This window comes from Centropristis striata, chromosome 4, assembly GCF_030273125.1.
Source record: "Centropristis striata isolate RG_2023a ecotype Rhode Island chromosome 4, C.striata_1.0, whole genome shotgun sequence".
NCBI classification, from domain to species: Eukaryota; Metazoa; Chordata; class Actinopteri; order Perciformes; family Serranidae; genus Centropristis; species Centropristis striata.
In genome coordinates, this window is record NC_081520.1 from 27,661,242 (window position 1) to 27,805,420 (window position 144,179).

General features: G+C 41.1%; 14 protein-coding genes, 1 long non-coding RNA gene and 12 pseudogenes across 15 annotated transcripts; 18 read left to right on the forward strand and 9 right to left on the reverse strand.

The window, feature by feature from the left end:
- Nucleotides 1–5,247: 5,247 nt before the first annotated feature.
- LOC131969624 (olfactory receptor 10A6-like) lies at nt 5,248–6,107 on the reverse strand (annotated as a pseudogene).
- Nucleotides 6,108–10,017: 3,910 nt separating this feature from the next.
- LOC131970690 (olfactory receptor 52D1-like) lies at nt 10,018–10,805 on the forward strand. Its single transcript, XM_059332118.1, is given in 2 exon segments — nt 10,018–10,762; nt 10,765–10,805. Coding segments are annotated over 2 exon segments (786 nt in total).
- Nucleotides 10,806–14,932: 4,127 nt separating this feature from the next.
- On the reverse strand, nt 14,933–19,501 carry LOC131970691 (uncharacterized). Its single transcript, XM_059332119.1, has 9 exons — nt 19,311–19,501; nt 18,391–18,537; nt 17,765–17,964; nt 17,539–17,675; nt 17,106–17,199; nt 16,468–16,521; nt 16,147–16,333; nt 15,846–15,967; nt 14,933–15,262 (listed from the first exon to the last, which is right to left on the reverse strand). Exons 1-9 carry the CDS (start codon nt 19,417–19,419, stop codon nt 14,933–14,935), a joined length of 1,380 nt encoding a protein of 459 aa, XP_059188102.1. The 5' UTR covers nt 19,420–19,501.
- Nucleotides 19,502–23,746: 4,245 nt separating this feature from the next.
- On the reverse strand, nt 23,747–24,561 carry LOC131969557 (olfactory receptor 10A6-like; annotated as a pseudogene).
- A 1,934-nt stretch (nt 24,562–26,495) lies between these two features.
- Nucleotides 26,496–27,413, reverse strand: LOC131970692 (olfactory receptor 2A14-like). Its single transcript, XM_059332120.1, has one exon. The coding sequence runs from the start codon at nt 27,348–27,350 to the stop codon at nt 26,496–26,498; it is 855 nt and encodes a 284-aa protein (XP_059188103.1). The 5' UTR covers nt 27,351–27,413.
- A 1,544-nt stretch (nt 27,414–28,957) lies between these two features.
- On the forward strand, nt 28,958–29,867 carry LOC131969505 (olfactory receptor 11A1-like; annotated as a pseudogene).
- Nucleotides 29,868–34,283: 4,416 nt separating this feature from the next.
- Nucleotides 34,284–35,098, reverse strand: LOC131969492 (olfactory receptor 10A6-like; annotated as a pseudogene).
- Nucleotides 35,099–37,032: 1,934 nt separating this feature from the next.
- Nucleotides 37,033–37,950, reverse strand: LOC131970694 (olfactory receptor 2A14-like). Its single transcript, XM_059332121.1, has one exon. It carries the CDS (start codon nt 37,885–37,887, stop codon nt 37,033–37,035), a length of 855 nt encoding a protein of 284 aa, XP_059188104.1. The 5' UTR covers nt 37,888–37,950.
- A 1,631-nt stretch (nt 37,951–39,581) lies between these two features.
- On the forward strand, nt 39,582–40,369 carry LOC131970695 (olfactory receptor 52N2-like; annotated as a pseudogene).
- Nucleotides 40,370–44,837: 4,468 nt separating this feature from the next.
- On the reverse strand, nt 44,838–45,652 carry LOC131969491 (olfactory receptor 10A6-like; annotated as a pseudogene).
- A 1,934-nt stretch (nt 45,653–47,586) lies between these two features.
- On the reverse strand, nt 47,587–48,504 carry LOC131970696 (olfactory receptor 2A14-like). Its single transcript, XM_059332122.1, has one exon. The coding sequence runs from the start codon at nt 48,439–48,441 to the stop codon at nt 47,587–47,589; it is 855 nt and encodes a 284-aa protein (XP_059188105.1). The 5' UTR covers nt 48,442–48,504.
- A 1,631-nt stretch (nt 48,505–50,135) lies between these two features.
- On the forward strand, nt 50,136–50,923 carry LOC131970697 (olfactory receptor 6E1-like). The gene is given in 2 exon segments (XM_059332125.1): nt 50,136–50,861; nt 50,864–50,923. Coding segments are annotated over 2 exon segments (786 nt in total).
- A 3,267-nt stretch (nt 50,924–54,190) lies between these two features.
- LOC131970698 (olfactory receptor 6E1-like) lies at nt 54,191–54,978 on the forward strand (annotated as a pseudogene).
- A 3,690-nt stretch (nt 54,979–58,668) lies between these two features.
- LOC131970699 (olfactory receptor 6E1-like) lies at nt 58,669–59,456 on the forward strand (annotated as a pseudogene).
- A 4,281-nt stretch (nt 59,457–63,737) lies between these two features.
- On the forward strand, nt 63,738–65,112 carry LOC131970700 (uncharacterized; annotated as a pseudogene).
- Nucleotides 65,113–66,976: 1,864 nt separating this feature from the next.
- Nucleotides 66,977–67,840, forward strand: LOC131970701 (olfactory receptor 52E4-like). Its single transcript, XM_059332126.1, is given in 2 exon segments — nt 66,977–67,796; nt 67,799–67,840. Coding segments are annotated over 2 exon segments (795 nt in total). The 5' UTR covers nt 66,977–67,043.
- A 3,283-nt stretch (nt 67,841–71,123) lies between these two features.
- LOC131970702 (olfactory receptor 10A6-like) lies at nt 71,124–71,911 on the forward strand. Its single transcript, XM_059332127.1, is given in 2 exon segments — nt 71,124–71,868; nt 71,871–71,911. Coding segments are annotated over 2 exon segments (786 nt in total).
- Nucleotides 71,912–75,575: 3,664 nt separating this feature from the next.
- Nucleotides 75,576–76,363, forward strand: LOC131970703 (olfactory receptor 6E1-like; annotated as a pseudogene).
- Nucleotides 76,364–80,644: 4,281 nt separating this feature from the next.
- Nucleotides 80,645–82,019, forward strand: LOC131970705 (uncharacterized; annotated as a pseudogene).
- A 1,864-nt stretch (nt 82,020–83,883) lies between these two features.
- On the forward strand, nt 83,884–84,747 carry LOC131970706 (olfactory receptor 52E4-like). Its single transcript, XM_059332128.1, is given in 2 exon segments — nt 83,884–84,703; nt 84,706–84,747. Coding segments are annotated over 2 exon segments (795 nt in total). The 5' UTR covers nt 83,884–83,950.
- Nucleotides 84,748–90,817: 6,070 nt separating this feature from the next.
- On the forward strand, nt 90,818–91,795 carry LOC131970707 (olfactory receptor 11A1-like). The gene has a single exon (XM_059332129.1). The coding sequence runs from the start codon at nt 90,836–90,838 to the stop codon at nt 91,793–91,795; it is 960 nt and encodes a 319-aa protein (XP_059188112.1). The 5' UTR covers nt 90,818–90,835.
- Nucleotides 91,796–93,875: 2,080 nt separating this feature from the next.
- On the forward strand, nt 93,876–96,186 carry LOC131970708 (olfactory receptor 4B13-like). The gene is made up of 2 exons (XM_059332131.1): nt 93,876–94,905; nt 96,173–96,186. Exons 1-2 carry the CDS (start codon nt 93,876–93,878, stop codon nt 96,184–96,186), a joined length of 1,044 nt encoding a protein of 347 aa, XP_059188114.1.
- A 13,221-nt stretch (nt 96,187–109,407) lies between these two features.
- Nucleotides 109,408–110,605, reverse strand: LOC131970460 (uncharacterized). The gene is made up of 3 exons (XR_009394182.1): nt 110,058–110,605; nt 109,735–109,869; nt 109,408–109,598 (listed from the first exon to the last, which is right to left on the reverse strand). It is a non-coding gene; the product is annotated as an uncharacterized LOC131970460 (long non-coding RNA).
- Nucleotides 110,606–119,066: 8,461 nt separating this feature from the next.
- LOC131970508 (olfactory receptor 2A14-like) lies at nt 119,067–120,226 on the forward strand. The gene has a single exon (XM_059331921.1). It carries the CDS (start codon nt 119,079–119,081, stop codon nt 120,060–120,062), a length of 984 nt encoding a protein of 327 aa, XP_059187904.1. The 5' UTR covers nt 119,067–119,078; the 3' UTR covers nt 120,063–120,226.
- A 2,321-nt stretch (nt 120,227–122,547) lies between these two features.
- LOC131970709 (olfactory receptor 2G6-like) lies at nt 122,548–123,593 on the forward strand (annotated as a pseudogene).
- A 294-nt stretch (nt 123,594–123,887) lies between these two features.
- Nucleotides 123,888–126,988, forward strand: LOC131970710 (olfactory receptor 52D1-like). Its single transcript, XM_059332132.1, has 2 exons — nt 123,888–124,020; nt 126,081–126,988. Exons 1-2 carry the CDS (start codon nt 123,888–123,890, stop codon nt 126,986–126,988), a joined length of 1,041 nt encoding a protein of 346 aa, XP_059188115.1.
- A 6,744-nt stretch (nt 126,989–133,732) lies between these two features.
- LOC131970711 (olfactory receptor 10A6-like) lies at nt 133,733–134,844 on the forward strand. The gene has a single exon (XM_059332133.1). The coding sequence runs from the start codon at nt 133,894–133,896 to the stop codon at nt 134,842–134,844; it is 951 nt and encodes a 316-aa protein (XP_059188116.1). The 5' UTR covers nt 133,733–133,893.
- The last annotated feature ends 9,335 nt before the right edge of the window (nt 134,845–144,179 follow it).

Consider the following 144,179-nt stretch of genomic DNA (forward strand, 5'->3'; position numbering starts at 1 on the left):
GTCCAGGCGCTTGGTTATAAAGAAGGGCAGAGTTACCAGCAAATTCAGTCTCCAAGTCCAGGGTGAGGTCATCCCATCCATCGAGGACAACCCAATAAAATGCCTGGGAAAGTGGTTCAATGCGTCGCTGACTGATGGTGCCAATGTTGCTGAGGCTGTGAAGCAGACTGAGCAGTGGCTGAAGAAGATTGACAAATCTTTAATTCCGGGTAAGTTCAAGACCTGGCTGTATCAACACAATCTCTTGCCCAGGCTCCTTTGGCTCTTCACAGTCTATGAGTTTCCCATGATGACCATAGAGTCCATTGAGAGGAAGACCAACAAACATCTAAGAAGATGGCTGGGCATTCCCCCAAGTTTCTCTTCAGTGGGTCTTTACATCCAGTCAGGGCAGCTGCAACTCCCCCTGTCATCAGTCGTGGAGGAGTACAAGGTGGCGAAGTGCAGAGTCGTGCTCAGCCTGAGAGACTCCAACGATGACCTGGTAAATCAAGCAGGTGTTACAACCAGGTCCGCGCGCACGTGGGCTGCTGACAAAGCCGTGGAGCAGGCAGTGAGCTCACTAAAGCTGAGAGATATTAACGGCAACCAATGCGTCCGTCGGCAGGGCTTCAACTCCGTTCACTTCCAGTCTTGGGGAGAGGCAAATGCCAGGACCAGACGAGGCATGGTGCAGGCGGAGGTCCGGAGCAGAGAAGAAGTGAAGCGGTTAGCTAGGGCAGTGGAACAAGGCTCCCAGAGAGCTTGGACAAAATGAGATCTGCCCAAGCGCAAGGTCACATGGCAGGAGTTGTGGCGCCTGGAGCCATCTCCTTCTTCTTGAGGTCCGTGTATGATACCCTTCCTTCGCCATCACACCTGCATACATGAGGACTGAGAGAGGATCCACTTTGCAAGCTCTGCAGCCAGAAGGGTACGCTGGCACACATACTGTCTGGGTGTAAAACAGCTTTAACCCAAGGGCGGTATAGGTGGCGCCACGATAAAGTCCTCCTCTCGCTTGCTGACACCATAGAGCGGGAGAGAGTTAAGAAGAGGTCAGCGGGCACAACCACAGAGAAAGCAATCACCTTCTTTAAGGAGGGAGCTCGGCCTATTTCAACTACAAGAAGAAAGCCCAACATTCTTCAAGCCGCCAGCTCCTGGAGATGAGGGTCGATGTGGGAAGGAGGTTGCAGTTTCCGGAGGTGGTCCAAACAACCCTCCGGCCGGACATAGTGCTGTGGTCAACCAAGGACCAGAAGATAATCCTGGTTGAACTAACTGTGCCTTGGGAGGAGGGCTGCGAAGAGGCCTATGAGAGGAAGGCCTCAAAATATCAGCCCCTTATTCAGGACTACAGAGACAAAGGCTGGCAGGCATGGCTGTTCCCTGTGGAAATCGGGTGCAGGGGCTTCCCAGCTAAGTCAGCTTGGCGGTTGATGACAGCTATGGGCATGAATGAACGGAGCAAGAAGCAAGCTGCTCGTAGGATGGGGGAGGAGGCAGAACGCGCCTTGTGTTGGATTTGGAGCAAGCGAGAAGAGGAAAGCTGGAGGCCAGGAGCAGGTGGGCAGTGAGCTGGCCACTCACTGCCGGCCCACCAACTGGAGAGTGTCGTGGTTGAGGGCAGAAACACTCGGTGAAGGTTGTGCACCACCTGATGTAGCTGTGGAAGGCACCCACAAGTGTATGCAAATAGGGGACGAACCGGTTAAAAAAACCCAAGTATCTGGGTACAGTGTTTGACAACAAGCTTCAAACCAAACGTAATTGTAATTTCCAAGAATGTCCAACAACGTCTGTAATTCTTGAGTAAAATTAATACTTTTAATGTAAAAACAATGATGACCTTTTTGTTTTACAGAAGTTTTATTGAGTCAATTTTGTCATTCTGCATGGTGGCCTGGTTTGGTAACTTGCATATGACTCAGGAGCAAATATGCTGCTGTACTCTGAGCTTCTAAGGAAGGCCCAGGCTGTAGTTGACTGTCTTGATCGTCCACTGCAGAGGGAGATTGAACTCCTACTTACAGGCCACAGATACAATGTTCAAAGATGGGAGTATCTTTTGTCTGCATGGCAATTAGAAGCTCACACATGTGATCTATGCACTTTATTCATATAATGACGAGCACAAATTTGCACATGTATTCTAGGCACTTTATGTATTTTGCACTCAGCAGTTTTCTCTCCATGTGAAGTGGTCTTACATACTTTTTACCATTTGTACTGTTTGTATAATTGTTTTTCGTGTTCTTCCCTTTCAGCTGCCTGCAGCTCCATTTCTCCTGTGGGAGATAATAAAGTTTGCCCTGAGTTTGACTTGAATAGATGTTAATAGTTGTTGTTTGTGGGGGACAAAGTGGGCAGAGGGAAATCATGTTTACTGTATCGTTTGGCGGTAATAAGCCCCGGCGGAGCTCCTATCTGTTTTTCCAGACCAGACCCCGGAGACGTCTGTGGACACTTGGACGCTCTTGAGGCTCTACAGCTTCATTAACAGGCCAATTAGCACACTACATGGGAGTCGCCATGGTTACTGCTGAAAACAAATGCGTCAGGCTTTGCTCCTGTGTAGTGACCACAGGAAAATAATGTTTTGTCTTGTTGTTTCCCTGGCAGGGGTTATGTGGCAGCCACCACACAAATGTATTACCTAAACATCAGAAAGTGAAGTGGAATTCACTCACAAGAAACTCAAAAAAAAAAGGGCAATAACAGATCTTATATTTCATGTTTAATCCAAATAAGTGAACAATCTGTTCAACTTGTTTCCCCTGCAGATCAATTTCCAAATCATCATATTTAAGATTAATTTCCTTCCTCCAAAAGAGCCGCTGTTTTTAAGAAAGATAATTTTGCCAAAACTCATGCAGAAATGTCAAATATGACTATGAGTAGTGTTGGCATGAATGTTATTCCTAATTCAGCAAGACAAATTATTATCACAAATATACCGTCCTGATAAATAAACCCGTATTATAATATATACGAAATATCCAAAGTAAAATAGATATGTCTGCGTACATTAAAACATCTATATGATTAATTTTTATACAGTATTATTGTGGGGAGTAGGCCTACTCACACCTGCCACTCACTGAGTGATCAGTGAACAGCTCAGTCAGTGTCAGGTGTGTGTGTGTGTGTGTGTGTGTGTGAGAGAGAGAGAGATGTCTTTATCTGCAGCAGGTTCAGAGCTCTGTGTGACTCTTTCTCACCTTCAGAGGCAGTGAAAGTCTCCTCTTCAATGGCATGCATTTAGTTATCAAGCTTCCTTAACAGCCATTTTTGTGTTTTTGTTTCGTTGCAACCCGTTCTCATTCCCAAAGCGTAATATACCAACGATTTGTCACACCCCTAGACGTAGCATACTGACGCAAAGGGTACCCTTCCACGTCTGTGTGAAACGCTCTGGGTTCTCAATTGACTCCAATATAAACCCGCTCGCGGCGCTGAGAAACGCTTAGAGCAGAAGCTACAGCCGTCTATTCACTCCAATAATATCCCGACCATGGCCCTCCATGACGCTGCCAGCGACAATCTGATTGGAGAACCGAGGACCCTGTGCAAGGAAGTATTTTTCTCCCTATTTTAAGGATTTCTTTTAATGACATCGTCAACATTTCTCAACACAAACACATCAAAGTCTCACTGATAATTCAACAATAAAATAGCTTCATGTTGTGGCTCTCAGTATCATTTTTTTCTCCTTCGATTCTGAGAAATAAACTTCCATTCGTTTGTTTTACAGCACTCCGCTGGCGGACATTTCTCTCATTTTTTGTGAAAAAAAATAAATATTTTGACTTTGTTTCTGCATAAAAATGGATTTTGATTACATTTCGAGCGAGAAATATATGTTTTATTTTCTTAATATTCACTCAGTGAATGTACATAATCACTTTGTGGCGAAGATCTCGCCAGAAAAAGACGATCCGCTGTGTTTTATTTTGAAATCTGTTTTATTTTGTAATCTACCGCGATCATACCGGATGTGGTCCTATCCTCCCGGATGTGCTGTTCGGTCTCATTGAATCGCGCTTCACTTTATTGGCCCGGACTCTGCTCTCCTGTTTTAGTTAAAATATCTTCATTAAACAAACATTGTTGTCTTTTTTTAGCATAGATAATATACATACAGTATAATTATTTATTAGAGAGTGTGTGATATTCGATATATTGGGTAGAAATAGGTTTTCACAACCCTAATACGGAAGAACTACAAAACGAGAGGTCTAGGGAGTTGTAGTTTTTTTAATAAAACAGGTTTTCCCCTAAAATTGGAAGTTGGAAATACTTAATTAGTGGCTTTCCAGGGGTTTGAGGGGATGTCAATCACATTTTTGGCATCAGAATTTAAATATTGTCTTGTTCAATGGGGGATTTGTTATTTTTTCAGCATATCCTAAAGCCCCCCCACTCCCACCCCTTAGTGACTATGCTCACATTATAGTCCATGTCAACACCTTTCTATAACAGTAGGTCTGATGTCTGTAACCCTTTTTGTCTCTTAGTTATAATCATTTAAATATGCCCCAGGGTTAAGGTTCAAAGGTCAATATCTCAAAGCAAGAATATTATAGAACCTTGAAATTGATATATGTTACTCTCCAGGCCAAGACCTTTCCGGTGATGTATTTGGTTTAGCTCTATGACAAAGTTTTATTTTTTCACATCTCGCACTCAGAGCACTCAAAGGGCTGTGGGAATCTAAGTCTGTTAGTGCAGATTTCCAAGGTTTGAAAAAAATCGCAGCATCATGGAGGGCCGTGGTCAGGATATTATTGGAGTGAATAGACGCCTGTAGCTTCTGCTTTAAGCGTTTCTCAGCGCCGCGAGCGGGTTTATATTGGAGTCAATTGAGAACCCAGAGCGTTTCACACAGACGTGGAAGGGTACCCTTTGCGTCAGTATGATACTTCTAGGGGTGTGACAAATCGTCGGTATATTACGCTTTGGGAATGAGAACGGGTTGCAATGTGGGTGCACTGATCATGTAAGGTAGGGTGTTGTTAAGTGCAAATGAATGAAATGCCAAAGGCACCAAAAAAAAGTGTGAATGCTGGCGAGGGAAGCGAGAGAGAGCGAGCTGACACCCAGCTGCCCTTTCTATCCAGCTGGAACACCGGGACCAGGTGCTCCAGATCAGGTTGATGGCACCAGCTGACCACGTTGGAAGAAAAAACTGTTACGTCACCAGAGTGAAAGAATAGGCAGGGCCGTCACAACTTTATTTTTTAAATCAATAACACAATGCACAGTTCTACATGAAAACACTACAGGTCAGGTTAGACGAAGGAAAGCAGGCTGATCTGTGAGATAACTTCCTATTAAATTAACTGGGTCAATATGTATTTGAACGGTAATATTAACGAAGCACATTTGAAATCAGACTTTTACATGTGACGCAGATTTTGGACAGATTCAGACCGTGCATTAAAGGATTGAAGAGTGGTGGGCATGTCAGCCAGTAAAGGGATAAAAATATTTGCAACTGATTGGGCACACTGTTCATGTTGAACCTGTTCTGTATCATTTCAAAGCTTGCTCCAAAAGTGAAGTTCAAGATGGAGGCGAGGTGAGGTGTGCAGGTACTGACAGCTTTCTGTCTCGTCTGTTTGGTTCCAGAAAAACACACTTTAAGAATCCTGATGTAAGAGTAAAAGATTAAAACTATAGCAGCACTGATTGTTCCAAAAGATGTAATGAGCCCATATATATTGACAAAATGAGGAAGTAAAACATAACATTACAAGACAGACAAGGATAGGGTACAGCCATGATACACCAATGAGTATGGCAATCTTGTTACGTGTCATACGCTGGTTATATTGTAGAGGATAACAGATAGCAAGATATCTGTCATAAGACATGATGGCTAAGTTTAAATATTCCACACCTCCACAAGAGCACAAAATAAAAGTCTGCAGGAAACAAAAAGCAGCAGAAACAGTGTGAATGTCAGAGAGGATCTGAACCAGAAGGAATGGAAACAACCCTGTACTACCATACAGTTCATTTACAAACATGCTGCACAGAAAAATGTACATAGGTTCATGTAAGCTTCTGTTCCCACAGATCAGCAAAAGGTTGGCACAAACAATTAAAAGTTCTAAGGACATAATAACCATGAAATATAGGTATCTAGAAAATCCGGTGTGAAAATAGGCCTGAAGTGTGAAATATAAAACATGTGTAGAGTTCACCATGTCTCTTTTGGATTACCACAGCAATTAATAGATTCTCTCATTGATCTGTTCAAAACTGGTTTAAACTTGAATTTTTGGCACAGCTGAAAAAAACAAAACCACAAGTCAGGGTGGTAACAGTCAACATGTTCATTATCAAAGACATAACTGTAAAATACAGCCCCAAATGGAGAATGTCCTTCTCAAAATGAAAATAATAATTCGGTCAGAGAGAACAACACTTTTCACAAGTGAATCTGAGCATGCACCGGTTATTCTACTGGAGTCATGTTGAAGCCCTCCCAACTGAGCTGAAACTCTGTGTCCAACACTTTAAATCTTTTCCAGAGAGAGGACACCCACAGAAGCTCATAGGAATACTCATGTTTAATTCATTAATTCATTAATTCATGAAAGTAAACTATGGGATTAGAACGCTGACATAAATCACGCAAGGCCATTTGGCTTTCACATTTTTTTAAGGGCACAAAGGCCACATGACAGGGCACAAAAGCCGTTTGGTTAAATTACGCTGGTTTCACCTTTCCGACTAATACCTTAACATTCTCATTCACCAAGAAACATTGATTATGTATTAAAACATTTGTTTTAATTCAAAAACATTGAAAAACATATCATATTGTAAAACATTGATTGCATTAAGAGAGACTGTGAGTATGGGAGAGAGAGAGAGAGAGAGAGAGAGAGAGAGAAATAGAATGTGTGTGTGAGAGAGAGAATGTGAGAGATAATGTGAGTGAGAGAGAGATGCTGAAACAGTGTGCAAAGCCTGGCCATAGAAGTGAGAAGGTAGAGAACACAGAAGTATCAGAGATACACTTTCTCCTGACACAGTGCAGTGCACAATATACTAAATATATTAGAAAGAACCTTTTTGGAAAATGAAAAATGAACCTGTTTTGAAAAGATGGCAAAATTAATCTCCTGCCTGAGTTCATCTAAGAGTAAAGAAAGACATGCCTCCTCCCTGCTATAAAAAAGGAACCTGCTGAGGTGAAATTTACATCAGCTAAATGTCGACCCTATCCCTGAGGTAGGGAAGATGTTAGTGCTATCCCAACTAGCTAGCTATGGCTAGTTTTCATGACGCAAAAATGTAACATTAACGAGTTGACTTTAAATAGGCTAATACAATGGTAATTACCTATCAATAGTACTTTCTATAAAACGTAAATGTTAAGTCCTGTCAAATACTAGGCCTACCACATACTTCAGTTACAGGGTTTCCTGCAGGAAAAAACTTTGGCCAGGGGGGGAGGTGAGTGCGGGGGGTTCAACTCGAGAACGGTTGCCGAGAACTGTTCTCGGGGGGGGGGGGGAGTTGCTTAACAATAAACCCACAAACATGAAGATGGAAAACACGAACTGTTTATTTTTGGGGTCATGGCCTAATAAGTTTGGGAACCCTTGGCACATAAAGCAAACAGAAAATTCAGAAAACAGAAACAGACTAGGCAGTGGCGGACTCAGACTGTTAGAAGGGAGGGGGCGAAAAAATAAAAAGGTTTCTGCACAACATGGGCCCACCAGCACGCAAAAAGCTATGATGCATCATGTATGATGAAATATTAGCATTAAGTTAAAATGAGATCCAGATCAAAGTAATTAATGATATGGTACTGACAATTAAAACCATCGAACCGATCCATCTAGGGGGGTCCGGGGGCATGCTCCCCCGGGAGAAAATTTGTACATTTTTAAGTAAAATGCATCTGTTTTGTGCACTTTGAGAGCTAAATGAGATCTTTCCGATCTTACTTAAATCAGTATCGGCCGATCCAATATTTCCGATCACCGATCACAGCGTCGTAAACAGTAATTGAAGCATTTTAATTATTGTGTAACAAATATTAAATTAGGAGATGAGAAAGTATTATGAATTGACAACAATCTGTTTTATTGCAGGGAACTTGCAACTCTCAACTCTAGCTATTACTCTCTTAGAGAGACAACTTCAAGCTTACATAGACTGTATAATCATAAATCAAATCAAATACTTTTCATAAGTGCAACATTGAATTCTTTAAAGCAGGGGTCTCAAACTCAAATTACTTGGTATTCCACAAAAAAAACTTTGCTAAAAAAATCCAAACTTCTCAAATGCCATTATTAACAGTTATTTAACTTCAATGGCTTCTTCTGAACATGAACTGTCCTGAACATGAATGGAATATTAAAGAACATGAACGGTTCTTCTGAAAAAGGCTTCTCCTGCCTACTTCTTGCTGCCAGATGTATATGTATATATATGTTCTCACAGAACGGATATACAGAAAGGCAACAAGAGACAGATTTTTATAATGATAATAAATACATATATGTTATTGTTATGTGTTATTATTGTTATCATTATAATATAAATATTACTAATGTAACATACATGGAATGATTAAATGTTTTATATATAAATTATTTAATGTGCAGACTTGCCGAGTAGGGTACTATTGAACTTCCCTGCTCTGCCCTGTTCGGGACGTCGCCGAACATCACCGGAAAGACCCGAGTAGTCCCGATTAGACCCGAATGAACGACGAACAGTTCCGGAGGAAAAGTTACCAGTTAAGTGCGCCGCTGCTGCCGCACATCCTCGTTGGTTACGGCAGAGTCAAACTGAGCCTCATCATAACTGTTATCACTTAGTGGTCGTTGTGTGTGAGTACAAGTTATTTGCATAGGTTGATTATTATTATTTGCTGTATAATGTGTGTTTTTATGGATCCGGACCGGTCGCCATGTTGTGATGCGTGATCCCGCACACAGAGTTTTATTTTCGTGAAACCTCACCACAGCAAGTCCTGTACCTGTTCATGTGTGAAGCAATTAAAGAGGATAAAAAACTATCAGGAGTAGCTGTAGTTTTTCTAACAGAAAATTAAGGCCAGACTGTCTACTCCAGCATACAAAATATAGTTTACAAACAACACTGCAGATAATAAACTGTCCAGTAGCATTTGCCTTTCATTTTGCGCTCAATATTTATGTCTTTCATGATGACATGAGCATCATGACATTTGTAGATGGCAGAAAGTACCGAGATAGTGAGCGCCTAAAGGACCGCACTAACATTAAACTTTCATATCAAGGTGGGGGCCACAAAATATCGTCACGAGGGCCGCAATTGGCATGTGTGAGTGTGTGTAAGAGAGAGATATGGCGCAGAATGCACTGCAGGCAGACAGCGCAGCACTAAAGAATCAACATTAATTCTTTAGAACACACATCTATCTATGTGTGCTGGTAGATTAGTTCTCAAGCGCTGCCGTGTCGCTTGCATGCGTTGCATCTTTTTTTTTTTTTTTTCCGGACATTCTAGCCCGGGCGCTACAGATTTCAGGCCGGGCGGGGCGCCTGGACAAATAAGGTCTGCAGGAAACCCTGAGTTACAACATATCAAAACAGCTTGTCCCGCTAGCTTACCTGTGCAGTGCATCAACACATGGCTCATTTGAATATTCAAATGAGCCATGTGTTGATGCGCATGTCTCGAAGGATAGAGAGTGGGTCGGGTCTGACCACTAGGATGGCTGTATAATTCCATAAGCCCACTAACATAGTTCATCCTGTGCAGAGTTTAAGTGATGTGCAGTGCAGTGATTACAGATGGCTCTTAAAGTTATGTACTTACTTGGTTCCTGTGGTCTAAGGCTAGTACCATCAGGTTGAATACACTTATTGTAAGTTGCTTTGGACAAAAGCGTCAGCCAAATGACATGTGATGTAATGTTATGTAATTATCATGATAAACTCTACACAGGTTTCATATTTCACGCTTTCTGCCTATTTTGACACCGGGCATTTAAGGTATTTATTTTTCATGATTGTCATGTTTTTATATATTTTTATTGTTTGTGCCAACCTTTTGCTGATTGTGGTTATCTGTGTGAACAGAAGCTTACATGAACCTATGTATATTTTTCTGTGCAGCATGTTTGTAAATGAACTGTATGGTAGTACAGGGTTGTTTCCATTCCTTCTGGTTCAGATCCTCTCTGACACTCACACTGTTTCTGCTTCTTTTTGTTTTTTGCAGATCTTCTGTGTTTACTGTTATGCAAATATCGAGTTTTGTAACTTAGCCGTCATGTCTTATGACAGATATCTTGCTATCTGTTTTCCTCTGCAATATAACACACGTATGACATTGAAAAAAGTTGCCATACTTATTGCTCTAACATGGTTATTTCCATCCATTGAAGTAGTTGTTATGATATCATTGAGTGCTCCTTTACAGCTGTGTGGGAACATCATTAACAAAGTTGCCTGTGACAATTATTATATTGTCAAACTGGCATGTTTTGACACAACAGTGAACAACATCTATGGAATTATTTACACAATTACCATAGTAGGTGGTGTTGTAGCTGTAATCCTGTACACATATATAAAGATTCTCAAAGTGTGTTTTTCTGGCTCCAAACAGACGAGACAGAAAGCTGTCAGTACCTGCACACCTCACCTCGCTTCTCTGCTCAACTTTTCTTTTGGGGTTTTCTTTGAAGTAATTCAGAGCAGGTTTAATATGAACAGTGCACCCAATATGTTGCGAATTTTCTTGTCATTATACTGGTTTACATGCCAACCACTCTTCAACCCTTTGATGCATGGACTTAAAATGTCTAAAATACGTAGCTTATGTAAAAGTATTATCTTTGGTAAAATGTAAACTAATGTTTAAAGAGCAACTTGCAGGTTTGTGACCTCTGTGAATCAACTGGTAGAAAAATGTTGTAGAAACTACATTTTATTTAATATTAACAAGAATTATTAGCTAGAAAATAAAGGTAGTCTCAGTTTAGTAAAAGAGAGAAACTTTTTTATTTCTTGACATTTAACCCTTGTGTACTCCTCAAAAAGTATAACACCCATGCTCCTCAGGGGTCAAAAAGGACCCCATGACATTAGACTTTTGTTCGGACATGTAGAAAAAAATTATTACCAACGTCAGTTTTAGTGAAATATTCAAATGCAGGCTTCATATCAAGAGCAAAAAAGGTAATAAAACCTGAATATTTTTTTCAATAGTAATAGTGGAAAAAATCTTGACAGGAATGCACAGAGTACGTTATGTCAACTTTTAGTGAAACTTGTGTTTTGAAAACATTGTTCATTTTTAGATGACAGCAAAAAAGTAGATATGAGCAGTGTACCCACTGTGCTGTGTATTATTCTGTCTCTATATTTTCTCATCATACAGCCACTTTTGAATCCTGTTATGTTTGGATTGAAAATGTCAAAAATTCGGAACACATAAACATGTCCTCTGCCATAAAAGGTTGGCTGGTTGAGATCAAATGTAGATGAAAGTGTCAGTAAATTATTTGCCATCTTGAATCTTGCTTTGAAACTTGCAGAATAAAACAAAACTGAATGTGAAGATGTGACAGTGTTTATGTTGCTGATAATATGTAATGTATTATATATTCACATTCATCCCACACAGCAAAAATCCCAGTGTACATTGTACTCTATAAGAGTACATTTAACTCCAGTTTCAGTGCTTATATAGGTCCAAGAGTTTGGTGTTCACTGAACTCCATCAAAAGTGTAAAACATATACTCCAAATAAAGAGTTACATTTGAACCCTCTGAGAGTACAATTGTACTCCGTCACTGGTACTTTTAGACACTACTTCAGTGCTTTGTGACACTTGCAGTGTAATCCTAAAGCTCCCAGAGAGTAAAATATATACTCTAGTTTAGTAATTTGTAGCACTTTGCAGAGCTGATTATTTAACACTCAGAGTGAGAATGTACTCTATGACTGGTGTACACCAAACACTTTTGAGGTGAATTGTTAACACTTAAAGAATTAGTAGTCCTCACAAAAGTTTCCTGAAATATAATATCTTTATTATTACAATACATCCCAACAAGTATCTTGTCTTGTTATGGAAGCTAACTCTTGTTACAAGGACATAAAACATCTTATGTTAGAAGCCATGGTGCAAAAAAAACCCCTGTAAAATCAATTTTTGCAAAAATAATTGTCAAGATGAAAAACAAAAAGGGGGCAATCACTTACGTAATACATTTCTTGTACAAAAACGTGCACCAGCACCACATACTGATCATCTCTGTCAAAACCAAAACATAACAAATTTATTGTTATAATAGTTATTACCATATATTCTAACAAGTATCTTGTCTTGTTATGGAAGTGAACAGTCAACTGTTGTTACAAGGACGTAAAACTTGTCTTAAGTTATGGAGCCGTGGTGCAAAAAATAATAATAATAATTTTTTGCAAATATAATTGCCAAGATGAAAAACAGCGTGCAACCACTTAACACATTTCTTACACAAAAACATGCACAGGCACCACATATTGATCTTCTCTGTCAAAACCATACGTTGTCTGCAGATCAAATGGCTTAAACATGAGCAACTCATCAACTTTCAGCAGGGAAACATTTTCAGAAAATCCCTGTCTGACATGAAAAGAATGAAAATGCTCTGCAAAACTAAGTGTCTCAAAATCTTCTGCTAGAAGAAAATAGTCTCCATTAAATGCAACAATGTCTTTTATCTGACTGAATACTGGGAAATCCTCTTCTATGTTTGAACAAACCAGAAGACCTGGGCGATACTCTGTCCCAAAACAAGTGATCCAAGGTGTCACATCAACTTCACAGTCCAAGTCAACCTGCTGTTCTTCAGCAATTATTTCACCATTTGCCAAGGCATTGAGCTGAACAGTTTTTACTGGACCACAGTCAATACTTTTAAATGGCACTGATTCCCAGTGGTATGCCACAGCCATCTGATGTTTTTTAGCTAATGACTTTGTTATATTTTTGAAATTTTTTATTGTGTTCTTGAAAAACCTATGTTTGGCTTCAAACCTCATCGCCCAAACATGAAGAATTGGACCTATTTTTCGAATGGATCTGGGGTAATGAATCATGAAGTGATGTTTGGGAATCATTTTGCGATGTGAATAAAGCCCTTTGAAAAGTTTATGATGTTCAAGAATGAGATGTTTCAGACATACTGTCATGCCATCAGTAATGACAGGAGAAAATATGATGTTGATGATTTGCAGCAGAAGCAGCAAGAGTCTCCAATGTGCATTTCCTTCTTGGACAACATCTCCAAATATCAAGGGCACATTCCGGATCAAGCAAAATGTCTGAATGGCATTGAGACCAATTCCATTTCCATTCTGCTCTAAGTTGATTCTGGTTGGTCGATTCTTTCTCTCTACAAAGCCATAATTGTATGCATATATCCTGTTACAAATATCTGTCTTGGATATGATGTTGTTGTCTGAGAGATAACCAAAAAGCAACTTCAGCTCAAATTGCCCAACTCCTTCCAATATGTCATGCATAATGTCTACAGCATAGTTATCAGAAACATCAAAGTACTGTAGATCATTGAGTAAACATGTTCGCTTCACTCCAAATGTTGATGGCAGTGTAGGATCTGCCTTCAAATCATTGCAATGCTGAGCATGCAATACTTTGTTGCGCAGTGTTATTCTTGGATCATCATCACTGAAAACTGTCTGTGAGGTTTGTTTGTCTACCAGACAAAAGCGGCAAAAATAGTTCGAACTGAATGATTCAACATACCCAAGTAAGGAGTGCAATCCCAAATTGTCCCCTGTCACTTGTGCAATTGTTCCATTAACTGGTTCATCAGAGAAAGGAACTTCAACTCCTGTACACTCAAGGACTTTCAGATCATGTACGATGGGTTCTAAAATGAAATTAAATCCATACTTTTTTACATCCTCTGTATGAAAAAGTGCCAAAAGATGAATATTCATAAGCGCTGAGTTTATCTTTGGAGACAGATTTCGTAAAATAAAGTATATACTTCCAATCTTATGGATACCATGTTTGGATCCTAGTGGATTTGCCACTTCAAAATCATCATAGAATATCTGTATTTGGAGAGAGTTTGGTTTTTTAGAGAAGAGGGGGTGATCTTTAAAATAACTCCCATCACAGAAATCTTTATAAAACCCAGTCTTCTCACAAGGCCGCAAAATATGATTTAAAATCTCTCTGTTGTTGAATATAAACTTCAGCGTTTCCAAAAGAGGAATGTACACAAATTTGTCTGTCACAGGAACCTGATCGTATGTGCCAGTGGTTCGATTCCTTCTGGTGTCATACCTCACCCCTAGAGCGACCTCAACAGGTTCTACAAGACCCCATTTCTCACTGAAATGTTTTTTCCATTTTGTCTCAGTGTTCAGTTTGCTAAATGGATTTTCAAGGTTTTCAAAATAATCATCAAATTTTGTTCTCATGTCCTCAACATTAGGGAGCAATTTTACAACATCATCTTTCACATTTGAATGTAGTTCCTCTACAAGCTCCTCCATATTTTCAACAACAGTCTTTATGACATTAGTAGCCACACCACAGCTTTGGAGTTTTGCAATAAGGGATGCACACATTTCTTGGGTATGTTGCCTAGTCTCATTACAGCTTTGAGAATTCACTGGTTGCTCTGAAATTGAAGCTGACATTGTTTGCTGATCGGATACACCAACTGAGGGAGTGACAGTCGGAGTGACAGATTCATTATCAATTTGAACTAGACTTTCAGGACTATGCTTGGAATGGAGATGTTTCCTGAATCCAGAAAAAGTGCAAAACCTCTGACGGCATCCATTATGGTCACACAACAAATGAAACTTCTTGCCGGGAAAAAAGGCATGTGTAAGTTTGAGATGACGGAGCAACTGCTGGATGGTGACAAAAGTCGACTGGCAAACAAAGCATTTATACATCACAACGTGAGTTGAGGAGCTTTGCTCTGAGGTCCTTGACTCTGGGAGTTTCGCGAGAAAGCCCCACATCAATATTGTAGACAGTGGTTTGCACAAATGTGTACAGGCTGTTTAAGGCCTGGTCATAGGAGATCCCAAACACATAATGCGTCTTGAACAGTTCATCAAAGGCTGAAAGGGAAGACCCGGCCTTGCAGGGAAGGAGCTCACCATCCATCGCAATGTAGTAATCATGGATGTTTTTTCTTGTGATGCCAACTGCCAGGATGTAGGGCTGCCTCCGCTGGGCTGGACCAGAGTGTTCTTGTAGGCTTCGGCCCGACTGCAAGATAACACAAAAGTGTTACTACACTATACATCTTTTTTTATAGCAAAGTCAGAAATCTGACAGCACAGTTGGAGGATTTCAAGAAAAAAAAAGAAAACGTATTTATGTGACTTGCTATTTATAATATTTTAAAAAATGTTTTTATGTATTGCTATTTATTTTTTTATAAATTTAGTATAGAAATGTGTTTGTATTTATTGCTATTTATGAAGTTATTATATAAAGATGTTTATATCTATTGCTATTGATACCATTATTATAAAAATGTGCTTATATTATATTTATTGCCATTTACATTTATAAATTATTTGTGGAAAAGTTTGTCTAAATAGAGGAATTATGGAAGAACAGATTAAGTCAACCCTCTTAACAATATTCTTAGATCCAGATATTTCCTGGCTGAGATTTACTTATGTTGAGTATGTGTCGTGCTACCCCATCATGTGAAAATGCACTTGGGTAAGTTCCTCTGTATCAACAGAAATGATAATTGGTCAAAACATTTGTTTGTTTTTGGAATGTGGATTCCACTCGTTGATATTGGATGCTTTCAAAATGGAAATCAGGATACACTGACCTTATGAAACTTCACTACGCGATCCACAGCTTCCCGGATACTGATCTTCACGGCTCCCTTCTTTCCACTTGGTGGCAGGAGGTAGACAAGCAGGAGAACTGAGGCCATGTCACTATCCCAACCTGAGAAGAGGGGATGAGAAACTCAACTTCAGTATGAGATGTACCTGACAAATCAATATCAACACTCATCAGGCTCTTGAAAAAAATACTATCAGCACAACCACATCACTGTCAACACAATAAGACAACATTTGAAATGGTGGGTGGAGATACACAGGGAATTCATTTATGTCACTTACCTGGGACCTCTTCATCTCCATCCTCATCAGGGTTCTCGTCTGCAGACTGAATGAGATAGTCAAGGTGCGGGGTTTTGCTGAGGTTTTTGGCTTGTTCAATTACTTTCGCCTTCAGGAGTGTTCCCCATTTCTCCAAGAATTTTGATGAAGTCTCTGCTCCAAACAACAGCTCAAAGTCTTGTAGAACCTAAAGGGGAGGAAGTGCAAGCAAGTGCATGTGTACTTGATGATGGTGGCAATGGAAGGAAGGTACCACTTTCATCTTTACAAAGCTGTTATTAATGGAAAAAAACATTATCAACCTAATTAATGTGAACTTACAAGGCCTTTTGTGTCAAGGAACCTTGGGAAAACTGTAAGCACTGTGCTGCATCGCTCTGGATCATGGATCAACTTTTGTCTGTGCTGGAAGGTTGCTCTCATTTTCATGAAGATCTGTTCTTCATCTGTGCTGTGTTTCAGTAGAGATATGGCCTCGCAGCACTGGTCTCCCTCCAGCTGTTGCTCTTTAGTCACTTTCCTCTCCAACTCTGGTCCGCTGCTGTCTGAGGTTTGAGAGCTCCTTCTCCGAACTCCACTGCTACGGCCACTGCTGAGTTCTCGCTGTGTGTTTTTAAGCTTCCAGGCAATGTAGCCCTCGTTGCTATCCGCATCAAGGAAATGCTCCTAAAAACAAGTTTGAAAATAAATTAAGAAATTTGAGCATGGTAAGACACCTGGTGAAAGAAACTATAAGATGAAAATACATCAAAACATTATTCATTCATCAACAAAATTTAAAAACAAAATATTAAGCTTAACACAGTCTTGAATTTGCTGTCATTTTCAAGAATGTTAATTGCCCTCCTTACTGCCTGATCAAGAAAAACCTCTATGTCTATTGCTCCTATGAAAAAACAATATTTTTTATTATTATAATTTGAAAAGTTGGTAAACTTCTCGTTAAAATATATACTCACATAGCCCTTTTTCGAATAGGGATCTTTCAGAGCAGGGAACAGTGTTACAATCCCCAATGCATATTGTGTTCTTTTGTCCTTTGGCGGAGCACTTCTGTGGGGGTAAATGATAGGTTGCATTGACAGGGAAAAAAGCTGTATGACAATTTACAATGGGGACTCTGAGGTCAACTCAAATAAACTAGTAAACAATATATAAGTATATAAGTAGCATGGACTGACTAAATCTATAAGGCTGCGTGTGTCTTGCAGATGGGTAATGATTAATTTAGATTAGAATATCTGTATATATGAAATAACTTGTTTACTGGCCATGGTTGTACTGATAATCTCATTTGATTACAATCACCTGTTTTTTATAAACAACATGTCTGCAATCAAACACTATGAATATGCTCTTGACTGCATCGTGTACAAGGAGTATTTGACTTACCCATACTTTTCCAACATATCAGCAACAACAATGTTGACAAGTTCACGGCGTGTTCGATCCTTCATCTCTCCCTTAGTTGCATATTCTTTAAGTATTTTCTCCCCTCCAGGCTTTTGTTCCAGAACTCTCTTGACAAGCTTGAAAACAAGCAAAAATAAGACAAAACAAAAAACTGATGTCAAAAACACATTTAGAACTTGGCAAAAGAATGTACAAAAAAACTCACCTCTTTGGCCTGTGAAGACCTGTCATCAATATGTTGACTCTTTTGGGACTTTGGGATGTCATCATCAATGCATGGTCTTTTTGGAGACATCAGAAAGGTGTCATCAATGTGCTGTCTTTTTGGAGACATCAGAAAAGTATCACTCTCGGATGAGCGTGATGATAGTGACAAGGTGTCCGTGCATGAAGATGCAGGAGAGTCTGAAAAGATGGAGCACATCATTTTCAAAAATATTAGTTAGGTATGGTTTCTTGAATTGACTGACAGTTTAAACTGAAAGAAGGTGATAAGGATTAGCTGCAGCCAAGCCATACCCCCCATCTGCAATTTTTCTGTGAATTTAGCATTCTGATCTATTAAAGAAGTGCTAACAATAGTGGTTGATACGGCCACATTTTGAGCAATTCAGGCCATGGCAGACAGTCTAATAGTTGATAACTGAGTGCTCAGGTCAGTATTCTTATCAGTCGACATGTTTCATAGGTAAATGGATCAGTTCTGAAAACAATAAAAGGCAAATTCTGTCTAACTTAATCTAATCATTTTTGTATAGTTACGTCAATTTCAATGATCACATGATAATACTGTAACTTTGAAAAGTACAATTTCATCAAATGACCACTTACCAGTGACTGAAAGAGTGTCGACAATTGTCCATAGGATGTCTGTTTTTTCCTCCAGAATGTCACTGAATACCTCTTCATCGACCTCTGTTCCAGTGTCATCCAGCACATATATGTCTTTTTCATTGGGTATACTGAACTTCATTTTAGCTTTGAATACAGAGAAAAAAAATAAATGAAGTTTGGGGTGCATTATTGTTCATCTTTACAGTGTTTCCCACAGACCAGGTAGCAATGTGTGGTGCTCCACATTCTTGTGGTGCTCCAAATTCTTTAAATATATCACTTTATTATCATTTTAAACCTTTTTAGGTGAGAAAGTAGCCGTTTAGATCCCCAGTGCGTCGTTAATTTGTCTAAATACCAGCTGTTTACAATTTTGTTCGGACGAATTCGGCGCTACTCAAGCTAGCCGTCGTGAGCAACGCACTTCCGGTTATTCACAAAAATAAAACGCCCGTTGCCCTTTATAACGTTAGAAATTGTGCTTTTACTTTGAAAACAGGAAGCGAACCTACCCTCGATGTAGCTAGCTTGAAGCAGCCGTTTCGACTGCTCTCGTCCCGTTAACGGCATTTAAGGAAACCATTCAATATGCCTTAACGTTACCGGAGAGTGTTGGCAGCTCAGAGACCGGCCCGGTTCATTGTAAAACATTTATTTATTGATGTGAATGTGGTGTTTTCTGTGTGTTGGCTAACGTTACAGACGTTACAGTTTTTTTAATCCCCTAGAGAGGAAAAAAAAAAACAGAATCATTTTGTGGCGGTCGGTCTCTATTCTGTGGCGGTGCGCCACAGAATGGTCTATGTGTGGGAAACACTGTCTTACTACCATCACAGACACAAGACAAAACAAGTTCATTTCCCAAGAACACAATATACCTATCGTTTAGGCTACAAGAAGCAGACACATTAACTTACCCTCCTTGAGAAATTCTGAATGTGAGGCTCCATTTAGTTTGACGTATTTCTTCTTTCCTTTGTACTGTACTTTGAACAGCATTGCTGTAGACCTCCCACAACTGCACATAACACAAACATACAATTAGTGCGCAGTTACCCACTAGCAACGTAGCTTCAGGCGGGAGTCGGGAGCTTTTAAGTAGCTTCGGTAAAGCTAGCCACCGGGAGAGACTAGCTTATTTTAAGATAGCTAACAAAAGAATTCTGTGTTTTTCTTTGTCAAATAACCTGCTTAACCGTGATTAACATTACAAACACAATATCAATTCTGATAAATTAAACATTTGCAGTGCCGTTACAACCGATATAGCAAGTTTGCTAAACCACATTGAAACCGTGTTTGCCCCCTTAATGTATTACCGTTAAGGTTTTTAGATATTTACGGATTGAAACGTGAAAAAAATATTCCATGCATTGAAACATGAAAAAAATATTCCATGCATTATTTATTCACTTCAGTTTCTTAGCCTACCTGCAGTCCCGCGGGGCTGTTGAAGACGTCGGTTAGTGTCGTGGCTGCACTCCTCAATGATGCGACTGGATTCAACCAATGAGAGGGCGTGAAGCGCTGATGACGAAATCGAAACCTAACTCTTGGTGCGGCCGGGAAAGACTCAATCAAGAAATAGACTCTCAGGGAGTCTATCATTGTAAAATAAACACTACAAAAACTCTACACCAACACTATGCATAGAAAGAACACCAGAGAGAGATTATGGTGCAACCTGCAAAGTGTACTTTGTGCCAGTTGACACCAAAGTGTTAAATATTCTACTCCCGTCATCAAAACTCTGGGATTTTAACACTTTGGCATTTGCTGTGCAGTAGTCATGAATCCAGTTAGAAATGATTTCACCTAAGTTATTAAAACGAGCACTACACCTACTTGTAATCAAAGTTTTTAAAGAAACTAAAGAAATAATAAACAATAAATAGTATGCAGACTACACAGTGGTGTAGTAGTTAACATTCTTGCATCACAGCAAGAGGATCGCTGATTTGACTCTGGCCTTCGGCCGTGTGAAATTTGCATTTTCATCCGTGTTAGCGTGGGTTCTCAACGGGTTCTCTGGCTTCCTCCCACTGTCCAATAACATGCACTTAGGTTTAACTAGTGACTCTAAATTGCCTGTAGGTGTGAACGAGAGTGTGACTGTCTGTCTCTATGTGTCTGCCTTGTGATAGTCTGTCTGTCCAGGGTGTACCCTGCCTCTCGCACAATGTCGATTGGCTCTAGCCCCCAGCAACCCGAGTGCGGATAAGCGGTTCAGAATAATGAATGAATGGAAATAGTATGCAGTAATATTCTGTCTCTGTATTTTCTCATCGTACATTCACTTTTGAGTCCCCTCATGTTTAGATTTCAAATGCCAAAATACAGAACAATTGTATACATGTAAAGTACAGAAAGCCCAGAGACGAGGCTCAAAATTTTTGGGACAAAGTTTTATGGCACTTACTCTTGCTATGTTTCTTGACTTCATCCTTGCTTGTCTTGTATTACTCTCATTTGTATGTTGCTTTGGTTAAAAGCGTGTCAAAGTATGCTTTAAGTGTGAAATACAAAACCTGTGTAGGATTCATCATGTCTATTCACAGCAGGATCATCACAGCAATAATTGCACTATTTTACAAATCTGTAAAAATTCAACTAGTTTTAAACTTGCATTTTGGCAAAATGTACAGCGGATCAAGCACACAAAAACTCAAGATTAGTAACATTCAAAATGTTCATTATCACAGGCACAACTTTAAAACACAGCCCTAAATAGAGAATTTTGGCGACCGCTGGTCTCTCCAGAGAAGGTTGAGGCTGGGGCTTTGATGTCCAGACAGTCCTGGGAAAAGGAGCAGAAGTGCGCAGTAGCTCCCTGCGGCTCTCTTGAAGACGGTTGTCTATGCGAGTGGCCATGGAGATTATCATGTCCAGATCGGTGGGAAGTTCTAGGGGTGCCAACTGGTCTTTGATAGAGTCTGTGAGTGCATTCATTAAGGCATCAATTAACGCAGGAGTGTTCCACCAACTTTCTGCTGCTAAAGTCCTGAATTCAATGGCATAACCTGTGACTTGCCGGTTGTGCTGTTTAATTTGCATGACGCCTCCCTACCTGGGGAGGAGTGATCAAAAACCCGGCTCATGGTGTCGGTGAACCTGGAGAGTGTTTGGCAAACAATTTAGTCTCTGGACCATTCTGCAATGGCCCATGCTGCTGCTCCCCGTCAAATGGGACATAATAAAAGCTATTTAAGCCTGATCGGACACAAATGCAGCCGGGTTGTGTTTAAAATGCAAGTCACAAAGCACCAAAAATGGCCTACAGTCTCCCGAGTCTCCGGAAAACTTATCTGGGGCAGCCAGCCGAAGTCCAGTAGACGGGGGTCGGGCATGGCCCTAAGGAGCAGTGTTTTCAGCAGCAGGTGTATGTGTCCTGGCAGGGGGTGATGCCGAGGGATCAGCCTTAAGGTGGTTAATGAGAAGATTAAGTTGACTTGTCAGGAGATTTACTTGGTCAGTGACAGAGATCCTGGAAATTCCCCTGTTGCTCAGTGAGGACCCGCAGTCCTTGTTTGATGGTGGACAGGTGTTCCTTGTGCTCATGCAGACGAGCGCCCTGGACTCACAGGGCTGCCTTCACCGCTTTTGAGAAGGTCCAGAAGGCTGCCTGACTATGCTGGCCCCCCCTCCCCTGTGGCATGTCATAAGTCTGTTCATGTTTGTGGAGTGTATTATGCTTATGTTGCTGAGGGTTTTTTTGCTGTTTTTTCCTCCTCATCATCCCTGTCTTCCTGTCCTGTTCACCTCTGTCATATTGTTTGTGTGTGTTTTATATGTTTTGGATGGGATGATAGCTTATTCCGTTGTACTACACTGTACAATGACAATAAAGAGGTTCTGAAATATTATCACAATCACCACAGACCACTTCTATCACCATCACCACAGACCATTACCATAACAATCATGACAGCACACCACTAACATCATCACATAGACCACTACTACTATCGACAACACTGTAAACCACGATTATCACCATCGCCACAGACGTTACTATCATCATCACCACAGGCCATTATTACTATCACTATCACTGCAAACTGCTACTATCACCATCACCACAGACCACTAGTACTCTTGTCATCATCACCACAGACTGCTACTACTATCGTCATCACTACCACAGACCACTACTAGTATCACCATCACCACAGACCGTTACTGCTATCACCACAGACCACTATAACTATTACCATCTTCACAGACCGTTACTACTATCACCATCACCACAGACCACTACTATTATCACTATCATGATCAACCACTGCTAACATCATCACCACAGGTCACCTCTACTGTCACCATTCCCAAGAACCACTACTTCTATCTCCATTACCATAGGACACTACTACAATCACCATCAACATAGACCACTATCACAATCATCGTAGACCACTACTACTATCACCATCAGTGTAGACTATATGTTGGGCCCAGACTGTTTGCTAGTCACCCACTACTACTATCATCATCAACAAGGGTCACAGTTGGGCTAGGATTGTTGCTGTGTCTGCTACTGTGCTTATGCTGTACTTTTTTATCACTACTATTACTGTCATCTTCAACATGGATTGTGGTCACAGCATCTTTTCCCCTCTGCTTGTATCCCTCTACAAAAACTGTTGGACCATGATCTGTCAGGCTTTTAAGGTTTGTGTATGACACTTCCTCTATCGGGATCATCTCTCTTGAGATGAGTCTAATTTCAGGTGTGAGACTGACCACATCTGGTGACCTGGAGCTGAAAGAACAACTTGGTGGTCAACATTCAAAAAGATCGTGAAGATGGTTTAAGAAAGACCCAAGCCTCACATGCCCCAACACCCTCTGTGATTCCCTAGTCTACACTGTGGACCCAGGACCTCCAGTGGGAGCTGAACATTTGCTAAAGAAATTCATCAAGTCAATAGTTCACTTCCACACCATAAGTCACTGACTATTATCCTGCCCTATAGACACACGTGTGACATTAAGGCACATTTCTGTATTATTATCACTGCACATTCTACATATTCTTTATACTGTGAACTTTTATGTTTGTTACAACATTAAAAATATTTCTTCATTTCCGTTTTTTTTTAAATACATTCAGCTCATCTCTTATGTCACAACAATGTGCACACCACTGTTTTCGACAGGCTCATCCTGATGTGGGCTGCATTTCACTGAGTTTTGAAAAACAGATTGAAAACATGTAGTACATGTACTTTATTTTTTAAATTGATATCACACTGCACAGTTTTACATTAAAACGCTACAAATCTGGTTCAATTAAAGGAAATAGGCCAATCTGGTAAATTGTTAATATTAACGAAGCACGTTTGAAATCAGACTTTTACATGTGACGCGGATTTTGGACAGGTTCAGACCGTACATTACAGGATTGAAGAGTGGAGGACATGTCAGCCAGTAAAGGGATAAAAATATTTGCAACATATTGGGTACACTGTTCATGTTGAACCTGTTCTGTATCATTTCAAAGCTTGCTCCAAAAGTGAAATTCAAGATGGAGGCGAGGTGAGGTGTGCAGGTACTGACAGCTTTCTGTCTCGTCTGTTTGGTTCCAGAAAAACACACTTTAAGAATCCTGATGTAAGAGTAAAAGATTAAAACTATAGCAGTGCCGATTGTCCCAAAAGATGCAATGAGCCCATATATATTGACCACATGTGCCTCCGAGCAGGCCAGCTTGACGACAGAATAGTTGATACAGTAAACTTTGTCAATGATGTTCCCACACAGCTGCAAAGAGGAAGTAAAACATAACATCACAAGACAGATAAGGATAGGGTACAGCCATGATACACTAATGAGTATGGCAATCTTGTTACGTGTCATACGCTGGTTATATTGTAGAGGATAACAGATAGCAAGATATCTGTCATAAGACATGATGGCTAAGTTTAAATATTCCACACCTCCACAAGAGCACAAAATAAAAGTCTGCAGGAAACAAAACGCAGCAGAAACAGTGTGAATGTCAGAGAGGATCTGAACCAGAAGGAATGGAAACAACCCTGTACTACCATACAGTTCATTTACAAACATGCTGCACAGAAAAATGTACATAGGTTCATGTAAGCTTCTGTTCCCACAGATAACCACAATCAGCAAAAGGTTGGCACAAATAATTAAAAGTTCTAAGGACATAATAACCATGAAATATAGGTATCTAAAAAATCCGGTGTGAAAATAGGCCTGAAGTGTGAAATATAAAACATGTGTAGAGTCCACCATGATGTCTCTTTTGGATTACCACAGCAATTAATAGATTCTCTCATTGATCTGTTCAAAACTGGTTTAAACTTGAAATTTTGGCACAGCTGAAATAAACAAAACCACAAGTCAGGGTGGTAACAGTCAACATGTTCATTATCAATGACACAACTGTAAAATACAGCCCCAAATGGTGAATTTCCTTCTCAAAATGAAAATAATAATTTGGTCAGAGAGAACAACATTTTTCACAAGTGAATCTGAACATGCACCGATCATCCTACTGGAGTCATATTGAAGCCCTCCCAACTGAGCTGAAACTCTGCGTCCAACACTTTAAATCTTTTTCAGAGAATGGACATCCACAGAAGCTCATAGGAATACACATGTTTAATTCATGTCAACAAGAAAGAAAGTAAACTATGGGATTGGACTGTGACATAAATCACGCACTTGTAATGAGACCCGCGCCCAATCAAACATCCGCATATTGTTTTTTCGAGCGTTTGCGAGCTATTTTGTATCCCGCATCTCTGCTCCCTAGAGCTATATTGTAGCCTGCGAGGAGAAAAACGCACTTTGCGTGCGCAGACTTTTTTCCGTTCGCGCGCGAGGGTGGTTTTTTAACTGGTGTTTTTTTTCTCAGTAAGTCAAACCACACAGCCCTGAATGCCTGAATAACTTGTATTGTTATTTGGTGCTATGTGAATTACATTGTCTTGACTTGAATGTTTGCAAAATGTCACACAGAGCAATGTACTTCAGTATGCTCATTCATAAGAATAAAAAGGTGTGCACCAGATTTATCAGAGATTACTGAATGAGTGCAGTTTTGCATTTTAACAAGGAATTTAAACATTAATCAGGCTTTTATATTACTCACATGCTGACAAAAATATCATACAATTTGAATGCTGAAAAAAGATGAAAAGCCTATGCTTGTTGAAATAAATAATTTCTGTCAATATTTCAATGTATTCAATATGAACATTTTCCAAATTAAACACTATGAATACAGGATCCAAGTTACAAAAACATATCAGTTAATGTAGGTAATATCTTATATTTCTCCTACATGAATGCTCAAGCCTGTTACAAAAAGTTACAAAAAATGATCAGCGCATTTTATCAGATTAATTTCAATGATGGAGGAAATGCATTTGAATGCATCCCATACAATGTATGGATTTGCTGAGCCATTGTTAAAAGAAAAAATCTGAAATGAATTGTTTTGTTTTAATAATGAAATGTCCATCTTCTAACAATGATTGATTACATTTCTAATAGTTTTTACCCCTGTCAGTGTCAGCAAAATATTAAGATTTTAATACAATAAGCCTGCCTGTTTCATGACAATTTGAGTTTAAGTGCAGTTTTCAATAAATTGACAATTTATTTTGGTCTTGTGCTCCTGTTTATTCTTTTTGCATTTCAAAGCTCTAATTACAACCTGGTTATGTTCTACCAACACAAAATGAGAATACTTAGAATTTTTCCCCCGGTCTTAACATTTTGTTCAGGAGTGTATACAGCTATAATTTTTCATTTCAGTTATTATTCACCTGGTATTATTTTCTGAAATCACTCACTCAGTGTGTTTTCATTTCTCCTCTTTTACACACATTCGGCTTCTTAATCTGTCACAATATGGTGCACTCTACTTTCTGAAAAGTCAAAATGTCTCTGTGTTATCAAAGCAAAAGAGATTGAAACCAAACTGTTAGCAAGTACTTTTTTTTTTTTAATGAATAACACAATGCACAGTTCTCCATTAAAACACTACAGGTTGGGTTAGATAAAGGAAAGCAGGCAGATCTGTTAGATAGATGTTACTATTATCATGAACTGCGTAAATGTAAATTCTAATGTTAATGTTGACGACGCACTGAAATCAGACTTTTACATGTGATACGGATTTTGGACAGTTTCAGACCGTACATTACAGGATTGAAGAACGGCGTGAATGTGAGAAAGTACAAGGATAACAAAATGCGCAGAATGATGTGCACACTGTTCATATTAAACCTGCTCTGTATAATTTCAAATAAAGCCCCAAAGGAAAAGTTGAGCAGAGAAGCGAGGTGAGGTGTGCAGGTACTGACAGCTTTCTGTCTCGTCTGTTTTGAGCCAGAAAAACACACTTGAAGAATCTTTAAATAAGTGTAAACGATTAAAGATACAGGACCAAAGACTACAAGGGAAGTAGCAATGAGTCCATAAATGCTATTGACTGTTGTGTCAGAACATGCAAGTTTAACAATAAAGAAGTTGTCACAGTACACTTTGTTAATGATGTTCCCACACAGCTGCAAAGGAACACTCAGGGTTATTGGAATAAAACATAAAACAGAACAATATAACCATATGACAATGATAAGCACTGCGACTTTGTGAAATGTCATACGCTTGTTATATTGTAGAGGATAACAGATAGCGAGATATCTGTCATAAGACATGACGGCTAAGTTATTAAATTCTATACATGCATAAGAGTACAACCAGAAAATCTGCAGGTAACAAAAAGGAGCAGAAACAGTGTGAGTGTCAGAGAGGATCTGAACCAGAAGGAATGGAAACAAGCCTGTACTACCATACAGTTCATTTACAAACAGGCTGCACAGAAAAATGTACATAGGTTCATGTAAGCTTCTGTTCACACAGATAACCACAATCAGCAAAAGGTTGGCACCAACAATCATAACATAAAGACACATAGTGATCATGAAAAACACATATCTAAAAGCCCCTATGTTAAAGTATGCACTGAGTGTGAAATATGATATATTCATGATATTCCTCACCGAAATAGTACAGCACATTTCGTGTAATTTCACAAAACTTTCATTAAAGTCCATATAAGATTCAGATTTGTGTGAGTGCAGAGTGCAGTCAGCTCACACTTACTGAACTCAGATTTCAGCTGCTTTTAACCTCTTCAGGTTAGAGGACGCCCACAGCAGCAGCTGAGCTCAATGTCAAAGGACCCAATTACTCAATTCTAACGTAGAGGGGAATAAACTTAGAATCATAGCTCAGGAAAACAACTGTAAAGTGAATTTCTTCTGAACTTTAATGTTGCTTTTTAATTCTTGAATTGTCTTACATAGAGAGTCCATAGACAATGTGATAAAAGCCTTTTTCAATGCACTCCAGGACACTATCATTGTTTTTGTTTATTTTTTGGGCCCGGGATTGAGAGGCTTAACTAAAAGTGTGGGGAACCTGTTGTTTCTGTGGAGAAAATTATTATTATTATTCTGTTGAAAGATCTCATTCATTGAGGGGCTTAGGATGCTCGAATACATATGAAAATTAGCATACAACATGATCTGAACATCAAAGGGATACAAATTTACAAAATTTGTTGGGATTATTCCTCTCATATTCGTGAACATTTGAAATAGTTTTGAATTATTTTTCCCGATAGGAAGTCAGCCAGCTTGGATTTCATGCGTTTATTTCCATTTCATGAACATGTTTTAGGTCTTATTTCAGTTAGTGGGTTAGGGTCCACAGGAAGGTAGATCCATGTTGTTGTTTCAGGATATGCCCCAAAAAGACAAAGACTTGTCCTCCCTAAATACATCCTAGTTGGCATCACTTTATTTAAAAAAGATGTAACAGGCTCCAATTCAAATGGAGAAATGAAACAATGACTTAATGAATGTGTTCGTACCAACCATGCATACTAGCTTCTTGGGTTTATGTATGGTGTTCCTCAAGGTCGTGGTGTCTGCATGTTGTATTCTGGAAGGATTTTTTTTAACCAATTTTATATAAATTCTCCAGTGGTCATTCAGTTGTCATCAGTTGTTCATCAACACAAACATTGCTGCAACAACATATGAGGCATAATTGAGCATCTGAATGGCCTTCATATAATTCCATGATAATGTTCTCAGCACTTATATACACTTTTCACTCTTCAACTGAAAAAAATATTCAAAGTTGTTCCCTGTAGGTAGTTGTGAAAAGTTTTAAAGAAGCAGAAGCAGAGTTTCAGGAGGGACTCAAGAGTTCGACTCCATCTGGACAACAGATGAATGTAAGCATTGTCATGAACTGTGAATCTTAAATTCTCATCTCAGCATTACACAAACTTTCAATAGTAGAAAAGAAGTTTAGTTTAATTGTAAAATTTGTTTTTTATTAGATGTATTGTCCTAACTGTGCAGATTAAAACGTTAAAAAGTTTGTTAATGGTGCTGTTGGTCCAAAATAAGTTTAAACTCAACACTTTGTGACACTAAAAACTTACATTAAAATGTACAGTCAACATAGTTCATTCTGTGCAACATAATTCATCCAGTTTTAGTGATGTGAAGTGATCATGACAAACTCTACACAGGTTTCATATTTCACGCTTTCTGCCTATTTTGACACCGGGCATTTAAGGTATTTATTTTTCATGATTGTCATGTTTTTATATATTTTGATTGTCTGTGCCAACCTTTTGCTGATTGTGGTTATCTGTGTGAACAGAAGCTTACATGAACCTATGTACATTTTTCTGTGCAACATGTTTGTAAATGAACTGTATGGTAGTACAGGCTTGTTTCCATTCCTTCTGGTTCAGATCCTCTCTGACATTCACACTGTTTCTGCTTCTTTTTGTTTTTTGCAGATCTTCTGTGTTTACTGTTATGCAAATATGGAGTTTTGTAACTTAGCCGTCATGTCTTATGACAGATATCTTGCTATCTGTTTTCCTCTGCAATATAACACACGTATGACATTGAAAAAAGTTGCCATACTTATTGCTCTAACATGGTTATTTCCATTCATTGAAGTTGCTGTTTTGATATCATTGAGTGGTTCTTTACAGCTGTGTGGGAACATCACTAACAAAGTTGCCTGTGACAATTATTTTATTGTCAAACTGGCATGTTTTGATCTATGGAATTATTTACACAATTACCATAGTAGGTGGTGTTGTAGCTGTAATCCTGTACACATATATAAAGATTCTCAAAGTGTGTTTTTCTGGCTCCAAACAGACGAGACAGAAAGCTGTCAGTACCTGCACACCTCACCTCGCTTCTCTGCTCAACTCTTCTTTCGGGGCTTTCTTTGAAGTAATTCAGAGCAGGTTTAATATGAACAGTGCACCCAATATGTTGCGAATTTTCTTGTCATTATACTGGTTTACATGCCAACCACTCTTCAACCCTTTGATGCATGGACTTAAAATGTCTAAAATACGTAGCTTATGTAAAAGTATTATCTTTGGTAAAATGTAAACTAATGTTTAAAGAGCAACTTGCAGGTTTGTGACCTCTGTGAATCAACTGGTAGAAAAATGTTGTAGAAACTACATTTTATTTAATATTAACAAGAATTATTAGCTAGAAAATAAAGGTAGTCTCAGTTTAGTAAAAGAGAGAAACTTTTTTATTTCTTGACATTTAACCCTTGTGTACTCCTCAAAAAGTATAACACCCATGCTCCTCAGGGGTCAAAAAGGACCCCATGACATTAGACTTTTGTTCGGACATGTAGAAAAAAATTATTACCAACGTTTTGTTTTTTTCACCTTTTAAGGCAACTCATGACCAACACATTAATATATAATTTTCATATTTTTTCATTATTATTGGTCAGTTTTAGTGAAATATTCAAATGCAGGCCTCATATCAAGAGCAAAAAAGGTAATAAAACCTGAATATTTTTTTCAATAGTAATAGTGGAAAAAATCTTGACAGGAATGCACAGAGTACGTTATGTCAACTTTTAGTGAAACTTGTGTTTTGAAAACATTGTTCATTTTTAGATGACAGCAAAAAAGTAGATATGAGCAGTGTACCCACTGTGCTGTGTATTATTCTGTCTCTATATTTTCTCATCATACAGCCACTTTTGAATCCTGTTATGTTTGGATTGCAAATGTCAAAAATTCGGAACACATAAACATGTCCTCTGCCATAAAAGGTTGGCTGGTTGAGATCAAATGTAGATGAAAGTGTCAGTAAATTATTTGCCATCTTGAATCTTGCTTTGAAACTTGCAGAATAAAACAAAACTGAATGTGAAGATGTGACAGTGTTTATGTTGCTGATAATATGTAATGTATTATATATTCACATTCATCCCAGTAGTCATGAATCCAGTTAGAAATTATTTCACCTAAGTTATTAAAACGAGCACTACACCTACTTGTAATCAAAGTTTTTAAAGAAACTAAAGAAATAATAAACAATAAATAGTATGCAGACTACACAGTGGTGTAGTAGTTAACATTCTTGCATCACAGCAAGAGGATCGCTGATTTGACTCTGGCCTTCGGCCGTGTGAAATTTGCATTTTCATCCGTGTTAGCGTGGGTTCTCAACGGGTTCTCTGGCTTCCTCCCACTGTCCAATAACATGCACTTAGGTTTAACTAGTGACTCTAAATTGCCTGTAGGTGTGAACGAGAGTGTGACTGTCTGTCTCTATGTGTCTGCCTTGTGATAGTCTGTCTGTCCAGGGTGTACCCTGCCTCTCGCACAATGTCAATTGGCTCTAGCCCCCAGCAACCCGAGTGCGGATAAGCGGTTCAGAATAATGAATGAATGGAAATAGTATGCAGTAATATTCTGTCTCTGTATTTTCTCATCGTACATTCACTTTTGAGTCCCCTCATGTTTAGATTTCAAATGCCAAAATACAGAACAATTGTATACATGTAAAGTACAGAAAGCACAGAGACAAGGCTCAAAATTTTTGGGACAAAGTTTTATGGCACTTACTCTTGCTATGTTTCTTGACTTCATCCTTGCTTGTCTTGTATTACTCTCATTTGTATGTTGCTTTGGATAAAAGCGTGTCAAAGTATGCTTTAAGTGTGAAATACAAAACCTGTGAAGGATTCATCATGTCTATTCACAGCAGGATCATCACAGCAATAATTGCACTATTTTACAAATCTGTAAAAATTCAACTAGTTTTAAACTTGCATTTTGGCAAAATGTACAGCGGATCAAGCACACAAAAACTCAAGATTAGTAACATTCAAAATGTTCATTATCACAGGCACAACTTTAAAACACAGCCCTAAATGGAGAATTTTGGCGACCGCTGGTCTCTCCAGAGAAGGTTGAGGCTGGGGCTTTGATGTCCAGACAGTCCTGGGAAAAGGAGCAGAAGTGCGCAGTAGCTCTCTGCGGCTCTCTTGAAGACGGTTGTCTATGCGAGTGGCCATGGAGATTATCATGTCCAGATCGGTGGGAAGTTCTAGGGGTGCCAACTGGTCTTTGATAGAGTCTGTGAGTGCATTCATTAAGGCATCAATTAACGCAGGAGTGTTCCACCAACTTTCTGCTGCTAAAGTCCTGAATTCAATGGCATAACCTGTGACTTGCCGGTTGTGCTGTTTAATTTGCATGACGCCTCCCTACCTGGGGAGGAGTGATCAAAAACCCGGCTCATGGTGTCGGTGAACCTGGAGAGTGTTTGGCAAACAATTTAGTCTCTGGACCATTCTGCAATGGCCCATGCTGCTGCTCCCCGTCAAATGGGACATAATAAAAGCTATTTAAGCCTGATCGGACACAAATGCAGCCGGGTTGTGTTTAAAATGCAAGTCACAAAGCACCAAAAATGGCCTACAGTCTCCCGAGTCTCCGGAAAACTTATCTGGGGCAGCCAGCCGAAGTCCAGTAGACGGGGGTCGGGCATGGCCCTAAGCAGCAGTGTTTTCAGCAGCAGGTGTATGTGTCCTGGCAGGGGGTGATGCCGAGGGATCAGCCTTAAGGTGGTTAATGAGAAGATTAAGTTGACTTGTCAGGAGATTTACTTGGTCAGTGACAGAGATCCTGGAAATTCCCCTGTTGCTCAGTGAGGACCCGCAGTCCTTGTTTGATGGTGGACAGGTGTTCCTTGTGCTCATGCAGACGAGCGCCCTGGACTCACAGGGCTGCCTTCACCGCTTTTGAGAAGGTCCAGAAGGCTGCCTGGCTATGCTGGCCCCCCCTCCCCTGTGGCATGTCATAAGTCTGTTCATGTTTGTGGAGTGTATTATGCTTATGTTGCTGAGGGGTTTTTTTGCTGTTTTTTCCTCCTCATCATCCCTGTCTTCCTGTCCTGTTCACCTCTGTCATATTGTTTGTGTGTGTTTTATATGTTTTGGATGGGATGATAGCTTATTCCGTTGTACTACACTGTACAATGACAATAAAGAGGTTCTGAAATATTATCACAATCACCACAGACCACTTCTATCACCATCACCACAGACCATAACAATCATGACAGCACACCACTAACATCATCACATAGACCACTACTACTATCGACAACACTGTAAACCACGATTATCACCATCGCCACAGACGTTACTATCATCATCACCACAGGCCATTATTACTATCACTATCACTGCAAACTGCTACTATCACCATCACCACAGACCACTAGTACTCTTGTCATCATCACCACAGACTGCTACTACTATCGTCATCACTACCACAGACCACTACTAGTATCACCATCACCACAGACCGTTACTGCTATCACCACAGACCACTATAACTATTACCATCTTCACAGACCGTTACTACTATCACCATCACCACAGACCACTACTATTATCACTATCATGATCAACCACTGCTAACATCATCACCACAGGTCACCTCTACTGTCACCATTCCCAAGAACCACTACTTCTATCTCCATTACCATAGGACACTACTACAATCACCATCAACATAGACCACTATCACAATCATCGTAGACCACTACTACTATCACCATCAGTGTAGACTATATGTTGGGCCCAGACTGTTTGCTAGTCACCCACTACTACTATCATCATCAACAAGGGTCACAGTTGGGCTAGGATTGTTGCTGTGTCTGCTACTGTGCTTATGCTGTACTTTTTTATCACTACTATTACTGTCATCTTCAACATGGATTGTGGTCACAGCATCTTTTCCCCTCTGCTTGTATCCCTCTACAAAAACTGTTGGACCATGATCTGTCAGGCTTTTAAGGTTTGTGTATGACACTTCCTCTATCGGGATCATCTCTCTTGAGATGAGTCTAATTTCAGGTGTGAGACTGACCACATCTGGTGACCTGGAGCTGAAAGAACAACTTGGTGGTCAACATTCAAAAAGATCGTGAAGATGGTTTAAGAAAGACCCAAGCCTCACATGCCCCAACACCCTCTGTGATTCCCTAGTCTACACTGTGGACCCAGGACCTCCAGTGGGAGCTGAACATTTGCTAAAGAAATTCATCAAGTCAATAGTTCACTTCCACACCATAAGTCACTGACTATTATCCTGCCCTATAGACACACGTGTGACATTAAGGCACATTTCTGTATTATTATCACTGCACATTCTACATATTCTTTATACTGTGAACTTTTATGTTTGTTACAACATTAAAAATATTTCTTCATTTCCGTTTTTTTTTAAATACATTCAGCTCATCTCTTATGTCACAACAATGTGCACACCACTGTTTTCGACAGGCTCATCCTGATGTGGGCTGCATTTCACTGAGTTTTGAAAAACAGATTGAAAACATGTAGTACATGTACTTTATTTTTTAAATTGATATCACACTGCACAGTTTTACATTAAAACGCTACAAATCTGGTTCAATTAAAGGAAATAGGCCAATCTGGTAAATTGTTAATATTAACGAAGCACGTTTGAAATCAGACTTTTACATGTGACGCGGATTTTGGACAGGTTCAGACCGTACATTACAGGATTGAAGAGTGGAGGACATGTCAGCCAGTAAAGGGATAAAAATATTTGCAACATATTGGGTACACTGTTCATGTTGAACCTGTTCTGTATCATTTCAAAGCTTGCTCCAAAAGTGAAATTCAAGATGGAGGCGAGGTGAGGTGTGCAGGTACTGACAGCTTTCTGTCTCGTCTGTTTGGTTCCAGAAAAACACACTTTAAGAATCCTGATGTAAGAGTAAAAGATTAAAACTATAGCAGTGCCGATTGTCCCAAAAGATGCAATGAGCCCATATATATTGACCACATGTGCCTCCGAGCAGGCCAGCTTGACGACAGAATAGTTGATACAGTAAACTTTGTCAATGATGTTCCCACACAGCTGCAAAGAGGAAGTAAAACATAAAATCACAAGACAGATAAGGATAGGGTACAGCCATGATACACTAATGAGTATGGCAATCTTGTTACGTGTCATACGCTGGTTATATTGTAGAGGATAACAGATAGCAAGATATCTGTCATAAGACATGATGGCTAAGTTTAAATATTCCACACCTCCACAAGAGCACAAAATAAAAGTCTGCAGGAAACAAAACGCAGCAGAAACAGTGTGAATGTCAGAGAGGATCTGAACCAGAAGGAATGGAAACAACCCTGTACTACCATACAGTTCATTTACAAACATGCTGCACAGAAAAATGTACATAGGTTCATGTAAGCTTCTGTTCCCACAGATAACCACAATCAGCAAAAGGTTGGCACAAATAATTAAAAGTTCTAAGGACATAATAACCATGAAATATAGGTATCTAAAAAATCCGGTGTGAAAATAGGCCTGAAGTGTGAAATATAAAACATGTGTAGAGTTCACCATGATGTCTCTTTTGGATTACCACAGCAATTAATAGATTCTCTCATTGATCTGTTCAAAACTGGTTTAAACTTGAAATTTTGGCACAGCTGAAATAAACAAAACCACAAGTCAGGGTGGTAACAGTCAACATGTTCATTATCAATGACACAACTGTAAAATACAGCCCCAAATGGTGAATTTCCTTCTCAAAATGAAAATAATAATTTGGTCAGAGAGAACAACATTTTTCACAAGTGAATCTGAACATGCACCGATCATCCTACTGGAGTCATATTGAAGCCCTCCCAACTGAGCTGAAACTCTGCGTCCAACACTTTAAATCTTTTTCAGAGAATGGACATCCACAGAAGCTCATAGGAATACACATGTTTAATTCATGTCAACAAGAAAGAAAGTAAACTATGGGATTGGACTGTGACATAAATCACGCACTTGTAATGAGACCCGCGCCCAATCAAACATCCGCATATTGTTTTTTCGAGCGTTTGCGAGCTATTTTGTATCCCGCATCTCTGCTCCCTAGAGCTATATTGTAGCCTGCGAGGAGAAAAACGCACTTTGCGTGCGCAGACTTTTTTCCGTTCGCGCGCGAGGGTGGTTTTTTAACTGGTGTTTTTTTTCTCAGTAAGTCAAACCACACAGCCCTGAATGCCTGAATAACTTGTATTGTTATTTGGTGCTATGTGAATTACATTGTCTTGACTTGAATGTTTGCAAAATGTCACACAGAGCAATGTACTTCAGTATGCTCATTCATAAGAATAAAAAGGTGTGCACCAGATTTATCAGAGATTACTGAATGAGTGCAGTTTTGCATTTTAACAAGGAATTTAAACATTAATCAGGCTTTTATATTACTCACATGCTGACAAAAATATCATACAATTTGAATGCTGAAAAAAGATGAAAAGCCTATGCTTGTTGAAATAAATAATTTCTGTCAATATTTCAATGTATTCAATATGAACATTTTCCAAATTAAACACTATGAATACAGGATCCAAGTTACAAAAACATATCAGTTAATGTAGGTAATATCTTATATTTCTCCTACATGAATGCTCAAGCCTGTTACAAAAAGTTACAAAAAATGATCAGCGCGTTTTATCAGATTAATTTCAATGATGGAGGAAATGCATTTGAATGCATCCCATACAATGTGTGGATTTGCTGAGCCATTGTTAAAAGAAAAAATCTGAAATGAATTGTTTTGTTTTAATAATGAAATGTCCATCTTCTAACAATGATTGATTACATTTCTAATAGTTTTTACCCCTGTCAGTGTCAGCAAAATATTAAGATTTTAATATAATAAGCCTGCCTGTTTCATGACAATTTGAGTTTAAGTGCAGTTTTCAATAAATTGACAATTTATTTTGGTCTTGTGCTCCTGTTTATTCTTTTTGCATTTCAAAGCTCTAATTACAACCTGGTTATGTTCTACCAACACAAAATGAGAATACTTAGAATTTTTCCCCCGGTCTTAACATTTTGTTCAGGAGTGTATACAGTTATAATTTTTCATTTCAGTTATTATTCACCTGGTATTATTTTCTGAAATCACTCACTCAGTGTGTTTTCATTTCTCCTCTTTTACACACATTCGGCTTCTTAATCTGTCACAATATGGTGCACTCTACTTTCTGAAAAGTCAAAATGTCTCTGTGTTATCAAAGCAAAAGAGATTGAAACCAAACTGTTAGCAAGTACTTTTTTTTTTTTAATGAATAACACAATGCACAGTTCTCCATTAAAACACTACAGGTTGGGTTAGATAAAGGAAAGCAGGCAGATCTGTTAGATAGATGTTACTATTATCATGAACTGCGTAAATGTAAATTCTAATGTTAATGTTGACGACGCACTGAAATCAGACTTTTACATGTGATACGGATTTTGGACAGTTTCAGACCGTACATTACAGGATTGAAGAACGGCGTGAATGTGAGAAAGTACAAGGATAACAAAATGCGCAGAATGATGTGCACACTGTTCATATTAAACCTGCTCTGTATAATTTCAAATAAAGCCCCAAAGGAAAAGTTGAGCAGAGAAGCGAGGTGAGGTGTGCAGGTACTGACAGCTTTCTGTCTCGTCTGTTTTGAGCCAGAAAAACACACTTGAAGAATCTTTAAATAAGTGTAAACGATTAAAGATACAGGACCAAAGACTACAAGGGAAGTAGCAATGAGTCCATAAATGCTATTGACTGTTGTGTCAGAACATGCAAGTTTAACAATAAAGAAGTTGTCACAGTACACTTTGTTAATGATGTTCCCACACAGCTGCAAAGGAACACTCAGGGTTATTGGAATAAAACATAAAACAGAACAATATAACCATATGACAATGATAAGCACTGCGACTTTGTGAAATGTCATACGCTTGTTATATTGTAGAGGATAACAGATAGCGAGATATCTGTCATAAGACATGACGGCTAAGTTATTAAATTCTATACATGCATAAGAGTACAACCAGAAAATCTGCAGGTAACAAAAAGGAGCAGAAACAGTGTGAGTGTCAGAGAGGATCTGAACCAGAAGGAATGGAAACAAGCCTGTACTACCATACAGTTCATTTACAAACAGGCTGCACAGAAAAATGTACATAGGTTCATGTAAGCTTCTGTTCACACAGATAACCACAATCAGCAAAAGGTTGGCACCAACAATCATAACATAAAGACACATAGTGATCATGAAAAACACATATCTAAAAGCCCCTATGTTAAAGTATGCACTGAGTGTGAAATATGATATATTCATGATATTCCTCACCGAAATAGTACAGCACATTTCGTGTAATTTCACAAAACTTTCATTAAAGTCCATATAAGATTCAGATTTGTGTGAGTGCAGAGTGCAGTCAGCTCACACTTACTGAACTCAGATTTCAGCTGCTTTTAACCTCTTCAGGTTAGAGGACGCCCACAGCAGCAGCTGAGCTCAATGTCAAAGGACCCAATTACTCAATTCTAACGTAGAGGGGAATAAACTTAGAATCATAGCTCAGGAAAACAACTGTAAAGTGAATTTCTTCTGAACTTTAATGTTGCTTTTTAATTCTTGAATTGTCTTACATAGAGAGTCCATAGACAATGTGATAAAAGCCTTTTTCAATGCACTCCAGGACACTATCATTGTTTTTGTTTATTTTTTGGGCCCGGGATTGAGAGGCTTAACTAAAAGTGTGGGGAACCTGTTGTTTCTGTGGAGAAAATTATTATTATTATTCTGTTGAAAGATCTCATTCATTGAGGGGCTTAGGATGCTCGAATACATATGAAAATTAGCATACAACATGATCTGAACATCAAAGGGATACAAATTTACAAAATTTGTTGGGATTATTCCTCTCATATTCGTGAACATTTGAAATAGTTTTGAATTATTTTTCCCGATAGGAAGTCAGCCAGCTTGGATTTCATGCGTTTATTTCCATTTCATGAACATGTTTTAGGTCTTATTTCAGTTAGTGGGTTAGGGTCCACAGGAAGGTAGATCCATGTTGTTGTTTCAGGATATGCCCCAAAAAGACAAAGACTTGTCCTCCCTAAATACATCCTAGTTGGCATCACTTTATTTAAAAAAGATGTAACAGGCTCCAATTCAAATGGAGAAATGAAACAATGACTTAATGAATGTGTTCGTACCAACCATGCATACTAGCTTCTTGGGTTTATGTATGGTGTTCCTCAAGGTCGTGGTGTCTGCATGTTGTATTCTGGAAGGATTTTTTTTAACCAATTTTATATAAATTCTCCAGTGGTCATTCAGTTGTCATCAGTTGTTCATCAACACAAACATTGCTGCAACAACATATGAGGCATAATTGAGCATCTGAATGGCCTTCATATAATTCCATGATAATGTTCTCAGCACTTATATACACTTTTCACTCTTCAACTGAAAAAAATATTCAAAGTTGTTCCCTGTAGGTAGTTGTGAAAAGTTTTAAAGAAGCAGAAGCAGAGTTTCAGGAGGGACTCAAGAGTTCGACTCCATCTGGACAACAGATGAATGTAAGCATTGTCATGAACTGTGAATCTTAAATTCTCATCTCAGCATTACACAAACTTTCAATAGTAGAAAAGAAGTTTAGTTTAATTGTAAAATTTGTTTTTTATTAGATGTATTGTCCTAACTGTGCAGATTAAAACGTTAAAAAGTTTGTTAATGGTGCTGTTGGTCCAAAATAAGTTTAAACTCAACACTTTGTGACACTAAAAACTTACATTAAAATGTACAGTCAACATAGTTCATTCTGTGCAACATAATTCATCCAGTTTTAGTGATGTGAAGTGATCATGACAAACTCTACACAGGTTTCATATTTCACGCTTTCTGCCTATTTTGACACCGGGCATTTAAGGTATTTATTTTTCATGATTGTCATGTTTTTATATATTTTGATTGTCTGTGCCAACCTTTTGCTGATTGTGGTTATCTGTGTGAACAGAAGCTTACATGAACCTATGTACATTTTTCTGTGCAACATGTTTGTAAATGAACTGTATGGTAGTACAGGCTTGTTTCCATTCCTTCTGGTTCAGATCCTCTCTGACATTCACACTGTTTCTGCTTCTTTTTGTTTTTTGCAGATCTTCTGTGTTTACTGTTATGCAAATATGGAGTTTTGTAACTTAGCCGTCATGTCTTATGACAGATATCTTGCTATCTGTTTTCCTCTGCAATATAACACACGTATGACATTGAAAAAAGTTGCCATACTTATTGCTCTAACATGGTTATTTCCATTCATTGAAGTTGCTGTTTTGATATCATTGAGTGGTTCTTTACAGCTGTGTGGGAACATCACTAACAAAGTTGCCTGTGACAATTATTTTATTGTCAAACTGGCATGTTTTGACACAACAGTGAACAACATCTATGGAATTATTTACACAATTACCATAGTAGGTGGTGTTGTAGCTGTAATCCTGTACACATATATAAAGATTCTCAAAGTGTGTTTTTCTGGCTCCAAACAGACGAGACAGAAAGCTGTCAGTACCTGCACACCTCACCTCGCTTCTCTGCTCAACTCTTCTTTCGGGGCTTTCTTTGAAGTAATTCAGAGCAGGTTTAATATGAACAGTGCACCCAATATGTTGCGAATTTTCTTGTCATTATACTGGTTTACATGCCAACCACTCTTCAACCCTTTGATGCATGGACTTAAAATGTCTAAAATACGTAGCTTATGTAAAAGTATTATCTTTGGTAAAATGTAAACTAATGTTTAAAGAGCAACTTGCAGGTTTGTGACCTCTGTGAATCAACTGGTAGAAAAATGTTGTAGAAACTACATTTTATTTAATATTAACAAGAATTATTAGCTAGAAAATAAAGGTAGTCTCAGTTTAGTAAAAGAGAGAAACTTTTTTATTTCTTGACATTTAACCCTTGTGTACTCCTCAAAAAGTATAACACCCATGCTCCTCAGGGGTCAAAAAGGACCCCATGACATTAGACTTTTGTTCGGACATGTAGAAAAAAATTATTACCAACGTTTTGTTTTTTTCACCTTTTAAGGCAACTCATGACCAACACATTAATATATAATTTTCATATTTTTTCATTATTATTGGTCAGTTTTAGTGAAATATTCAAATGCAGGCCTCATATCAAGAGCAAAAAAGGTAATAAAACCTGAATATTTTTTTCAATAGTAATAGTGGAAAAAATCTTGACAGGTATGCACAGAGTACGTTATGTCAACTTTTAGTGAAACTTGTGTTTTGAAAACATTGTTCATTTTTAGATGACAGCAAAAAAGTAGATATGAGCAGTGTACCCACTGTGCTGTGTATTATTCTGTCTCTATATTTTCTCATCATACAGCCACTTTTGAATCCTGTTATGTTTGGATTGCAAATGTCAAAAATTCGGAACACATAAACATGTCCTCTGCCATAAAAGGTTGGCTGGTTGAGATCAAATGTAGATGAAAGTGTCAGTAAATTATTTGCCATCTTGAATCTTGCTTTGAAACTTGCAGAATAAAACAAAACTGAATGTGAAGATGTGACAGTGTTTATGTTGCTGATAATATGTAATGTATTATATATTCACATTCATCCCAGTAGTCATGAATCCAGTTAGAAATTATTTCACCTAAGTTATTAAAACGAGCACTACACCTACTTGTAATCAAAGTTTTTAAAGAAACTAAAGAAATAATAAACAATAAATAGTATGCAGACTACACAGTGGTGTAGTAGTTAACATTCTTGCATCACAGCAAGAGGATCGCTGATTTGACTCTGGCCTTCGGCCGTGTGAAATTTGCATTTTCATCCGTGTTAGCGTGGGTTCTCAACGGGTTCTCTGGCTTCCTCCCACTGTCCAATAACATGCACTTAGGTTTAACTAGTGACTCTAAATTGCCTGTAGGTGTGAACGAGAGTGTGACTGTCTGTCTCTATGTGTCTGCCTTGTGATAGTCTGTCTGTCCAGGGTGTACCCTGCCTCTCGCACAATGTCGATTGGCTCTAGCCCCCAGCAACCCGAGTGCGGATAAGCGGTTCAGAATAATGAATGAATGGAAATAGTATGCAGTAATATTCTGTCTCTGTATTTTCTCATCGTACATTCACTTTTGAGTCCCCTCATGTTTAGATTTCAAATGCCAAAATACAGAACAATTGTATACATGTAAAGTACAGAAAGCACAGAGACAAGGCTCAAAATTTTTGGGACAAAGTTTTATGGCACTTACTCTTGCTATGTTTCTTGACTTCATCCTTGCTTGTCTTGTATTACTCTCATTTGTATGTTGCTTTGGATAAAAGCGTGTCAAAGTATGCTTTAAGTGTGAAATACAAAACCTGTGAAGGATTCATCATGTCTATTCACAGCAGGATCATCACAGCAATAATTGCACTATTTTACAAATCTGTAAAAATTCAACTAGTTTTAAACTTGCATTTTGGCAAAATGTACAGCGGATCAAGCACACAAAAACTCAAGATTAGTAACATTCAAAATGTTCATTATCACAGGCACAACTTTAAAACACAGCCCTAAATGGAGAATTTTGGCGACCGCTGGTCTCTCCAGAGAAGGTTGAGGCTGGGGCTTTGATGTCCAGACAGTCCTGGGAAAAGGAGCAGAAGTGCGCAGTAGCTCTCTGCGGCTCTCTTGAAGACGGTTGTCTATGCGAGTGGCCATGGAGATTATCATGTCCAGATCGGTGGGAAGTTCTAGGGGTGCCAACTGGTCTTTGATAGAGTCTGTGAGTGCATTCATTAAGGCATCAATTAACGCAGGAGTGTTCCACCAACTTTCTGCTGCTAAAGTCCTGAATTCAATGGCATAACCTGTGACTTGCCGGTTGTGCTGTTTAATTTGCATGACGCCTCCCTACCTGGGGAGGAGTGATCAAAAACCCGGCTCATGGTGTCGGTGAACCTGGAGAGTGTTTGGCAAACAATTTAGTCTCTGGACCATTCTGCAATGGCCCATGCTGCTGCTCCCCGTCAAATGGGACATAATAAAAGCTATTTAAGCCTGATCGGACACAAATGCAGCCGGGTTGTGTTTAAAATGCAAGTCACAAAGCACCAAAAATGGCCTACAGTCTCCCGAGTCTCCGGAAAACTTATCTGGGGCAGCCAGCCGAAGTCCAGTAGACGGGGGTCGGGCATGGCCCTAAGCAGCAGTGTTTTCAGCAGCAGGTGTATGTGTCCTGGCAGGGGGTGATGCCGAGGGATCAGCCTTAAGGTGGTTAATGAGAAGATTAAGTTGACTTGTCAGGAGATTTACTTGGTCAGTGACAGAGATCCTGGAAATTCCCCTGTTGCTCAGTGAGGACCCGCAGTCCTTGTTTGATGGTGGACAGGTGTTCCTTGTGCTCATGCAGACGAGCGCCCTGGACTCACAGGGCTGCCTTCACCGCTTTTGAGAAGGTCCAGAAGGCTGCCTGGCTATGCTGGCCCCCCCTCCCCTGTGGCATGTCATAAGTCTGTTCATGTTTGTGGAGTGTATTATGCTTATGTTGCTGAGGGGTTTTTTTGCTGTTTTTTCCTCCTCATCATCCCTGTCTTCCTGTCCTGTTCACCTCTGTCATATTGTTTGTGTGTGTTTTATATGTTTTGGATGGGATGATAGCTTATTCCGTTGTACTACACTGTACAATGACAATAAAGAGGTTCTGAAATATTATCACAATCACCACAGACCACTTCTATCACCATCACCACAGACCATAACAATCATGACAGCACACCACTAACATCATCACATAGACCACTACTACTATCGACAACACTGTAAACCACGATTATCACCATCGCCACAGACGTTACTATCATCATCACCACAGGCCATTATTACTATCACTATCACTGCAAACTGCTACTATCACCATCACCACAGACCACTAGTACTCTTGTCATCATCACCACAGACTGCTACTACTATCGTCATCACTACCACAGACCACTACTAGTATCACCATCACCACAGACCGTTACTGCTATCACCACAGACCACTATAACTATTACCATCTTCACAGACCGTTACTACTATCACCATCACCACAGACCACTACTATTATCACTATCATGATCAACCACTGCTAACATCATCACCACAGGTCACCTCTACTGTCACCATTCCCAAGAACCACTACTTCTATCTCCATTACCATAGGACACTACTACAATCACCATCAACATAGACCACTATCACAATCATCGTAGACCACTACTACTATCACCATCAGTGTAGACTATATGTTGGGCCCAGACTGTTTGCTAGTCACCCACTACTACTATCATCATCAACAAGGGTCACAGTTGGGCTAGGATTGTTGCTGTGTCTGCTACTGTGCTTATGCTGTACTTTTTTATCACTACTATTACTGTCATCTTCAACATGGATTGTGGTCACAGCATCTTTTCCCCTCTGCTTGTATCCCTCTACAAAAACTGTTGGACCATGATCTGTCAGGCTTTTAAGGTTTGTGTATGACACTTCCTCTATCGGGATCATCTCTCTTGAGATGAGTCTAATTTCAGGTGTGAGACTGACCACATCTGGTGACCTGGAGCTGAAAGAACAACTTGGTGGTCAACATTCAAAAAGATCGTGAAGATGGTTTAAGAAAGACCCAAGCCTCACATGCCCCAACACCCTCTGTGATTCCCTAGTCTACACTGTGGACCCAGGACCTCCAGTGGGAGCTGAACATTTGCTAAAGAAATTCATCAAGTCAATAGTTCACTTCCACACCATAAGTCACTGACTATTATCCTGCCCTATAGACACACGTGTGACATTAAGGCACATTTCTGTATTATTATCACTGCACATTCTACATATTCTTTATACTGTGAACTTTTATGTTTGTTACAACATTAAAAATATTTCTTCATTTCCGTTTTTTTTTAAATACATTCAGCTCATCTCTTATGTCACAACAATGTGCACACCACTGTTTTCGACAGGCTCATCCTGATGTGGGCTGCATTTCACTGAGTTTTGAAAAACAGATTGAAAACATGTAGTACATGTACTTTATTTTTTAAATTGATATCACACTGCACAGTTTTACATTAAAACGCTACAAATCTGGTTCAATTAAAGGAAATAGGCCAATCTGGTAAATTGTTAATATTAACGAAGCACGTTTGAAATCAGACTTTTACATGTGACGCGGATTTTGGACAGGTTCAGACCGTACATTACAGGATTGAAGAGTGGAGGACATGTCAGCCAGTAAAGGGATAAAAATATTTGCAACATATTGGGTACACTGTTCATGTTGAACCTGTTCTGTATCATTTCAAAGCTTGCTCCAAAAGTGAAATTCAAGATGGAGGCGAGGTGAGGTGTGCAGGTACTGACAGCTTTCTGTCTCGTCTGTTTGGTTCCAGAAAAACACACTTTAAGAATCCTGATGTAAGAGTAAAAGATTAAAACTATAGCAGTGCCGATTGTCCCAAAAGATGCAATGAGCCCATATATATTGACCACATGTGCCTCCGAGCAGGCCAGCTTGACGACAGAATAGTTGATACAGTAAACTTTGTCAATGATGTTCCCACACAGCTGCAAAGAGGAAGTAAAACATAACATCACAAGACAGATAAGGATAGGGTACAGCCATGATACACTAATGAGTATGGCAATCTTGTTACGTGTCATACGCTGGTTATATTGTAGAGGATAACAGATAGCAAGATATCTGTCATAAGACATGATGGCTAAGTTTAAATATTCCACACCTCCACAAGAGCACAAAATAAAAGTCTGCAGGAAACAAAACGCAGCAGAAACAGTGTGAATGTCAGAGAGGATCTGAACCAGAAGGAATGGAAACAACCCTGTACTACCATACAGTTCATTTACAAACATGCTGCACAGAAAAATGTACATAGGTTCATGTAAGCTTCTGTTCCCACAGATAACCACAATCAGCAAAAGGTTGGCACAAATAATTAAAAGTTCTAAGGACATAATAACCATGAAATATAGGTATCTAAAAAATCCGGTGTGAAAATAGGCCTGAAGTGTGAAATATAAAACATGTGTAGAGTTCACCATGATGTCTCTTTTGGATTACCACAGCAATTAATAGATTCTCTCATTGATCTGTTCAAAACTGGTTTAAACTTGAAATTTTGGCACAGCTGAAATAAACAAAACCACAAGTCAGGGTGGTAACAGTCAACATGTTCATTATCAATGACACAACTGTAAAATACAGCCCCAAATGGTGAATTTCCTTCTCAAAATGAAAATAATAATTTGGTCAGAGAGAACAACATTTTTCACAAGTGAATCTGAACATGCACCGATCATCCTACTGGAGTCATATTGAAGCCCTCCCAACTGAGCTGAAACTCTGCGTCCAACACTTTAAATCTTTTTCAGAGAATGGACATCCACAGAAGCTCATAGGAATACACATGTTTAATTCATGTCAACAAGAAAGAAAGTAAACTATGGGATTGGACTGTGACATAAATCACGCACTTGTAATGAGACCCGCGCCCAATCAAACATCCGCATATTGTTTTTTCGAGCGTTTGCGAGCTATTTTGTATCCCGCATCTCTGCTCCCTAGAGCTATATTGTAGCCTGCGAGGAGAAAAACGCACTTTGCGTGCGCAGACTTTTTTCCGTTCGCGCGCGAGGGTGGTTTTTTAACTGGTGTTTTTTTTCTCAGTAAGTCAAACCACACAGCCCTGAATGCCTGAATAACTTGTATTGTTATTTGGTGCTATGTGAATTACATTGTCTTGACTTGAATGTTTGCAAAATGTCACACAGAGCAATGTACTTCAGTATGCTCATTCATAAGAATAAAAAGGTGTGCACCAGATTTATCAGAGATTACTGAATGAGTGCAGTTTTGCATTTTAACAAGGAATTTAAACATTAATCAGGCTTTTATATTACTCACATGCTGACAAAAATATCATACAATTTGAATGCTGAAAAAAGATGAAAAGCCTATGCTTGTTGAAATAAATAATTTCTGTCAATATTTCAATGTATTCAATATGAACATTTTCCAAATTAAACACTATGAATACAGGATCCAAGTTACAAAAACATATCAGTTAATGTAGGTAATATCTTATATTTCTCCTACATGAATGCTCAAGCCTGTTACAAAAAGTTACAAAAAATGATCAGCGCGTTTTATCAGATTAATTTCAATGATGGAGGAAATGCATTTGAATGCATCCCATACAATGTGTGGATTTGCTGAGCCATTGTTAAAAGAAAAAATCTGAAATGAATTGTTTTGTTTTAATAATGAAATGTCCATCTTCTAACAATGATTGATTACATTTCTAATAGTTTTTACCCCTGTCAGTGTCAGCAAAATATTAAGATTTTAATATAATAAGCCTGCCTGTTTCATGACAATTTGAGTTTAAGTGCAGTTTTCAATAAATTGACAATTTATTTTGGTCTTGTGCTCCTGTTTATTCTTTTTGCATTTCAAAGCTCTAATTACAACCTGGTTATGTTCTACCAACACAAAGTGAGAATACTTAGAATTTTTCCCCCGGTCTTAACATTTTGTTCAGGAGTGTATACAGTTATAATTTTTCATTTCAGTTATTATTCACCTGGTATTATTTTCTGAAATCACTCACTCAGTGTGTTTTCATTTCTCCTCTTTTACACACATTCGGCTTCTTAATCTGTCACAATATGGTGCACTCTACTTTCTGAAAAGTCAAAATGTCTCTGTGTTATCAAAGCAAAAGAGATTGAAACCAAACTGTTAGCAAGTACTTTTTTTTTTTTAATGAATAACACAATGCACAGTTCTCCATTAAAACACTACAGGTTGGGTTAGATAAAGGAAAGCAGGCAGATCTGTTAGATAGATGTTACTATTATCATGAACTGCGTAAATGTAAATTCTAATGTTAATGTTGACGACGCACTGAAATCAGACTTTTACATGTGATACGGATTTTGGACAGTTTCAGACCGTACATTACAGGATTGAAGAACGGCGTGAATGTGAGAAAGTACAAGGATAACAAAATGCGCAGAATGATGTGCACACTGTTCATATTAAACCTGCTCTGTATAATTTCAAATAAAGCCCCAAAGGAAAAGTTGAGCAGAGAAGCGAGGTGAGGTGTGCAGGTACTGACAGCTTTCTGTCTCGTCTGTTTTGAGCCAGAAAAACACACTTGAAGAATCTTTAAATAAGTGTAAACGATTAAAGATACAGGACCAAAGACTACAAGGGAAGTAGCAATGAGTCCATAAATGCTATTGACTGTTGTGTCAGAACATGCAAGTTTAACAATAAAGAAGTTGTCACAGTACACTTTGTTAATGATGTTCCCACACAGCTGCAAAGGAACACTCAGGGTTATTGGAATAAAACATAAAACAGAACAATATAACCATATGACAATGATAAGCACTGCGACTTTGTGAAATGTCATACGCTTGTTATATTGTAGAGGATAACAGATAGCGAGATATCTGTCATAAGACATGACGGCTAAGTTATTAAATTCTATACATGCATAGGAGTACAACCAGAAAATCTGCAGGTAACAAAAAGGAGCAGAAACAGTGTGAGTGTCAGAGAGGATCTGAACCAGAAGGAATGGAAACAAGCCTGTACTACCATACAGTTCATTTACAAACAGGCTGCACAGAAAAATGTACATAGGTTCATGTAAGCTTCTGTTCACACAGATAACCACAATCAGCAAAAGGTTGGCACCAACAATTATAACATAAAGACACATAGTGATCATGAAAAACACATATCTAAAAGCCCCTATGTTAAAGTATGCACTGAGTGTGAAATATGATATATTCATGATATTCCTCACCGAAATAGTACAGCACATTTCGTGTAATTTCACAAAACTTTCATTAAAGTCCATATAAGATTCAGATTTGTGTGAGTGCAGAGTGCAGTCAGCTCACACTTACTGAACTCAGATTTCAGCTGCTTTTAACCTCTTCAGGTTAGAGGACGCCCACAGCAGCAGCTGAGCTCAATGTCAAAGGACCCAATTACTCAATTCTAACGTAGAGGGGAATAAACTTAGAATCATAGCTCAGGAAAACAACTGTAAAGTGAATTTCTTCTGAACTTTAATGTTGCTTTTTAATTCTTGAATTGTCTTACATAGAGAGTCCATAGACAATGTGATAAAAGCCTTTTTCAATGCACTCCAGGACACTATCATTGTTTTTGTTTATTTTTTGGGCCCGGGATTGAGAGGCTTAACTAAAAGTGTGGGGAACCTGTTGTTTCTGTGGAGAAAATTATTATTATTATTCTGTTGAAAGATCTCATTCATTGAGGGGCTTAGGATGCTCGAATACATATGAAAATTAGCATACAACATGATCTGAACATCAAAGGGATACAAATTTACAAAATTTGTTGGGATTATTCCTCTCATATTCGTGAACATTTGAAATAGTTTTGAATTATTTTTCCCGATAGGAAGTCAGCCAGCTTGGATTTCATGCGTTTATTTCCATTTCATGAACATGTTTTAGGTCTTATTTCAGTTAGTGGGTTAGGGTCCACAGGAAGGTAGATCCATGTTGTTGTTTCAGGATATGCCCCAAAAAGACAAAGACTTGTCCTCCCTAAATACATCCTAGTTGGCATCACTTTATTTAAAAAAGATGTAACAGGCTCCAATTCAAATGGAGAAATGAAACAATGACTTAATGAATGTGTTCGTACCAACCATGCATACTAGCTTCTTGGGTTTATGTATGGTGTTCCTCAAGGTCGTGGTGTCTGCATGTTGTATTCTGGAAGGATTTTTTTTAACCAATTTTATATAAATTCTCCAGTGGTCATTCAGTTGTCATCAGTTGTTCATCAACACAAACATTGCTGCAACAACATATGAGGCATAATTGAGCATCTGAATGGCCTTCATATAATTCCATGATAATGTTCTCAGCACTTATATACACTTTTCACTCTTCAACTGAAAAAAATATTCAAAGTTGTTCCCTGTAGGTAGTTGTGAAAAGTTTTAAAGAAGCAGAAGCAGAGTTTCAGGAGGGACTCAAGAGTTCGACTCCATCTGGACAACAGATGAATGTAAGCATTGTCATGAACTGTGAATCTTAAATTCTCATCTCAGCATTACACAAACTTTCAATAGTAGAAAAGAAGTTTAGTTTAATTGTAAAATTTGTTTTTTATTAGATGTATTGTCCTAACTGTGCAGATTAAAACGTTAAAAAGTTTGTTAATGGTGCTGTTGGTCCAAAATAAGTTTAAACTCAACACTTTGTGACACTAAAAACTTACATTAAAATGTACAGTCAACATAGTTCATTCTGTGCAACATAATTCATCCAGTTTTAGTGATGTGAAGTGATCATGACAAACTCTACACAGGTTTCATATTTCACGCTTTCTGCCTATTTTGACACCGGGCATTTAAGGTATTTATTTTTCATGATTGTCATGTTTTTATATATTTTGATTGTCTGTGCCAACCTTTTGCTGATTGTGGTTATCTGTGTGAACAGAAGCTTACATGAACCTATGTACATTTTTCTGTGCAACATGTTTGTAAATGAACTGTATGGTAGTACAGGCTTGTTTCCATTCCTTCTGGTTCAGATCCTCTCTGACATTCACACTGTTTCTGCTTCTTTTTGTTTTTTGCAGATCTTCTGTGTTTACTGTTATGCAAATATGGAGTTTTGTAACTTAGCCGTCATGTCTTATGACAGATATCTTGCTATCTGTTTTCCTCTGCAATATAACACACGTATGACATTGAAAAAAGTTGCCATACTTATTGCTCTAACATGGTTATTTCCATTCATTGAAGTTGCTGTTTTGATATCATTGAGTGGTTCTTTACAGCTGTGTGGGAACATCATTAACAAAGTTGCCTGTGACAATTATTTTATTGTCAAACTGGCATGTTTTGACACAACAGTGAACAACATCTATGGAATTATTTACACAATTACCATAGTAGGTGGTGTTGTAGCTGTAATCCTGTACACATATATAAAGATTCTCAAAGTGTGTTTTTCTGGCTCCAAACAGACGAGACAGAAAGCTGTCAGTACCTGCACACCTCACCTCGCTTCTCTGCTCAACTCTTCTTTCGGGGCTTTCTTTGAAGTAATTCGGAGCAGGTTTAATATGAACAGTGCACCCAATATGTTGCGAATTTGTATGTCATTATACTGGCTTACATGCCAACCACTCTTCAACCCTTTGATGTATGGACTTAAAATGTCTAAAATACGTAGCTTATGTAAAAGTCTTATCGTTCGTAAAATGTAAACTAATGTTAAAGAGCAACTTGCAGGTTTGTGACCTCTGTGAATCAACATTACAGAATACAGTTATGTCTAGAGTTGTTTTTGTCATTGAGCTTTATTTGCACCACAGAAAAATGGAAATGAAATCGAAAATAAAATGAGCACAACATCACACAAGAAAAAGTGGATGCTTGTTTTCACAATAAAAGGTTGTAAATATATATAGGTATATATCTATATATCTATATATCTATATAGATAGATAGATAGATAGATAGATAGATAGATAGATATGTAAATATATATATATATATATATATATACTATATATATATATATTTATAAAACGAGCGCACGTCAGAAAGTGAGCGTAAAGTGGGCGTAAGATCATTTCTACGCAAGCCTCGGCATTTATCAATTTGGACGTGAGCGGAGGGTACAATCAGATCTCTCGTCTGCTCTCAGCTCGTGTACGCAAATTTGAGTCAGCGTGAAGTCCACACGTCTGAGTTGGAGAATTGATCTTAGACTATTGTATCGATGCCTGGAGCTGATAAAACTCTGTGGTGTTTTGATTTTGAATAGTGACAAAGCAAAACATGTTTAGACTACATAATTTATCATTTAAACATCATCCAAAAATAAATACACCCTGCGATCGTGAAATTCTTTAAACAGAATACTAGCCGAGGATATTAAATGTTGTTGTCTTCTGCTGTTTACTGTTATCCAGCTCCGACACCGGAGCGTCAGCGTCTCCTTCACCAGCTTTGCTGCCCGAATAGAAACATTTCCAATCAGCGCTGCCACACGCTCCTCTGACTAGGACATCATTATTAGTAAATGTAAAGAGGTGAATAATATATCTCCATCATAATAATAGCAATATTCGGATATTATATAGATTATTGGGCTTTATATGTCACAATGTAATTACTCAAACCTCGCCAGGAGTTTAATAGTCCGCTACTCTGCTGACAGCACCACTGATTTTCTTCTTTTTCACTTTTTATGCTGCCAAACAAAACCAGTTTGCTGTGTTGCAGCTGTTGGATGTCAGCGTTTCACTTTCTGCCTCTGAGAAATTCCTCTTCTTTTAGAATTAAAACTTACTTTAAAACATTGTTTACCTCCTTCAACCAAAAAGCTGTGAAAACTTTTAAGTCCGTGCTCCAAATGTAAAATATTCACTGAACTTGTTTGAGTTTATAACTAGAAGTGCTTTTATTTCATAAATCTCTGTCGCTGCGTATTTCTTTAATATGTCTATATTGCCCCTATTGTTAATTGTAACGGTGCACTTTGCTAATAAAGTCGACTTTGGGGGGGGGGTCCTCTTTTTGGCCGTATTGCGCCCTTCGGTATCGTAAACTCTGAAGGCTAGTCATCTGAATCAGGTATATATTAGGGCGTGGTATTTAAATGACGCTCGTTTCGAGCCGCCACATTTATCAACAGCCGATCATTTTTACGCTGTGATTGTAGAGATACGATCGTTTGATAAATCCCACGTGAACCCTGTCGTAAGACGAAATATACACTCAGATCTGCGCTCGTTTCTACGCTCGCTTGATAAATGAGGGCCAATGTCCCCAGGCTCCCATTGGGTGCAGAAAATAAACCTCTTGATTTGGAAGTTCAAGACCTCCTGGAGGCCTCAAACAGACATTCCCAAATTTACACAAATTACTGTTTGGATATAGCAGGTCTGTCCAGCAGGGCGGTGATTGGTTAACAGCTGTGTTCAAGACATTCACGTGTAAATTTGATTATGATCAAACATGGATAATCCATGAACAAGAAGTCCAGTAACAAACCTCTACATGAGGTTCAGATATCAAGGAAACAACCCAGAGTCTCCAACAAGGCCAGATATTTCTGAACTGCTGTTTGGAAAATTTAAAATGACAAGGATCTATCCATTGAGTTGCACTCTGTTTGGGCCAGAGTATCCCTACGCAGAAATGATGCCTTTCAAGCAGTGACATAGGAGTGAGTCAGGGTGAGTTTGTGTCAGTTTACCTAGTTTGAAATACGCCACCTTACCAACTCACCTTGGATCCACATCACAAGGCTGCTTGTTCAAATTTCGAGGCATTAGAACCACATAGAGATAATCACAGCCTCAAGACACTTAACAACCACAAACTAGAGACCTTGAGCATTCAAAGGATGAATGGCTTTCTACACTATATCGACAATAACAACATTTCTCAGCAGTTTATCCAATAGGAGAAAAGTGCAAATCTTGCAGAAATCTTCAAAATGTCTGAAGTTATTGGAACAAATCACAGCATTTGTCAAATTTGTTCCTCAAGTTCTTGGTGTCTTAATGTGGTATTTTGAAGGAGTTTTGATCAATTCTCAGGGGGCAAAAGTGGTAACATTTTGAAACCCAGAAATTGCTTCAACAGGTTATGAGACATAATTGGGCATGGGGATGGACTTCATATACTCATATTATTGTGTTTTTAGCCCTTTGATGTACGTATATACTTGGGACCCCAAGCCTGCCCCGTCACTTGAAATGGTCCAGAACTGCCACTGAAAGGCCTGCAGGCCCCATGACACCATCTATTCAGTGAAACATGAAACAGGACCTTTTTTTCAGTCACTTTTATCGATTGAGCAAATTACAAAAGAATAATATAATGCAACTAAAACTGTTATTTTTGTTTTCACTGATGTTTGATTCAAAGTTGTTCCCTGTTGGAAGTTTAAAGTGTTTCCCTCCACAACAGACATCAGAATGCAACCAGTCTTAATCAGCGTGTCCTCTCATAATGAAGTCACTGCTGTGAAAAGTTTTAAAGAAGCAGAAGCAGAGTTTCAGGAGGGACTCGAGCGTTCGATTCCATCAAGACAACAGATGAATGTAAGCATTGTCATGAACTGTGAATCTTAAATTCTCATCTCAGCATATACAAACCATAATAGCAGAAGAGAAAGTTTAGATCATTTCACATTTGTCTTTTATTGAATGTATTGTCGTAACTGCGCAGATTAATACTAATTGTTAATGGTGCTGTTGGTCCAAAATAAGTTTAAACTCAACACTTTGTGACACTAAAAACTTACATTAAAATGTACAGTCAACATAGTTCATTCTGTGCAACATAATTCATCCAGTTTTAGTGATGTGCAGTGATCATGACAAACTCTACACAGGTTTCATATTTCACGCTTTCTGCCTATTTTGACACCGGGCATTTAAGGCATTTATATTTCATGATTCTCATGTTTTTATATATTTTTATTGTTTGTGCCAACCTTTTGCTGATTGTGGTTATCTGTGTGAACAGAAGCTTACATGAACCTATGTACATTTTTCTGTGCAGCATGTTTGTAAATGAACTGTATGGGAGTGCAGGCTTGTTTCCATTCCTTCTGGTTCAGATCCTCTCTGATATTCACACTGTTTCTGTTTCTTTGTGTTTCCTGCAGATTTACTGTTTGTATACTTACGGATTTATAGAATTTTGTAATTTAGCCGTCATGTCTTATGACAGATATCTTGCTATCTGTTTTCCTCTGCAATATAACACACGTATGACATTGAAAAAAGTTGTCATACTTATTGCTCTAACATGGTTATTTCCATTCATTGAAGTTGCTGTTTTGATATCATTGAGTGGTTCTTTACAGCTGTGTGGGAACATCATTAACAAAGTGTACTGTGACAATTATTATATTGTCAAACTGGCATGTTTTGACACAACAGTGAACAACATCTATGGAATTTTTTACACAATTGCCATAGTAGGTGGTGTTGTAGCTGTAATCCTGTACACATATATAAAGATTTTCAAAGTGTGTTTTTCTGGCTCCAAACAGATGAGACAGAAAGCTGTCAGTACCTGCACACCTCACCTCGCTTCTCTGCTCAACTTTTCTTTCGGGGCTTTCTTTGAAATAATTCAGAGCAGGTTTAATATGAACAGTGCACCCAATATGTTGCGCATTTTTATGTCATTATACTGGTTTACATGCCAACCACTCTTCAACCCTTTGATGTATGGACTTAAAATGTCTAAAATACGTAGCTTATGTAAAAGTCTTATCTTTCGTAAAATGTAAACTAATGTTAAAGAGCAACTTGCAGGTTTGTGACCTCTGTGAATCAACATTACAGAATACAGTTATGTCTAGAGTTGTTTTTGTCATTGAGCTTTATTTGCACCACAGAAAAATGGAAATGAAATCGAAAATAAAATGAGCACAACATCACACAAGAAAAAGTGGATGCTTGTTTTCACAATAAAAGGTTGTAAATATATATAGGTATATATCTATATATCTATATAGATAGATAGATAGATAGATAGATAGATAGATAGATAGATAGATAGATAGATAGATAGATAGATAGATATGTAAATATATATATATATATATATATGCATAAGCACATGACAGAACACATTCGGACATTGAGGAACATGCTTGGTTTCCAAGACAGCAGCAACAGACAAGGATTAGGCGAAGCAATGGCCGTTGATGATAAATCAGGTTGTGTGAACTGGACAGTTGTCTTGGCAAATGGGATTTACAGTAATCAAATCTGGAAAGACTCCCTTTTTAGCCTTAAGGCTGTCTTTTAAGGGTCTTCAGACTATGACTGAGCGTTTCTCCACAATGTAGGTGTTGAACATGACCAATTTGGATTCAGTGGCCCTCATTTATCAAACGAGCGCACGTCAGAAAGTGAGCGTAAAGTGGGCGTAAGATCATTTCTACGCAAGCCTCGGCATTTATCAATTTGGACATGAGCGGAGGGTACGATCAGATCTCTCGTCTGCTCTCAGCTCGTGTACGCAAATTTGAGTCAGCGTGAAGTCCACACGTCTGAGTTGGAGAATTGATCTTAGACTATTGTATCGATGCCTGGAGCTGATAAAACTCTGTGGTGTTTTGATTTTGAATAGTGACAAAGCAAAACATATTTGGACTACATAATTCATCATTTAAACATCATCCAAAAATAAATACACCCTGCGATCGTGAAATTTCTTTAAACAGTGTACTAGCCGAGGATGTTAAATGTTGTTGTCTTCTGCTGTTTACTGTTATCCAGCTCCGACTCCAGAGCGTCAGCGTCTCCTTCACCAGCGGTGCTGCCCGAATAGAAACATTTCCAATCAGCGCTGCCACACGCTCCTCTGACTAGGACATCATTATTAGTAAATGTAAAGAGGTGAATAATATATCTCCATCATAATAATAGCAATATTCGGATATTATATAGATTATTGGGCTTTATATATCACCAGGTAATTACTCAAACCTCGCCGGGAGTTTAATGGTCCGCTACTCTGCTGACAGCACCACTGATTTCCTTCTTTTTCACTTTTTATGCAGCCAAACAAAACCAGTTTGTTGTGTTGCAGCTGTTGGACGTCAGCGTTTCACTTTCTGCCTCTGAGAAATTCCTCTTCTTTTAGAATTAAAACTTACTTTAAAACATTGTTTACCTCCTTCAACCAAAAAGCTGTGAAAACTTTTAAGTCCGTGCTCCAAATGTAAAATATTCACTGAACTTGTTTGAGTTTATAACTATAAGTACTTTTATTTCATAAACCTCTGTCGCTGCGTATTTCTTTAATATGTCTATATTGCCCCTATTGTTAATTGTAACGGTGCACTTTGCTAATAAAGTTGACTTTGGGGGGGGATCCTCTTTTTGGCCGTATTGCGCCCTTCGGTGTCGTAAACTCTGAAGGCGAGTCATCTGAATCAGGTATATATTAGGGCGTGGTATTTAAATGGCACTCGTTTCGAGCCGCCACATTTGTCAACAGCCGATCATTTTTACGCTGTGATTGTAGAGATATGATCGTTTGATCAATCCCACGTGAACCCTGTCGTAAGACAAATATACACTCAGATCTGCACTCGTTTCTACGCTCGCTTGATAAATGAGGGCCAATGTCCCCAGGCTCCCATTGGGTGCAGAAAATAAGCCTCTTGATTTGGAAGTTCAAGACCTCCTGGAGGCCTCAAACAGACATTCCCAAATTTACACGAATTACTGTTTAGATATAGCAGGTCTGTCTAGCAGGGCGGTGATTGGTTAACAGCTGTGTTCAAGACATTCACGTGTAAATTTGATTATGATCAGACATGGATAATCCATGAACAAGAAGTCCAGTAACAAACCTCTACATGAGGTTCAGATATCAAGGAAACAACCCAGAGTCTCCAACAAGGCCAGATATTTCTGAACTGCTGTTTGGAAAATTTAAAATGACAACAGGATCTATCCATTGAGTTGCACTCTGTTTGGGCCAGAGTATCCCTACGCAGAAATGATGCCTTTCAAGCAGTGACATAGGAGTGAGTCAGGGTGAGTTTGTGTCAGTTTACCTAGTTTGAATTACATCACCTTACCAACTCACCTTGGATCCACATCACAAGGCTGCTTGTTCAAATTTCAAGGCATTAGAACCACATAGAGATAATCACAGCCTCAAGACACTTAACAACCACAAACTAGAGACCTTGAGCATTCAAAGGATGAATGGCTTTCTACACTATATCGACAATAACAACATTTCTCACCAGTTTATCCAATAGGAGAAAAGTGCATTTCTTGCAGAAATCTTCAAAATTTCTGAAGAGATTGGAACAAATCACAGCATTTGTCAAATTTGTTCCTCAAGTTCTTGGTGTCTTAATGTGGTATTTTGAAGGAGTTTTGACAATTTTGATCAATTATCAGGGGGCAAAAGTGGTTACATTTTGAAACCCAGAAATTGCTTCAACAGGTTATGAGAAAAATTGGGCATGGGGATGGACTTCATATACTCATATCATTGTGTTTTTAGACCTTTGATGTATGTATATACTTGGGACCCCAAGCCTGCCCCATCACTTGAAATGGTCCAGAACTGCCACTGAAAGGCCTGCAGGCCCCATGACACCATCTATTCAGTGAAACATGAAACAGGGCCTTTTTTTCAGTCAGTTTTATCGATTGACCAAATTACAATAGAATAATATAATGCAACTAAAACTGTTATTTTTGTTTCAACTGATGTTTGATTCAAAGTTGTTCCCTTTTGGTAGTTTAAAGTGTTTTCCTCTACAACTGACATCAGATAGCAACCAGTCTTAATCAGCGTGTCTTCTGTTAATGAAGTCACTGCCGTGAAAAGTTTTAAAGAAGCAGAAGCAGAGTTTCAGGAGGGACTCGAGAGTTCGACTCCATCTGGACAACAAATGAATGTGAGCATTGTCATGAACAGTAAATCTTAAATTCTAACCTCAGCATATACAAACATTAATAGTAGAAGAGAAAGTTTAGATAATTTCACATTTGTCTTTTATTGAATGTATTGTCCTAACTGTGCAGATTAATACTGATTGTTAATGGTGCTGTTGGTCCAAAATAAGTTTAAACTCAACACTTTGTGACAATGTAAAAATGTACAGTCAACATAGTTCATCCTGTGCAGAGTTTAAGTGATGTGCAGTGCAGTGATTACAGATGGCTCTTAAAGTTATGTAGGCTACTTACTTGGTTCCTGTGGTCTAAGGCTAGTACCATCAGGTTGAATGCACTTAATGTAATTTGCTTTGGACAAAAGTCTCAGCCAAATGACAATGTGATGTAATGTTATGTAATTATCATGATAAACTCTACACAGGTTTCATATTTCACGCTTTCTGCCTATTTTGACACCGGGCATTTAAGGTATTTATTTTTCATGATTATCATGTTTTTATATATTTTTATTGTTTGTGCCAACCTTTTGCTGATTGTGGTTATCTGTGTGAACAGAAGTTTACATGAACCTATGTACATTTTTCTGTGCAGCCTGTTTGTAAATGAACTGTATGGTAGTACAGGGGTGTTTCCATTTCTCCTGGTTCAGATCCTCTCTGACACTCACACTGTTTCTGCTTCTTTTTGTTTCTTGCAGATCTTCTGTGTTTACTGTTATGCAAATATGGAGTTTTGCAACTTAGCCGTCATGTCTTATGACAGATATCTTGCTATCTGTTTTCCTCTGCAATATAACACACGTATGACATTGAAAAAAGTTGTCATATTTATTGCTCTAACATGGTTATTTCCATTCATTGAAGTTGCTGTTATGATATCATTGAGTGGTTCTTTACAGCTGTGTGGGAACATCATTAACAAAGTGGGCTGTGACAATTATTATATTGTCAAACTGGCATGTTTTGACACAACAGTGAACAACATCTATGGAATTATTTACACAATTACCATAGTAGGTGGTGTTGTAGCTGTAATCCTGTACACATATATAAAGATTCTCAAAGTGTGTTTTTCTGGCTCCAAACAGACGAGACAGAAAGCTGTCAGTACCTGCACACCTCACCTCGCTTCTCTGCTCAACTTTTCCTTCGGGGCTTTCTTTGAAGTAATTCAGAGCAGGTTTAATATGAACAGTGCACCCAATATGTTGCGCATTTTTATGTCATTATACTGGCTTACATGCCAACCACTCTTCAACCCTTTGATGTATGGACTTAAAATGTCTAAAATACGTAGCTTATGTAAAAGTCTTGTCTTTCGTAAAATGTAAACTAATGTTAAAGAGCAACTTGCAGGTTTGTGACCTCTGTGAATCAACATTACATAATACAGTTAAGTCTGGAGTTGTTTTTGTCATTGAGCTTTTCTTGCACCACAGAAAAAATGGAAATGAAATAGAAAATAAAATGGGCACAACATCACACAAGAAAAAGCGGATGCTTGTTTTCACCATAAAAGGTTGTAAATATATGTTAATATGCACATGACAGAGCAAATTCAGATAATGAGGAACATGCTTGGTATCCAAGACAGCAGCAACAGACAAGGTTAGGTGAACCAGGAGAGAACTGGGCAGGTGTCATGGCAACTGACCGGCTAACAATAGCTAATATCTGACACATCACAATCTTGAAAATTTTGCAACCAATTCATTAATTCAATGTCCCCAGGCTCCCATTGGGTGCAGAAAATAAACCTCTTGATTTGGAAGTTCAAGACCTCCTGGAGGCCTCAAACAGACATTCCCAAATTTACACAAATTACTGTTTGGATATACCAGGTCTGTCCAGCAGGGCGGCGATTGGTTAACCCATTGACGCCACATTTCTACCTTTAAAACCGGGAGCGCTGTTGCGTCACTCTACCATTAAGGCCAGGACAGCGGATATGACATTTTGTAGTATTTGTATTTTTTTCCACCTATTTTCGGTCTCTTGGCCAATGAAATGCATCAGAATCATGATCAGAATACATGCGGGAATGTCGCAATGCAACATTGGACTTTTCCAGAACTTTGAAATCATGGAGGAAGACGACTATAGCGGAGGAGCTCAGAAGTAAGTGACGGAAGCGATCTGATGAAAACAGCGCCGATGATTTTATTGCTGATCCGGACTTTGAACCCTCGGAACCAATCGACCGGCATTTATGGATGAGTTTAGAGATGTTTTTAGACTATATATTTTCACCGAAGAACAGACAGATTTGTGGCTATCTGGAGATAATAATAATAATATTATTAATAATATATTCATATTATTAATAATAATAGGCTAATTGATTGTGATGATGATATAAGAAATCATGATTGTTTATGTCTTATATTACGTTATGCGTCGTTGAGTACCCTGAAAAGTGCAATATATAAAATTTATTATTATTGTTGTGACTTGATTTCGATCAAACAAAACCTAAGCCACAATGAGGGGCTGGTACCGGGATACGTAATTGACGCGTCGTCATGCGGCGGCTCCTTATAGTCATTCAAACCTCAGCGATCTTGTGATTAAGACGTATTTATTTACATGTATCACTACAGCTTTGCTATACACACATTTACATAAGTAACTGGCATAAAACAAACAAAAGGGCTTAAAGGTTAGCCGGTAGTTAAAGGACGGTCAAAAACTGTGTGCTTCTCCCGGTAAGCAACACACCTGAGGAGTTATTACCTCTTCCTCTACTTATGCATTCACACATGCTGTTGTTCAATACGCCACCTATTGCGGCAATCGGGAAATGACCCCAATACATATAAATGGCTCTAACAATTATTATTTATTATTATGATTTTTTTTTCTTTTTATTACAGTAGGCTAATGAGAACTATGTCTTGTTCTTCCAATGGTCATATCATGTTTGCATCTTGCTAATGAGCATGTATTAGTATTATGCAGAGGATTTTTTATTCAGTCAAATGTAACATTTGCTGAGTTTGTTGATTTTTTAAAAAACGTTATTGAAGGTTTGGATAAATAAACTCAACTTCTCATGAAAGCCACGGGTATAAGCTCTCAAATACTTTTGGAATTTCATTTTTATCTGCTACAGAGGCTGAAAAATCTATTATTTAGTAGGTGTTGAATTTCCAGAAAAACTTTTCGGTTTTCGGGGCTCATTTGAAAATTGCCCATAGGTTTTCCAGGCATTTTTTTCCAGGCATTTTTTTCCAGGCGCTTTAGGCCTTAATGGGTTAACAGCTGTGTTCAAGACATTCACGTGTAAATTTGATTATGATCAAACATGGATAATCCATGAACAAGAAGTCCAGTAACAAACCTCTACATGAGGTACAGATATCAAGGAAACAACCCAGAGTCTCCAATAAAGCCAGATATTCTGAACTGCTGTTTGGAAAATTTAAAATGACAACAGGATCTATCCATTGAGTTGCACTCTGTTTGGGCCAGAGTATCCCTACGCAGAAATTATGCCTTTCAAGCAGTGACATAGGAGTGAGTCAGGGAGAGTTTGGGTCAGTTTACCTAGTTTGAATTATGCCACCTTACCAACTCACCTTGGATCCACATCACAAGGCTGCTTGTTCAAATTTCAAGGTATTAGAACCACATAGAGATAATCACAGCCTCAAGACACTTAACAACCACAAACTAGAGACCTTGAGCATTCAAAGGATGAATGGCTTTCTACACTATATCGACAAATGAAGTTTTATAACTAAGTTCAGAAACGGGGACCACACCTTAATCACACCCAATTTACGCCTCCAGCACACTTAAGCATGCCTCATCCGTTCCCTTCCCCTTGGCCTCCATTTGCCATATCGCCATATGACAAGTCAGACGAATGCCGACAACACCTATCCTCACCATGGAGCAGGAGCTTTCCATCCATCCTTTGGACAGCGAGCAGTTCGACGCGATACCGCCGACTCCCGCAGAAGAATCCTCTCCATCACCCATCATAAGGTCGTATCAGCATCGCCGCCCGCGGTCAAGGGTCCACATTCCCCTGCGCCCGCGGCGTTCGCCTCCCAGCCACGCCGCAGCCGCCGGCTCTCCGCCTCCCAGAGGCTCCAGGGGTAGACCCCGCCTGCAACGCCGGAGAGACGTCACCTCCCCCTCGCGTTCACCTCCATCCCGCTCTGGATCCATCCGCTCGCACGCCAGCAGCCACGACCGTCGTCCTCATACTCCGACCGTCTCCCGTCCCCCCACATATCCCTCTGGACCGTAGCCAGTCTAAAGAAAGCCCTCACAGAACGCAACATCCCATTCCACCAGTTAGACAGAAAGGCAAAACTTTTCAAGCTGTTTACGTCCCCACCTACAAGCATCCAATCCCAAGCCGCCACAGCACTTCCGGGTTTCCCAGCGCAACGCCAACGGCGTCACATCGCTCCGCCCGCCAGCCCGTACAGCAAGCCCAGAAGGACAAAATCAATTCCAAGCAGCCTCCATTCAGCCACTCCTTTCTCTCTCCGTTTTACCACCCACACAATCATCCCGAGCACATGCATCCCTCCATCCCAGCACCCTTCCCTCTTCTCTCATTCCCAATCTTCCCATTCAACCACCCCCACCGGTTGCTCCCAGTATAGCAGGCCAGAGTGTTTATTTTCCTCCCCCCCTTTCCCCCTCCCTACCCTACCTTACCCCATCACCCAAATGTATTTAACCATGCTGTTTATCCTCTCAATAATGAAACCCTTTTCTCCACAGCTCCACCACCAGCCGGATCCAACTTCGTTTCCCGCCCCGACCTGCAGCCCCATAGCCACAACCTAGCCACCGCATTGCCCCCACAGCACCCAGCCGCTCCTACTCGTCCTTCCCCCGTGCCACACTCACTCAGGCAACAGATCCTAGCAGGTAACTACACCGACCTCGCTCAGCTCCTTAATCCCCACACATGCGACCCCCACATTCCCAGAGAGCTGCTGACTTCCATCGGCCCCATCGCTCTCAAAGAGCCACTCCCCTCTCGCTCCAAAGAGCTCACAGCAACGGAGTTCGCATTCTCCTTTTCCCTGTACCGGGACGTCATCCGCACTGCCTTTCCTGCCCGCAGGGCAGAGCTAGACGACTACCTGTCAATCATCCTCGACCTCGATCTGCGGTTCGGGGGCAACGGATTCTACTTCTACCACACCCTCTTCGCATCCCAAGCCGCCGAGCGCCTACAACAGTTCAATCAACATACATACTGGTGCACCCTCGACCCCGAGCTGTACTGCAGAGTCTTCGCCTGCCGTCCTTCACTCAATTGCACCTCATGTGGCGCTCTTTCCCACCCGGCCACCGCCCCTGGGCCTCGCCCACCAGTCCCATACAAAAGGACCCCCAACCACTTCGATCCACCCCACTCAGCTCCCCCGCCTTCCATACCCCCCAAACCAGCCAAAACCCAGCCACCTTCCTCATCCAAGGCCTCACATATGGCTTCCACGCCGCAATCACACGCTGCAATCTACAGTCCGCCATAACCAAGCCCGAAACAGTCGACAGACTCCTAGATAAGGAAGTCAAAGACACCTTCATGATCGGCCCATTCCCCAGCCCACCCTTCCCCACCTATAATATAAACCCCATCGGCATAGCCACAAGAAAATACTCAGGCAAAAAGAGACTGATCCTGGACCTCTCATCTCCTCATGGCTCTACTGTCCCAAGCATCAATAGCTTAATCCCCAGCCTAGATTTCTCGATGCATTATTCGACAATAGACCACGGCATCTCCCTAATTTGCCTAGCCAGCCAAGGAGCTTGGCTATCTAAAGCAGACATCGTCAGCGCTTTCAAAGTCCTCCCCATCCACCCCGACGACTGGCACCTTTTCGGCGTCCTCTGGCAGGGCACTTACTATTTCGCAGTCCGTCTCACCTTTGGATGCAGGAGCAGCCCAAAAATATTCGACACCCTTTCCGAAGGTCTTTGCTGGATCCTGATAAATATCCACAAACTCCCTTTTGTCATCCATCTCCTCGATGACTTCCTCATCATCACCCCTCCATCATCCCCCACCCAGCATACTGTCTCAACACCCTGACTTCTGCATTCCAGGAACTCGGAGTTTTTCTCTCCCCAGAGAAAACGGAAGGCCCCCGCACAACACTCGAATTCCTCGGCATCACACTTGACTCAGTCTCATTCCAAGCATCCTTGCCCTCAGAAAAAATCGACCGGATCACCCTACTCATTTTCAACTTCCTCCTGACCCATCATTGCACCAAACACCAACTCCTTTCACTGCTAGGCCACCTCAACTACGCCCTCCGCATCATCCCCCAAGGTCGATCCTTCTTGTCCCACCTCCTTTTTATCGCCGCTTCCACTCCATCCCTCCAAGCTCAAGTCACACTAGACGAAGCATGTAAAATAGAACTAAAAATGTGGCACCAGTTTCTGTCATCTTGGAACGGCATCTCTTTCTTTTACGACGATCACATCACCAAACCTGAAGACATCCAGTTGTTCACCAACGCAGCCCCATCCATCAGCTTCGGCGGGTATCTCAGTGACAAATGGTTCGCAGCCGCTTGGCCACCCGAACTCTTAATCGCTCCTTCCTCCACCATACACGAAATGTACCCCGTGGTCATCGCAGCTATTCTTTGGGGGCACGAGTAGTCCAAAAAGATCATCGCCATACACTGTGACAACAGAGCAGTCGTGGACATCCTCAACAAAGGGAGGTCACGTAACCTTGCTGTCATGCAATTCGTTCGGAAGCTCACTCTGGTCTCAGCCCAATGCCAATTCATCATCCGAGCCATACACATTCCCTGCCACTAAAAAATGCCATAGCTGACTCCCTTTCCCGTTTCTCATTCCAGAAATTCAGACGACTGGCACCAGGCTCCAACCCTCATCCCACTCCGGTCCCACCGTTTTCAGCCACCATCTTCATCTGACACCGCAGCTGGAACACCTAGCTTCCACCGCCCAAGATGCCATTCTCAATAGCGTAGCGCCAGGAACCCTCTCCTCCTATTTCACCGGTTGGAACAGCTTTAAAGCTTTTCACGCAGCCCACAGCCTTCCATTTCCTTCCATCGACCTCCTGACCCTAACTAGCTTCATCACATACTCTCACTCCATACAAAAGATCAAATCCTCCACCATCAAGTCCTATATCAGCGGCATCAACTTTCTCATTAAACTGTCCACCGGCGCTCCGTGCCCGGCCCTGTCTCACTATCACATCGGCATGCTACTCAAAGGCCTCTGCAAGTCAGAACCCATTCCCCTGCCAAAACGATCCCCCCTTACCTCAGACCTCCGCGCAGGATACCGGTTTCCCTTCATCGACAATGTCCTGGAAGCCATGTTCCTCCTAGCCTTCTTCGGCTTCTTGCGCTGCTCAGAGTTCACATCATCTACCCTCAACTTCCGTCATTCAATACATTCAACATTATCCGACATTTCTATAAATTCTTCGGACACCATCGTCTACCACCTCAAACGCAGCAAGACTAATCAATCCGGTCCCCTCAACTAGTATATCTTTTCCATCTCGACTCATACCTAAGCCCTTACGAACTCATCAGCAACTACATAAACCACAGACTCTCCATGCACGCCTCACCTCAAGACCCCCTGTTCATCTCTGAAACAGGCGAAGTCGCCACCCGATTGTGGTTCCACTGCCACCTCCGTGAGGTCCTAACCAGGTCCGGAATTTCACCCCAACACTATTCGGGGCATTCTTTCCGCATCGGAGCCGCCTCCTCTGCCTCCAGGCAAGGAATCCCCGACCATACGATTAAGCTCCTCGGCCGCTGGTCTTCTCCCGCCTACCTCAATTACATCCGCCAAGACCTGTCCAACATTTCTCACCAGTTTATCCAATAGAAGAAAAGTGCAATTCTTGCAGAAATCTTCAAAATGTCTGAAGTGATTGGAACAAATCACAGCATTTGTCAAATTTTTTCCTCAAGTTCTTGGTGTCTTAATGTGGTATTTTGAAGGTGTTTTGACAATTTTTATCAATTCTCAGGGGGCAAAAGTGGTAAAATTTTGAAACCCAGAAATTGCTTCAACAGGTTATGAGACATAATTGGGCATGGGGATGGACTTCATATCCTCCTATCATTGTGTTTTTAGCCCTTTAATGTATGTATATACTTGGGACCCCAAGCCTGCCCCATCACTTGAAATGGTCCAGAACTGCCACTGAAAGGCCTGCAGGCCCCATGACACCATCTATTCAGTGAAACATGACACAGGACCTTTTTTTTTTCAGTCAGTTTTATCGATTGACCAAATTACAATAGAAGAATATAATGCAACTAAAACTGTTATTTTTGTTTCAACTGATGTTTGATTCAAAGTTGTTCCCTTTTGGTAGTTTAAAGTGTTTTCCTCTACAACTGACATCAGATAGCAACCAGTCTTAATCAGCATGTCCTCTCATAATGATGTCACTGCTGTGAAAGAAGCAGAAGCAGAGTTTCAGGAGGGACTCGAGAGTTCGACTCCATCTAGACAACAGATGAATGTAAGCATTGTCATGAACTGTGAATCTTAAATTCTCACCTCAGCATTACACAAACTTTCAATAATTGAAGAGAAGTTTAGTTTAATTGTAAAATTTGTTTTTTATTAGATGAATTGTCCTAACTGTGCAGATTAAAACTGTTTGTTAATGGTGCCGTTGGTCAAAAATAAGTTTAAACTCAACACTTTGTGACACTACAAACTTACATTAAAATGTACAGTCAACATAGTTCATTCTGAGCAACAGTTTTAGTGATGTGCAGTGATCATGACAAACTCTACACAGGTTTCATATTTCACGCTTTCTGCCTATTTTGACACGGGGCTTTTAAGGTATTTATTTTTCATGATTGTCATGTTTTTATATATTTTGATTGTCTGTGCCAACCTTTTGCTGATTGTGGTTATCTGTGTGAACAGAAGCTTACATGAACCTATGTATATTTTTCTGTGCAGCCTGTTTGTAAATGAACTCTATGGTAGTACAGGGTTGTTTCCATTCCTTCTGGTCCAGATCCTCTCTGACATTCACACTGTTTCTTCTTCTTTTTGTTTCCTGCAGATTTGCTGTGTTTACTGTTATGCAAATATGGAGTTTTGTAACTTAGCCATCATGTCTTATGACAGATATCTTGCTATCTGTTTTCCTCTGCAATATAACACACGTATGACATTGAAAAAAGTTGCCATGCTTATTGCTTTAACATGGTTATTTACATTTATTGAAGTTTCTGTTTTGATATCATTGAGTGGTTCTTTACAGCTGTGTGGGAACATCATTAACAAAGTGTACTGTGACAATTATTATATTGTCAAACTGGCATGTTTTGACACAACAGTGAACAACATCTATGGAATTATTTACACAATTGCCATAGTAGGTGGGGTTGTAGCTGTAATCCTGTACACATATATAAAGATTCTCAAAGTGTGTTTTTCTGGCTCCAAACAGACGAGACAGAAAGCTGTCAGTACCTGCACACCTCACCTCGCTTCTCTGCTCAACTTTTCTTTCGGGGCTTTCTTTGAAGTAATTCAGAGCAGGTTTAATATGAACAGTGCACCCAATATGTTGCGCATTTTTATGTCATTATACTGGCTTACATGCCAACCACTCTTCAACCCTTTGATGTATGGACTTAAAATGTCTAAAATACGTAGCTTATGTAAAAGTCTTGTCTTTCGTAAAATGTAAACTAATGTTAAAGAGCAACTTGCAGGTTTGTGACCTCTGTGAATCAACATTACAGAATACAGTTATGTCTAGAGTTGTTTTTGTCATTGAGCTTTATTTGCACCACAGAAAAATGGAAATGAAATCGAAAATAAAATGAGCACAACATCACACAAGAAAAAGTGGATGCTTGTTTTCACAATAAAAGGTTGTAAATATATATAGGTATATATCTATATATCTATCTATCTATATAGATAGATAGATAGATAGATAGATAGATAGATAGATATGTAAATATATATATATATATATATATATACATATAGATATATACTATATATATATATATTTATAAAACGAGCGCACGTCAGAAAGTGAGCGTAAAGTGGGCGTAAGATCATTTCTACGCAAGCCTCGGCATTTATCAATTTGGACGTGAGCGGAGGGTACAATCAGATCTCTCGTCTGCTCTCAGCTCGTGTACGCAAATTTGAGTCAGCGTGAAGTCCACACGTCTGAGTTGGAGAATTGATCTTAGACTATTGTATCAATGCCTGGAGCTGATAAAACTCTGTGGTGTTTTGATTTTGAATAGTGACAAAGCAAAACATGTTTAGACTACATAATTTATCATTTAAACATCATCCAAAAATAAATACACCCTGCGATCGTGAAATTCTTTAAACAGAATACTAGCCGAGGATATTAAATGTTGTTGTCTTCTGCTGTTTACTGTTATCCAGCTCCGACTCCAGAGCGTCAGCGTCTCCTTCACCAGCTTTGCTGCCCGAATAGAAACATTTCCAATCAGCGCTGCCACACGCTCCTCTGACTAGGACATCATTATTAGTAAATGTAAAGAGGTGAATAATATATCTCCATCATAATAATAGCAATATTCGGATATTATATAGATTATTGGGCTTTATATGTCACAATGTAATTACTCAAACCTCGCCGGGAGTTTAATAGTCCGCTACTCTGCTGACAGCACCACTGATTTCCTTCTTTTTCACTTTTTATGCTGCCAAACAAAACCAGTTTGCTGTGTTGCAGCTGTTGGATGTCAGCGTTTCACTTTCTGCCTCTGAGAAATTCCTCTTCTTTTAGAATTAAAACTTACTTTAAAACATTGTTTACCTCCTTCAACCAAAAAGCTGTGAAAACTTTTAAGTCCGTGCTCCAAATGTAAAATATTCACTGAACTTGTTTGAGTTTATAACTAGAAGTGCTTTTATTTCATAAATCTCTGTCGCTGCGTATTTCTTTAATATGTCTATATTGCCCCTATTGTTAATTGTAACGGTGCACTTTGCTAATAAAGTTGACTTTGGGGGGGGGGGGTCCTCTTTTTGGCCGTATTGCGCCCTTCGGTGTCGTAAACTCTGAAGGCTAGTCATCTGAATCAGGTATATATTAGGGCGTGGTATTTAAATGACGCTCGTTTCGAGCCGCCACATTTATCAACAGCCGATCATTTTTACGCTGTGATTGTAGAGATACGATCGTTTGATAAATCCCACGTGAACCCTGTCGTAAGACGAAATATACACTCAGATCTGCGCTCGTTTCTACGCTCGCTTGATAAATGAGGGCCAATGTCCCCAGGCTCCCATTGGGTGCAGAAAATAAACCTCTTGATTTGGAAGTTCAAGACCTCCTGGAGGCCTCAAACAGACATTCCCAAATTTACACAAATTACTGTTTGGATATAGCAGGTCTGTCCAGCAGGGCGGTGATTGGTTAACAGCTGTGTTCAAGACATTCACGTGTAAATTTGATTATGATCAAACATGGATAATCCATGAACAAGAAGTCCCGTAACAAACCTCTACATGAGGTTCAGATATCAAGGAAACAACCCAGAGTCTCCAACAAGGCCAGATATTTCTGAACTGCTGTTTGGAAAATTTAAAATGACAAGGATCTATCCATTGAGTTGCACTCTGTTTGGGCCAGAGTATCCCTACGCAGAAATGATGCCTTTCAAGCAGTGACATAGGAGTGAGTCAGGGTGAGTTTGTGTCAGTTTACCTAGTTTGAAATACGCCACCTTACCAACTCACCTTGGATCCACATCACAAGGCTGCTTGTTCAAATTTCAAGGCATTAGAACCACATAGAGATAATCACAGCCTCAAGACACTTAACAACCACAAACTAGAGACCTTGAGCATTCAAAGGATGAATGGCTTTCTACACTATATCGACAATAACAACATTTCTCAGCAGTTTATCCAATAGGAGAAAAGTGCAAATCTTGCAGAAATCTTCAAAATGTCTGAAGTTATTGGAACAAATCACAGCATTTGTCAAATTTGTTCCTCAAGTTCTTGGTGTCTTAATGTGGTATTTTGAAGGAGTTTTGATCAATTCTCAGGGGGGAAAAGTGGTAACATTTTGAAACCCAGAAATTGCTTCAACAGGTTATGAGACATAATTGGGCATGGGGATGGACTTCATATACTCATATTATTGTGTTTTTAGCCCTTTGATGTACGTATATACTTGGGACCCCAAGCCTGCCCCGTCACTTGAAATGGTCCAGAACTGCCACTGAAAGGCCTGCAGGCCCCATGACACCATCTATTCAGTGAAACATGAAACAGGACCTTTTTTTCAGTCACTTTTATCGATTGAGCAAATTACAAAAGAATAATATAATGCAACTAAAACTGTTATTTTTGTTTTCACTGATGTTTGATTCAAAGTTGTTCCCTGTTGGAAGTTTAAAGTGTTTCCCTCCACAACAGACATCAGAATGCAACCAGTCTTAATCAGCGTGTCCTCTCATAATGAAGTCACTGCTGTGAAAAGTTTTAAAGAAGCAGAAGCAGAGTTTCAGGAGGGACTCGAGCGTTCGATTCCATCAAGACAACAGATGAATGTAAGCATTGTCATGAACTGTGAATCTTAAATTCTCATCTCAGCATATACAAACCATAATAGCAGAAGAGAAAGTTTAGATCATTTCACATTTGTCTTTTATTGAATGTATTGTCCTAACTGCGCAGATTAATACTAATTGTTAATGGTGCTGTTGGTCCAAAATAAGTTTAAACTCAACACTTTGTGACACTAAAAACTTACATTAAAATGTACAGTCAACATAGTTCATTCTGTGCAACATAATTCATCCAGTTTTAGTGATGTGCAGTGATCATGACAAACTCTACACAGGTTTCATATTTCACGCTTTCTGCCTATTTTGACACCGGGCATTTAAGGCATTTATATTTCATGATTCTCATGTTTTTATATATTTTTATTGTTTGTGCCAACATTTTGCTGATTGTGGTTATCTGTGTGAACAGAAGCTTACATGAACCTATGTACATTTTTCTGTGCAGCATGTTTGTAAATGAACTGTATGGGAGTGCAGGCTTGTTTCCATTCCTTCTGGTTCAGATCCTCTCTGACATTCACACTGTTTCTGTTTCTTTGTGTTTCCTGCAGATTTACTGTTTGTATACTTACGGATTTATAGAATTTTGTAATTTAGCCGTCATGTCTTATGACAGATATCTTGCTATCTGTTTTCCTCTGCAATATAACACACGTATGACATTGAAAAAAGTTGTCATACTTATTGCTCTAACATGGTTATTTCCATTCATTGAAGTTGCTGTTATGATATCATTGAGTGGTTCTTTACAGCTGTGTGGGAACATCATTAACAAAGTTGCCTGTGACAATTATTTTGTTGTCAAACTGGCATGTTTTGACACAACAGTGAACAACATCTATGGAATTTTTTACACAATTGCCATAGTAGGTGGTGTTGTAGCTGTAATCCTGTACACATATATAAAGATTCTCAAAGTGTGTTTTTCTGGCTCCAAACAGACGAGACAGAAAGCTGTCAGTACCTGCACACCTCACCTCGCTTCTCTGCTCAACTTTTCTTTCGGGGCTTTCTTTGAAATAATTCAGAGCAGGTTTAATATGAACAGTGCACCCAATATGTTGCGCATTTTTATGTCATTATACTGGTTTACATGCCAACCACTCTTCAACCCTTTGATGTATGGACTTAAAATGTCTAAAATACGTAGCTTATGTAAAAGTCTTATCTTTCGTAAAATGTAAACTAATGTTAAAGAGCAACTTGCAGGTTTGTGACCTCTGTGAATCAACATTACAGAATACAGTTATGTCTAGAGTTGTTTTTGTCATTGAACTTTATTTGCACCACAGAAAAATGGAAATGAAATCGAAAATAAAATGAGCACAACATCACACAAGAAAAAGTGGATGCTTGTTTTCACAATAAAAGGTTGTAAATATATATAGGTATATATCTATATATCTATATAGATAGATAGATAGATAGATAGATAGATAGATAGATATGTAAATATATATATATATATATATATATACATGCATAAGCACATGACAGAACACATTCGGACATTGAGGAACATGCTTGGTTTCCAAGACAGCAGCAACAGACAAGGATTAGGCGAAGCAATGGCCGTTGATGATAAATCAGGTTGTGAGAACTGGACAGTTGTCTTGGCGAATGGGATTTACAGTAATCAAATCTGGAAAGACTCCCTTTTTAGCCTTAAGGCCGTCTTTTAAGGGTCTTCAGACTATGACTGAGCGTTTCTCCACAATGTAGGTGTTGAACATGACCAATTTGGATTCAGTGGCCCTCATTTATCAAACGAGCGCACGTCAGAAAGTGAGCGTAAAGTGGGCGTAAGATCATTTCTACGCAAGCCTCGGCATTTATCAATTTGGACGTGAGCGGAGGGTACGATCAGATCTCTCGTCTGCTCTCAGCTCGTGTACGCAAATTTGAGTCAGCGTGAAGTCCACACGTCTGAGTTGGAGAATTGATCTTAGACTATTGTATCGATGCCTGGAGCTGATAAAACTCTGTGGTGTTTTGATTTTGAATAGTGACAAAGCAAAACATATGTGGACTACATAATTTATCATTTAAACATCATCCAAAAATAAATACACCCTGTGATCGTGAAATTTCTTTAAACAGTGTACTAGCCGAGGATGTTAAATGTTGTTGTCTTCTGCTGTTTACTGTTATCCAGCTCCGACTCCAGAGCGTCAGCGTCTCCTTCACCAGCGGTGCTGCCCGAATAGAAACATTTCCAATCAGCGCTGCCACACGCTCCTCTTACTAGGACATCATTATTAGTAAATGTAAAGAGGTGAATAATATATCTCCATCATAATAATAGCAATATTCGGATATTATATAGATTATTGGGCTTTATATATCACCAGGTAATTACTCAAACCTCGCCGGGAGTTTAATGGTCCGCTACTCTGCTGACAGCACCACTGATTTCCTTCTTTTTCACTTTTTATGCAGCCAAACAAAACCAGTTTGTTGTGTTGCAGCTGTTAGACGTCAGCGTTTCACTTTCTGCCTCTGAGAAATTCCTCTTCTTTTAGAATTAAAACTTACTTTAAAACATTGTTTACCTCCTTCAACCAAAAAGCTGTGAAAACTTTTAAGTCCGTGCTCCAAATGTAAAATATTCACTGAACTTGTTTGAGTTTATAACTATAAGTACTTTTATTTCATAAACCTCTGTCGCTGCGTATTTCTTTAATATGTCTATATTGCCCCTATTGTTAATTGTAACGGTGCACTTTGCTAATAAAGTTGACTTTGGGGGGGGATCCTCTTTTTGGCCGTATCGCGCCCTTCGGTGTCGTAAACTCTGAAGGCGAGTCATCTGAATCAGGTATATATTAGGGCGTGGTATTTAAATGGCACTCGTTTCGAGCCGCCACATTTGTCAACAGCCGATCATTTTTACGCTGTGATTGTAGAGATATGATCGTTTGATCAATCCCACGTGAACCCTGTCGTAAGACAAATATACACTCAGATCTGCGCTCGTTTCTACGCTCGCTTGATAAATGAGGGCCAATGTCCCCAGGCTCCCATTGGGTGCAGAAAATAAGCCTCTTGATTTGGAAGTTCAAGACCTCCTGGAGGCCTCAAACAGACATTCCCAAATTTACACGAATTACTGTTTAGATATAGCAGGTCTGTCTAGCAGGGCGGTGATTGGTTAACAGCTGTGTTCAAGACATTCACGTGTAAATTTGATTATGATCAAACATGGATAATCCATGAACAAGAAGTCCAGTAACAAACCTCTACATGAGGTTCAGATATCAAGGAAACAACCCAGAGTCTCCAACAAGGCCAGATATTTCTGAACTGCTGTTTGGAAAATTTAAAATGACAACAGGATCTATCCATTGAGTTGCACTCTGTTTGGGCCAGAGTATCCCTACGCAGAAATGATGCCTTTCAAGCGGTGACATAGGAGTGAGTCAGGGTGAGTTTGTGTCAGTTTACCTAGTTTGAATTACATCACCTTACCAACTCACCTTGGATCCACATCACAAGGCTGCTTGTTCAAATTTCAAGGCATTAGAACCACATAGAGATAATCACAGCCTCAAGACACTTAACAACCACAAACTAGAGACCTTGAGCATTCAAAGGATGAATGGCTTTCTACACTATATCGACAATAACAACATTTCTCACCAGTTTATCCAATAGGAGAAAAGTGCATTTCTTGCAGAAATCTTCAAAATTTCTGAAGAGATTGGAACAAATCACAGCATTTGTCAAATTTGTTCCTCAAGTTCTTGGTGTCTTAATGTGGTATTTTGAAGGAGTTTTGACAATTTTGATCAATTATCAGGGGGCAAAAGTGGTTACATTTTGAAACCCAGAAATTGCTTCAACAGGTTATGAGAAAAATTGGGCATGGGGATGGACTTCATATACTCATATCATTGTGTTTTTAGACCTTTGATGTATGTATATACTTGGGACCCCAAGCCTGCCCCATCACTTGAAATGGTCCAGAACTGCCACTGAAAGGCCTGCAGGCCCCATGACACCATCTATTCAGTGAAACATGAAACAGGGCCTTTTTTTCAGTCAGTTTTATCGATTGACCAAATTACAATAGAATAATATAATGCAACTAAAACTGTTATTTTTGTTTCAACTGATGTTTGATTCAAAGTTGTTCCCTTTTGGTAGTTTAAAGTGTTTTCCTCTACAACTGACATCAGATAGCAACCAGTCTTAATCAGCGTGTCTTCTGTTAATGAAGTCACTGCCGTGAAAAGTTTTAAAGAAGCAGAAGCAGAGTTTCAGGAGGGACTCGAGAGTTCGACTCCATCTGGACAACAAATGAATGTGAGCATTGTCATGAACAGTAAATCTTAAATTCTAACCTCAGCATATACAAACATTAATAGTAGAAGAGAAAGTTTAGATAATTTCACATTTGTCTTTTATTGAATGTATTGTCCTAACTGTGCAGATTAATACTGATTGTTAATGGTGCTGTTGGTCCAAAATAAGTTTAAACTCAACACTTTGTGACAATGTAAAAATGTACAGTCAACATAGTTCATCCTGTGCAGAGTTTAAGTGATGTGCAGTGCAGTGATTACAGATGGCTCTTAAAGTTATGTAGGCTACTTACTTGGTTCCTGTGGTCTAAGGCTAGTACCATCAGGTTGAATGCACTTAATGTAATTTGCTTTGGACAAAAGTCTCAGCCAAATGACAATGTGATGTAATGTTATGTAATTATCATGATAAACTCTACACAGGTTTCATATTTCACGCTTTCTGCCTATTTTGACACCGGGCATTTAAGGTATTTATTTTTCATGATTGTCATGTTTTTATATATTTTTATTGTTTGTGCCAACCTTTTGCTGATTGTGGTTATCTGTGTGAACAGAAGTTTACATGAACCTATGTACATTTTTCTGTGCAGCCTGTTTGTAAATGAACTGTATGGTAGTACAGGGGTGTTTCCATTTCTCCTGGTTCAGATCCTCTCTGACACTCACACTGTTTCTGCTTCTTTTTGTTTCTTGCAGATCTTCTGTGTTTACTGTTATGCAAATATGGAGTTTTGCAACTTAGCCGTCATGTCTTATGACAGATATCTTGCTATCTGTTTTCCTCTGCAATATAACACACGTATGACATTGAAAAAAGTTGTCATACTTATTGCTCTAACATGGTTATTTCCATTCATTGAAGTTGCTGTTATGATATCATTGAGTGGTTCTTTACAGCTGTGTGGGAACATCATTAACAAAGTGGGCTGTGACAATTATTATATTGTCAAACTGGCATGTTTTGACACAACAGTGAACAACATCTATGGAATTATTTACACAATTACCATAGTAGGTGGTGTTGTAGCTGTAATCCTGTACACATATATAAAGATTCTCAAAGTGTGTTTTTCTGGCTCCAAACAGACGAGACAGAAAGCTGTCAGTACCTGCACACCTCACCTCGCTTCTCTGCTCAACTTTTCCTTCGGGGCTTTCTTTGAAGTAATTCAGAGCAGGTTTAATATGAACAGTGCACCCAATATGTTGCGCATTTTTATGTCATTATACTGGCTTACATGCCAACCACTCTTCAACCCTTTGATGTATGGACTTAAAATGTCTAAAATACGTAGCTTATGTAAAAGTCTTGTCTTTCGTAAAATGTAAACTAATGTTAAAGAGCAACTTGCAGGTTTGTGACCTCTGTGAATCAACATTACATAATACAGTTAAGTCTGGAGTTGTTTTTGTCATTGAGCTTTTTTTGCACCACAGAAAAAATGGAAATGAAATAGAAAATAAAATGGGCACAACATCACACAAGAAAAAGCGGATGCTTGTTTTCACCATAAAAGGTTGTAAATATATGTTAATATGCACATGACAGAGCAAATTCAGATAATGAGGAACATGCTTGGTATCCAAGACAGCAGCAACAGACAAGGTTAGGTGAACCAGGAGAGAACTGGGCAGGTGTCATGGCAACTGACCGGCTAACAATAGCTAATATCTGACACATCACAATCTTGAAAATTTTGCAACCAATTCATTAATTCAATGTCCCCAGGCTCCCATTGGGTGCAGAAAATAAACCTCTTGATTTGGAAGTTCAAGACCTCCTGGAGGCCTCAAACAGACATTCCCAAATTTACACAAATTACTGTTTGGATATACCAGGTCTGTCCAGCAGGGCGGCGATTGGTTAACCCATTGACGCCGCATTTCTACCTTTAAAACCGGGAGCGCTGTTGCGTCACTCTACCATTAAGGCCGGGACAGCGGATATGACATTTTGTAGTATTTGTATTTTTTTCCACCTATTTTCGGTCTCTTGGCCAATGAAATGCATCAGAATCATGATCAGAATACATGCGGGAATGTCGCAATGCAACATTGGACTTTTCCAGAACTTTGAAATCATGGAGGAAGACGACTATAGCGGAGGAGCTCAGAAGTAAGTGACGGAAGCGATCTGATGAAAACAGCGCCGATGATTTTATTGCTGATCCGGACTTTGAACCCTCGGAACCAATCGACCGGCATTTATGGATGAGTTTAGAGATGTTTTTAGACTATATATTTTCACCGAAGAACAGACAGATTTGTGGCTATCTGGAGATAATAATAATAATATTATTAATAATATATTCATATTATTAATAATAATAGGCTAATTGATTGTGATGATGATATAAGAAATCATGATTGTTTATGTCTTATATTACGTTATGCGTCGTTGAGTACCCTGAAAAGTGCAATATATAAAATTTATTATTATTGTTGTGACTTGATTTCGATCAAACAAAACCTAAGCCACAATGAGGGGCTGGTACCGGGATACGTAATTGACGCGTCGTCATGCGGCGGCTCCTTATAGTCATTCAAACCTCAGCGATCTTGTGATTAAGACGTATTTATTTACATGTATCACTACAGCTTTGCTATACACACATTTACATAAGTAACTGGCATAAAACAAACAAAAGGGCTTAAAGGTTAGCCGGTAGTTAAAGGACGGTCAAAAACTGTGTGCTTCTCCCGGTAAGCAACACACCTGAGGAGTTATTACCTCTTCCTCTACTTATGCATTCACACATGCTGTTGTTCAATACGCCACCTATTGCGGCAATCGGGAAATGACCCCAATACATATAAATGGCTCTAACAATTATTATTTATTATTATGATTTTTTTTTCTTTTTATTACAGTAGGCTAATGAGAACTATGTCTTGTTCTTCCAATGGTCATATCATGTTTGCATCTTGCTAATGAGCATGTATTAGTATTATGCAGAGGATTTTTTATTCAGTCAAATGTAACATTTGCTGAGTTTGTTGATTTTTTAAAAAACGTTATTGAAGGTTTGGATAAATAAACTCAACTTCTCATGAAAGCCACGGGTATAAGCTCTCAAATACTTTTGGAATTTCATTTTTATCTGCTACAGAGGCTGAAAAATCTATTATTTAGTAGGTGTTGAATTTCCAGAAAAACTTTTCGGTTTTCGGGGCTCATTTGAAAATTGCCCATAGGTTTTCCAGGCATTTTTTTCCAGGCATTTTTTTCCAGGCGCTTTAGGCCTTAATGGGTTAACAGCTGTGTTCAAGACATTCACGTGTAAATTTGATTATGATCAAACATGGATAATCCATGAACAAGAAGTCCAGTAACAAACCTCTACATGAGGTACAGATATCAAGGAAACAACCCAGAGTCTCCAATAAAGCCAGATATTCTGAACTGCTGTTTGGAAAATTTAAAATGACAACAGGATCTATCCATTGAGTTGCACTCTGTTTGGGCCAGAGTATCCCTACGCAGAAATTATGCCTTTCAAGCAGTGACATAGGAGTGAGTCTGGGAGAGTTTGGGTCAGTTTACCTCGTTTGAATTATGCCACCTTACCAACTCACCTTGGATCCACATCACAAGGCTGCTTGTTCAAATTTCAAGGTATTAGAACCACATAGAGATAATCACAGCCTCAAGACACTTAACAACCACAAACTAGAGACCTTGAGCATTCAAAGGATGAATGGCTTTCTACACTATATCGACAAATGAAGTTTTATAACTAAGTTCAGAAACGGGGACCACGCCTTAATCACACCCAATTTACGCCTCCAGCATACTTAAGCATGCCTCATCCGTTCCCTTCCCCTTGGCCTCCATTTGCCATATCGCCATATGACAAGTCAGACGAATGCCGACAACACCTATCCTCACCATGGAGCAGGAGCTTTCCATCCATCCTTTGGACAGCGAGCAGTTCGACGCGATACCGCCGACTCCCGCAGAAGAATCCTCTCCATCACCCATCATAAGGTCGTATCAGCATCGCCGCCCGCGGTCAAGGGTCCACATTCCCCTGCGCCCGCGGCGTTCGCCTCCCAGCCACGCTGCAGCCGCCGGCTCTCCGCCTCCAAGAGGCTCCAGGGGTAGACCCCGCCTGCAACGCCAGAGAGACGTCACCTCCCCCTCGCGTTCACCTCCATCCCGCTCTGGATCCATCCGCTCGCACGCCAGCAGCCACGACCGTCGTCCTCATACTCCGACCGTCTCCCGTCCCCCCACATATCCCTCTGGACCGTAGTCAGTCTAAAGAAAGCCCTCACAGAACGCAACATCCCATTCCACCAGTTAGACAGAAAGGCAAAACTTTTCAAGCTGTTTACGTCCCCACCTACAAGCACCCAATCCCAAGCCGCCACAGCACTTCCGGGTTTCCCAACGCAACGCCAACGGCGTCACATCGCTCCGCCCGCCAGCCCGTACAGCAAGCCCAGAAGGACAAAATCAATTCCAAGCAGCCTCCATTCAGCCACTCCTTTCTCTCTCCGTTTTACCACCCACACAATCATCCCGAGCACATGCATCCCTCCATCCCAGCACCCTTCCCTCTTCTCTCATTCCCAATCTTACCATTCAACCACCCCCACCGGTTGCTCCCAGTATAGCAGGCCAGAGTGTTTATTTTCCTCCCCCCCTTTCCCCCTCCCTACCCTACCTTACCCCATCACCCAAATGTATTTAACCATGCTGTTTATCCTCTCAATAATGAAACCCTTTTCTCCACAGCTCCACCACCAGCCGGATCCAACTTCGTTTCCCGCCCCGACCTGCAGCCCCATAGCCACAACCTAGCCACCGCATTGCCCCCACAGCACCCAGCCGCTCCTACTCGTCCTTCCCCCGTGCCACACTCACTCAGGCAACAGATCCTAGCAGGTAACTACACCGACCTCGCTCAGCTCCTTAATCCCCACACATGCGACCCCCACATTCCCAGAGAGCTGCTGACTTCCATCGGCCCCATCGCTCTCAAAGAGCCAATCCCCTCTCGCTCCAAAGAGCTCACAGCAACGGAGTTCGCATTCTCCTTTTCCCTGTACCGGGACGTCATCCGCACTGCCTTTCCTGCCCGCAGGGCAGAGCTAGACGACTACCTGTCAATCATCCTCGACCTCGATCTGCGGTTCGGGGGCAACGGATTCTACTTCTACCACACCCTCTTCGCATCCCAAGCCGCCGAGCGCCTACAACAGTTCAATCAACATACATACTGGTGCACCCTCGACCCCGAGCTGTACTGCAGAGTCTTCGCCTGCCGTCCTTCACTCAATTGCACCTCATGTGGCGCTCCTTCCCACCCGGCCACCGCCCCTGGGCCTCGCCCACCAGTCCCATACAAAAGGACCCCCAACCACTTCGATCCACCCCACTCAGCTCCCCCGCCTTCCATACCCCCCAAACCAGCCAAAACCCAGCCACCTTCCTCATCCAAGGCCTCACATATGGCTTCCACGCCGCAATCACACGCCGCAATCTACAGTCCGCCATAACCAAGCCCGAAACAGTCGACAGACTCCTAGATAAGGAAGTCAAAGACACCTTCATGATCGGCCCATTCCCCAGCCCACCCTTCCCCACCTATAATATAAACCCCATCGGCATAGCCACAAGAAAATACTCAGGCAAAAAGAGACTGATCCTGGACCTCTCATCTCCTCATGGCTCTACTGTCCCAAGCATCAATAGCTTAATCCCCAGCCTAGATTTCTCGATGCATTATTCGACAATAGACCACGGCATCTCCCTAATTCGCCTAGCCAGCCAAGGAGCTTGGCTATCTAAAGCAGACATCGTCAGCGCTTTCAAAGTCCTCCCCATCCACCCCGACGACTGGCACCTTTTCGGCGTCCTCTGGCAGGGCACTTACTATTTCGCAGTCCGTCTCACCTTTGGATGCAGGAGCAGCCCAAAAATATTCGACACCCTTTCCGAAGGTCTTTGCTGGATCCTGATAAATATCCACAAACTCCCTTTTGTCATCCATCTCCTCGATGACTTCCTCATCATCACCCCTCCATCATCCCCCACCCAGCATACTGTCTCAACACCCTGACTTCTGCATTCCAGGAACTCGGAGTTTTTCTCTCCCCAGAGAAAACGGAAGGCCCCCGCACAACACTCGAATTCCTCGGCATCACACTTGACTCAGTCTCATTCCAAGCATCCTTGCCCTCAGAAAAAATCGACCGGATCACCCTACTCATTTTCAACTTCCTCCTGACCCATCATTGCACCAAACACCAACTCCTTTCACTGCTAGGCCACCTCAACTACGCCCTCCGCATCATCCCCCAAGGTCGATCCTTCTTGTCCCACCTCCTTTTTATCGCCGCTTCCACTCCATCCCTCCAAGCTCAAGTCACACTAGACGAAGCATGTAAAATAGAACTAAAAATGTGGCACCAGTTTCTGTCATCTTGGAACGGCATCTCTTTCTTTTACGACGATCACATCACCAAACCTGAAGACATCCAGTTGTTCACCAACGCAGCCCCATCCATCGGCTTCGGCGGGTATCTCAGTGACAAATGGTTCGCAGCCGCTTGGCCACCCGAACTCTTAATCGCTCCTTCCTCCACCATACACGAAATGTACCCCGTGGTCATCGCAGCTATTCTTTGGGGGCACGAGTAGTCCAAAAAGATCATCGCCATACACTGTGACAACAGAGCAGTCGTGGACATCCTCAACAAAGGGAGGTCACGTAACCTTGCTGTCATGCAATTCGTTCGGAAGCTCACTCTGGTCTCAGCCCAATGCCAATTCATCATCCGAGCCATACACATTCCCTGCCACTAAAAAATGCCATAGCTGACTCCCTTTCCCGTTTCTCATTCCAGAAATTCAGACGACTGGCACCAGGCTCCAACCCTCATCCCACTCCGGTCCCACCGTTTTCAGCCACCATCTTCATCTGACACCGCAGCTGGAACACCTAGCTTCCACCGCCCAAGATGCCATTCTCAATAGCGTAGCGCCAGGAACCCTCTCCTCCTATTTCACCGGTTGGAACAGCTTTAAAGCTTTTCACGCAGCCCACAGCCTTCCATTTCCTTCCATCGACCTCCTGACCCTAACTAGCTTCATCACATACTCTCACTCCATACAAAAGATCAAATCCTCCACCATCAAGTCCTATATCAGCGGCATCAACTTTCTCATTAAACTGTCCACCGGCGCTCCGTGCCCGGCCCTGTCTCACTATCACATCGGCATGCTACTCAAAGGCCTCTGCAAGTCAGAACCCATTCCCCTGCCAAAACGATCCCCCCTTACCTCAGACCTCCGCGCAGGATACCGGTTTCCCTTCATCGACAATGTCCTGGAAGCCATGTTCCTCCTAGCCTTCTTCGGCTTCTTGCGCTGCTCAGAGTTCACATCATCTACCCTCAACTTCCGTCATTCAATACATTCAACATTATCCGACATTTCTATAAATTCTTCGGACACCATCGTCTACCACCTCAAACGCAGCAAGACTAATCAATCCGGTCCCCTCAACTAGTATATCTTTTCCATCTCGACTCATACCTAAGCCCTTACGAACTCATCAGCAACTACATAAACCACAGACTCTCCATGCACGCCTCACCTCAAGACCCCCTGTTCATCTCTGAAACAGGCGAAGTCGCCACCCGATTGTGGTTCCACTGCCACCTCCGTGAGGTCCTAACCAGGTCCGGAATTTCACCCCAACACTATTCGGGGCATTCTTTCCGCATCGGAGCCGCCTCCTCTGCCTCCAGGCAAGGAATCCCCGACCATACGATTAAGCTCCTCGGCCGCTGGTCTTCTCCCGCCTACCTCAATTACATCCGCCAAGACCTGTCCAACATTTCTCACCAGTTTATCCAATAGAAGAAAAGTGCAATTCTTGCAGAAATCTTCAAAATGTCTGAAGTGATTGGAACAAATCACAGCATTTGTCAAATTTTTTCCTCAAGTTCTTGGTGTCTTAATGTGGTATTTTGAAGGTGTTTTGACAATTTTTATCAATTCTCAGGGGGCAAAAGTGGTAAAATTTTGAAACCCAGAAATTGCTTCAACAGGTTATGAGACATAATTGGGCATGGGGATGGACTTCATATCCTCCTATCATTGTGTTTTTAGCCCTTTAATGTATGTATATACTTGGGACCCCAAGCCTGCCCCATCACTTGAAATGGTCCAGAACTGCCACTGAAAGGCCTGCAGGCCCCATGACACCATCTATTCAGTGAAACATGACACAGGACCTTTTTTTTTTCAGTCAGTTTTATCGATTGACCAAATTACAATAGAAGAATATAATGCAACCAAAACTGTTATTTTTGTTTCAACTGATGTTTGATTCAAAGTTGTTCCCTTTTGGTAGTTTAAAGTGTTTTCCTCTACAACTGACATCAGATAGCAACCAGTCTTAATCAGCATGTCCTCTCATAATGATGTCACTGCTGTGAAAGAAGCAGAAGCAGAGTTTCAGGAGGGACTCGAGAGTTCGACTCCATCTAGACAACAGATGAATGTAAGCATTGTCATGAACTGTGAATCTTAAATTCTCACCTCAGCATTACACAAACTTTCAATAATTGAAGAGAAGTTTAGTTTAATTGTAAAATTTGTTTTTTATTAGATGAATTGTCCTAACTGTGCAGATTAAAACTGTTTGTTAATGGTGCCGTTGGTCAAAAATAAGTTTAAACTCAACACTTTGTGACACTACAAACTTACATTAAAATGTACAGTCAACATAGTTCATTCTGAGCAACAGTTTTAGTGATGTGCAGTGATCATGACAAACTCTACACAGGTTTCATATTTCACGCTTTCTGCCTATTTTGACACGGGGCTTTTAAGGTATTTATTTTTCATGATTGTCATGTTTTTATATATTTTGATTGTCTGTGCCAACCTTTTGCTGATTGTGGTTATCTGTGTGAACAGAAGCTTACATGAACCTATGTATATTTTTCTGTGCAGCCTGTTTGTAAATGAACTCTATGGTAGTACAGGGTTGTTTCCATTCCTTCTGGTCCAGATCCTCTCTGACATTCACACTGTTTCTTCTTCTTTTTGTTTCCTGCAGATTTGCTGTGTTTACTGTTATGCAAATATGGAGTTTTGTAACTTAGCCATCATGTCTTATGACAGATATCTTGCTATCTGTTTTCCTCTGCAATATAACACACGTATGACATTGAAAAAAGTTGCCATGCTTATTGCTTTAACATGGTTATTTACATTTATTGAAGTTTCTGTTTTGATATCATTGAGTGGTTCTTTACAGCTGTGTGGGAACATCATTAACAAAGTGTACTGTGACAATTATTATATTGTCAAACTGGCATGTTTTGACACAACAGTGAACAACATCTATGGAATTATTTACACAATTGCCATAGTAGGTGGGGTTGTAGCTGTAATCCTGTACACATATATAAAGATTCTCAAAGTGTGTTTTTCTGGCTCCAAACAGACGAGACAGAAAGCTGTCAGTACCTGCACACCTCACCTCGCTTCTCTGCTCAACTTTTCTTTCGGGGCTTTCTTTGAAGTAATTCAGAGCAGGTTTAATATGAACAGTGCACCCAATATGTTGCGCATTTTTATGTCATTATACTGGCTTACATGCCAACCACTCTTCAACCCTTTGATGTATGGACTTAAAATGTCTAAAATACGTAGCTTATGTAAAAGTCTTGTCTTTCGTAAAATGTAAACTAATGTTAAAGAGCAACTTGCAGGTTTGTGACCTCTGTGAATCAACATTACATAATACAGTTATGTCTAGAGTTGTTTTTGTCATTGAGCTTTTTTTGCACCACAGAAAAAATGGAAATGAAATAGAAAATAAAATGGGCACAACATCACACAAGAAAAAGCAGATGCTTGTTTTCACGATAAAAGGTTGTAAATATATGTTAATACGCACATGACAGAGCAAATTCAGATAATGAGGAACATGCTTGGTATCCAAGGCAGCAGCAACAGACAAGGTTAGGTGAACCAGGAGAGAACTGGGCAGGTGTCAAGGCAACTGACCGGCTAACAATAGCTAATATCTGACACATCACAATCTTGAAAATTTTGCAACCACATACATTTTGGCAGATGTTGTGGTTTTCCTAGGTAATCAAGAGTAGCACACTTATATCAAGGTTTATTCTTCCTCACCAATGTGAGCTCTGACCCCAGCAGAATTATTGATTCTGAATGAGGCCAATTACAGTGCACTAAAGCAATAAGCCCCAACAAGCCTGGATTTACAGTAATCAAATCTGGAAAGACCCTTTTTAGCCTTAAGGCCGTCTTTTAAGGGCCTTCAGACTATGATTATGTCCCCAGGCTCCCATTGGGTGCAGAAAATAAACCTCTTGATTTGGAAGTTCAAGACCTCCTGGAGGCCTCAAACAGACATTCCCAAATTTACACGAATTACTGTTTGGATATACCATGTCTGTCCAGCAGGGCGGTGATTGGTTAACAGCTGTGTTCAAGACATTCACGTGTAAATTTGATTATGATCAAACATGGATAATCCATGAACAAGAAGTCCAGTAACAAACCTCTACATGAGGTTCAGATATCAAGGAAACAACCCAGAATCTCCAACAAGGCCAGATATTCTGAACTGCTGTTTGGAAAATTTAAAATGACAACAGGATCTATCCATTGAGTTGCACTCTGTTTGGGCCAGAGTATCCCTACGCAGAAATGATGCCTTTCAAGCAGTGACATAGGAGTGAGTCAGGGTGAGTTTGTGTCAGTTTACCTAGTTTGAAATACGCCACCTTACCAACTCACCCTGGATCCACATCACAAGGCTGCTTGTTCAAATTTCAAGGCATTAGAACCACATAGAGATAATCACAGCCTCAAGACACTTTACAACCACAAACTAGAGACCTTGAGCATTCAAAGGATGAATGGCTTTCTACACTATATCGACAATAACAACATTTCTCACCAGTTTATCCAATAGAAGAAAAGTGCAATTCTTGCAGAAATCTTCAAAATGTCTGAAGTGATTGGAACAAATCACAGCATTTGTCAAATTTGTTCCTCAAGTTCTTGGTGTCTTAATGTGGCATTTTGAAGGAGTTTTGACAATTTTTATCAATTCTCAGGGGGCAAAAGTGGTAAAATTTTGAAACCCAGAAATTGCTTCAACAGGTTATGAGACATAATTGGGCATGGGGATGGACTTCATATCCTCATATCATTGCGTTTTTAGCCCTTTAATGTATGTATATACTTGGGACCCCAAGCCTGCTCCATCACTTGAAATGGTCCGGAACTGCCAATGAAAGGCCTGCAGGCCCCATGACACCATCTATTCAGTGAAACATGAAACAGGACCTTTTTTTCAGTCAGTTTTATCGATTGACCAAATTACAATAAAATAATATAATGCAACTAAAACTTAGCCTGGGTATACCCCATACTGCCTTGCATCCTCTATAGCGGATTCTTAGCCCTGTTTTAGGGATCCAATCACAGAACGGGGAGGGACGGCAAGACGATGAAGCATACTGTTCGACAGACGGAAGCTTGTAGTTTTGTAGTTTTCTTACGGATTACCAACATGGCTGCAGCAGACGCAAAGCTCTCTTTTGATCTAGTTGTAGACAGTGTTCTAGATAGTTTAGAGCAGTGGTTCGCAACCTTTTTCTTGAGGGACCCACATTTTTACCATTGTAAACTTTGGCGATCCCTGTTTTAGGGATCCAATCACAGAACGGGGAGGGACGGCAAGACGATGACGCATACTATTCGACAGACGGAAGCTTGTAGTTTTGTAGTTTTCTTACGGATTACCAACATGGCTGCAGCAGACGCAAAGCTTTCTTTTGATCTAGTTGTAGACAGTGTTCTAGATAGTTTAGAGCAGTGGTTCCCAACCTTTTTCTTGAGGGACCAACATTTTTACCAATGTAAACTTTGGAGAAAAGGGTCCATCACCCATGCGTCTTTTGATACATGTTCATTTATATCCGAGAAACGCGAGTGCATCTCTCCTGAAGCTCCTCCATGTGGCCGGTGAACTGTCTGGCCAAAGCATCAGGTAACTTCCCCCGACTGTTCCTGTCGCAAAGGAAACTGTTGCAGGTCTTCCTTTGCCAATTTATTCTTTCTATACTCCACTTTGCGCACAATCGCATCCACTGTCTCTTTGCACTCCATTATGTTGGCATCGGCGCCCTGCATGCGTTTGTTTGCCTCGTTGTACAGACTGAATATTTCCGCCAGATATGAAGTCTTAATGAGAAACTCATCTGTCATTACGTCGGATAGTTTTTGGTTATGAACGGTTAAGAATTCCCTTATTTGGTTTTTAAGTTCCATGAAACGGACCAACACTCTGCACCGGGACAACCAGCGCACTTCGGTATGAAGGAGGAGCGTCTGGTGCGCCTCATCCTCGCACAGATGTGCAAAGATCCGTTTGTTAACTGGACGTGCTTTATTAAAGTTTACTATTTTTTACCACAGTCTTTAAGGTTACATTCAGATCTTCACAGAGGTGTTTGCCTGCCAGTGCCTGTCTGTGTATCATGCAGTGAAACACTAAGCAGTGGGGCGCCTTCTCCTTCAAACGGCTGTTGAAGCCTTTATTTTTCCCCATCATTGTGGTGGCTCCATCTGTGCAGCATGCAACTACATTTTTATAGGGAATATTGTGCTTTGTGAAGTACGCATCAACTACACTGAAAATGTCCTCTCCTCTTGTGGTGCCCGTGAGATTAACAGACATAAGAATGTCCTGTTTTAGCTTGGTTTCCTCGATGTACTGTACATATACAATGAGAACTGCCTCCTCTGCCACAGTGGTAGTTTCATTCAGCTGAATTGAAAACGGGCCTGTCTTGATTTTTTCAATGACTGTGTTTTCAACGTTTCTTGCCATTCTGTCGATTCTGTCTTTCACTGTGTTATAGGACAGTGGTACAGTCTTAAATTTGTTAGCCACCTGCGGTCCACATAGTATCTCAGCCATTTTAATGCAGGCAGGTTTAATCAGTGTTTCCCCAATGTTATGTAGCTTTTTGGCTTGCGCAATAAGGAGAGAGCACTCAAAAGACGCAAACGTTGCCTGCGTCTGGTCGCTTCCAGCTTTATTAAAACTGTCCATAATGTTTTGGGGCCTGTTTTTGACAATGAGTTCCCTTTTTCTAAGGAAAAACTCTTTGGGTTTACCCACACTGCAAAAAAAGAAAAGTTGGGTGAACTCAAAATTTCAAGGCAACAAACTTCGATAAAATTTTAAGTTGGACAATTAAACTAAATATTTTAAGTTTTTGAGTTTGCTCAACTCCTCTGAATTTTTGTCAACTCAACTGTAAGTTGTACTAACTTATAATTTTACATTTTAATAACTTTTAATCCTTACTTCTGCAATGTGCTGAATTGACACGATTGTAACGCTGCTATGAAATGTCAGCTAATGTTGCGACCACAATTTTGAGTTAGCATTGATAAGCTAATGGCTACTCTTGTAGCTAACAAGCAGCGCCACTAGCATCAGTTAGCCGGTAGCATCAGCTAGCCGTGAGCATCAGTTAGCCGATAGCTTTCGCTAATGAATTTCACCGCTTCCCCACATTTCACAACAAAGAAATAAGAGTTAGCAGAACTATTGTCCCTTGTTGTGAACCCCAACTTAAAGATATAAGTAACAACAACTCAAAAACTTGTTTTTGAGCAGACAACTGGCTTCCTTTGTTGTGCTAACTTACATTATTGCCCTAAATGTCAATAATTTATATTTCCAAGTTTTACCAAGTTAAATCACTGTTTTAGGCAAAAAATACAAGTTGGCTTTTTTTGCAGTGCACCGTCTCGGGATGTTACGTTGTCTGGTGTCGCTTCAGCTTGCAGGGTTTCAAACTTTCGTTTGCAAGTTGCATTCGGCTCTAATTTTGTCCATTGCTTCTATGAAGCTGAACTCAATGTAACTGTCATGGTACCCTCTCTTTTGCTTTTTGAGACATTCAGCATTGTCATCTCCCTGACGCTTCACCATTTTTCCATTAGCTATGTGTTTCTGTTGCTAGGTAAGGTTACCTCTGTGTTTACAGTCGGAGGGATGTTACACACGGCCTTATTCTCACGATATAGTCTATGATATTAAACTTTTCTATAGTGATTTTTTTATTTAAATAAATGAATAAATGTTTAATTTAGCCCTTATTTAGTTGTTTTTGTCACACTAATGAATTAAATGCTGACTCATCTATATTTAACACATTAGATTTATTACACCCCTTAAAATCAAGAGGACTTAGTGACCCCCCGTGGATCTTTGGCGCCCCCCTTGGGGGGTCGGGCCCCCCCGGTTGGGAATCACTGGTTTAGAGCATAAGTTTATTTTAAAAGAAGAACAATGTTTGACTTTACACTCCTGCTTCACCAAGAAAAAGGATGTTTTAGCCTCGCTTCCAACAGGATTTGGCAAAAGCCTAATCTACCAACTAGCTCCGCTACGACTCGCTGCTGTAACGCCCGTGATCTCGCTACAAGCCGGGGGACAGCAGAGCCGCCGAGAGACCCGCAGCAGCTTGTCTATTGCCCATAAAATCAGTGGATGTGTGTGGCTGAATGACATGAGGGGGAAATAAGGCGTAAAAATAAATAATCTTGCAGAAAGCAAGAACTGGAGAAGCAAAGCAGCAAGCAACACTCTCACAGACACACACACATACCAACACACCCTGTAGACTGTGAGCTGAAACTATAGAGCAGCCAGAGTCAGAACATGCTGCAGAAAAACGTTGCAGAAGCAGAATTGAGCATTTTAGTCCCAAAGTAGAGATGGGCTAGTCTGGCTATGTAAACATCAGTCGTCTTCTTGCTCGATGCTTCCTCGAATTTCTGTTGCTCTACATACGTCATCTGGTATAATTGATACGATTGGCTGAGAGCTACCTACAGACGCTTATGATAGACATTCCTAGCGCCCAATAAACAGCTCTGGATGATCATAAACCACGCCTCCTCTACGGAAAAATGAACAGGTAGTACCCAGACTATATCTCATTTGTGATATAGTCAGGCGTTAGCCAGGCTAGAGAAAAAGACAATTCACCTAAATCAGTCTCAAGTTACTAAACTATCATTTTGGAACACTGATTAATAATAAACTGAATATTTATAATCAAATTGCCATATTCATATTTAGTAGTGGTTGAAGGAATTTAGAATTATTTTCATATACCTTCAGCTCTTACAGTCTGGACGAACCATAAGAACCTCTCCTACATCCACTCTGCCAAGACACTGAACTCTAGACAGGCCTTCTGGGCCCTGTTCCTGGGACGAATCAAATTCTGATTCTCATACCAGCCTGGTTCGAAGAATGGGAAACCAGGCGCTTTTCCTATTGTTGTGGAGCTCCCCTCTGCCTTAGAGACTACCGAACTGTTGACCTCTCATGTGTTTTGCATGCATGATGTTTTGGTGCCATTTTCTAAAAAAATAAATCATTGAAACTGCCAGTCAAACAGGTTTGAGCCTTGAGGATGAGGTGGATGTGACTTATTGGCTCTAAAATATTATATAAAGAAGCTGACCCAGGTGAATGCAGCAGTCTGTGCGCAGGCACAGAACTGTGAGAGCTGCTCATGAGATTTTCTACCTGTTGGTTCAGTGAAGCAGTGTTGTTCAGCGTAAAGCTCAGTAAATAATGTGAAGTCATTGTTTTTCAAAAGTATGTCTTGAAAGTATGTCTTTTGATTGAAGCAAAGTTTTATGGACAATGGTATCCCATTTTGGTAATTCAACTTCATTCTCTTTCTCTTATTTCATTCTTGAAGGTTATGAGGATGTTGGATCGTTGAAATATTTTTATTTTATGTTAACTGCAATGGTGTACATTGTTATTGTGATTGTCAACACTTCTCTGATTGTGGTTATCTGTGTGAACAGAAGCTTACATGAACCTATGTACATTTTTCTGTGCAGCCTGTTTGTAAATGAACTGTATGGTACTGCAGGGATGTTGCCATTCATTCTGGTTCAGATCCTCTCTGACATTCACACTATTTCTGTTTCTTTGTGTTTCCTGCAGATGTTCTGTTTGCATACATATATAAAAATAGAAATATTTAATTTAGCCATCATGTCTTATGACAGATATCTTGCTATCTGTTGTCCTCTACAATATAACACACGTATGACATGTAAGAAAGCAGTTATCTTTATTCTTGCTGTATGGTTGTACTCTTTTGTCAGTTTCCTGATTACTCTATCCTTAAACATACGTTTGACACGTTGTGGAAACACCATAAACAGTTTGGGTTGTACAAACTACCAAGTCGCAGAGTTGGCCTGTTCTGACCCCAAAGTGAATAATATTTATGGACTGTTTGCTAATGTTCTCCTATTAGTCCCCCTGTTTCCAATCCTTTTCTCCTACATGAAGATTCTTATTGTGTGTTTTTCTGGCTCCAAACAGACGAGACAGAAAGCTGTCAGTACCTGCACACCTCACCTCACTTCTCTGATTTACTTTTCTTTAGGCTACATTTTTGTAGTCATTCAGAGTAGAATTGATATGAGCAGTGTACCCAGAGAACTGCGTATTATTCTGTCTCTGTATCTTCTCATCGTGCCGCCATTTTTGAATCCTATCATGTTTGGATTGCAACTATCAAAATTACGTAATACATGTAAACATGTCCTCTGTTATAAAATGTTGGCTTGCCAAAGAGATTAAATATTGATAAAATAAATAAAGTGTCAGTAAATTATTCCTAACATCGTATCTTGAAATGTGCTGAATGGAAACACATATATATGTTGTTACGCTCCGTCTAGGGAGCAGAACCTAACATAAATAACCCACACCCAAACAAGGTATAAGTTTAGAAAATAATACAGTTTTATTTAACAACAACCAAAAAGTGCAATTATATACAGTGAATTGGTGCGGTATCTACAGGTGATGAAGCGTGGCTTCAGGGTGAGCCCAGGCCTAAAATAACAAACAAAACACCGATCTAAACTCAAGGGTCCGAAACTTTCTAATCCCTACTGAAAAGAAAAGAAACAGAAATACAAGTACTGATCCTAACTCCCTAACCTAAGTCAAAAACAGGAGAAAACAGTATTAAAGAAAAAGGCAGCTCACCCCTACTGCTTCCTTAAACACAGGCACTCTTGCTCTGGTTACCCAGAGCACAAGCACACTCACAAACACTCTAGCACGCAGGCCAACAAACACACTCTAACAATATTAACACCAATCTTTCACCGAATAATGTTACACTCTCAGACGAAGTAGCGCGTAAGTGACAGCAGTTTTTCCATCCTCTGGAGTCACCGGCTTTTGTAGTCCCCGCCTTCGATACTGCCAATCACTCTCTGCCACGCCAGGGATGCAGAGCCAATGAGACGCGGGAGCCACACGATCTTTGGATCAGGACAGGAGCACTCACTCTGCATAGAAGAAAAAACACACATGCACCTGCAGTGCAAATGAAATGACGGCAGCAGCCGTAACACCCTCCCCCTTAAAAACAAGCATATCTCATAAATGCTTGTCCTCAACCTGGGCCTGACACGCGGGAAAGTGCGTCTGCCATCACGTTGTCAGTGCCTTTTTTATGTCGCACCTCTCGGTTGAAATCCTGCACCAGCAAGGACCACCGCATGAGACGCTGGTTGGCGTTCTGCATCTGATGCAAAAAAACAAGAGGATTATGATCAGTGTAGATTATCACAGGTATTGGACTAGAACCAATGTACACCTCGAAGTGTTGCAGTGCTAACAAAAGGGCTAACGTTTCCTGCTCAATGGTGCTGTAATTTTTCTGGGCGGCAATGAACTTTTTTGAAAAGTAACTGACTGGGTGGTCGATACCCTGACTGTCCACTTGCAGTAACACCGCACCTGCCCCACTTGCGCTGGCATCCACCTCCATTTTGAATGGACGAGCAAAGTCAGGAGCCGCTAGGACCGGTGTACTGCAGAGCAGTGCTTTGCATGATTCAAAGGCTTTCTGGCAGACATGGGACCAGGAGAAAAGAGTCTTCTCACTGGTGAGGCTGGTGAGGGGAGCAACCACATCAGCAAAATTGCGGCAGAAACCGCGGTAATACCCCGCCATCCCCAGAAAACGGCGGAGCTCACGTCGGGTACGGGGCACAGGATAGTCGACTATGGCCTGGACTTTTGCTTGGACTGGACGCACCTGACCCTGGCCTACTTGTTTACCAAGGTATGTGACAGTGGCTCTACCAAACTCACACTTGGCCAGATTCAGGGTGAGGTTGGCCTCCTTTAACCTCTCGAATATTTTTTTCAGAGTTTTCAGATGCTGGGACCAAGTATCTGTGTAGGCAACGACGTCATCGAGGTAGACTTCACAATTTTCAACCTCGGCTAAAACCAGGTGCATCAACCGCTGGAAAGTGGCGGGTGCATTTCGGAGACCAAAAGGCATGACAGTATACTGCAGGAAACTATCAGGGGTGACAAAAGCAGAAATTTCAGAGGCACGAGGAGTTAATGGGACCTGCCAATAACCTTTCAACAAATCAAGTTTTGTGACAAATGTAGCTGATCCTACCCGGTCCACGCAATCCTCCATTCTGGGTAGCGGGTAGGAATCAGGCTTTGTGACATTATTCACCTTTCTGAAATCAGTGCAGAAACGTGGGGTCTGGTCTTGCTTGGGCACCAGCAAGCAAGGAGAACTCCAGGGGCTGGAGCTTCGAACAGCCAATCCATTTTCAAGCATGTAATCAACCTCTGTCTTACATAGGGTGCGCTTGGTCGGGTTCACACGGTAGGCATGCTGCTTAATGGGCAGGTGATCACCCACATCAATGTCATGGGCGAGGACAGTGGTACGGGATGGGGTGTCATTAAACAGAGTGAGATGGGTATTAATCAGCTGAGTGATATCATTTTTCTCTGCAACATTCAGATGCTGCAGATGGCCTGGCAGATCTGCAAGAATTTGCGAGTTTTTCGAGGTTATGAGGATGTTGGATCGTTGAAATATTTTTATTTTATGTTAACTGCAATGGTGTACATTGTTATTGTGATTGTCAACACTTCTCTGATTGTGGTTATCTGTGTGAACAGAAGCTTACATGAACCTATGTACATTTTTCTGTGCAGCCTGTTTGTAAATGAACTGTATGGTACTGCAGGGATGTTGCCATTCATTCTGGTTCAGATCCTCTCTGACATTCACACTATTTCTGTTTCTTTGTGTTTCCTGCAGATGTTCTGTTTGCATACATATATAAAAATAGAAATATTTAATTTAGCCATCATGTCTTATGACAGATATCTTGCTATCTGTTGTCCTCTACAATATAACACACGTATGACATGTAAGAAAGCAGTTATCTTTATTCTTGCTGTATGGTTGTACTCTTTTGTCAGTTTCCTGATTACTCTATCCTTAAACATACGTTTGACACGTTGTGGAAACACCATAAACAGTTTGGGTTGTACAAACTACCAAGTCGCAGAGTTGGCCTGTTCTGACCCCAAAGTGAATAATATTTATGGACTGTTTGCTAATGTTCTCCTATTAGTCCCCCTGTTTCCAATCCTTTTCTCCTACATGAAGATTCTTATTGTGTGTTTTTCTGGCTCCAAACAGACGAGACAGAAAGCTGTCAGTACCTGCACACCTCACCTCACTTCTCTGATTTACTTTTCTTTAGGCTACATTTTTGTAGTCATTCAGAGTAGAATTGATATGAGCAGTGTACCCAGAGAACTGCGTATTATTCTGTCTCTGTATCTTCTCATCGTGCCGCCATTTTTGAATCCTATCATGTTTGGATTGCAACTATCAAAATTACGTAATACATGTAAACATGTCCTCTGTTATAAAATGTTGGCTTGCCAAAGAGATTAAATATTGATAAAATAAATAAAGTGTCAGTAAATTATTCCTAACATCGTATCTTGAAATGTGCTGAATGGAAACACATATATATGTAAACACACATATACATGTATTGTAACACACTAAGTCTGCACCAAGCCAAACAACATTTACTGAACGATCCGGATTGTGTTTATATGCCTGAAAGGAAATCCTATACAAGGATAGAGAGGAAAACTCATCAGTTCTTACTTGTTTAATTGCAGTTTCCAAAGTCTATGATGGTGTTAAGGTATTGTGTTAACACAGTCAATTTGTATTATATTTTAATTCTGTATCACAAATATACATGAGTATAACATCACTAACATATAAAAAACATAATTATCACACACAAAGTGTGTGTACATTTATGAAGAACTAAAGTTAATTAAAATGTTAATCCACTCTAGAAAGCCACTGAAACACCAGGCCAGAACAGAGCGAAAGGCTCACTCTGGGGGGACGTCCAGACCACAGACTCCACTGAAAGAGGCCAAAACTGGCCTGAACTTGTTCTGAGAAGAGAAAGAAAGGGGAATTTTAGTTTTCAGTAGGTCCAGCCCATGTAGGTGGAGTTTGCCAAATTTAAACAATATGGCATTATTGTCATGAGAGACAAAGTAATATTTGGGTTGAAAATAAGGAGCAGACCAGATAGTAGGAGTATAAACAAATGTGAAATGTAAAAAATTTGAGTTGATGTTCCGAAGAAACAATTTGGGTCTTATTCTTGTTTTGGAATAAACTCTCTGACCAGTGAAGAGGCCAAGTGTTGGAGAGGCCCACATGCCTTTGCATGGCAGGCTATTTCTGTAGAACCTCCAATAAATCAGAGAACGTCATAGAGGGATCCAAAAAATTATTTGCAGAATTTAGGCTTTCTAGTGTGTCCACATGACAAGTGAAATGTGGAGAGGATCTCAGCATCATTTGGGGGTCAGCAACAGTGTGAGACAGGTGAGATTTATTTTTGATATTTGCATCATCTGACAAAAATACTTCCTGTTAGGTCGTCTCCTGTTTAGTAAAAGAGAAAAGCATAGCAGACATATGTGCATGCTCTGAGTGTGATCAGCTTCCATCCACACAGAAGCCTTAATAAAGTGATGGGAAGGCTAATGTGTGGGAAAAGAAAGGATCCGCTTACAAGTTTATCGTGTGAGTAATGTAATGGCTTGGGTTTGCTTTGCTTCCTGTAGGACCGGCTCATTGATCTTCATCCATGACGAGTTCATTTTTTCTGCTGGACCATATGTGTTATACATATGGTCCAGCAGAAAAAATGAACTCAGAAGTTGATAGAAACATTTTGTTTCACATCCAGCTGGTAAGAGACCCTGAGGTTTACCCAGAACCCCCTAGAGTGATTGTACATCTTTTCTGACCTGGGAACACCTCTGAATATTCATAAATAAACATAAAATCTTATCACAAATGCAATATCAGATGAAATAATGACATTTACATATTGTTTTCAAAACATGTTACCCCAGTTTCTAAGAAGAGGCAAGTCTGGCAGCAAATCCCTTGCTCTTGTAGAGGTCACAGGTATGCCACAAATATTCATTTAGATAGATGAACTGAATTGAATGATATTGTGCCAGAAATTTCTTCATTTGAACCCCCAAAATGTCACCTCCACATTGAGACACTGTTTGTTCATCAAACAAAGACACACAACCCCCCAATCCAAACCGCACCAAAAGGTGTGGATTTACATATACATGATATGTTAGCCTCTTCCATGAAAGAATTCCAAATTCCTTCAACCATTACTGAATATTAATATGGTAATTTGATTATAATTATTAACTTAATTATTAATCAAAGTTCCAAATTCCACTTCTTCTATACTAGGCTATGTATTGTGGGCTCATGTTATGTATAGGTGGAATATGTATGTATGTATTCATGTGTTGTGTTGTGTGAATGTTGGCTGCTGGAACACCTAAATGTCTCTGCTGGGATGAATAAAGTATTTCTTATCTTATCTTAAATGAATAGTGTAGTAACCTTATGGGACCGAATTATTTATTTATTTATTTTTAATTTGTTTTGTTTTTTTTATTGGTGAAATGATGTAACAAACAAGGTGACATGAGGGACACATACACTACACCATGTGGACCACAAGTAAAGACAGCAGACATACAGCGCAGACAACAACAAAGAAAAACACAAATGTATGACGATGTGAGGCATCACAGGTGTATGTGCGTGTGTGCGTGTGTGTATGTGGATGAGAGGCAGATGATATAACATATATATAAATATATATAACATGGCTCACATATATGTATAACACAGTGAAAATAAATAGGCAAACAAAGCAAGAAGCACTTACGCGAGAAGAGAGGGAAGAGGAAAGAAAAAGAGAAAATAAATATATAAATAAAATAAATAAAAAAGATAAACAATATATTATATAATAACACACAGGGACGGGAGACATCACCACACAATATAGCTTGATGCGATACAGCACATATTACACAATAACACAGTGCAAAATCATACACATAATCAACCCAACGTAAACCAACACATCATGACAATGACAAGCATAACAACTACATACGCAGCAGTGAGGGGGCGAGGCCAGACCAGAGCATCAGGGACCGAATTATTTCAAGGTGACTTTTATATATCAAGTCATATCATATTTTTATTATCATTGATAATTCTTTATAATTGTAAGTAAGGACCGACGTCCGCCGGTCGCCATCGAGCCACGGCTACCGGCAAACATTTTGACAGCGTGGGAAAAATCCCCTAAAACAACGCTTTTAACCACATTTTAACTACTTGCCGATGATTTTATTTGCCCTGTGCACCGGATCCTGCTATCCCTGAGAGGTGATGACCGTGCATCAAAGGTTTTTAAACATCGGACCTGTGGATTTTAAGCACACTGAACGGCGGCCTGGAGGAAACCATACCACTGGTAGAGAAACCACATAACTACAGTCCCTCCAGTGCCTGGCCTGGCTTTAATGTTTTAACGTTTTAAATGCAAAGATCGTTTTAACATTTGATTTTGATGTTTTAACGTTTTACTGCAGGGATCGTTTTAACATTTGTTTTTAATGTTTTAACGTTTTATTGCATGATTCGTTATAGCATTTTATTCTGATGTTTTAAACGCTTCTGTGCAAAGATCGTTTTAACATTTAACTCGGACTGAAAAGGATTTTAATCAGCAGTTCCACAAACAACTACAGAGGAAGAGAGAAGTCAGAAAACAATGGAAACTATGGCTCTACTCACTTCCTCATCAAGCTGTGTCAGCTGCGCCCTCCTGGCGGATAAAGTCGCTGAGCTGGAAAGAAGAATCTCCACACTATATAAGATCCAGGAAGCTGAAAAGCTAATGGATACCATCATCTTCGGTCCAGCACAGTCCAGCACAACCTGCACCAAGGCTCCCGATACCTCTGCTTCTTCACCCCCTGCTGTAGGAGTCGAGGAGGCCAGAGCCGGAGCTTCCACCCCTCCGGAGCCTGTCACCGCTCAGTGTCCAACCGCCGCTCCGGTCACCGTCCCCGATGTCTCCTGGAACCAGCTCGGGGCTAGACCAAGACATGCAGCCCTGGCCAGCTCCACTCCATCCCATCAGGAGCGCTGGTCTATGGTCAGTGCTCGCAGCAAAAGAGGGAGACGCTCCTCAAATGCGCCTCCTCACCACACCATCCAGCTGCAGAACAGATTCAACATTCTGGACCTGCATGACTTTCCTCTTTTGGCTCATCCTACATCCAGTGACCCCTGCAGTCCCCCGCTGGCGCGGAACCCTCCATCGGTCACTCCTCGCCCCAGGTTTCGCCGCTCCATACCGCAGTTTACACCTGCGCCGCAGCGAGATCCTGCTCCTCACTCTGTCCGCACACCTTCATCCACTCCTCCACCACAGTTGAAGTCTCCCTCACCAACCATGCTCATCATTGGAGACTCGATTGTGAGAAATGTGGGAAATAAATCTACAAAGACATTTTGCTTCCCCGGTGCTAAGGTGGCAGACATCCAGGAAAAGTCTGCTAGCATCCTGGACACACACACACACGCCCAGGATGTTGTCGTGCACGTTGGCTGTAACGACATTCCCGAGCAGTCCTCCGAACTGCTCAAACGGGATTTTAATAAACTTCTTGACTCCCTCGAGGCCCACGGCAAGCGAGTTTTTATCAGCGGACCCATACCTCCTCACAACCGAGGTGTCGCTCGTTTTAGCCGCACACTGAGCCTCCACACCTGGCTGCAGTCAACATGTGCAGCCCGCAACGTAGCTTTTATTGACAATTTTAATCTCTTCTGGAAACGCCCATCTCTTTACCGGCATGATGGTATCCATCCAAACGGCCGAGGTTCACGGACTCTCACTGACAATATCTTTTACTCCGTTTGGACCTCTCCCTCGCACTGACTATCATCACCAAATCATCCGCACCTGGTCAGCGCAGGTCAGCGCAGGTCACCACAGGCAAGCCTCCCCCTCCCCCTCCCCCTCCCCAACCTCCCAACACGGGGGAGCTAGCCCATACAGAGCTGGCTCCCCCGTGTGGCGAGGCGGGCTTACTACTACTCTGCCCAAACTCCCTGTTATTTCTCCCCTACCCATTCCAGTCAGGATAACAAACAGGCGCTCAGGCCCTCTCAATAAGACTCTGAGGAACTTGACCTGCCTCCTGCAGGTCCCCATCACCACACCTTGTGAGCGCACATTTGGCACGAACATTAATCTGGCCGTGCTGAATGTGCGCTCTCTCTCCAATAAAACCTACATCATAAATGACTTAATTACAGATCATAACCTGGACATTTTTCTTCTGACAGAGACATGGCTTGGCACCGATGCACCAGCTGTTCTCACTGAGGCCTGCCCACCTAATTTTAATTTTTTATTTTCCACAAGGGGGGTTAGGAGGGGAGGCGGTACTGCGTCACTTTTAAAGGAAACGCTGAACTCAAAAGAGGTTTCTTTTAACAGTTACACATCATTTGAATACCACGCCTTTGTTTTTAGCAGCCCTCCGATTATCTGCATCACAGTTTACAGACCACCCCAATATTCTTCGTCTTTTATCAGTGAATTTTCTGAATTTTTATCAATCATCCACTCCACCTACAACAGGGTTTTAATAGCTGGTGATTTTAATCTACATGTTGACAACATCTCGGACACAATGTCCAGAGAATTTTTAAACCTTTTAAACTGCCTCGATTTTAAACAGCATGTCGCACAGCCAACTCACAACAGGGGACACACCCTGGACCTGGTCATAACCTACGGCCTGTCCGCTGGTGTGTCCTCTGTTGTGGACCTGGCTGTGTCTGACCACTACTGTGTGTATTTTAACATCGCCAGTTTTAACCCTCAGGAGGCCCCGGTGAGAACAGTGAGGAAACGCTACCTGACTTCTGAAGTGGCTGCAAATTTTATCGAGATTTTACAGAGCACCCCTGCTGAGGTTTTACCTGCACCCTGTGATTTTATTGTTGACAATTTTAATTCCAAACTAAAATCAACACTGGACTTAGTGGCTCCACTTTTAACTAAAACTGTAAAAACAAAACCTGTACCACCCTGGAGAACCGCTAACGTCAAAAAACTAAAAAGAAACTGCAGGAGTGCGGAGAGAAGGTGGAGAAAAACTAAATTAACAGTCCATCATGAAATACTACGTGAACAACTCAAAACCTACAATAACGCAGTCAAACAAGCAAGAATTTCCCATTTCTCGAAACTCATCACAGACAATAAAAACAACCCCAGGTTTCTTTTCTCCACCTTCGATCTTTTAACCAACACTAGTTTTAATAAAGCTCACATGACACCATCAGAGGCCCTCTGCGAGGACTTTGCAGACCACTTCAGAAGTAAGATCGATGGTATCAGATCCAGTCTTTTATCCCAGAATGTAACTTGTTACACACCTGAACCATCGCTCCTATCTGAGGAAACGCTGGAGAGTTTTGCCCTGGTTGATGCAAGGACACTTGGTCGAGTTTTCTCCCAAGTAAACCCAACAACCTGCCTTTTAGATCCTATTCCCACATCGCTCTTAAAATCATTTTATGCTTTCTTTGAGGAACAGATTTTAAATGTTGTGAATTGCTCTCTTCAGACGGGTGTCTTCCCCACTGCCTACAAAACGGCAGTGGTGAAGCCCCTTCTGAAGAAGAGTAATTTAGACCCCAACATTTTAAATAACTACCGGCCTGTATCCAATTTACCATTTTTAAGTAAAATTTTAGAAAAACTGGTTTTTAACCAGTTAAATTATTTTTTAAATAGAAACAACATTTTAGAGAAATATCAATCTGGTTTTAGAATGAACCACAGTACCGAGACAGCTCTTTTAAAGATTTTAAATGACTTCAGGTGTTATTTAGATTCACAGAAATTAACAGTCTTGGTTCTACTGGATCTCAGCGCCGCCTTTGATACAGTAGACCATCACATTTTATTAAACAGACTCCGAACCCTGGTCGGCCTCTCTGGTACTGTTTTTAACTGGTTCAGTTCTTATCTCTCAGATCGAAGTTTCTTTGTAAGTATGGATACATGCTCCTCCAGAACACATGAAATCAAGTGTGGGGTTCCCCAAGGGTCAATTTTAGGTCCAATTCTTTTTAATCTGTATATGCTTCCCCTTGGGGACGTCATCAGGAGACACGGCATCAGCTTCCACAGCTATGCTGATGACACACAACTGTACATCGCCGTGTCTCCTGATGACACTGAGCCAATTGATTCCCTTTTAAACTGTATTTTAGATATCAAGTCATGGATGGCAGTGAACTTCCTACAGCTCAACCAGGACAAAACAGAGGTTTTAGTCATCGGTCCTGAAGGCAAGAGAGAGAAACTTTTACCAAAACTACAAGATTTTAAAACCTCACAATGTGTAAAGAACCTGGGCGTCATTTTTGACTCTGAGCTAAGTTTTATTCCTCATATTAAAAATACAACAAAGATAGGTTTTTACCATCTTAAGAACATAGCCAGAGTCCGCCCGTTTCTCTCCCAGGCCAACACGGAGGTGCTGATGCATGCTTTTATCTCTTGTCGTTTAGACTATTGTAATGCCCTGCTCTCTGGTCTTCCCAAAAACAGCATCCACAACCTACAATTATTACAAAACTCAGCCGCACGCGTGCTGACGAGGACCAGAGGGCGGGAGCACATTACACCGGTTTTAAAATCACTGCATTGGCTCCCCGTGTGTTTCAGGATTGATTTTAAGGTTCTCTTACTAGTTTTTAAATGTCTTAACGGTCTTGGGCCATCTTATCTATCTGATATGCTTTTATCATATCAACCCTCGCGGGTCCTGAGGTCCTCTGGCACCGGCCTTTTAATCATTCCAAGAGTTAAAACTAAAACCTACGGGGAGGCTGCATTCAGCCATTATGGCCCGCGCCTATGGAACAGCCTGCCAGAGGACATCAGGACCGCAGAGACTGTTGATGTTTTTAAAAGGAGGCTCAAGACCCACCTGTTTGGTCTAGCTTTTAACTGATTATTTTACTATTTATTTATTTATTTATTTATTCCCGTTGTATTTTAGTTTTTATCTTTTATTTTCTATCCTGTTGTCTTTTAGTCTTCTAGTTTTTACCCTATCCTGTTGTCTTTTAGTCTTTTAGTTTTTATCTTGTCTTTTAGTCTTTTAGTTTTTATCCTGTCCTGTTGTCTTTTAGTCTTTTAGTTTTTATCCTGTCCTGTTGTTTTTTAGTCTTTTAGTTTTTATCTTGTCTTGTTGTCTTTTAGTCTTTTAGTTTTTATCCTGTCCTGTTGTCTTTTAGTTTAATTCCTGTTGTCTTTTAGTCTTTTAGTTTTTATCCTGTTGTCTTTTAATCTTTTAGTTTTTATTCTGTCCTGTTGTCTTTTAGTCTTTTAGTATTTTAGTTTTTAGCTCCAGTGTTTCCTCATGGGGGCCTCCTCACTGGGGGGTGTGTTGGGTCTGCCCATGGGGATGTGGTCTTGGGGACTCCCGGGGCCCGGGGGGCTGGGCGGCTCTGCACCATGTGTGGAGTCCGCCTCGGTCTCCCCGGGTCCTGGTGGTCTCTGTGATGGCGTCCTCTATGGCTGTGGGCTCTGCCACCTCTCAGTGTGGATGCTCCCACACGTTGCTTTTTCCTCATCTGGATCCTCGGTGCCTTGCCATGTCTCTACACTGTCAATCAATATGTGCTGTGTGTGAGTCTGAGTGTGTTTGTGTGCGTGCATGACTAAATGCGAGTGTGCATGTTTGTGTATGTATACTTACAGATGTGTATGTGGGGGAGGGAGGGGTGGGTTTTGTCATTTTTATTGTTTGTTTTTTCTTATTTTTTGTAAAGCACTTTGTGTTGCATTTTTATGTATGAAAAGCGCTATATAAATAAAGTTTGATTTGATTTGATTTGATTTAATAACCATCAAACCAAGCTTTGCAACCCTAACATTATATTGTGTATCCTGATTTACTCCTTTGCATAATTCTTGTGGTGCTCCGAGTTGAGGCATAGTCCCTTACATATTTTGGTGTTCAATATATTTAATTTGTGACATCCTAGGTTCACTTCATTTGTGGTGCCCCGGCGAGAGGCAATTTATATCTATAATCAGAAACCCGTACATATTTGTGGAACCCCGTGTGAGGCAATTTATATCCATAACCAGATATCTCTACTAGGGCTATCAAACGATTAATTTTTTTTAATCGCGATTAATCGCAGAATTTCCATAGTTAATCATGATTAATCGTGTTTTGAATTGCATGTTTAAAATTCTGTTATTTCGCATTTCAAGGCAGTTTTGAGCCCATAATGTAAATCATTTCTTACCATTGTGTCTTAATTGGGAATCAAATGAACGCAAAGAAAGAATTTCCTTTTTGACCTTTTGTATTTTCTTTAAAAAAAAGTGCCATGTAGACCAACTTAATACACTGTCTACTTCAAATACAGTTTTCAAATAAAAAAAAAAGTGCCATGTAGACCAACTTAATACACTGTCTACTTCAAATACAGTTTTTCAAATATAGTGCCACTTGTCTATTTCAAAATAAAAAATACAGCTTAAACAAAATGCTACAACAGTGTGGTCATGAAACAATGACTTAGAGGCAGGAAACAACTTCCAAGTATTAAGAGGAATAAAGTAACATAGTGCTTACTTTGAGAGATTCAATATATCAGGTCACCCTCTTACGCTACTTCAAAAATAAATAATAGCACCATTAGCAAAACAACAATACTGTTATGTTACCTGTATTCATGTTTTAAATGTTACAGCACCTCCTACAGGGCTTAAGTAAAAATGCAGCCTGTTTCAGTGAGTCTTATTGGTAGTGGTCACATGGGCCGAGGCAGTCAGCCATTTTGTCCAGTTAGAGCAATGTAGGAAACAGCATGTTTCGGTCTCTGTTTTCATCTGACCCCATCCGTCTGTGGAAGCCTTGGAGAAGCTTTGTTTGTGAGTATATTAGTTCATTTATGTTTATAGAAATAATCTCTGCTCACATTTAATTGTATTTCATATTTTATTTGAGGATTTCATAGTCATTTTGTATTTGTTTGTTTTCAGTTTCACACTGTTGATGTTACTGCTACAACTACCACATGACAAGCTCTGTATCAGCAATAAACGGACGTTCAAGTGCACGTTGAGAACTCACTTATGCTCCTTCGTCATTCAGTACTTTGTGGTACATCAGCCAAGTCACAGTGTTTAGCTATCTGGTGATGTGTGCCTCGCTACGCGCTCAGGTGCCAGAATACATACTAATCCTAACTTGAAATAACAGTAATCAAGTGATATATTACACTGGTGTGAAATTTGTAATTCACTTATGACAAACAGAACAGTCCAAAACATAGTTCAGTCAGGAATACTCTCGTCATGATTTTAACCATTTATTGCAAGATGGTTCGTACAGTTGTATTTGGCGGTGTGGGTTCTGCTCTAGAAGCGATCAGGCAGTATCTGTGCAGCATGCAACAGATTCTGGCTGAGAGTGCAACATTCAATCCCCCGGGGACATGCAGAGCAGAACCTGAATATGCTATATGCAATAGTACTGACACTTGCAGACATTACAACATTGCAAATAATTCATCCTAAAAATACTCTTACTCTGGTTTGTACAGGTGGTGCTTGGGGTGGTGGAGGGAGTTTAACGCAGCAGTGTGTGCAGCAGAGTGATGCGATGCAGGAGGAATGAGAGGCAGAACAGTTTAAATGGACCGCCTAGTTGTGTGTGTGTGTGATAGTGATTGGTTGGGCTTGGCGCGGTTGTCAGACCAGCTGACAGCCAAGCAGGCGTGACTACCGTATTCCGCCTGAACTAACGCAGAGCTTAATTTCAGTCAGGAATAATCTCGTCATGATTTTAGCGATTTATTGCAAGATGGTTCGTACAGTTGTATTTGGCGGTGTGGGTTCTGCTCTAGAAGGTATCAGGCAGTATCTGTGCAGCATGCAACAGATTCTGGCTGAGAGTGCAACATTCAATCCCCCAAACACAATGCTCCCACCGAATAAATATTAGGGGGGAGCGTGAAGGGCCCTCGACATGGCCCTCCCGTTGTCCGTGATGAAGAGGGGTGCGTCTTTGTCCGCAGATGCACAGCAAAAAAGCCAGTGTTAAATTAACTCTGAGAGTGTTAAATTTAACACCAGGAAAGTGTGTATATGCGTCCACTCTTTTCAGTGTTAATTTAACACTAACACCAGTGTTAATGTTTTTACACTCAGATATAGTTATTTCAACACTGTAGGGAGTTAAAAATTAACACTGGCTAACACTTGTTAAGGGTCAATAGTACTCTACACTAGTGTCAGTGTGAATTTTTACACTTAGGCTGAGTAATTTCAACAATGTAGTGAGTTACAAATTAACACTGACTAGCACATGTGTAGTGTCAGTGTTAATATTTCCACTCTCGGCTATAGTTATTTTAACAATGTAAGGAGTTAAAAAAAAATCACACTAGCTATTATGTGTAGTGTCAAATATTACTCTACAGTAGTGTCATTTTAATAAAATGTTAAATTGACTGGATGAAAATGATACACTGACTACCAATGCATTCAGACTAATAGGTGTAAAGTTTGACTACCAATAAACCCTTAACCACCACAACCACCTGCCAAGAAATACACAAAGCAAACACGTCTTTAGAAAAGTAGTCTTATTAAATGGCCACCACACCACATTAACAATTAACAGTGTGCATGGATTCACATATAATTACAGTATGGAACAAGGTACACTTGGTCATCGGTGTCATATGAAAATTGCCTATCACAAGGTCTGTAATATACCAGCTCATTTACACAGATCACTGTGAAAACCTCATTTTTCTCCTCAATAGCAAATGCATTTAAATGATCATCAAAAAAAATATTTGAGACTTTACAAATCAAAAGATAGGCATTGTTGTCTTTAACAATTATACTGTCAATCCTGTTGAACAAAGGCATCTCATTTTCAACTCCAGTAACCACATACATCCCAACTTGATACTCTGTGCCATAGTTTTTGACCCAGGAAGTGGTGGAAACTGACAACACATCAAAAACTTCATTCAGCATGTCGCCACCCTCTATACTGCTAACCTGGACTTCGCAGATTGGACCAAACTGTAATCTTTGGAAATAAAAGCTCTCAAAATGAAATGCTAATTGTGCCTGATGCTTCTTAACCAGAGTCTTAGCAATATTTTTGAAGTTTTTAACAGTTCCTCCATTGAGCCAACTAGACACTGCACAGTACTCTCTGGAACACCTGAGGCTTGAACTTGAGCAATAACTGAGCTGCACATGTCCAGTATACTCTTCTTTTCAACTGAAACATGTGTAGTGACTCTCACAGGCGGATCTACATTCACTGGTGTGGATGGTCCAGCTACAGTCTCAAATTCGAAACTGCTGATGGGATCTGGGTCAACACAATCTTTATGTGCTCGTGATAGGTGACGTTGGTAACCAGAATACGTACAAAATACAAATGAACAACCAGGCTCTCCACAGTTCAAGCGCAGAGACCTTCCAGGATACAATCCATGCTCAAACTTCAAATGTCTAAATAACACTGAAGAACTGGTGTGGTGTACCTTGCAAATGTAACATGTGTACATTTCTGGTCAAAATGTACCGATCTTCAAACCTCACAGTGAAGAAGCCTTGCTCTGATTTCTTTGACCCGAGGACTCTCTTTCACTTTGCCGACGTCGATGCCATACACGGTGGTTTGGATGAAGAAGCTGGACAGAGCATCATCATACGACAGGGCAAAAACATAATGCGCCTTGAAGAGCTCGTCAAAGGCTGCAACTGGGGTCTGCATCCTGCAGGGAATGGCCTTCTGGTCCAGGATGATGTAGAAATCCTGGATGCTGTTGCTTCTTTCTCCGACACCAAGAAGAAAAGGCTGTGTGGCACCAGTTTCTTTGAGGAAGGTCTCCATGCTTGACCCCACCTGAGAGAGAGAGAGAGAGAGAGAGAGTGAGAGTGAGTGAGTGAGTGAGTGAGTCATTTTAATTCATGTGCAACTGACTGTATGAATGGATGTGCGCAATACACAACTTGATTAATTAATATTTAATAGATAGATGTACACAAGTAATTAATTCAGGGATGTTTCTGTGAATGTACACAACATTAATTTATTTTTGCGTAGTGAATGGATGGGTGACTTTTTAAAAGCAATTTAACTTCCGCCATCTGGTTGAGAAGCACAAACATTTGTTACAAATTTAGAGAATTCACTGTTACATTGCTTCATTTCACAGTTAGCTGCTGGCTAACTCCACCCAGGCTACAAATAAAACACGCCACAAAGCAGGTCGTACTCTACAGCGCTATGCAGAGGGGGGAGGGGCTGTGGTTCCCTCCTGAATCAAGAAGTTACAGAGTGCAGTTTCAGCCGATGCGACCCCGCTCAGGCTGCAGCGGCGGCACCATTCATCCTATTAACAATATTTCTACCACTTCACTGAGTTTGGAAACATTTTTCAGGTTGATACCTGTAAACTATATAGTGTTGCTTTAATAAACAGTCAAGCAAAATAAGGCAATCACAAAATCATCAGCAATTCATTTTTTGCTTACCAGGCCAGGAGTATCCAAGAATCTCGGAAAAAGATCCAGAACAGTAGGGGCAGTATCCGGGTCTTGAACCACCTTTTGCCTGTACTGGAATGTTGCCTTCATCTTATTTTTGACAAGGGTTGTGTCACTTGAATGTTTCATCACCAATATGGCTTCCCTGCATTCATCACCGGTCAACTGCTTCTCATCTGAATGGATACTGCGTGGAGTCTTGGGGCCCTCTTGGAAAGTGGTCCTAGATTTCTTGCTGTCTTGAGCATAGTTCCACTGAACAGTTTTCAGCCTCCACGCTAGGTAGCCCGAACCACTCTGGCGATCATAGAAATGTTCCTGTTGACAAAGAAAAACACATCATTGACTCACATCAACTGAGGAAGAACTCCAGGAAAACCCTTTAACAGCAAACAATTGGAGAAACCTCAGGTGGGCAACAAAGGAGGGATCCCTCACCCAGGACTGGCAGATCTGCAATAGATGTTATATACAGACAAAAACAGTTTACAACACAGAAAGTATGGGGATGCATTACTGTACTCACATAGCCATTCTTGGAATCTGGGTCCTTCAATTTAGGGAACAGTGTTGTAATCCCAAGTGCGTAGAGGATCCGCACATTCACCGGAGGAACCCTCCTGAAAAGACATGATGGATAGATGTGTCATTCGTCCAAAAACTGCAAGTTTCACTCATGTGCACTTGGGTTATTATATGTGAACGAAATAAAACTACAACACAAGAGTCAATTCCTCAAAATAAAAACTAAACTAAAACCGATGTATCACTTGTTGAACAAACCAAAACTGAACTGAAACAAAAAAGCAAATTGAATAGCTACATAAAAATAAAAACTAATGAAATTTTTTTTAACTGTAATAACCTTGATGTACACATGGGTGTGGGTGAGAACATAATCGGCAGCGACTTTTGGAGGTAAACACAACAACAACAAGAAAATGTTATTGCAATTGCATTCACTTACCCATGGCTCTCCACCATATCTGCCACAAGAATGTTTACCATCTTTCTTCTTGTTACATCACGGCGCCTGTTTTCTCGTACTCTTTGAATATTTCTTTTCCACCAGGCTTTGAATAGAGAGCGACTCTAACACTCTGAAACGACAATTGCATACCATTCACACTCCAGGTACAGTAGGTATGCCAGCCTGTGCCCCGGGCTGGTGTAAGGGGTGCGTGATAAATGAGAATTAGCTAACATAAAGTAGCTCTAGGTCTTTAGTCCAACACCTACTAAGGCTGCAGTACTAAATACTTACTGAGAAATTTTAATGTAAGGTTTTACATCAGACTAATTGACATCAGGGTCACTATCAGGTGGTTAACTTACATCTCTGGCAATGTTGCTATCCAGGGGTCCTTCAACTAGCTGTCTTTTTCGAACTTTGGTAGATTCCAGTATCAGCGTTGAGTCAGAACCTGATGATGACCCTTGAGATGCACGTGATGGTGATGGTGACCAGTCTGATAAAGATGAGCCCTCTGAGATTTCCTCCTCAGCATTGATACCTAAGAAAAGACACAGCCCTGCATTGTAAATAACGCAATTGACCACGAGAGGAAACAAGTTACAGCTCAAGTTACCTTTTGTAGAAAACAGACTGAAGGTCTTAAAAATTAAAAATATAAGCCTGCAATCTCTTACCATCACATTCTTCGGCCTTGAAAGATACCCCAGATGACTTCAAGAGTTAATCAAATATGTCAGAATCCACTTCCACATTAGAGGAATCCTTTAGGCTCAAGGAAGCAGAACGTGGCAAATTGAATTTTGCCAGCACTAGAACATAAGATACAGTAGATAAGCAAGATTTAGGAGGGAAAAACATGCATTAATGAACAGAACTGATGAACTATAAACACACCGGAGTTAGCAGTAAAGCTAATTTTCATCTGTAGTCTCTAGGAAAAATATTGAAAAACCCTAAATGCACAAATAAACATGACAGTCAAATTAGCCTAAGTTACCTGCTTGCAAAAACTGGGAGTAATTGTACTCGTCCTCCAACTGTGGTACCCTGACCCACTTGCTGACTCCTCTATATTCTACGGGAACCAGCATGTCGCTTCAAGACAAGAATGGCATAATTTATTATTCCTAATTTCTTACATTTACACCCAGTGTTTCCCACGTAGGGGAGTGGGTGGTAATTTGAACACTCTACAATAGAGTCTGTTAGTAAACACGGAAGTCCGTTAGCATTTTTAGCGCATCCGGTTCCCTCACCTAAAAGCCAATACGTTTTTTGAATGGGATTGGTAAAATGCCTTAAATAAGGTCTGTGGTCAACAAAAGCTTAAGCGAGTTTCACGTTTTGTTCTACGACATAAAACACGTCAGTAAATACTCTACTTGTGAACTTTGAAGTTTTTACGTGTCGTAAAAAAGGCGGTTGCTAACAAGTTGCTCAATAGGACTACAAACTGTCGGGGACATGATACGTCATCACCCCGAATATGTTATTTTAACCCCCTGTATGTTGTTTTATGTTATTTATGGGTCTTCAACAAGTCAAAGCAGTCCTAATTCCCCATTATAAAAACTTTTAAAACAAATCAGCCGAAAGTTTAGCGGTGGTGACGTCACACGCGACCGTGTATAGGCCTAACGTTAGCTTTTTACTTCTGCCGATCGCATTTAAGATTCAAATGCGGTATAAACGGTGTTCATATATGAAGATTATCTCGCTGAACAAAACTTGTAAGCATCACAAACCTGTGTAAGCCACAGAGCTTATTTTCAGACATAATCCAAAACGCAATGCAAAATTCCCATTCACTTTTATTTCCTGGAACCAGCGCGATGCTAATCTTCCGGGTTTTGACGTCAGCCCTAACACACTCTATGACAGCTGTCATGCCAAAAAGTGATTGCCTGCCAGAATCTGATTTCTGGCCGCGGGAGCGCGCACGGCAGCCCGTTGAGCGGTCAGATCTTTACATTATGAAGTTCATGAATGAGATCAAGTCATATTTAGGCTGAAATAACCTTTGAGTAACTGTATCTGGCCTTCAATCAATTTTTGGCAGGTGAAATGCCTATTTTGTGTTGTAATGGTCCTTTAAAGGGATTCCAAGCTGTCCTGTGAGCTCTAGTGTTTACATTATGAAGCTCATGAATGAGATCAAGTCATATTTAGGCAGAAATAACCTCTCAGTAACTATACTATGCCTTCAATCAGTTTTTGCGAGGTGAAAACTGAAATAGACGTGTCTATCACATAGTTGCCATGTCTGATTTCGCTACAAACTACACTTCTTTTGGCCACAGTTGTAATAATTACGCAACAACAAACGTTAAACTTTCGAAGCCACATGCCTTTGCTATAATTACATTATAATACAGTTGTGTGTATCTGCATATTAAGACCGTTTAATCCAGAGAAAATTCTGGCAGGCAATCACTTTTTGGCACGACACCGCCACTATCATGCACATGACAGTGCAAGATTACACTGGGTTTTTTTTTTTTGTTAAACAGCATTTCACCTTCCTTCATCACAGTCAAACGGCTGTGTCTCGTTAATTAACGTTGATGGGGAAACAATACAGACAACAATACAACCCAACACTATCAAACACAATGTAAAAATTAGGCCTTTTTTCAATGTGCCTTGCACATGTTTAATGTTGTCGTACGGTAATCGTATCATGTATAGCCTATTCAATACATTCCTAATACTCAAAAAGCCTTTCCTTGATATAGACTTTTAATAATTAGAGGAACTAATGTTAGCTAAACCCTCGTCCAGCGCAGTGTTGGCCAGGGCTAGCGAGCTAAGCTAACGTTAGCTAGCTTGCAAACTTCACCAACTAGCTGGCAGTCAAAGTCATCCACAAATAAAACAAACCAAAAAAAACGGTAATATCAATCCAAAAGAGACAATTTTATCGACCGAAACTTAACTTACCATAGAAAGAAGAGATTTGGACGACAAGTACGACTGCAGTCGGAGCTCTCTGCATGTGCGGTGTGCCACCAGTGTGCCAGTCACTGCCACCTGCGAGCAATTCAAGAGTGGTGGGTGTGGCTAACTCAACGACCCAGAGTGTAAATTCAGAGTGATTCTCACAACGACGGAAATCAACACTAACACTATAAGGGACTGACTCTAGGGGGAGTTAATTTTAATCAATTCTGAGTAAAATTAATAGTAACCCCTGTTAATTTACACCAACACCAAAAAAATAACTCTGGCACATTTGCTGTGTGGACACCATTGTAGGTACCGGGTCATATAGGAGAGGGGACAGAAGGCAGTATGAATTCTTGCAATAATAACATCAATACCTTTACTTTCTTTATCGGTTTTGGAATGTTTGAGATGAAAAGTGAAATTATCAGAGCTTATGCAAAGATCAGAAATTGTTGGATCAGACAGGGGATTGAAACTCCCAGTACGTGTGGTGTGTTCCCCGACTAAGAAACCCATAGAAAGCAGTGAGAAAAACCGACTCCAGTAGTGTATCTACGAAAGGGGTGAAACACCCTTGTCTAAAATGACACACCGATTTGTGGACTAATGGCAAGGTGAGAGGGAGACGTTTATCATTGCCTTCTGGATGCTCTTTCTTTAATCCGTTGAAGAGAAGACGAATGGAAGGATTCCCCAGCAGGCTACATACTGATGGATCCATGCATCTCAAATGAAACTGAATTCCTGCGATTAATGCTTTGATGGAAGAGGGCTGCAGTTTACATGATTTAGAACTGTGAACTATGAAAGCACAGACCATCAGGATGTTTACAGGTAGCACTGCTACAGAGAAAGCTGCACAGAATGAATTAAAGTAAGACCATGCTGAATCATAAGCTTTTAATGTTGCTTTTGACAATCCTGCTCTCATGTAGTGGGAAGCGATGGACATATAGGACTGCAAGGTTAGGCCTAATCTAGAAGGGTTTGCTGGAATGATGGGCATATGAGGCTGGTTGGTGCGGCGTTGGGAGACAGGATCCTGAACTCCTGAAATTTAAAGCGAGACAAAGCATCTGCTACTTGGTTGTCTAAGCCAGGGATGTGCGCAGCGTGGAGCAAGAAATTCCCCGTGACATATGACCAGGTTAAACGTCTCATTAGCCTGTTGATAAATGGAACTGAAGAGCGCCCTTTGTTAATTATATTAACAGTTGCCTCGTTGTCACAAAATACAGCAATTTGTTTCCTTGCCCATTTGTTGCCCCAGAGAACACAAGCCACTACTATCGGATACAATTCTAATAGTGCTGTGGATTGCATTTTTTTAGGTAAGGCAAGCAATTCCTTGGGCCAGACGTCCGCAAACCATTCATCACCATATATCCCCCCAAAACCAATAGAGGGAGCTGCATCTGTAAAAAAATCTCAGGGCGACTGACGTTTCAACAAGATCATTACAGAAGAAGGAAATGCCATTCCAGTGTTCACACAATACTGACCAAAACTTCAAATCGGATCTGCAGCCTTCATCTATGATTACTTGTTGGTGTAGTCTGTCAACCATTTTCGAAAGATCAAGGAGCCTCGAGATAAAGGACCGACATTGCGGGATGATTCGCATGGCAAAATTTAAATGCCCTAGAAGCGAGAGCAACTCGCATTTTGTCATGAATACAGCTTCGGTCGCTTTGCGCATGATGTCGCGAATACGCATCAGTTTCTCATCTGGCAGGGATGCTTGCATGAGGTTGCTGTCGAGGGTGATGCCCAAGAATTCAATGGTATTTGAGGGCCCTTGTGTTTTTTCAGCGGATAGTGGAATGCCTAATGTGTTGAATATTTCTACTAGTGCGTTTATGCTGCGTGATGGTTGAGATTTAGGAAAATCTACAACTAAGAAATCGTCCAACAGATGTAATACAAAAGGCAATTTGCAATTATTTAGCAAGATCCAACAAAGTGCTTCCGATAAGGTGTCAAAAATGCGAGGGCTACTGCAACATCCAAAAGTGAGACGAACAGAGAAATACATTTTGCCCAGCCATTTCACGCCAAAGAGGTGCCACTGAGAAGGATGAAGTGGCATGACTTTAAAGGCGTCTGTAATATCAGCTTTGCCTAACCATGCACCTTTACCAGCTTGTTTAATCATTTTTATGGCGTGGTCTACAGAGGCATAATAGAGTGAAAATTGGGCCGAAGGGATGAGACTATTAATGCTTGATGCACTTTGTCATGAGGAGAGGACAGATCGATGATCAGGCGCTTTTTCCCAGAATATTTACGAGTGGCCACGCCGATGGGACTGATACGGTATATTGGAAAGGGTGGCTTTTCAAAGGGACCAATCATATACCCTCTCTCAACGTCTTTGGCTAGCAGTTTTCTGACGACTTCAGGTTCTTTCAAAGCCGATAGAAGGTTTTTACATTCATGGGACACCTTTGGGAGCCAGCATAACCCAGCCAGAAAACCCTGCATTAACCCAGTTATCAAATAGTTCACGAAACAGCGGTTTGGATGCTTCTTCAGAGCTTTGGAAAGTTCTGTAATTTTCACAGGTGTGGAAACTTTATTCATTTCTTTTTTGCTGGTAGCCGAGGCACCCGTCGTGGACACACCGATCTGGGGTGGCTGTCTCCACAGAAACTGAAAGCTGTTCCCTGCTTCTGTTTTTTTTGGAAGTGGTGGGGAAGCTGAAGCGGGCTTAGGCTGAACAGTTTTTGGACACAGGCTGATGGTGTGTGAAAAGGATCCGCAGACAGAGTAGGAGAGGGCACGATGTCCTGTGAAGTGTCTGCTGACAAGCGCGAAGTCTATGACGGACCAGTCCAGTCTTTGGTTGAATTTTTGGGTGTAGAGGGCTGACTTTGCGGAGAAGGATTTGTGATATTCGTAAAAGAGGTTGCCACCATAAGACATAGCCAGATCGGAAATAATAGCCAGATAGGTATCTAATTCGGCCCTGCGTTCTGGGTAAACTTCACACAATGTGTCTCTGAACACCCCGAAAGCCACATTGAATTCAGCCATAGTGAGGCTTTTGGACAGTCTCGGGTCACTCTCTTTAAGGAAAACAGATAAATCCCCACAGTCAATCACTCTTCTTTCCCCTAGGCCTGACTCAGTTGCATTTAAGAGAATTTTGACAAGATTAATGTCGTTACCTGAGATGATCTGGTTTCTGAGCTGAGGTGATATTGCAGCAGCAGGAGGGAAGAAAGGTACACCAGTTGAAACGGCTGGGACTGCAGTTCCCAGAGTTCTGGGGGGGTTGACTGTGTTGATCGTCTCGGCGGTGACGTCATACACGTGCGCGGGAGCGACAGCAGCAGCGGAAGGTCCGGCAGGTGTTGGAGAGGAGAGCGCGGCCGGGATGGCAGCGGCAGCAACGACAGATGATGAGGCGATGTCTTCCAGTGCTAGAATGCGGGCATTCATCACACTGAGGGACGACTGGATGGACTGGAGAGCTGAAATGACTGGATCGGCGGCTGGAGATGGGTTGGACGGGACGATGGGTGCTGTTGAACTGTTTGTTTTTTAGGCTGGAGGGGCACGTGAGCAGTTCTTGCGTTTTGCCAACGCTTTCCTGGGAGGAGGGGCGGAGTCGGCAGCAGTGGGAGGATCAGGAGCGCTTCCTTGTCCGTGACATTTTTCGAGGAAAAATGTAAACAGTTCTTGGTGGCTGACACCCAACGGGGGGGAGATGTTGTGGCTGTACAGCGCGTCGAGGATTTTAAAGACGGCCACTTGCCGATGGAAGGCGGACCTTTGGTAGCCAGGCGAGCACTCCGGCGGATAGCCGAGACCGGTGAGGCGCCGTCATCCTCTTCCTCCGTCTGGAGATCTGGCAAGGACACATCGTCCTGGAAGAAGTCTTCATCCTGGTCGACGAACGACATACTTATCGCCAGACACAAGGTAAATAGAGACACTAGAGCAAGGTTTAGAACTCTCATTACCTACTTGTAGATTCAGAATGCAGAGCGCAATTGTGTTTGAAAACACAGCAATTCGGGTTTTTAAATGCAGCAATAGGTTAACGCAGCAGTGTTTGCAGCAGAGTGATGCGATGCAGGAGGAATGAGAGGCAGAACAGTTTAAATGGACCGCCTAGTTGTGTGTGTGTGATAGTGATTGGTTGGGCTTGGCGCGGTTGTCAGACCAGCCGACAGCCAAGCAGGCATGACTACCGTATTCCGCCTGAACTAACGCAGAGCTTAATAAATCCACAGTAGGATATTTGTAACATTTCCAAGCTTCAAATGAAGAGTGTAATCCGCATAATTCACCTGGACAGCACAGGGGTGAAAAAAAAACAATGTCGCAATGACTGTAAAGTGAAATGAAGAAAGAAAAAAACTGCATTCACTCGACATGAAATCCTGAACTGTCTGAGTTCTGAGGTTTCTCTCCTATTTCTTTTCTTTGAGCCAACTGCTAATACAGACCAGTCTGGTGACATTATCAGTGGACAGTGCTCCTCTTTTCTTTTGCAGAATGTGGCCAGAGAGAGAGAACAGTCTTTCACATGGTACCGTCGTTGAAGGTGTAGCCAGATATTTTTGTGCCAGAGGTGCCAAGCTTGGGTCGGCCCCTTCGTGTCCAGACCACCACTTGAATGGACAATCCTCTATGGAGATGCTGGGCTCCTTTTTAGGTGGATCTGGCTCCAGTTCAGCATTTGTCAGCATGGCTGGTATGCTTCTTTGCTGATGGAGCTCAAGTGTAGCTCTGACTGCATCCTTGTTTCTGAGAAGCCAGGCAACCATGCTGAGAGTGGAGTTCCACCTGGTGGAAACATCCTGGATGAGGGGCTCCTGTTGCTGTCCAGACTCTTCTTGTTGTCGTTGCAGCTCTGCTGCATTTGCTGGACTGTGCTTAAAATGTCCGACCAGTTTGCAGCATTTTGCCAAGACATTATCAAGACCACTGTCACGGATTGCCATTGTGATGAATCTCTGTATACTGTGCGCAATGCACGGCATGTGCTCGTATGGCAGGACACCGGGATTCCACTGGATGCGTAACGGCTGCAGATCCGTTGTCGGAGCCGTTACGCACCCATTGTAATCAATGTGAGAGATTCCACCGACTCCAGATCCGCTGCGTAATGAGTCCGACGACGCACAGCCATCCGTCAGCCATCGCAACACTTGTGCAGAGCTTCTATTTTAGTCGGATGATGGAGCACGCCACATAAATTCAACACAGAGCAGATCATTCGGGACAGGAAGTCGTGCACAGACACAAAATAAAACATCCGGTATATTTTCAAAATAAAATACCTCTGGTTCACGCCGACTCGTATTTCACAACTTGAAGACGTCATGATGGGCAGGGACAGACATGAAGTCAACAGGTTAGAGGTTTTCACTCGTCTCTTCACCCCACTGACACCGCTCACTCCGGTGCTTGTTGTAAACAAACAGAAATCGCTAAGTGAACACCTCCTGCAGCAGCAGCACATACACACTGTACTGCTACAGAGCTAACTGCCGCTAACAAGGCCGGCCGAGCTCGTTAGCGCTCGTTAAGACCGAGTCGCTGGATTTGTCTCGAGTCATTAATGAGGAGATGTTGATTCTCTTCCAGTTATATCAATTGATTATGCGTGAATTCGCGAGATCTCGTGCGTCCTCGGGACTCCGCTGTCCGCAACAGCTTGACGCAGACGGATCCGGTGTGTGTTGACGGACTGCGGAGATACGCAGCCGTTGCGGACGGATCCCTTTCGGAATCATAGCGCATCCAGTAGAATCCCAGGGTAAGTCTTGCTGCTGCTGTCATATTACGGGCACTATCGGTGCTGATTGTCGTCACCTTCCCTGCGACATTCCACTGCTCTGCAACTTTGGAAAATGTTGGGCACATGTTTCTGCGAAGTGGCGTTCTTCTGTATGTCGAACCGTTGCAAACGAGTGCAATTTCCAGTCAATGTCTATATGATGAGCCGTAACGCCAAGATAATCCTGGTTGCTTACTGACGTCCAGTGATCCCCAGTTAATGCCACACCATTTGCATTTTGTAGGAGGTCCATTTTAGCTTCTTTTTCAGTTTCATATAGCTCCTGTATGCGTGTAAAAATTGTTCCCCGCGACGCTAAGGTGTACGCCTGGTCAGAACATGCCAGCTTGATAACATCCCTAAGACCTGAGTGTTCTACGATGTTGACTGGTCTGCAGTCAGTTGCCACCCATTTAGCGATCGATTTAGTTAACTTCTTCGACGTACTTTCATCCACAGGTCTCTGGCGACTCCCGCACTCCAAAATGGTATTTTGGCGGAGCTGGGGTTTGCTTGGCTGGGGTGTGTCTGCTGCACCTGGGTGTTTAGCATGCAGGTGGTAACTTAAAGTCGATATACTGCGGTGGTAGTTGAATTCCTTTTGACAAAGGTTGCATTTTACTTTTGACTTGTCAACTAAACCGTCTGGAAGTTTTTTATAGTTAAACAAGCCGTTGAAAAAACTCCAGTAGCACTCTTTCTCTCCATCACCGTAAGTTTACTTCAGGAAGCAAACATGGCGCCACAGAGGAGCCGACTACGGGCGAGTAGAAGGGACAAAGAGGCTTGCAATTAAAATGCGATTTTAAAAAATGAATGCGTTATGGATTGCATTAATCTAATTAACGCGTTAATGCTGACAGCCCTAATCTCTACATATTTATGATGTCCCTTTGAGGCAATTTATATATGTTACCCGATATCCCTATACAAAATGGTGCCCCATGTGAGGCATCATTTGCCAAATGTTCCTGATTGTGCAATATCAGTAAACGCATTATAGACAGGTGTGTTCCTTGAGGATAAGGAGGATGTGACTTATTTGCTCTAAAAAACTATATAAAGCAGCTGACCAGAGTGACTGCAGCAGTCTGTGCACAGGCAAAGAACTGTGAGAGCTGCTTGTGAGATTTTCTCTGACTCTTTGTTCAGTGAAGCAGTGTTGTTCAGTGTAAAGCTAAGTAAATAATATGAAGTCACTCTTTTTCAAAATATGTCTTTGATCAAGGAATAGGGTTTTTTTTTTTTTTTAATTAAACCAAAGTTGGCAAAGAAAAAATGGCTTCCCATTTTAAAAAAGGTAATTTAACTTCACCATCTTTGTCTTATTTCATTTTTGACATTTATGAGGATGTTGGATCATTGAGATATTTTTATTTTATGTTAACTGCAGTGTTTTACCTTGTTATTGTTCTTATCAACACTTCTCTGATTGTGGTTATCTGTGTGAACAGAAGCTTACATGAACCTATGTACATTTTTCTGTGCAGCCTGTTTGTAAATGAACTGTATGGTAGTACAGGGTTGTTTCCATTTCTTCTGGTTCAGATCCTCTCTGACATTCATACTATTTCTGTTTCTTTGTGTTTCCTGCAGATTTTCTGTTTGTATACTTATGCAAATATAGAATTTTGTAATTTAGCCGTCATGTCTTATGACAGATATCTTGCTATCTGTTGTCCTCTACAATATAACACACGTATGACATTTAACAAAGCAGTTATCTTTATTATTGTTGTCTGGTTGTATTCTTTTGTCAATGTCCTGATTCCTCTATCCTTAAACATCCGTTTGACATTTTGTGGAAACATCATGAACAGTTTGTGTTGTCATAACTACCTTGTTGCAAAGTTGGCCTGTTCTGACATCAAAGTGAATAATATTTATGGACTCTTTGGTACTGTTCTCACCATCTTAGTCCCTCTGCTTCCAATCCTTTTCTCCTACATGAAGATTCTCAAAGTGTGTTTTTCTGGCTCCAAACAGACAAGACAGAAAGCTGTCAGCACCTGCACACCTCACCTCGCTTCTCTGCTCAACTTTTCTTTTGGCTGCAGCTTTGTAACCATTCAGAGTAGATTTGATATGAGCAGTGTACCCACTGAGCTACGTATTATTCTGTCTCTGTATTTTCTCATCATACAGCCACTTTTAAGTCCTATCATGTTTGGATTGCAAATGTCTAAAATACAGAATATATGTAAAAATGTCCTCTGTTCTAAAATGTTGACTTTTCCAAGAGATAAAATGTTGATTGTATGAAGTGGCAGTAAATTGTGTTTATATGCCTGAAAGGAAATCATAAACAAGTAAAGAGATAAATACTCATCAGTTCTTATGTGTTTTATTACAACTTCCCAAGCCTATGATGGTGTTAAACTGTTGTATTAACACAGTCAACTTTTATTATATTTTAAATCTGTATCACAAATATACATGAGTATTAAACATCACTAATATACAAACACCATAATTATGGCTCTGTAAGGTGGCAGTCGCACTTTTCTTTCCTCTCTCCCTCCCTGTGTGTTTTCCTGCTTCGCTGCTCTCATCTCATCTTATCTTCTGTCTTATTCTTTGGAAGAATCTCTCTACACTGCTCTCAAAACAAAAAAATCATGGATTTGATCAACTGGACTCTCAACGCAATTGACCCCATCTTCTCGACCAGAAGCCTGGGCTCCTGGCCCTCCTGCCCTGCCGGCACGTTTGCAGCTGGCTACGTGATGGACGTGGGAGAGGTGGCGTGTCGTGTGCCAGGCGGCTCTTTCCATGGAGGATATTCAAGACCTCTATTTATTCGGAACCTTGATAACAGGGCTTTTGCTGATTGGATTAGGCATTGCTCTGGTTTATCGAGATACACAGAAAACGGTGACAGCTGTCCAAAGCCCCATAAGGCTGCCCGTGACGATTGATATGGTGGGCAGAGCTGTCGGCACTCAGGCTGTGGTCACAAACTGCACTTTGGATAAAATCATGTAGCGACTGACGGCCCTGGAAAAGCAACTGGATCGATCCAGAGACCAGCACGGACATTATCGACAAGATGAGTAGCAGAAAATTGCTGCCACTTTCGCCTACAGCCCAAATCCCAATCTTATTTGGCCTCCCCCAAACAGCCCTGGCTCAAGGCTGATCTGGAAAAAATTCCCATGTTGAGCACTGCAGGGAGACTCTCAAACGCTACCCCCAATCCACGCCTCAGCGAGACAAGCGGGTCTGTGACAGCACCTTTAGCGGTGGATGGCTGCTTGACTGTGCTACCCCCCATGGCATGTCATTAGTCTGTTCATGTTGTGAAGTATATTATGTATGTGTTTATGTTGCTGAGGTTTTTTTAATAGGTTTTGCCTCCTTTCCTCACCTCACGTGCTGTATTTCTTTTTCTTCATCTCTGTCTTCCTGTCCTGTTCACCTTTGTCAATTTGTTTGTGTGTTTTATACGTTTTGGACGGGTTGACAGCAAATTTCTTTGTACTAGTACTTGTTACTCTGTGCAATGACAATAAAGGCTTCTGATGATTCAAAGAGAGTGGTAATTAACAGGTTAATACACTCTGGAAAGCCACTAAAACACAAGGACAGAACAGATCTGGGAACACTCACTCTGGATGGACGTCCAGACTTTCTGAATTTCTGTTTTCCGTAGGATCATGTAGGACCATGTAGGTGGAGTGTGCCAAATTTTAACAATATAGCATCTTTGTAATGAGAGAAAAAGTTATCATTCTTGAAAATTAGTAGCAGACCAGATAGTAGGAGTAAATAAGGGTATAACCCAAGTTTATCTTGTGAGTAATGTAATGGTTTGGGCTTGCATTGCTTCATCTAGGACCGGCTCATTGATCTTAATCAATGACAAAACACATGTGATGGCAGCAGAAAAATGAACTCACAAGTTTACAGAAACATTTTGTTTCACATCCAGCTGGTGTGAGGCCCTGAGGTCGACCCAGAACACCCCGAAGATATTATATATCTCGTCTGACCTGGGAACACGTCTGAGTCCCTCAGGAAGAGCTGGAGTATTTTTTTCAATGACAATGAGGATCACAATTTAAAAAAAGATTATTCCCAGGTGTTCCAGTGGCTATCCCTACCGCTTTTTTAGAAGTCTCACAGATTAAATAGGATTCCATTCTAATCAATGTGTCAATCCTCATCTTTAAGCATTAAGTCTATTTTTGACTCATTTAATGAATCGGTTTTTTTGCATATAGAGCTGTTTAAACCACATAAACATCCTACAATATATGTGTTTTAGATGTATTAACCGAAATCTACATTCATTGATCAACGCTGCCACTCCATCTGTGTTACTGTTTCACTACATGGATATTTCCTTCAATTTATACACCCAACGTTATTTGTCGGTGTAATAGCTGAGAAAACAAAGTAACAAATGTTATGTTTTGGTGTTTAGTCTTGATGGTTTGTTGCATGAACAGCTGTTACTAAGAATGTTTTGGTGCCACTTCTAGATTGTGTAGTTTACTGTATAAGCAAGCTGACAAAAAACAAATAATTGAAACTGCCAGTCAAACAGGTTCGAGCCTTGAGGATAAGGTGGATGTGACATATTGGCTCTAAAATAACATATAAAGCAGCTGACCCAAGTGACATTTTCTGTTTGTTCAGTAAGCAGTGTTGTTCAGTGTAAAGCTCAGGAAAAAATATGAAGTCACTTTAATCAAAGAATTATACCATTTTTTTTATTTAAAAGAGAAGTACATTTTTATGGATAATGGCGTCCCATATTAAAGAAGGTAATTTAACTTCATCATCTTTCTCTTATTTCATTCTTGAAGGTTATGAGGATGTTGGATCGTTGAGATATTTTTATTTTATGATAGCTGCAATGTTGTACGTTGTAATTGTAATTGTCAACACTTCTCTGATTGTGGTTATCTGTGTTAACAGAAGCTTACATGAACCTATGTACATTTTTCTGTGCAGCCTGTTTGTAAATTAACTGTATGGTAGTACAGGGTTGTTTCCATTCCTTCTGGTTCAGATCCTCTCTGACATTCACACTGTTTCTGTTTCTTTGTGTTTCCTGCAGATTTACTGTTTGTATACTTACGGAAGTATAGAATTTTGTAATTTAGCCGTCATGTCTTATGACAGATATCTTGCTATCTGTTGTCCTCTGCAATATAACACACGCATGACATGTAACAAAGCAATTATCTTTATTATTGCTGTATGGTTGTACTCTTTTCTCAGTGTCCTGATTCCCTTTTCCTTAAACATCCGTTTGACACTTTGTGGAAACATCATGAACAGTTTGTGTTGTGATAACTACCTTGTTGCAAAGTTGGCCTGTTCTGACATCAAAGTGAATAACATTTATGGACTTTTTTCCACTGCTGTCTCATTGTTAGTCCCTCTGCTTTCAATCCTTATTTCTTACGGTAAAATTCTCAAAGTGTGTTTTTCTGGCTCCAAACAGACGAGACAGAAAGCTGCCAGTACCTGCATACCTCACCTCGCTTCTCTGCTCAACTTTTCTTTTGGCTGCAGCTTTGTAACCATTCAGAGTAGATTTGATATGAGCAGTGTACCCACTGAGCTACGTATTATTCTGTCTCTGTATTTTCTCATCATACAGCCACTTTTAAATCCTATCATGTTTGGATTGCAAATGTCTAAAACACAGAATATATGTAAAAATGTCCTCTGTTCTAAAATGTTGACTTTTCCAAGAGATAAAATGTTGATTGTATGAAGTGGCAGTAAATTGTGTTTATATGCCTGAAAGGAAATCATAAACAAGTAAAGAGATAAATACTCATCAGTTCTTATGTGTTTTATTACAACTTCCCAAGCCTATGATGGTGTTAAACTGTTGTATTAACACAGTCAACTTTTATTATATTTTAAATCTGTATCACAAATATACATGAGTATTAAACATCACTAATATACAAACACCATAATTATGGCTCTGTAAGGTGGCAGTCGCATTTTTCTTTCCTCTCTCCCTCCCTGTGTGTTTTCCTGCTTCGCTGCTCTCATCTCATCTTATCTTCTGTCTTATTCTTTGGAAGAATCTCTCTACACTGCTCTCAAAACAAAAAAATCATGGATTTGATCAACTGGACTCTCAACGCAATTGACCCCATCTTCTCGACCAGAAGCCTGGGCTCCTGGCCCTCCTGCCCTGCCGGGACGTTTGCAGCTGGCTACGTGATGGACGTGGGAGAGGTGGCGTGTCGTGTGCCAGGCGGCTCTTTCCATGGAGGATATTCAAGACCTCTATTTATTCGGAACCTTGATAACAGGGCTTTTGCTGATTGGATTAGGCATTGCTCTGGTTTATCGAGATACACAGAAAACGGTGACAGCTGTCCAAAGCCCCATAAGGCTGCCCGTGACGATTGATATGGTGGGCAGAGTTGTCGGCACTCAGGCTGTGGTCAGAAACTGCACTTTGGATAAAATCATGTAGCGACTGACGGCCCTGGAAAAGCAACTGGATCGATCCAGAGACCAGCACGGACATTATCGACAAGATGAGTAGCAGAAAATTGCTGCCACTTTCGCCTACAGCCCAAATCCCAATCTTATTTGGCCTCCCCCAAACAGCCCTGGCTCAAGGCTGATCTGGAAAAAATTCCCATGTTGAGCACTGCAGGGAGACTCTCAAAAGCTCCCCCCAATCCACGCCTCAGCGAGACAAGCGGGTCTGTGACAGCGCCTTTAGCGGCGGATGGCTGCTTGACTATGCTACCCCCCGTGGCATGTCATTAGTCTGTTCATGTTGTGAAGTATATTATGTATGTGTTTATGTTGCTGAGGTTTTTTTAATAGTTTTTGCCTCCTTTCCTCACCTCACGTGCTGTATTTCTTTTTCTTCATCTCTGTCTTCCTGTCCTGTTCACCTCTGTCAATTTGTTTGTGTGTTTTATACGTTTTGGACGGGTTGACAGCAAATTTCGTTGTACTAGTACTTGTTACTCTGTGCAATGACAATAAAGGCTTCTGATGATTCAAAGAGAGTGGTAATTAACAGGTTAATACACTCTGGAAAGCCACTAAAACACAAGGACAGAACAGATCTGGGAACGCTCACTCTGGATGGACGTCCAGACTTTCTGAATTTCTGTTTTCCGTAGGATCATGTAGGACCATGTAGGTGGAGTGTGCCAAATTTTAACAATATAGCATCTTTGTAATGAGAGAAAAAGTTATCATTCTTGAAAATTAGTAGCAGACCAGATAGTAGGAGTAAATAAGGGTATAACCCAAGTTTATCTTTTGAGTAATGTAATGGTTTGGGCTTGCATTGCTTCATCTAGGACCGGCTCATTGATCTTAATCAATGACAAAACACACGTGATGGCAGCAGAAAAATGAACTCACAAGTTTACAGAAACATTTTGTTTCACATCCAGCTGGTGTGAGGCCCTGAGGTCGACCCAGAACACCCCGAAGATATTATATATCTCGTCTGACCTGGGAACACGTCTGAGTCCCTCAGGAAGAGCTGGAGTATTTTTTTCAATGACAATGAGGATCACAATTTAAAAAATGATTATTCCCAGGTGTTCCAGTGGCTATCCCTACCGCTTTTTTAGAAGTCTCACAGATTAAATAGGATTCCATTCTAATCAATGTGTCAATCCTCATCTTTAAGCATTAAGTCTATTTTTGACTCATTTAATGAATCGGTTTTTTTGCATATAGAGCTGTTTAAACCACATAAACATCCTACAATATATGTGTTTTAGATGTATTAACCGAAATCTACATTCATTGATCAACGCTGCCACTCCATCTGTGTTCCTGTTTCACTACATGGATATTTCCTTCAATTTATACACCCAACGTTATTTGTCGGTGTAATAGCTGAGAAAACAAAGTAACAAATGTTATGTTTTGGTGTTTAGTCTTGATGGTTTGTTGCATGAACAGCTGTTACTAAGAATGTTTTGGTGCCATTTCTAGATTGTGTAGTTTACTGTATAAGCAAGCTGACAAAAAACAAATAATTGAAACTGCCAGTCAAACAAGTTCGAGCCTTGAGGATAAGGTGGATGTGACATATTGGCTCTAAAATAACATATAAAGCAGCTGACCCAAGTGACATTTTCTGTTTGTTCAGTAAGCAGTGTTGTTCAGTGTAAAGCTCAGGAAAAAATATGAAGTCACTTGAATCAAAGAATTATACCATTTTTTTGTTTTAAAAGAGAAGTACATTTTTATGGATAATGGCGTCCCATATTAAAGAAGGTAATTTAACTTCATCATCTTTCTCTTATTTCATTCTTGAAGGTTATGAGGATGTTGGATCGTTGAGATATTTTTATTTTATGATAGCTGCAATGTTGTACGTTGTAATTGTAATTGTCAACACTTCTCTGCTTGTCGTTATCTGTGTTAACAGAAGCTTACATGAACCTATGTACATTTTTCTGTGCAGCCTGTTTGTAAATGAACTGTATGGTAGTACAGGGTTGTTTCCATTCCTTCTGGTTCAGATCCTCTCTGACATTCACACTGTTTCTGTTTCTTTGTGTTTCCTGCAGATTTACTGTTTGTATACTTACGGAAGTATAGAATTTTGTAATTTAGCCGTCATGTCTTATGACAGATATCTTGCTATCTGTTGTCCTCTGCAATATAACACACGCATGACATGTAACAAAGCAGTTATCTTTATTATTGCTGTATGGTTGTATTCTTTTGTCAGTGTCCTGATTCCCTTTTCCTTAAACATCCGTTTGACACTTTGTGGAAACATCATGAACAGTTTGTGTTGTCATAACTACCTTGTTGCAGAGTTGGCCTGTTCTGACATCAAAGTGAATAACATTTATGGACTTTTTTCCACTGCTGTCTCATTGTTAGTCCCTCTGCTTTCAATCCTTATTTCTTACGGTAAAATTCTCAAAGTGTGTTTTTCTGGCTCCAAACAGACGAGACAGAAAGCTGCCAGTACCTGCATACCTCACCTCGCTTCTCTGCTCAACTTTTCTTTTGGCTGCAGCTTTCAAATTCTTCAGAGTAGATTTGATATGAGCAGTGTACCCAGTGTGCTGCGTATTATTCTGTCCCTGTACTTTCTCATCATGCCGCCATTTTTGAACCCTTTCATGTTTGGTTTGCAAATGTCAAAAATATGGAATAAGTGTAAACATATCCTCTTTCATAAAATGTTGGCTCGTCGCAAAATAAAATGACATAAAGAAAGTGTCAGTCACCTATGCATAACATCAATTAATAAAATGTGCTGAATAAAAACATGATTATATACAGTATATATGATAGATATTAAATTATAGACAGTATACTCTGAATATAATGCAGTGGTTCTGTAAAAAAGGTTTTGGTTGACAATATCAAATTATTTTCTTGACAAAAAAAGAAATGATGAAGGTATACGAATTTAGATAGTTATGTTCACTGAACAAGTTCCTTGTCATTGTGAGTAAACGGTATTGTAACACCAGTCAGCACCAAGCCAAACCACATTTACTGAAAGGGTTAAATTGTGTATATATTCCTGAAAGGAAATCATAAACAAGTAAAGAGATAAAAACTCATCAGTTCTTATGTCTTTCATTGCAGCTTCCAAGGCCTAGGATGTTTTTAAGCTGTTGTCAACTTTCATTATATTTTAATTCTGTATCACAAATATACAGTATAAAACATGAGTTATTTATGAATACCATAATTGTCACACACAACGTGTGTGTAAACTGAACGTAATTAACAGGTGAATGCACTCTGGAAAGCCACTGAAACACCAGGCCAGAACAGAGTGGGGAAGGCTCACTCTGGGGGGACGTCCAGTCTCCAGACTATACTGAAACTGGCCGAAACTGGCCTGAACTTGTTCTGAGGGGAATTTCAGTTTTCATTGCGACCAGCCTATGGAGGTGGAGTGTACCAGATTTAAACAATATGACATCCTTGTAATGAGAGAAAAATAATATATTTTTTTAAAGTAAGGAGCAGACCAGAAAGTAGGAGGGGATTATGCTTATATCATTTGATACCAAGATATAAACAGATGCAAATGTTAAAAATTTTAGTTGATGTTCTAAAGAATCAACTCGGGTCTTATTATCATTTGGGAATAAACTCTCTGATCGGGGAAGAACTGTTGTAGAAAATCTTTAAAGAAAAACACTTGACGACCAGGTAGATTCGAATTACAGCCTTGTGCAGAATTTATTGTAGGTATCAAAAACAGATACAGATGTCAGAGTTGTTCTGATCATTGGAGTTGTCTGTCACCTTTGAGGAGACAGCACTTTGAGTTTCTCTTTTTGTTTTGCAGGTCCGTGTGTCATTATTTCTATGTAACTGAAGTTCAATGGGCCTCATTCATGAAACGTGAGCAGAACGAATTTGTTTGTAAACCGTTCGCAGACGGAAATTTACGTGCATCTCCGCATTCATCAATATTTTAGTAGCTCCGATCTTTTCGTAGCTACTAACAAAATCTACACATGCTGCTGACCACACGTAGTGCTTGTGTAAATTTAAGAACGCATATAAATAATGCTCGTCACTGTTGGAAATTACAATTTTAATTCATAATGCGTTCTGTTATGTACACAATACGCAGATGCCTTTGAAACATGTGATATAAACATGGCAAACGATTAAAAATATAACATTTAGTTAAATTAGTTGGCAATTGACGGGATTAAGATTCAGATTAAACTCATAATTGTGAATTATCTATGTAAATTGACGCATCCTGCCTGCAGTTCTCAGAGGTATCATTAAATTAATGCCAGAGTATATCCAATTTCTATACGGCGCACAACGGCAGACAGAAGTAATGCAGGGGTTCAGCGCAGTTGCAAACATGCCAGGTGTTATCGGTGCCATAGACTGCACACACGTACGCATCAAGGCTCCATCCGGTGATGCATTTGCTTACATTAACCGGAAAAACTTTCATTCCGTGAATGTGCAACTGATCTGTGACGCAAAGTGTGTGTTGTTAAACGTTGTGGCACGGTGGCCCGGTGGGACGCATGACGCATTCATCCTGCGTAATTGCGCAGTTGGCACGCGTTTGGAGGATGGAGCTGTGAGAGACGGCTGGCTCATTGGTAAGAATATAGCCTGCATAATCACATGTGTGTGTTATATATGGACTTACCTTTCTATATCCATAGGGGATAGGGGTTACCCACTGACGCCGTGGCTTATGACCCCACTGGCCAGCCCGCAGACACCACAGGAGCATACAATGAGGCGCACGCGGCTACTCGGGCCGTTGTAGAGCGCACCAACGGGGTATTTGGACTCTGAGCGTCCTCCTCCTGTGGCAGATGTACTTTTTTTGTGTGCGCTAATGCGTTTCTTTGCGTCAAGTTTAATGTCAAACCATTTACGTTTAACCTCGGACGTAGTTCTTTGCACTACAGAAACCACATTTACTGCGTCCGTCACCTCCCTCCACGCTTTCGCTTTGCCTGTCCCTGTCACACCACTACTAACAGATGAAAATAAAAATTTTCTTTTGGACTCCACTTCGCCCAAAATAACTTCAATCTCCGCTTCGGAAAAATTCTTTTTTCTTTCTCGTTCTTTTTTTCTTTGTGCCATGACTGACAGGTTGACAGGATGCCTCTACACACCTCCTTATATGGTGGTCATTAGCAATTCACGTGCGGGGTTCATGCTAATTGCTGATTATCGGGAGCGCGCTGCCACCTTACGATGGATTGGCATTCATGATCATACACACGTGTTTACGATCAGATCTGAGTTTCCCGCGGCGTTCATGAATCCGGAGTAGGTTTTTAGTAGCGTAGGCTTTTATGTGCAAATCTACGCACAAATCTACTAACGTTTCATGAATGAGGCCCACTGTCCTGTAATTTCCTGTTATGTTCCACTTTTGATATGAGAGCACACTGGGGAGGTCAGATTCCTATTCTAATGTTATCGTATCAACCAGAGCATCCGCTTTGGATATGCTAAGCTGACTTGTCTAATGAGTTTTTCCTTTCCCCAGTACTTGGTATTTGTTTTCCTTCAGAAATTAGTAGTAAATCTTTTCTGATAGTGGCTGAGTTTTGGAGAGGCCCACATGCCTTTGCATGGCAGTTAATATCTGTATGACCTCCGGCAAATCAGAGAAAGTGATAGAGGGATCCAAAAATGAATTTGCAGAATTTGGACTTTCTAGTGTGTCCACCTGACAAGTTAAATGTGGAGAGGGTCTCAGCACCATTTGGGGTCAGCAACACTGTGAGACAGGTAAGATTTATTTTGATATTTGCATCATCTGATAACTTCATGTCCTGTTAGGTCACCTCCTGTTTAGTTGTTCTTCCTGGTTCTTAAGAAAAGCATAGCAGACGTGTGCATGCTCTAAGTGTGATCAGCTTCCATCCACTCAGAAGCTTTTACCTTTTAAGTGATGGAAAGGCTAATATGTGTAGAAAGAAAGGATCCGCTCGCAATTTCATCTTGTGAGTAATGTCATGGCTTGGTCTTGCATGGCTTCTTCTAGGACCAGCTCGTTGATCTTTATTGATGACATAACACACATGATGGCAGCAGAAAAATATTTTCTGACCCTGGAACATGTCTGAATAAACATAAATAAACACAGAATCATATCACAATCTCAATATCAGCTGAAATAATGACATCTGAGATTTTTTTTTTCAAATCATGTAACGCCAGTTGCTAAGGAGAGGCAAGTCTGGCAGCAGGCAAATACCTTGCGATTGTAGATGTCACATGTATGCCACACATATTTATTTGGATGTAGAAACTAAATTGAATGATATTGTGCCAGAAATTTCTTCCACATAGAGAGTCTCTTTCTTTATTAAATAAATTAACACAACCCCAAACCACACCAAAACTGTCCCAACTCCAGGTGTGGATTTACATATACATAATATGTACCTCTTCAATGAAAATAATTCCAAATTCCTTCAACCATTACTGAATAGTAATATGGTAATTTGATTATAATTATTAACTTAATTGTTAATCAGTGTTTGAGACTGATTTTAGTTGAATTTGCTGTCTTTTCTCTGTTTAACAGAGGGGTGCCCCATTTTTAGGTGACCCATAAAGATCAGCTTACCTCGCCCGGCCAGGTAAACCGGGGCCCCCACTTTTGTCCATGGGGCCCGGCCGGGCTCAGCCCGAAGAAGCTACATGGATCCGCCGACCTGTAGGCCCACCCCCCGCAGAGTAGGGCATAGGGGTCGGGTGCAGTGGGAGTCGGGCAGCAGGCGAAGGCGGGTACCTGGTCGTGCTGGCCCCCAGCTCCAGTGGCTAGCTCTGGGGACGTGGAATGTCACCTCGCTGGCAGGGAAGGAGCCCGAGCTTGTGCGGGAGGTGGAGCGTTACCAACTAGAAATAGTTGGGCTCACCTCCACACCTAGCGTGGGCTCTGGAACCAAACTCCTGGAGAGAGGCTGGACTATCTCCTTTTCCGGAGTTGCCCAGGGTGAGAGGCGCCAGGCAGGTGTGGGGATACTCACAAGACCCCGGCTGAGCGCCGCTGTGTTGGAGTTCTCCCCGAGGAACGAGAGGGTCACCTCCTTGCGGCTGCAAGTCGCGAGGAGAAGGTCTCTGACTGTTGTCTGTGCCTATGCACCGAACAGCAGTTCGGAGTACCCGGCCTTCTTGGAGTCTCTGGATGGTGTCCTGGAAGGGTGACCGCCTGGAGACTCTATAGTTCTTCTGGGAGACTTCAACGCTCACGTGGGTAACGATGATGGTACCTGGAGGGGGGTGACTGGGAGGAACGGCCTGCCCGATCTGAACCCGAGTGGTGTTTTGTTATTGGACTTCTGTGCTAGTCACGGATTGTCCATAACAAACACCATGTTTGAACATAGAGTTGCTCATAAGTGTACCTGGTACCAGAGCACTCTAGGCCAAAGATCGATGATCGATTTCATTATCGTATCATCGGATCTGCGGCCGCATGTTCTGGACACTCAGGTGAAGAGAGGAGCAGAGCTGTCAACTGATCACCACCTGGTGGTGAGTTGGATCAGGTGGCGGGGGAGGATGCTGGACAGACCTGGCAAATCCAAACGCGTAGTGAGGGTGAACTGGGTACGTCTAGCGGAGGCCCCTGTCTGCAGGGTCTTCAACTCACACCTCCGGAAGAATTTCTCCAACATCCCGGGTGAGGCTGGGGACATGGAGTCCAAATGGGCCATGTTCAAAGCCTCAATTGTTGATGCGGCTGGTAGGAGCTGTGGCCTGAAGGCCGACGGTGCTTGTCGTGGCAGCAACCCAAGAACCCGCTGGTGGACACCAGCAGCTGCACAGTCGCTGAAGCAAAAACTCGGGTATGGGAGGAATTCGGGGAGGCCATGGAGGAGAACTTTCGGTTGGCCTCAAAGAGGTTCTGGAAAACCGCCAGGCGTCTCAGGAAGGGAAAGCAGGGCTTGGCCCAAGCTGTGCTCAGCGGGGGCGGAGACCTGCTGACCCGACCTGTGGATGTCATCAGACGGTGGAAAGAACACTTTGAGGAACTCCTTAATCCAGCCAACACATCCTCTGTAGAGGAGGCAGAGTCTGAAGACTCAGGGGAAGACTCACCAGTATCCCTGGCAGAGGTCGCCGAGGTCGTCAAAAAGCTACCCGGTGGCCAGGCGCCAGGGTTGGATGAGATTCGCCCTGAGATGCTGAAGGCTCTGGACACTGTTGGGTTGTCACGGTTGACACGCCTCTTCAGTGTCGCTTGGAGGTCTGGGACAGTGCCAGTGGAGTGGCAGACCGGGGTGGTGGTTCCCATTTTTAAAAATGGAAAGCTCTCGATTTACCGGTCCATCTATGTTCCAACCCTCACCTATGGTCATGAACTCGCGGATACAAGCGGCTGAAATGAGCTTCCTCCGTACGGTGGCTGGGCTCAGCCTTAGAGATAGGGTGAGGAGCTCAGACATCCGGAGGGAGCTCGGAGTAGAGCCGCTGCTCCTTCGCGTCGAAAGGAGTCAGCTGAGGTGGTTTTGGCATCTGGTAAGGATGCCTCCCGGGCGCCTCCCGTTAGAGGTGTTCCGGCCACGTCCAACTGGTAGGAGGCCCCGGGGAAGACCCAGAACACGGTGGAGGGATTATATCTCTCTCCTGGCCTGGGAACGCCTCGGGGTCCCCCAGGAGGAGCTGGACGTTGTGGCTGGGGAGAGGGACGTCTGGAATGCCCTGCTTAGCCTGCTGCCCCCGCGGCAGGCTAAGACCCGGCCCCGGATAAGCGGAAGAAAATGGATGGATGGATAATCACATGTTCAATATATTTAATTTGGGACATCCTAGGTTCACTACATTTGTGGTGCCCCGTGTGAGGCAAATATTGCCTGTGAACTGATATCCCTATCTATTTGTGGTCCCCAGTGTGAGGCAAATTTTATCTGTAACCCAATGGCCCTATGCAAATAGGTACCAACTGTGAGGCATAGTACAGTTGCCAATCGTTCATACTTGTGCAATACTAATAAAAACATACTACGTTGTGGTGCACAACAACATTTTTTATACCAATTCTAGATTTGCTAGAAGTCCTTACATTTTACAACAGCAGTCTGCAACAGGAGAAGACATCCATCCGTACTTACAAAAGTACATTGTGGTGTAAATTGATTCATTCGTAAATTTAGTAAAAGCAATTTGAGAGATTTATGCAATGGTAACTACCACTTTTTAACCAGTCATTCTGTTTAATTAATCACGTGCTGTTGCTAACTAAGCTACAAATTATGTGTTTTGCTGTTTAAACTTTGCAGTCTGTTGCACTAACAGCTGTCACTGAGGTATTTTGATGCCATTTCTAGATTGTGTAGTTTGCTGTATAAGCAAGCTGACAAAAAAAATAAATAATTGAAACTGCCAGTCAAACAAGTGTGTGCCTTAAGGATAGGACGGATGTGACTTATTGGCTCTAAAAGACTATATAAAGCAGCTGACCAAAGTGATTGTAGCAGTCTGTGCACAGGCACAGAACTGTGAGAGCTGCTTGTAAGATTTTCCAACTTTTTGTTCAGTAAAGCAGTGTTGTTCAGTGTAAAGCTCAGGAAATAATATCAGGTCACTTAAGTCAAAGAATTTATTTTTTTTATTTAAAAGAGAAGTTTGAAGGATAATGGCATCCCATTTTAAAGAAGGTAATTCAACTTCATCATCTTTCTCTTATTTCATTCTTGACGGTTATGAGGATGTTGGATCGTTGAGATATTTTTATTTTATGTTAACTGCAATGCTGTACATTGTTATTGTGATTGTCAACACTTCTCTGATTGTGGTTATCTGTGTGAACAGAAGCTTACATGAACCTATGTACATTTTTCTGTGCAGCTTGTTTGTAAATGAACTGTATGGTAGTACAGGGTTGTTTCCATTCCTTCTGGTTCAGATCCTCTCTGACATTCACACTATTTCTGTTTCTTTGTGTTTCCTGCAAATTTACTGTTTGCATACATATGTAAATATAGAATTTTGTAATTTAGCCATCATGTCTTATGACAGATATCTTGCTATCTGTTGTCCTCTGCAATATAACACACGAATGACATGTAACAAAACAGTTATCTTTATTATTGTTGTATGGTTGTATTCTTTTGTGAAGTTCCTAATTACTTTTTCCATAAACATCCGTTTGACATTTTGTGGAAACATCATAAATAGTTTGTGTTGTCAAAACTATCTTGTTGTTAAGTTGGCCTGTTCTGACCCCAAAGTGAATAATATTTATGGACTCTTTGGTGCTGTTCTCACCATCTTGGTCCCCCTGCTTCCAATCCTTTTCTCCTACATGAAGATTCTCAAAGTGTGTTTTTCTGGCTCCAAACAGACGAGACAGAAAGCTGTCAGTACCTGCACACCTCATCTCAGTTCTCTGCTTTACTTTTCTTTTGGCTGTACTTTTGTAACCATTCAGAGTAGAATTGATATGAGCAGTGTACCCACTGTGCTGCGTCTTATTCTGTCTCTGTATCTTGTCATCGTGCCGCCATTTTTGAATCCTATCATGTTTGGATTGCATATATCCAAAATACGGACTAATTTAAACATTTTCTCTGTTATAAAATGTTGACTTGTCAAAGAGATTAAATGTTGATGAAATAAATAAAGTGTCAGTATATTCATCTATCTATCTATCTATCTATCTATCTTTCTATCTATCTATCTATCTATCTATCTGTGTGTGTATATACATATATATATATTAGGGAAATGGGAAAATCTCAGACAGGAACTCATCATTTATCAATCATATACCTTTTGCCAACATATTTGTATATTAGTGAGGCCTGAAATACAACATCAAAGCCAAACCACTGTGTGTATATATATATATATATATATATATATATCAGTGGCGGGCGGTGCATTTCACACATAGGCCTTCAGTGATGTCCAACTTAGTCAATAAATACCTTTCATTTTGCCAGCATTTATAACACCAGGACTGGAGAGTAGTTAGAAACACACTTAAGCACTACTAGGCATTGCATCACCTCAGTTGTATACAAAATGGGCTATTATCCGGCGCATTTTAAAAATCAACAATACCGCATCAGCAATTAAAACATATCTGGTATGCTACTGTCAACACTTAAAAATAAAAGGGTCTTTAAAATTATCTTTCCAAAAAGTTTTATTAAATGAGTCCACAAAGAATATGCAAGCTTTAACAAGATTGTACACATTGCAAAATCGCAGTTTAATATCAGAAAGACACTAACAAGACGGCCATACTTTGGCGACAGCGACACAATAAACAAGTCTCTTTGTGAAAAAACTTTTTCATGTCAAAACGTGACGTATCACGACTTTCTGTGACCTGTTGCTTTGAGTACAACCACACAGCTGCGCCAATGCGCCAGATTATTTACATACCGTTAACAGTCCCGGGTGTGACTCTGTTGGTCTGCATAGCACTGCCGTGGCTCAAACTAGTAAGTATCCATATCCAGTCACAGGACGCGTAAATGTCACATTCAATGTGAGGCCAGCTAGAGGGCCTTACTGACACAACTCGTGATCTGATTGGCTATCGCAGCTATCTATCAACTGTATTTGCCCGTTCACTTACAGTGCACAGACGCCCGCATTGTTGATTCTGAAGGCCCGTGCAGATTTCATACAGCCTGGCAACATAAGATAGCTGAATTCTGATTGGATAAAAACTCTAACCTAAAAACAACAGCACTGGAAGGAGCATAATATGACATGAAGAGAATATGAATACTTTTAGATATTTAGGGAAAGAAAATTAAAAATTAAATTAACCTTTACCATAATTATGATCATGATTTCTGGTTATGTTAGGCCAGCAGAGAAGGCCTTGCTGGCCCTGACGGCCCACCACTGATATATATATATATATATATATATTAGGGCCAGGACTCTATTAAAAAAACTAATCAAATTAATTATCCATCCATCCATTCTCGTCCGCTTATCCGGGGCCGGGTCGCGGGGGCAGCAGGCTAAGCAGGGCATTCCAGGCGCCCCTCTCCCCAGCCACAACGTCCAGGTCCTCCTGGGGGACCCCGAGGCGTTCCGAGGCCAGGCGAGAGATATAATCCCTCCACCGTGTTCTGGGTCTTCCCCGGGGCCTCCTACCAGTTGGACGTGCCCGGAACACCTCTAATGGGAGGCGCCCGGGAGGCATCCTTACCAGATGCCCAAACCACCTCAACTGGCTCCTTTCGACGCGAAGGAGCAGCGGCTCTACTCCGAGCTCCCTCCGGATGTCTGAGCTCCTCACCCTATCTCTAAGGCTGAGCCCAGCCACCCTACGGAGGAAGCTCATTTCGGCCGCTTGTACCCGCGATCTCATTCTTTCGGTCACTACCCAAAGCTCATGACCATAGGTGAGGGTTGGAACGTAGATGGACCGGTAAATCGAGAGCTTTGCCTTCAGGCTCAGCTCCTTCTTCACCACGACGGTCCGGTACAACGCCCGCATCACTGCTGACGCTGCACCAAACCGCCTGTCCATCTCACGCTCCATTCTACCCTCACTCGTGAACAAGACCCCGAGATACTTGAACTCCTTCGCTTGAGGCAGTACCTCTCTCCCCACCCAGAGGGGGCAGTCCACCGTTTTCCGGCAGAGAACCATGGCCTCAGACTTGGAGGTGCTGACTCTCATCCCAACCGCTTCACACTCGGCTGCAAACCGCCCCAGTGAGTGCTGGAGGTCCCGGCTTGATGAAGCCAAAAGAACCACATCATCTGCAAAAAGCAGAGATGCAATTCTGAGGTCACCAAACCGGATCCCTTCCTCCCCCCGGCTGCGCCTTGAGATCCTGTCCATGAAGACCACGAACAGAATCGGAGACAAGGGGCAACCCTGGCGGAGGCCAACACCCACCGGGAACGTGTTTGACGTTGTGCCGAGTATGCGGACACTGCTCTCACTTTGGTTATATAGGGACCGGATAGCTCGTAGCAACGAGCCCGGTACCCCATACTCCCGCAGTACCCCCAACAAGACTCCCCGAGGGACACGGTCATAAACCTTCTCCAAATCCACAAAACACATGTAGACTGGATGGGCAAACTCCCATGCCCCCTCCAGAAGCCTCGCAAGGGTAAAGAGCTGGTCCGCTGTTCCACGGCCAGGACGAAAGCCGCATTGTTCCTCCTGAATCTGCGGTTCGACAATCGGCCGGAGCCTCCTTTCCAGCACCCTGGAGTAGACTTTCCCGGGGAGGCTGAGAAGTGTAATTCCACGGTAATTGGAACACACCCTCCGGTCCCCCTTTTTGAAAATGGGAACCACCACCCCGGTCTGCCAATCCACAGGCACTGTCCCAGACCTCCACGCGACACTGAAGAGGCGTGTCAACCATGACAACCCAACAATGTCCAGAGCCTTCAGCATCTCAGGGCGAATCTCATCCAACCCTGGCGCCTTGCCGCCGGGCAGCTTTTTAACTACCTCAGCGACCTCGGCCAGGGATATTGATGAGTCTTCCCCTGAGTCTTCAGACTCTGCCTCCTCTACGGAGGACGTTTTGGCTGGATTAAGGAGTTCCTCAAAGTGTTCTTTCCACCGTCTAAGGACATCCCCAGGTCGGGTCAGCAGGTCTCCTCCCCCGCTGAACACAGCTTGGGCTAAGCCCTGCTTTCCCTTCCTGAGTCGCCTGACGGTTTTCCAGAACCTCTTTGAGGCCGACCGAAAGTCCTCCTCCATGGCCTCCCCGAATTCCTCCCATACCCGAGTTTTTGCTTCAGCGACTGCCGCAGCTGCAGCCCTTCTGGCCGAACGGTACCTGTCTGCTGATTCCAGAGACCCCTCGGCCAGCCAAGACCGAAAGGCCTCCTTCTTCAGCTTGACGGCCTCCCTCACCGCTGGTGTCCACCAGCGGGTTCTTGGGTTGCCGCCACGACAGGCACCGACGGCCTTCAGGCCACAGCTCCTACCAGCCGCGTCAACAATTGAGGCTTTGAACATGGCCCATTCAGACTCCATGTCCCCAGCCTCACCCGGGATGTTGGAGAAATTCTTCCGGAGGCGTGAGTTGAAGACCCTGCAGACAGGGGCCTCTGCCAGACGTTCCCAGTTCACCCTCACTACGCGTTTGGGTTTGCCAGGTCTGTCTAGCATCCTCCCCCGCCACCTGATCCAACTCACCACCAGGTGGTGATCAGTTGACAGCTCTGCTCCTCTCTTCACCCGAGTGTCCAAAACATGCGGCCGCAGAACAGACGATACGATAATAAAATCGATCATCGATCTTTGGCCTAGAGTGCTCTGGTACCAGGTACACTTATGAACAACTCTATGCTCGAACATGGTGTTCGTTATGGACAATCCGTGACTAGCACAGAAGTCCAATAACAGAACACCACTCGGGTTTAGATCGGGCAGGCCGTTCCTCCCGATCACCCCCCTCCAGGTACCATCATCGTTACCCACGTGAGCGTTGAAGTCTCCCAGAAGAACAATAGAGTCCCCAGATGGTACCCCTTCCAGGACACCACCCAGAGACTCCAAGAAGGCCGGGTACTCCGAACTGCTGTTTGGTGCATAAGCACAAACAACAGTCAGAGACCTTCTCCCTGCGACTTGCAGCCGCAAGGAGGCGACCCTCTCGTTCCTCGGGGAGAACTCCAACACAGCGGCGCTCAGCCGGGGGCTTGTGAGTATCCCCACACCCGCCCGGCGCCTCTCACCCTGGGCAACTCCGGAAAAGGAGAGAGTCCAGCCTCTCTCCAGGAGTTTGGTTCCAGAGCCCAAGCTATGCGTGGAGGTGAGCCCAACTATTTCTAGCTGGTAATGCTCCACCTCCCGCACAAGCTCGGGCTCCTTCCCCGTCAGTGAGGTGACGTTCCACGTCCCCAGAGCTAGCCGCTGGAGCCGGGGGTCAGCACGCCCAGGTCCCCGCCTTTGCCTGCCGCCCGACTCTCTGTGCACCCGACCCTTATGCCTGAGTCTGCGGGTGGTGGGCCCACAGGTCGGCGGGTCCACGTAGTCTTTTCGGGCTGAGCCCGGCCGAGCCCCGTGGACAAAGGCCCGGCCACCAGACGCTCGCCTGCGTGCTCCCCTTCCGGGTCTGGCTCCAGGAGGGGGCCCCGGTTTACCCGTGCCGGGCGAGGTACACTGTTTTAAATGGTCCCGCTTCATAAGGGTCTTTGAATCGCTCTTAGTCTGGCCCCTCCCCTGAGACCACTTTGCCATGGGAGACCCTACCAGGAGCTATTGCTCCCGACAACACAGCTCCCAGGATCACTGAGGCACACAAACCCCTCCACCACGATAAGGTGGCGATTCTTGGAGGAGTCAAATTAATTAGAGGCTTTGTAATTATTAATCGAAATTAATCGCATTTTAATCACATATAAATATTTGACCTGAGAACAGTGAGAAGTCATTTTTTTCACATGGATTTTTAGTATACCATTGAATAATGACTGAATACATAAGCTTAAGCAACAAAAATAGTGTTTATTTTTGTTCAAGTCCAACAGACCAGTGCAATTTTTGCCATTAAGTGTAGCAATAGCATATTTAGAAATATAGTACATTTCAGAAATTCAGGTAGCCTATATGTAGGTAGACCTTCTGTAAACTATAATACTTTGGTTTTTAAAGTAAAACACCATCCACGCTAGCTACCACACTAGCAACTAGCTGCTATATGTTTTGCACTGAGGTGATACTTGAGGCTCGATGTGCTGTGGTGATATGCAAATTCCTTGTTTCATAGCTTGCACACAACCATGCTCTTATCGACGCTTCCATCCGTTAATTTTTTGTAGCAAAATTTCCCATCCATGGGGCCAACCAAAGCGCTCTCATCAGCTTCTTCCTTCATGTTCACTGTGGTTTGTTGTTGTCTGAACTCATGAACGCTAGTTGGTGCTCCAGTATAATCGGTCCGCCTGAAACTTTTTAACGCGTTAATTTTTGTGTAATTAATTAATCTTAGTTCACGCGTTAAAGTCCCTGCCCTAATATATATATATAAATTTATATAAAACAGATGTCTCATAACATAAACTTGATACGATGGTTTGGCTTTGATGTTGTATTTTAGGCCTCACTAATATACAAATCTGTTGGCAAAAGGTATATGATTGATAAATGATGAGTTCCCATCTGAGATTCGCATTTCCCTAATAACATATATGTTACTGGAAGTATTGTTTTGAATCAGAGAAGTGATAAAGGTAAACCCATTTAGATATTCATCTTCATAGATGGCGAAAAACTTTCTCCAACTTAATAGCTTCAAAACAGAAGCTATCTTAGTTAGCACACCACACCAGGTCCGGTCATCTCCCATAACACACATCACCTTCTCTGGTCAAAACATACCCCTGTCATCTACAGTCACCAACTCCTACCAAGAGCCTATAAAAACTGCAACACATCCAGAACAGCCCGCTAGGGTCCTGATGAGGGTGCCTAAATATGACCATATCACACGCATCCTTCACTCACTCGGAAAGGACATCCAGACTCCACTCCGTTTCCCTTTTTTCTGTAAGTCGCTTTGGATAAAAGTGTCTGTTAAATGACTAAATGAAACTGGCCAAAGCTGGCCTGTACTTTTTCTGAGGGAAATTTTAGTTTTCACTAAGACCAGCCCTTGTAGGTGGAGTGTACCAAATTTAAACAATATGGCATCCTTGTAATTATAGAAAAATAAGGAGCACACCAGATAGTAGGAGGAGATTAGGGTTATGTCCTTTGATACCAAAATATAAACAGATACAAAATGTTAAAATTGTTGTTGATGTTCATAAGAATCAGTGGCTTTGGTGCATTTCTCACATCACTATTTACATTTGCACAACAGTTAATGCATCTTCTCAAAACAATTTGTACAAACTGCAAAACCTAGTTGATAACCTGTAGAAGTGTGTCACTTGCTCAAAATGGATAGCTCATCCCTCAAAAGCAAGTATTCATGTCAATGAAATTGTCAGTGACATCAAGATGAAAAGTCCTGACACCATGTTTATGAACGAGATAGTCAAATGGCTCTGTCATGTTTTCATTATGACAGTTTATTCTGTAAATGTTTTCCAATGCAAAAAAGTCAGACCTTGGTGACGCTACCTGAAAATGCTCAAGACAGCACTATATACCAACTGAGTAACTGAGTACAACACACTGAATATGTATGTTTCACATTTTCACTGCATATGCTCTTTGCAATTCTATTTTGTTCACAACATTGTGCAAAATGAAAAAAAAACACCCTTATTTACAACAAACATACAACTCCCTTTGGGTAGAGCTGTGCACAACTGTAAACAATATTGCAGTAATAGAACTGAATATACAACATACATAGTACTGTAAATCTTCCATGCACATCCAGACGTTCCTCTCTATCTGGCCACAGTTTCATCTACATCACAGCCAATGTCATCTCTTGCAATGCAGCGAGGAAAATATCTCCTCAAGTTGCGAATCCACCCTCTGAAGGACTCTGCTGTGATGTCATCACATGTCATCCCCTTCCTCCCTGCACCCTCACCCCTCTTCCAAGTGGATGACCTTCCATTTCTGTCTCACAGTATTGTAGAAATGGTACACACTATGTCCTGTTTGATTCATATATGCTTTAAAAGTGTTTATAGGTTTATGGGATTCAGCTCTGAGTGTGGAAAAAAGTTTAGAAAAGAATATAGAAAATTTGCTTGACAGATTTTGACAACTAGTTCAACATTTTTATATGTAATGACTCAAGCAAAGAAATGAGTACTATTACTTTTATATGGAATGACTATTCAGCACTCACAAGTATAGTTAACTTTGACTGACATGACATAAGCAAATAATGTTATAAAACAGCAGAGAGTTGTATGAAAGCACTTAATGCATGTCCAAAAGCATTCGCAATTTGTTGTAAGGAATGAGAAACTGCTACTATGATGAGCACAAATGACTAAATGTTGCAGGCCAAGGGGGAACTGTATCACTGATCGTTAACCTAGTTACACCATGATTGAGTGGGAAGAGGACAACAATGCAACAGTAATTTTAATAGGTGCATGTGAGATAAAAAAAAAATTCAGAAACAGTGAGAAAAAGCATGGTGATGTTTCAAAATAAACAATGTAAACAATGAAAGTTGAAAATGGTGTACAGGTAAACATTCTAAAAAGTAAATAAAACATTCTAAAAGTAAATAAAAAAGTCAATAAAACATTCTTAAAAAAGTCAATGAAACATTCTGAAAATGACAATGTAAGCCTAAAACTCAAAACGGCGATATATACAGCATGGCCACCCAGTACAATGTTTTGCTTTGCTTGTTTTACTGAGTGGTATAAAGGTGTCTAGGGGTGTTACCATATCATCGTTTTTGGTATCTTGTTGTGACCCCTGGACTCCCCCTCTCTGAGACTTGGGAGTGGGTCAGTAGGTGGCCATTAGTCCATTCCATGGCCTGTGGGTCAGCCTGCCAATGTCCTTGTTGTTGTGCGTTTGGGCAGTCTCTTGTTAAGTAGACAGTCCGTTGTGCTTCATGAATTCTTGTAACCTTGTGACATCTCCTGCTACCTCTGAACAGTCCACATATCAGGTGTAGTTTTCCCTGAACAACAGTCCTGAAGTCTCTGGTGTTAGGCCTGTAGTGTCCAACCAGCTGCAGCAAGACCTTTGAGAAGTTCTTGGATAGTTCTGGAAGGTCAGGCATTGCTTGTCTCTCCTCTGGGCTCCATGGCATGAAAACAGACACTGGCTGGCCTCCATGGTCCTGTCCCTGAATCAAATAGTCCTTCTGATGTGTTGATTGGCCACCCTGCAGTGTGGATGGAGTCTCAATCCTCGGCGTCGACAGCTGGTGGCAGGGGCAGTGGCCACGTATGGGGGAAGTCACAGACAGATCCCTCCTTGCATCACTGCAAGTATTCAGTGCTGGTGCAGGAGGTGGAGATGTGTTGAGTCCATCTCCTTGTTTGAGGTGGGTAGCTGGTTCTGGCACGGCCATCGCCCTTGGGTTGTGGTCAAGCTGGCTGTGACATGGTGGTGGGGGTTCTCGGCCAGGAGTCATCACTGCTTGGCTGCTGGGGAGGCAGTTCAGGGCTGGCTCCAGGCTTGTCTCTGTCTCTGGAACAGCTGCAAAAGCTCGGACAACATTAGAAGCTCTTTGTCTGGCCCTCGCCTCTGCCTCTATCACCCACAGCTCAAGTGCTTCCCAGTCAACTTCAACCTTCCTTAATTTCTGATTTCTCATAGTGCTCTAATCGAAATTTTAGGATTGCAAGTTGGTCAGTGCTGAAGCTACCCCCAGTTGGAAATCCCCATTTATCCCACAGATCAAGCTGATCACATGTCCACTCACCATATTTTTCTGACATAATTCTTGCTGGCCCAGCTAATGGGATTAGCTTTGTCTTTTTCCCCATTTTCTTTTTGCTTAATTTAATCAATGTTAGGGTTTTCACTTAAAATGCAAGACAAAACGGAAGCTTTCAAGGCTTCACCCAAGGTGAGAAAAAAAGCAATGGACAGTCAACACCTCCCTCCCCCTCTTTGTTAACGTAGTTAACATAATCAACACCTAATTTAAATTAAAAGAGACATTGATCTAAAAAAGAATAATCACACGGTGACTAGGAATGCATTTTTGTAAATGTAACTTGTAGCTAAAATAATAGATACATTTAATTTAGTAGAACTGAGTATTGGCTCACCCATGTCCGGTAAAATCACACATTGAGTAGTTCCAGATCATTCAGCAGGCGCTCAAACCTCTCACCCTCTCCGGCGTCCAACAGCCTGTTCCCAGGGGAAGGTACTGAGTTCCAGGATCCGATCCTCACCTCTAAAATAATCCTGGTCCAAGTCAAGTGGTGATCCAGGATGAGCCCCCAAACTGTCGTGGCAATCCTGACAACTGCACTACGTTAATGGGTGAGCTGGCCAAACACAAAGCACTCAATACTCTGTTC

Excerpts from the sequence above, each read along its gene's own strand:
- LOC131970692 (XM_059332120.1), bottom strand. The coding sequence starts at position 27,350 with ATGATCACTATGTGTCTTTATGTTATGATTGTTGGTGCCAACCTTTTG.
- LOC131970696 (XM_059332122.1), bottom strand. The coding sequence starts at position 48,441 with ATGATCACTATGTGTCTTTATGTTATAATTGTTGGTGCCAACCTTTTG.
- LOC131970694 (XM_059332121.1), bottom strand. The coding sequence starts at position 37,887 with ATGATCACTATGTGTCTTTATGTTATGATTGTTGGTGCCAACCTTTTG.
- LOC131970707 (XM_059332129.1), top strand. The coding sequence starts at position 90,836 with ATGGTATCCCATTTTGGTAATTCAACTTCATTCTCTTTCTCTTATTTC.
- LOC131970711 (XM_059332133.1), top strand. The coding sequence starts at position 133,894 with ATGGCATCCCATTTTAAAGAAGGTAATTCAACTTCATCATCTTTCTCT.
- LOC131970710 (XM_059332132.1), top strand. The coding sequence starts at position 123,888 with ATGGATTTGATCAACTGGACTCTCAACGCAATTGACCCCATCTTCTCG. Across the intron at positions 124,021-126,080 it reads CGTGGGAGAGGTGGCGTGTC|GTTATGAGGATGTTGGATCG; the intron begins GTGTGCCAGGCG and ends TCATTCTTGAAG.
- LOC131970691 (XM_059332119.1), bottom strand. The coding sequence starts at position 19,419 with ATGTGCAGTTGTGGGAGGTCTACAGCAATGCTGTTCAAAGTACAGTAC. Across the intron at positions 18,538-19,310 it reads TTCAGAATTTCTCAAGGAGG|CTAAAATGAAGTTCAGTATA; the intron begins GTAAGTTAATGT and ends CTGTATTCAAAG. Across the intron at positions 16,334-16,467 it reads TCCTTGACACAAAAGGCCTT|GTTCTACAAGACTTTGAGCT; the intron begins GTAAGTTCACAT and ends CCTCCCCTTTAG.
- LOC131970508 (XM_059331921.1), top strand. The coding sequence starts at position 119,079 with ATGGCTTCCCATTTTAAAAAAGGTAATTTAACTTCACCATCTTTGTCT.
- LOC131970708 (XM_059332131.1), top strand. The coding sequence starts at position 93,876 with ATGCTGCTTAATGGGCAGGTGATCACCCACATCAATGTCATGGGCGAG.